Source organism: Hyaena hyaena, unplaced genomic scaffold (genome assembly GCF_003009895.1).
Source record: "Hyaena hyaena isolate Hyena2069 unplaced genomic scaffold, ASM300989v1 scaffold_202, whole genome shotgun sequence".
Classification (NCBI taxonomy): domain Eukaryota; kingdom Metazoa; phylum Chordata; class Mammalia; order Carnivora; family Hyaenidae; genus Hyaena; species Hyaena hyaena.
In genome coordinates, this window is record NW_024080832.1 from 1,738,029 (window position 1) to 1,872,126 (window position 134,098).

At 49.0% G+C, this 134,098-nt stretch overlaps 14 protein-coding genes across 26 annotated transcripts in view; 8 read left to right on the forward strand and 6 right to left on the reverse strand.

Annotated features, from left to right (window-relative positions):
• Positions 1-14,411: 14,411 nt before the first annotated feature.
• On the forward strand, positions 14,412-14,654 carry SMIM40 (small integral membrane protein 40). Its single transcript, XM_039241797.1, has one exon. The coding sequence runs from the start codon at positions 14,412-14,414 to the stop codon at positions 14,652-14,654; it is 243 nt and encodes an 80-aa protein (XP_039097728.1).
• Positions 14,655-20,430: 5,776 nt separating this feature from the next.
• DAXX (death domain associated protein) lies at positions 20,431-24,988 on the forward strand. Of its 4 annotated transcripts, none has more exons than XM_039241845.1 (8): positions 20,431-20,614; positions 21,524-21,779; positions 21,933-22,764; positions 22,889-23,103; positions 23,260-23,506; positions 23,661-24,135; positions 24,297-24,519; positions 24,721-24,988. In XM_039241845.1, the coding sequence occupies exons 2-8, from the start codon at positions 21,573-21,575 to the stop codon at positions 24,778-24,780; spliced, it is 2,259 nt and encodes a 752-aa protein (XP_039097776.1). In that variant the 5' UTR covers positions 20,431-20,614; positions 21,524-21,572; the 3' UTR covers positions 24,781-24,988. The 4 variants fall into 4 exon arrangements, with proteins under 4 accessions (XP_039097776.1, XP_039097775.1, XP_039097778.1 ...); XM_039241844.1 differs by having other exon boundaries at positions 20,432-20,614; positions 21,521-21,779; XM_039241847.1 differs by having other exon boundaries at positions 20,432-20,614; positions 21,521-21,779; positions 23,260-23,452.
• A 687-nt stretch (positions 24,989-25,675) lies between these two features.
• Positions 25,676-29,028, forward strand: ZBTB22 (zinc finger and BTB domain containing 22). The gene is made up of 2 exons (XM_039241742.1): positions 25,676-25,751; positions 26,444-29,028. Exon 2 carries the CDS (start codon positions 26,513-26,515, stop codon positions 28,409-28,411), a length of 1,899 nt encoding a protein of 632 aa, XP_039097673.1. The 5' UTR covers positions 25,676-25,751; positions 26,444-26,512; the 3' UTR covers positions 28,412-29,028.
• A 185-nt stretch (positions 29,029-29,213) lies between these two features.
• On the forward strand, positions 29,214-41,881 carry LOC120238209 (TAP binding protein). Its single transcript, XM_039241843.1, has 8 exons — positions 29,214-29,435; positions 29,578-29,748; positions 29,977-30,237; positions 38,198-38,596; positions 38,956-39,297; positions 39,394-39,483; positions 39,616-39,653; positions 40,773-41,881. The coding sequence occupies exons 1-8, from the start codon at positions 29,399-29,401 to the stop codon at positions 40,782-40,784; spliced, it is 1,350 nt and encodes a 449-aa protein (XP_039097774.1). The 5' UTR covers positions 29,214-29,398; the 3' UTR covers positions 40,785-41,881.
• A 743-nt stretch (positions 41,882-42,624) lies between these two features.
• RGL2 (ral guanine nucleotide dissociation stimulator like 2) lies at positions 42,625-50,323 on the forward strand. The gene is made up of 18 exons (XM_039241841.1): positions 42,625-42,726; positions 42,937-43,136; positions 44,425-44,508; positions 44,763-44,941; positions 45,071-45,121; positions 45,211-45,508; positions 45,779-46,030; positions 46,116-46,219; positions 46,316-46,400; positions 46,481-46,549; positions 46,746-46,820; positions 47,421-47,453; positions 47,575-47,696; positions 47,795-47,890; positions 47,987-48,098; positions 48,207-48,497; positions 49,400-49,514; positions 49,644-50,323. Exons 2-18 carry the CDS (start codon positions 42,978-42,980, stop codon positions 49,853-49,855), a joined length of 2,337 nt encoding a protein of 778 aa, XP_039097772.1. The 5' UTR covers positions 42,625-42,726; positions 42,937-42,977; the 3' UTR covers positions 49,856-50,323.
• A 653-nt stretch (positions 50,324-50,976) lies between these two features.
• On the reverse strand, positions 50,977-52,709 carry PFDN6 (prefoldin subunit 6). 3 transcript variants are annotated; one of them, XM_039241748.1, is made up of 5 exons: positions 52,630-52,709; positions 52,133-52,211; positions 51,816-51,886; positions 51,581-51,705; positions 50,977-51,367 (listed from the first exon to the last, which is right to left on the reverse strand). In XM_039241748.1, exons 2-5 carry the CDS (start codon positions 52,194-52,196, stop codon positions 51,238-51,240), a joined length of 390 nt encoding a protein of 129 aa, XP_039097679.1. In that variant the 5' UTR covers positions 52,197-52,211; positions 52,630-52,709; the 3' UTR covers positions 50,977-51,237. The 3 variants fall into 3 exon arrangements, with proteins under 3 accessions (XP_039097679.1, XP_039097678.1, XP_039097677.1); XM_039241747.1 differs by lacking the exon at positions 52,630-52,709 and adding an exon at positions 52,431-52,476; XM_039241746.1 differs by lacking the exon at positions 52,630-52,709 and adding an exon at positions 52,431-52,473 and having other exon boundaries at positions 52,133-52,284.
• Positions 52,710-52,800: 91 nt separating this feature from the next.
• Positions 52,801-63,207, forward strand: WDR46 (WD repeat domain 46). 2 transcript variants are annotated; one of them, XM_039241821.1, is made up of 16 exons: positions 52,801-52,936; positions 53,042-53,254; positions 53,363-53,443; positions 53,584-53,696; positions 53,820-53,907; positions 54,052-54,113; positions 54,370-54,474; positions 54,563-54,713; positions 54,841-54,976; positions 55,170-55,269; positions 59,413-59,726; positions 59,876-59,970; positions 60,144-60,239; positions 60,382-60,495; positions 60,609-60,862; positions 63,167-63,207. In XM_039241821.1, the coding sequence occupies exons 1-15, from the start codon at positions 52,868-52,870 to the stop codon at positions 60,708-60,710; spliced, it is 1,839 nt and encodes a 612-aa protein (XP_039097752.1). In that variant the 5' UTR covers positions 52,801-52,867; the 3' UTR covers positions 60,711-60,862; positions 63,167-63,207. The 2 variants fall into 2 exon arrangements, with proteins under 2 accessions (XP_039097752.1, XP_039097753.1); XM_039241822.1 differs by having other exon boundaries at positions 53,053-53,254.
• Positions 61,127-63,155, reverse strand: B3GALT4 (beta-1,3-galactosyltransferase 4). Of its 2 annotated transcripts, none has more exons than XM_039241824.1 (2): positions 62,933-63,155; positions 61,127-62,584 (listed from the first exon to the last, which is right to left on the reverse strand). In XM_039241824.1, exon 2 carries the CDS (start codon positions 62,564-62,566, stop codon positions 61,412-61,414), a length of 1,155 nt encoding a protein of 384 aa, XP_039097755.1. In that variant the 5' UTR covers positions 62,567-62,584; positions 62,933-63,155; the 3' UTR covers positions 61,127-61,411. The 2 variants fall into 2 exon arrangements, with proteins under 2 accessions (XP_039097755.1, XP_039097754.1); XM_039241823.1 differs by lacking the exon at positions 62,933-63,155 and adding an exon at positions 62,762-62,882.
• Positions 63,208-63,869: 662 nt separating the features above from the next.
• On the reverse strand, positions 63,870-69,754 carry RPS18 (ribosomal protein S18). Of its 2 annotated transcripts, none has more exons than XM_039241782.1 (6): positions 69,744-69,754; positions 68,703-68,801; positions 64,502-64,588; positions 64,317-64,418; positions 64,122-64,213; positions 63,870-63,989 (listed from the first exon to the last, which is right to left on the reverse strand). In XM_039241782.1, exons 1-6 carry the CDS (start codon positions 69,744-69,746, stop codon positions 63,914-63,916), a joined length of 459 nt encoding a protein of 152 aa, XP_039097713.1. In that variant the 5' UTR covers positions 69,747-69,754; the 3' UTR covers positions 63,870-63,913. The 2 variants fall into 2 exon arrangements, with proteins under 2 accessions (XP_039097713.1, XP_039097712.1); XM_039241781.1 differs by lacking the exon at positions 69,744-69,754 and adding an exon at positions 69,284-69,356.
• VPS52 (VPS52 subunit of GARP complex) lies at positions 69,496-88,397 on the forward strand. Its single transcript, XM_039241780.1, has 20 exons — positions 69,496-69,816; positions 70,644-70,728; positions 70,876-70,928; positions 71,114-71,189; positions 71,380-71,447; positions 71,749-71,924; positions 72,319-72,469; positions 72,758-72,858; positions 72,970-73,102; positions 73,244-73,301; positions 73,667-73,800; positions 74,256-74,411; positions 74,878-74,996; positions 75,611-75,734; positions 76,007-76,102; positions 76,217-76,324; positions 76,549-76,614; positions 87,320-87,431; positions 87,629-87,747; positions 87,952-88,397. Exons 1-20 carry the CDS (start codon positions 69,727-69,729, stop codon positions 88,096-88,098), a joined length of 2,172 nt encoding a protein of 723 aa, XP_039097711.1. The 5' UTR covers positions 69,496-69,726; the 3' UTR covers positions 88,099-88,397.
• A 27,264-nt stretch (positions 88,398-115,661) lies between these two features.
• On the reverse strand, positions 115,662-119,619 carry RING1 (ring finger protein 1). Its single transcript, XM_039241854.1, has 7 exons — positions 119,464-119,619; positions 119,217-119,351; positions 118,255-118,415; positions 117,938-118,153; positions 116,827-117,216; positions 116,372-116,645; positions 115,662-116,076 (listed from the first exon to the last, which is right to left on the reverse strand). Exons 2-7 carry the CDS (start codon positions 119,292-119,294, stop codon positions 115,975-115,977), a joined length of 1,221 nt encoding a protein of 406 aa, XP_039097785.1. The 5' UTR covers positions 119,295-119,351; positions 119,464-119,619; the 3' UTR covers positions 115,662-115,974.
• A 1,688-nt stretch (positions 119,620-121,307) lies between these two features.
• Positions 121,308-123,627, reverse strand: HSD17B8 (hydroxysteroid 17-beta dehydrogenase 8). 2 transcript variants are annotated; one of them, XM_039241758.1, is made up of 9 exons: positions 123,458-123,543; positions 123,050-123,267; positions 122,831-122,947; positions 122,627-122,719; positions 122,442-122,527; positions 122,239-122,323; positions 121,974-122,016; positions 121,692-121,766; positions 121,308-121,501 (listed from the first exon to the last, which is right to left on the reverse strand). In XM_039241758.1, exons 1-9 carry the CDS (start codon positions 123,501-123,503, stop codon positions 121,485-121,487), a joined length of 780 nt encoding a protein of 259 aa, XP_039097689.1. In that variant the 5' UTR covers positions 123,504-123,543; the 3' UTR covers positions 121,308-121,484. The 2 variants fall into 2 exon arrangements, with proteins under 2 accessions (XP_039097689.1, XP_039097690.1); XM_039241759.1 differs by lacking the exon at positions 122,627-122,719 and having other exon boundaries at positions 123,458-123,627.
• Positions 123,628-123,731: 104 nt separating this feature from the next.
• On the reverse strand, positions 123,732-127,404 carry SLC39A7 (solute carrier family 39 member 7). 3 transcript variants are annotated; one of them, XM_039241756.1, is made up of 8 exons: positions 127,296-127,404; positions 126,570-126,984; positions 126,310-126,478; positions 126,098-126,151; positions 125,804-125,968; positions 125,517-125,657; positions 125,111-125,307; positions 123,732-124,634 (listed from the first exon to the last, which is right to left on the reverse strand). In XM_039241756.1, exons 2-8 carry the CDS (start codon positions 126,981-126,983, stop codon positions 124,362-124,364), a joined length of 1,413 nt encoding a protein of 470 aa, XP_039097687.1. In that variant the 5' UTR covers position 126,984; positions 127,296-127,404; the 3' UTR covers positions 123,732-124,361. The 3 variants fall into 3 exon arrangements, with proteins under 3 accessions (XP_039097687.1, XP_039097686.1, XP_039097688.1); XM_039241755.1 differs by having other exon boundaries at positions 126,570-127,369; XM_039241757.1 differs by lacking the exon at positions 127,296-127,404 and having other exon boundaries at positions 126,310-126,462; positions 126,838-126,889.
• Positions 127,405-127,546: 142 nt separating this feature from the next.
• RXRB (retinoid X receptor beta) overlaps positions 127,547-134,098 on the forward strand; it is a 6,744-nt gene continuing 192 nt past the window's right edge. Inside the window, exons 1-10 of one of the 2 annotated variants that reach the window (XM_039241753.1) lie at positions 127,547-127,991; positions 128,663-128,910; positions 129,421-129,577; positions 129,944-130,123; positions 131,266-131,438; positions 131,849-131,978; positions 132,171-132,303; positions 132,407-132,510; positions 132,809-132,914; positions 133,012-134,098. The exon at positions 133,012-134,098 is cut by the window's right edge and continues 192 nt beyond it. In XM_039241753.1, coding sequence (XP_039097684.1) covers positions 127,754-127,991; positions 128,663-128,910; positions 129,421-129,577; positions 129,944-130,123; positions 131,266-131,438; positions 131,849-131,978; positions 132,171-132,303; positions 132,407-132,510; positions 132,809-132,914; positions 133,012-133,159 — 1,617 coding nt within the window. In that variant the 5' untranslated portion in view covers positions 127,547-127,753 and the 3' untranslated portion in view covers positions 133,160-134,098. The remainder of the gene's footprint in view (positions 127,992-128,662; positions 128,911-129,420; positions 129,578-129,943; positions 130,124-131,265; positions 131,439-131,848; positions 131,979-132,170; positions 132,304-132,406; positions 132,511-132,808; positions 132,915-133,011) is intronic. The other variant, XM_039241754.1, reaches the window with a different exon arrangement.

The window sequence follows — 134,098 nt, forward strand, 5'->3', positions numbered from 1 at the left end:
CTAAAATCCAGGGGTGCCTGGGTGACTCAGTTGGTTAAATGTCAGACTCTTGATCCCAGTTCAGATCTTAACCTCAAGATCATGAGTTCAAGCCTCATATTGGGTTCTATGCTGGGTATGAAGTCTACTTAAAAAACTAAAATAAGGGGCGCCTGGGTGGCTTAGTCGGTTAAGCGTCCGACTTTTGCTTAGATCATGATCTCGCGGTTCGTGGGTTCGAGCCCCGCGTCGGGCTCTGTGCTGACTGCCTGCTCAGAGCCTGGAGCCTGTTTCAGTCTGTGACTCCCTCTCTGACCCTCCCCTGCTCATGCTGTCTCTCTCTCTCTCTCCTAGAAATAAATAAAACATTAAAAAAATAAATAAATAAATAAAAAACTAAAATAAAATTTGGATCTTAAAATTGGCCTTAAGTTTTTCTCACATACTGTTATTTCTCACATACTGTTGGTCTTCTTACAGCAATTTGCTGATTTCTTCTTATAGCATTCTGTTCTTTTTTCATATATATGCAGTCTTGTCTATGAGGAAGTTTATTACATTTGTCCTTGGATCAAGATATCCCTTTGTTTTGGAAAGGACTACTTTTTAAAACCTTTTGTTTAGCATTGGTTTACTTATTCACCTATTAAAAAATATTTCCAAGCATCCTGTATCCTGCATGGACTGGACTTGTCCGGGTTGATTCCTGCCCTCACAGAACTTAGATTCCGGTTTTGAGGAGACACAGATAAAGAAAAGAAAATCAACAAACAAATATTATAATGGAAACAAATGAAAGAGAAAGATAAAGAAACTCCTATGTCCTCCATTTCACATCCCAGTAGGCATTGTTAGTAATGACTGCTTCCTCCCCCGTCCCCGACTCATTTCCTATAACCTACTCCAGCTGGGCTTCTGCCTCTCACTCTCTTTAAAATTCCCAATGACTTCTGTATACCCAAACCCAATGGACTTTCCAGACCTCCTTGTACTTGGTTACCAGCAGCAGATGGCAAATGGACTTCTACTTTCTTGGGACACTTTTCCCTTGGCCTACATGATCCAACACTTTTCTGATACTCCTCTCATCTCTCTGATTGTCTTTGATCACCCTTTCTTCTTTATCTTGACATTAAATACTGGAGCTGTCCAAAGCTTGGTCTTGGACTTTCTTCTCACTTTATAATCCTGGAGATCCCATCCTTAAGAAACAGAAATTTTAGAGGCACGTCGCTGGCTTCATTGGTAGAGCATGCAACTATTGATCTTGGGATCATGAGTTTGAGCCCCACGTTGAAGGTACAGAGTTTGGTTTTAAAAAACATTTTTTTAAAACATGGAAATTTTAGCACTCACTTTCCCATCAATAACCCTGATGTTACTTTTGCATATGGCTTTGACTCCTTTTCTACTTTATCCCTTTCCCAGCATTCTTGGCAAAGCCCTAACTCTGCCAACTCTGCCATTGCACTCATGTGGCTGCACATATCCAGAGGGAGTGAAAACCATACAACTATGCTGGCTGATCTCACTTTGAATTTATCATAAGCCTCCGGTAGACCTCAGTGCTGGCTGACAATCATATTGCACCTCCCCAGCCCAGCGGTCTTCACCCTACAGTGTTTGGACCCCAAGGAGTACACAAAGACCTACAAGGGGTATGAGAGCAAACCCGGTTAAGAAGGCATCCACTTTTGCATTCCCCATTGCTATATGTCCTTTTTCCTAAAACTCGCTTGCCTGAGAACTGTTCTGCGGATTCCCTTTTCCCTCTTCCTCCTTTACCATTGCCCCTATGCCATTCTCCCAGGGTAGGGAGATGTGAGAACATCTGGGTTGTCAAACAAAAGTACAATTTGGAGTCTTTGAAATATTGTTTTTGGAAGTAAATGACTTTAATGACTGAGGAATGAATCCTTTAGCAATTCAGGTAGTTTCTAATTCTTTGCTTTCAACAGAATTAAAAGAGAATATAATTGAGTTGGCAACGTGAATATTCTTAAAAATACTTTTAATGATGGCTCATTATGTGATTTTTGGCATATAATTCAGAAGGAGTTCAAAGAAATGAGTGTTATTGTTATAATAAAAGGATTTACATTCCCTTTTACTTATTTATGTGAACAAGGACTCTCAGCCCTTACTCTGATAAAAAAGAAAAAATAGAAAAAGAATTGATAATTAATGCTGCCTCATTCCAGCAATGTGATTCAGGGATACATGAACTAGTTGAAAACTCATTAATAGATGCATTTTGGATAACATTTTAGATTAATATTTAATAATTATCAAGTTTTATAATATGCTTATGTGATTTTCATCAGTTTGTGCTACTGCTAATAGTTTAATCCAGAAGAAAAATTGAAATATTTAGTGTTATGGTTAAAAGAAATTAAAAGGAACTAATCTTAAAAATATATTTTGTTGCAGAGAAATATAGTCTTTCTATATTTGAGAGTCTCTTTCAGATAAAATCTATTAAATTAAGATAAAATTCTGTGGTAAACATGAATGAAATATGAATTCAAGGAGAAAAATAATGTAAAATATCTAACTGTGGAAGGAAAATTCATTCATATCCTTTTTTAAAACATTTTTTAAAAAGTAGGCTCCCAGGGCTCTTGGTGTCAGTTGGTTAAGCGTCTGACTCTTGATTTCGACTCAGGTCATGATTTCATGGTTCGTGAGTTCAAGCTCTGTGTTGGTTTTATCGATGGCAGTGTGGAGCCTGCTTGGGATTCTCTATCCCTCTGTCTCTCTGCCCCTCCCTTGCTCATGCTCTCATGTGCTCTCTCTCAAAATAAATAAATAAACTTTAAAAGATGGTTTTAATGCTTGTTTTTGAGAGAGAGAGAGAGACAGAGCATGAGCAAGGGAGGGGCAGAGAGAGGGAGACACAGAATCTGAAACAGGCTCCAGGCTCTGAGCTGTCAGCACAGAGTCTGATGTGGGGCTCGAACTCAGGAACAGTGAGATCATGACCTGAGCCTAAGTCTAACATTTAACCGACTGAACCACCCAGATGCGCCCCCCTCAAAATGTTTTAAATGAAAAATAAAAGTAGGCACCATGCCCATCATGGGGCTTGAACTCAGGATCCCAAGATCAAGAACCACATCTCTACCTGCTGAGCCAGCCTGCAGGGAGCCTGACATGGGGCTCGATCTCACATTAGTGAAATCATGACCTGAGCTGAGATCATGGCCCAAATCAAGAGTGGGACACTTACTAGGGTGCCTGGGGGGCTCAGTCAGTTAAGCGTCTGACCTGGGCTCAGGTTATCATCTTGGGGTCCATGAGATTGAGCCCTGCATAGGATTCTGTGCTGACAGCTCAGAGCCTGGAATCTGCCTCAGGCTCTGTGTCTCCCTCTCTCTCCACCTTCCCCCTGCTTGGGCTCTGTCTCTGTCTCTGTCTCTCTCTCTAAGGAATGAATAAACATTAAAAAAAAAAAAAAGAGCATGACCCTTAACTGTCTGAGCCATCCCTATTTGTACCTTTTTTAAAAGGGTAATGTTGCTTATCAAATAATAATGGCATTTAAATTCTATTATACATTTAAAAGAGTAGTTTAAATAATTTTGTTTTAAAATGTCAATATTTATAAGACATCAGAATTTTTATACTCTTCATAGTTATTTAAATTCACAGGGAAGGGGTGCTTGGGTGGCTCAATCAGTTAAGTGTCCAACTTCGGCTCAGGTCATGATCTTTCCTAAGTTTTAGAAATTATAAACCATGGCAAACCATGAGAGACTCTTAAATACAGAGAACAAACTGAGGGTTGCTGGAGGGGTGCTGGGTACGGGTGGTGGGGGGCTAAATGGGTGATGACCATTAAGGAAGACACTTGGGATGAGCGCTGGATGTCGTATGTGAGTGATGAATCACTGGGTTCTACACCTGAAACCAATCCTGCACCGTATGCTAATTAACTTGAATTAAAATGAATAAATTTAAAATAAAAAAAAGAAATTTGGTCATGCAGTCTCATTCCCTGGATGTGGACGTTCGCATTATGTTGAATAATATTTGCTTCAGTGCAGCTCATGTGGATGATTTATTTCCATTTTTCTCGAGATGTGAGAAACAGAGATTTCCTGTGTTGGAAGGTAAGGGTGATTTAGGTAAAATCGGTGATTTCGGAATACCACATGATACCAAGAAGCCAGAGCCATACAGCAGGAGATAATATTCCATTCAGACCCCACAAAAGGTGGAAAGACTTATCGTGCCATCAAGAAATACTTGTCAGCAAACTCTGGAGTATATTGTGGCCCTTTGAAATTACTGGCACATGATCTCTTTGAAAAGAGTAATACTGCTGCTGTCGGTATACTACTGAATATTTGCTCTTTCTCTTGTTAATTCGGGAGGGCTGGGCAGGGTGAAGGTGGGAGATGGGGAAGGGCATAGGTAGTAATTTACCATTAATAAAAATAACCATAGTTAGTTCACTGTAAAAAAAAAATAGAAGAGAAAGAAAAGAAAGTAACATCCCATCACTTTTGCCATATTCAGTTCATTACAAGCAGGTCACTAGGCCTAGTCCACACTCAAGGGAAGGGGATTACACAAAGGCATGAATATCACGAGGTGGCAATCACTGGGATCATTTTAGAAGCCTGCCGACTATACCTAGAGTGACCAGAAGTCTAAACATCTTCCTTTATAATTTACACTATTCAGGTCTTGGGGCACCTGGAGGGCTCAGTCTTTTGAGGCGCCCTGGTTCTTGATCTCAGCTCCGATCTTTTTAAAAAATTTTATTTATTTATTTATTTTTTTTAGTTTTTAATGTTTTATTTATTTCTGAGAGAGAGAGAGAGGCAGAGTGAGCAGGGGAGGGTCAGAAAGAAAGGGAGACAGAGAATCCGAAGCAGGCTCCAGGCTCTGAGCTAGCTGTCAGCGCAGAGCCCGACGCGGGGCTCGAACCCATGAACTGTGAGATCACGACCTGAGCCGAAGTCGGTCGCTCAACTGACTGAGCCACCCAGGCCCCCCAATGTTTATTTATTTTTGAGAGTGCAAGAGAGACAGAGAGCGAGCTGTGGAGGGGCAGAGAGAGGGAGAGATACAGAATCTGAAGCAGGCTCCAGGCTCCGAGGTGTCAGCACAGAGCCCAACGCAGGGCTTGAACTCACAAACCATGAGATTATGACCTGAGCCAAAGTCAGACGCTTAACTGACTGAGTCATCCAGGTGTCCCTCATTTCAGATCTTGATTCCAGGGTCATGGGATTGAGCCCTGTGTCGGGCTTTGTGCAGTGTGGAGCCTGCTTAAGATTCTCTTTCTCCCTCTGCCCCTCTACCCTGCTTGTGCTCTCTCTCTCTCTAAAAAAAAAAAAAACAGGGGCGCCTGGGTGGCTCAGTCGGCTAAGCATCCAACTTCGGCTCACGTCATGATCTCACAGTCTGTGGGTTCGAGCCCTGAATCGGGCTCTGTGCTGACAGCTAGCTCAGAGCCTGGAACCTATTTCGGATTCTGTGTCTCCCTCTCTCTCTGACCCTCCCCTGCTCACACTCTCTCTCTCTCAGAAATAAATAAAAAAAAAATTTAAAAATTTTGAAAACAAAAACAAAAAGAAACAACACTAATCAGGTCCCAAGGAAGTGTGTTTCCATACCTCTTATCTTCTATCATTGAAACAAAAAAGGTGATGGTAACCAAATGGTGTGAGGATTTATGGGTTGTGCCATGCTGACTCCAGAGATGGACCCTTGTTTAGAATGCAGGGACACTTTAGCAGTGATAGTGATTAGGTAGTAGAAAGGACAAATTAATCAATTTGTCAAATCTCACCCAGTCAGTTATGAAAGCAATGCTTTCTTACATAATGATGTCTCATTTCCCAGTAGGGCCACAGTTGTACCATGGTGGCTGAGGAACACTTTCCTGTACTAAACGATTGATATTACTCTTAGATTTGTATATATGTATATGTAGGTATAACAAGCATGACATATGAAGTTATACTGGCAACTAAATAGACAGCCAACACTTGAATTACATATAGCTTTATATTATAAAAATAAGAAGATTTAATTATAATTTCAAAAAGTTAAAATTTAAAATACCATCTTTCTAGGATGCCTGGTTGGCTCAGTTGGTTGAGTGTCCGACCCTTGATTTCAGCTTAGGCCATGATCCCAGGCTTGTGGGATTGAGCCCTGTATCCAACTCCATGCTGAGTGTGGAGCCTGCTTAACATTCTCTCTCTCTCTCTCTCTCTCTCTCTCTCTCACCCGCTCTCTTTCTCTCTCTCATTCCCTTTCCCCTTTTCCCAGCTTGTACACTCTCTCTCATAAATAAATAAACAAACAAACAAACAAATGAAGCACCATCTTTTTATAATAATTTAAAATATTTATTTAGGTGGTACCTGGGTGGCTCAGTCAGTTAAGCATCCGACTTTGGCTCAGGTCATGATCTCGCGGTTGGTGGGTTCAAGCACCACATTGGGCTCTGTGATGACATTCAGAGCCTGGAATCTGCTTTGGATTCTGTGTCTCCCCCCCTCTCTCTTTCTCAAAAATAAATAAATATTTTTAAAATAATAATAAAATATTTAGTATAACTTGCATTTTTAAACTTTAGTTTTAATGGATGATTTAAACTTAGAAAAATAATATTTGAAGGCATGAGTATAATTTTAATTTTTACATTAACTTCATTTTACATCTGTATGCAAATATATTCAAATTATGTAAAATTTAAACACAGTTGCATATGACACTTTTTTTGAAAGTTTATTTATGAAAGTTTATTTATGTATTTTTGAGAGAGAGAGAACAAGTTGAGTAGAGGCTCTGTCAGTGCAGAGCCCGATGCAGGGCTCATATCCATAAATTGTGAGACCATGACCCGAGCCAAAGTTAGACACCTAACCAACTGAGCCATCCAGGTGTCTCAAGTTGCATTATCTTTTAAATTCTTCAGCCCATTACCACTCATAGAACACAGATGTGAAAATCTTTATTATAACAACAAAACGACTTTGCTAAAATAAAGATAAAGAAAACTCATTTTAGAAAATCAATATTTTATTAATTTTTAAGTAATGCGGGGAGCCTGGGTGGCTTAGTCGGTTAAGCGTCCGACTTTCACTTAGGTCATGATCTCGCGGTTCGTGGGTTCGGGCCCCGCGTCGGGCTCTGTGCTGACTGCCAGCTCAGAGCCTGGAGCCTGTTTCAGAGTCTGTCTCTCCCTCTCTCTCTGACCCTCCCCTGCTCACGCTCTCTCTCTCTCTCTCTCTCTCTCCTAGAAATAAATAAAAATATTTAAAATATATATATATAAAAAATTTTTTTAAATAATGCATATCGGTATTACTCATCCAACCATATCTGATCCACCAATAGAATACCTAGATACATGTGACAATGATTGAATGTAGTCATTTTGATATTCTTCCAATTGTTTTGCTTTACACGTTTTTTAAAAATTTTGTTATGAAGGTAGATTTGTCAAGGAATGAGTAAAGAACATACTTAACAGTTTATTAGCTTGATTAGTGACTTAAAAAAATTTAGACCTATGATATGTAAGCTTCCACTTTTACTCTTTCACTGGGATCCTGCAACTGTCTATATCTCTTCTCTCCTCAAATTAACCCTCTGGTGCCTCCCTGATTATGTTACTTCCTAGTTCACTGAAAGAAGAGAACTTTCTCCACCTCCCATTACATTTCCCCACCTATCTACATTTTTGCCCTTAGACTTTATCTTCCCTCCAGACACCACAAGTGTAAGAGTCTATCTAAGGCCACCTCTTCTACTTGTGGCTACTGAATCTCAGACTCACTCACTCGAGATTACCATTCCTACAGGTACCACTTTATTCCCTAGTCTCCTCTCTCCATACTTAGTCATTCCTATAAGCATATCAACATATCAGAATATACCATTGAAAATATTCTACTTCTTAGGGTGTCTAACTGGCTCAGAAAAGCACGCAACTCTTGATCTTGGGGTCATGAGTTTGAGCTCCATGTTGGTGTAGAGTTTACTTAAAAAAAATAAATAAAATCTTAAAAAAAATCCTTTCTCTTGATTCCACATCTCCCTCTACATTATGTTGCCTTTTTCTCTTTCCTCTCAGGGCAACATTCTTGGAAAGAGCTGGCTGTGCTCTTCTTCTCCTCTTACTCACCTACTACTCTCTCTTGAATTCTCTCCATTTATTCCATCAAGAGGTAGATTTATGAGGTCCATATCTCTTCCATATAAGTCTGAACATGTTTGTGACTCTCTTGTAACCAATAAAAAGCAATGAAGTCATGCTGCATGATTTCTGAGGCTAGATCGGAAAGGTGATGTACCTTCTGCTTTGCAGTGCAACACTTGCCTTTGGAGCCATGAGCACCACATAAGAATTTTAACTACCTCAAGGTTACCATGTTGTGAAGAAGCCCAGGCTACACAGAGAGGGCATGTGTAGGTGTTCTGGCCAACAGCTCCAGCAGAGACCCAGCTAATAGCTAACATCAACCGCCAGAAGATGCCTCCAGATGATTCTACCTTAGCAGTTAAGTCACCTCCAGCCTTCAAGTCTTCCAGGCTGAGGATCCAGACATCGCTGAACAAAGCTGTCTTTATTGTGTCCTTTCTGAATTCTTTTTTTTAATGTTTTTTTTTTTAAATTTATTTCTAGGAGAGAGAGAGACAGCGTGAGCAGGGGAGGGTCAGAGAGAGAGAGAGTGACAGACTCTGAAACAGGCTCCAGGCTCCGAGCTGGCAGTCAGCACAGAGCCCGACGCAGGGCTTGAACCCACGAACCGCGAGATCATGACCCAAGTGAAAGTCGGACGCTTAACCGACTAAGCCACCCAGGCGCCCCTGTCCTTTTTGAATTCTTAACAGCATTCCACAAGCATAGTAAAATGGTTGTTTTACACCACTAAGTTTTAGGTATTTTAGGCAGCAATAGTAACTGGAACAGTGTGTGTGTGTGTGTGTGTGTGTGTGTGTAGATAGATAGATAGATAGATAGATAGATAGATAGATAGATTTCCTAGCTTGGTTTGCTGACAGGGGCTAGAAACAATGGCATCCCTGTAGCAATGAGTATATGAAGAGTATATCTACTATAAACCAGGTTTTGGTTTTCAAATACCATCCTGTTAGAAGAAGTCAGAAGGAGACATAGTTGATTCCTGGGCTGCGGCAGAAAAGCACAGATTCAGCCTGGATCACCTCTTGTACCACTAGAAAGTTAAGAAGTGCTCAAATAATGTTAGGGACATTTCAAAAGGACACGGGATCCAGCTTGAAGGACTATTTCATTTACCAAATTTGGGATAATTTGTGCATCAAAATAATAATGATAGTAACTGATTACAATTCATTAAATAAAATAGAAACCCACAGGTCCAAACAATAAATATGATAGTAATGTATTACAGTCCATTGAATAAGATAGAAATCCATTAGTCCATATGATATAAATAAATGAATGAGGGAGAAGGGAATGCTCTCTTTTATAGTTGATTGTTGACTAGAAGCTGAAGAAGGAATGATGGAATTAAAAATCAATATTTAATATTGATAAACATTATCACAGTGGTTATTCCAATGGGGGTTATCGATGGATGCTAAGGCAGATAGATGGAGATTTGATGATGTAGCAGATGCTTAGGAATTACAAAGGGACAGGGGCGCCTGGGTGGCTTAGTCGGTTAAGCGTCCGACTTTCGCTTAGGTCATGATCTCGCGGTTCGTGGGTTCGGGCCCCGCGTCGGGCTCTGTGCTGACTGCCAGCTCAGAGCCTGGAGCCTGTTTCAGAGTCTGTCACTCCCTCTCTCTCTGACCCTCCCCTGCTCACGCTGTCTCTCTCTCTCTCTCCTAGAAATAAATAAATAAAAAAAAAGGAATTACAAAGGGACAGTGGTAAATTTATGAAGGAGAAGCCTGCCAAACTGGATATGGGTTCACCCCCTGCACTTTCTGATGTCATGCACTTGAAAGGACATAACATTATTTTCCTTTGGCCCTTAGGTTGAGGAACATCTTGCAGAACTGAAAACCTTGTGCTCTTTAAGTTGATTCCTGATGAAATCCAAGGTGAGACAAAGGCAGTACCCAGATTAAAGGAGACTGTAGATATGTAACAACCAAGTGCAATATGTACTTGGATCTAAAAGGGCAGATATATTATTGGGACAGCTGGTGAAATTTGAAAGGTATCTGTGATTTAAATAGTGGTGTTGATTTGCTGTTTAGAATAGTGTATTAATTTGCTATGGCTGTTGTAACAAACCGAGTGGCTTAAATAATAGAAATTTATTGTCTCACCGTTGTGAAGGCCAGAAGTCCAAAGTCATGGTGTTTGAGAGAAAAGTCTATTCCATGCCTCTCCCTAGCTTCTGGTGGTTTGCTGGCAATCTTTGGCATTCCTTGGCTTGTAGGCACATCAACTGTATCTCTGCCTCCATGTACACATGGTGTTCTCATTGTATGTAGATTCCCCTTTTTGTAATGACATTAGTCATATTAGATTAGGAGTACACCTTACTGCAGTATGACCTCATTTTAATTTATCCAGTTACATCTGCAATCACCCCATTGCCAAATAAGTTCACATTCTTAAGACACTGAGGATTAGGACTTCAGTATATGAATTTTGTGTGTCAAAATGCAACCCATAACAGATGGTTGTATTGGGGTTGAAAGAAATGAGCAAATATACCCAAATGTCAAATGGGGAAATTAGGGTATAATTGGTATAATAAAAAGATACCAGAGTTTTTGATACCATTTTTTTTTTTTTTTTTTTTTTTTTTTTTAAGTAGGCTTCATGCCCAGCACAGAGCCCAATGCAGGGCTTGAACTCATAACCCCAAGATCAAGACCTCAGCTGAGATTAAGAATCATATGTTTAACCAACTGAGCCACCCAGGTACCCCTTCTTGATACTGTTCTTAAATGTTTTCTGTAAGTTAAAACTTATTTCAAAATTTTTTAAAAAATCCAATGAGGTGCTGAGTTTATATATTACATAAGACCTTGGTGCTAAACCTATCATGTAGAAGGAAAGATAAAGGTGTTTGTGTAGCTTCATCGTCAGGGAAATACAAATCAAAACGATGGTGAGATACTACCTCACACAGGTCACCATGGGTAAAATTAACAACATAGAAAGCAACAGATGTTGGTGAAGATGTGGAGAAAGGGGAACCTCTTACACTGTTGGTGGGAATGCAAACTGGTGCAGCCACTCCAGAAAACAGTATGGAGGTTCCTCAAAAAGTTAAAAATAGAACTACCCTATGATACAAAAATATGGATTTGAAGCGGTACATGTACCCTGATGTTCATAGCACCATTATCAACAATGGCAAAACTGTGTACAATATTTTTTAATGTTTATGTATTTATTTTGAGAGAGAGAGAGGGCATGAACATGCAGGGGAGGGGCAGAAAAGGATAAAGAGAGAATCCCAAGCAATCTCTGAGCTATTAGCCTAGGGTCCAACTCCAGGCTCGATCTCATGAAAGCAAGATCATGACCTGAGTTGAAATCAAGAGACAGATGCTTAACTGACTGAGCCATCCAGGCCCCCCAACAATGGCCAAAATGTGGAAACACCCCAAATGTCCATCATCTGATGAATGGATAAAGAAGATGTGGTATATATATACATATAAATATATATGATGGAATATTACTCAGCTATCAAAAAGAATGAACTCTTGCCATTTGCAATGACATGGATGGAGCTAGAGTATATTATGCTAAGCAAAATCAGTCAGCAGAGAAAGACAAATACCATATGATTCCACTCACACGTGGAAATTAAGAAACAAAACAGATGAACATGGGGAAAGGGGAAAAAAAGAGAGAGGAAGCAAACTATAAGACTGGGTTTTGTTTGCTTGTTTGTTTGTTTGTTTGTTTGTTTTTTAGTGAGACAGAGAGACCATGAGTGAGGGAGAAGGATAGAGAGAATTTTTTTTAAAGTTTTAATTTTAGAGAGAGAGTGCAGGAGAGGGGCAGAGGGGAAGAGAGAGAGAGAGAGAGAGAGAGAGAGAATCCCAAATAGGCTCCACACCCACTGAGGGCTGGATCCCATGACTCTGGGATCATGACCTGAGACAAAAGCAAGAGCTGGACACTCAACTGACTGAGCCACTGAGATGCCCCAAGAGACTCTTTTTTTTTTTTAAGTTTATTTATTTTTGGGAGAGACAGAGCATGAGGGGGAGAGGAGCAGAGAGAGAGGGAGACACAGAATCTGAGGCAGACTCCAGGCTCTGAGCTGTCAGCACAGAGCCAGATGCGGGACTTGAACCCACAAACTGTGAGATCATGACCTGAGCCGAAGGCAGACACTTAACCAACTGAGCCATCCAGGTGCCTCAACAGACTCTTTAACAAGAGAGAATAAACTGAGGGTTGATGGAGGTTGGTGAGGGATAGACTAAATAGGTGATGTGTGTTAAGGAGGGCACTTGGTATGATGAACACTGATGTTACATGTAAGTCATGAATCAGTAAATTCTACTCCTGAAACCAATATTACACTATAGGTTAACTAACTAGAATTTAAATAAAATTTTGAAAAATAAAAATAAAAAGTGTTTGTGTAGCCTTATTGTAAACTCGTCTGAGACATAAGTGAGGGTATCAGAAACTAACATATTATACTAACATAACATTTCACAATTACAAAAACCAAAACCAAAAACAAACCCCTTATTTTATTTATCCCTTGTAACAATTTATGAAGCAAGAGATTTCTCAATTTTATAAAAAAAAATAAAGTTCAGTGACTTCCTCAAGATCACACTCACAAACAGATAATAGATAAACTGAGGCATATTAAACATTCAAAGCATTTATTTGAGTAAAAATGAATTTGAAAGGCGTGGCTCAGTCCGTTGAGCAACCAACTTCAGTTCAAGTCATGATCTCATGGTCTGTAAGCTGGAGCCCCGAATCGGTTCTCTGCTGTTAGCACAGAGCCTGCTTCAGATCCTCTGTCTCCCTCTTTCTGCCCCTTCCCAACTTGTGCCCATGCTCTCTCCTTCTCTCAAAATGAATGAATGAACGAATCAATTAATGAATGAATGAATGGATTTGAATGGGGCAGGACCAAACCAGAAGTGCTTAGGCACATTTTGCAGACAGGAGTCAGGAAAGGCAATTATTTGGCTGGCTATGGTTTAAACCCTCCTTGACTGTGATTGTCCTCAGTGTTTTGATTTCTTAAACTTGGGGAATTTACAGGCTTAGATTTTGGTTTGCTAATGCCGGGCACACACCATTAGCATCACCTCAGTCCAATGGCCTCCGTGTTTAATTGACTTAACACAAGTCCTAAGTGATTAGTTTGACCCCATCTAGGTTTTTTGACTCTTAAAGTAACCCTCTTGTGGCAACAGCAAACAATAATATTAGTTGGCTCTAAATAAAACTGTGGCATCATTTGTACCTTTTTGGGGGAGAACCAGGTCTTCTTATCAAGGTCAAAATGAAGTTTAGGTAAGAAACCCTAACAGTTCCAGGTATGAGGTCCACTACCACACACTGCGTCCTCTGCTGGCCACCCTCCCCCCCACTGCCCCACTTATCCCAGGGGGTCCTCACATCTTCACATGGGCTTCGATTTCCGTCATAGACCTTTGGGCCAGTGCCAGGGGAACAGGGCCAAGAAAAGGCCTTCAACTCTTGCCCCAATGACAGCCTCCTAGACGACCCTCCCAGCCAACAACTCTTTAATCACGACCCCTCTCCCATATTATTGCCCCAACATTCAAGTTCCAATTACACATTCTGGCTCCGATGATCAATCATGGTCTTTGTATTTCTATAGACCCCCCCTCCCCTACTTGGGCTCCCACAGTCCAACTATAGTAGTCCTCTGGAAAGCAGGGCGGAAGTTAGGAAGAAAGCAAAGTGGGTTTCAGCCTCCTTTCCCCCTCCCCCCCCCATCCCGGCTCAGCGGCCCCAAAGAAGACATCTTGGAGAAGAAGTAGCTTGCTTGCACTTCCTCCAGCTCCACACCCATCAGGGTTAGGAGAGCCCTTTCCCCAGGCCTCCTTCCACCACCCAAGGTAAAGCTGGAATGGGCTGACAAGGGCTCACAGTAGCACACTACCTGCAATTACTCACGTCTGTCTGTAGGGGCATAAGACCTTGGGCCTTGAGCCTAGAGACCCAGAATGACTCGAGCAGTTCCAGCTTGTCTGCCTCTGTGTTGCCAAGTCACAATTATAGTAAAGTGGACTGACTTTAGGAACCACTTAGTTCAGACCATTCACATTGCACAGATGATTATACGATTGCCTCTTTTCTCTCTTTGATGGGGGAATTAGGGTCACCCCCGGCAGGTGCAGGACTTGCTGCTCCCATGCCCCTTAATCCTGGCGTTGCTGAGCAAGGGCTTCCGTCCCAGTCCCGCTGATCCAGTCAGCTGTCACTGTGAGTTAGTATGGCGGAGGAAGAAGGTGATGTGGATGAGGACGACGTGTTCCTGGCGTTTGCCCGGCGTCCCTGCCCTCCCAGGGGTCTCCTGCGTCAGGCCTTAGACAAGGCCTTCTTTATCTTCCTGGTCCTCATCCTGACGCTACTGACACTGGAGGCTGTTCTTAAGCTGCTGTGGCTGCTACCATGGGCAAGATTTGGGGACTGGCTCCTGAGAACACCTCAGAAGGAGGAGGAGCTGGAATTGTGACCACCTGCGGCAGAGGTGAGAGGTGGGGACAGGAGGGAAATAGAACGTGGGGGGCTGTGGAGGGGACACGTGCATAGCTGTCTTAAGCTTTTTGCATCTATATTCTGGGAAAATTTTTTGAAAAAGTTTGTACTTCTCACGTATGTCTAACCATCTAAAATTTTTCATCAGGAATTAAAATTATTTCAAGGATGTAATTTCTGGCATATTGAAAATATTCACATTTTGGGGCACCTGGGTGGCTCAGTCAGTTAAGCATCCAACTTCAGCTCAGGTCGTGATCTCTGGTTCTTGGGTTCGAGCCCCAAGGCGGGCTCTCTGCAGTCAGCGTGGAGCCCGCTTTGGATCCTCTGTCCTCCTCATTCTCTGCCCCTCCCCCACTCATGCACACACTATCTCTTTCTCAAAATAAACTTTTTTTTTTAAAAGGAAAATAGGGGTGCCTGGGCGGCTCAATCAGTTAAGAGTCAGACTGGCTGAGGTCATGATCTCATGGTTGGTGAGTTCCATCCCCGTGTCCTCTGTGCTGATAGCTCAGAGCCTGGAGCCTGCTTCGGATTCTGTGTCTCCCTCTCTCACTGCCCCTTACGGGCTCATGCCCTGTCACTCTCTCTCCTTCAAAAATAAATAAACATTTTTAAAAACTTAAAAAAGTTAAAAAAGGAAAATATTCACATTTTAAAATAAAACAGATCACCCTTTGAACATCCAGGGGAATGGTAGTATCAGAGTGACTTGATACTCACCACTATGCACTTAAAAATAAACAAGCTCATAACTACAAGTTTATTCTTTTCCTTCTTTCATGACTTTTTTTCCCTTGAACATCTAATACCAATCCACTTCCCCACAGACAATTTTATGCTTTTATACTTGAAAGTCTTTTACTGACTGATCTAGTTATGTTTACATCTATATTACATCTATCTATTATGTTTACACTATACTGTAATCTAATAAGTGTGCAATAGCATTATATCTAAAAAGAACCAAAACACCAACATACATACCTTAATTTAAAAATACTTTATTGTGGTGCATCTGACTTCAGCTCGGGTCATGATCTCACGGTTCGTGAGTTCGAGCCCCATGTCGGGCTCTGTGCTGACAGCTCAGAGCCTGGAGCTTGCTTGGGATTCTGTGTCTCCCTCTCTCTCTGCCCCTCCCCACTCACACCATGTCTCTCTCTCTCAAAAATAAGTAAACATTTAAAAAAATTTTTAATAAAAATACTTTACTGCTGGGGCACCTGGGTGGCTCAGTTAGTTGAACACCTCCCTTCAGCTCAGGTCATGATCTCATGGTTTATGGGTTCGAGCCTCACATCAGGCTCTGTGCTGATGGTTCAGAGCCCCCCTGGGGTTCTGTCCCCCTCTCTCTGCCCCTCTCCAACTTGCATTCATGTGCTCTCTTTCTTAACATAAATAAACTGTAAAAAAATACTACTAAAAAATGCTAAACGTCATCTGAGCTTTCAGGGAGTTTTAATCTTTCTGCTGGTGAAGGGTCTTTCTTAGATGCTGGTGGCTGCTGACTAGATCAGGTGGTTGCTGAAGGTTGGAATGGTTGTGCCAATTTCTTAAAATAAGACACAATGAAGTTTGCTGCATCGGTCACCTATTCTTTTCACAAACGATTTCTCTGTAGCATGTGGTACTGTTTGATAACATTTAACCACAGTAGAACTTTCAAAATTGGAGTCAATCCCCTCAAACCTTGCCGCTGCCTCATCAACTAAGTTTATGTCATATTCTAAATCCTTTGTTGTCATTTCAATAATCTTAAACTTAAAAGCATCTTCACCAGGAGTAGATTTCAAGAAACCACTTTTCTTTGCTCATTCATAAAAAGCAACTCCTCATCTGTTGAAGTTTTATCTTGAGATTGCAGCTAATTCAGTCACTTCTCCAGGCTCTACTTCTACTTCTGGTTCTCTTGCCAGTTCTACCACACCTGAAGTTACTTCCTACCCTGAAGTCTTGAACCCCTCAAAGTCATCCATGAGGATTAGAGTCAACTTCTTCCAAACTCCTATTAATATTTTGTCCTCTTCCCATGAATCACAAATGTTCTTAATGGATCTACAATGATGAATCCTTTCAAGGTTTTCAATTTACTTCACCCAAGTCCATTAGAGGAATCTTTGTATGCCAGTGACAACTTTATGAAATGTATTTCTTAAATATTAAGACCTGAAAGTCAAAATTACTCCTTAATTCATGGTCTTCGGAAAGGATGCTGTGTTAGCAGGCATGAAGACAACATTCATCTCATTGTATATCTTTGTCAGAGCTCTTGGATGACCAGGTGCATTGTCAATGAGCAGTAAAAGAACGGAATCTTTAAAAAAATTTTTTTTTAAATTTAGTTTTGGGGAGGGGCAGAGAAAGGGAGAGAATCCCAAGCAGGCCCTGCACTGTCACAGAGCCCGACATGGGGCTTGAGTTCACAAATGATGAGATCACAACCTGACCGAGATCAAGAGCCAGCCACTCAACCGACTGAGCCACCCAAGTGCCCCAAGAAAGAAATCTTTCTTTCTGAGCAGTAGGTCTTAAAGTAGGGCTTAACAGTAAACTATGTTGTCAACAGATTTGCTGTCATCCAGGCTTTGTTGTTCCATTTATAGAGCACAAGCAGAGTAAAGTTACCATAATTCTTAAGGGCTCTAGGATTTTTGGAATGGCAAATGAGCAGTGTCACCAGCTGCTTTAGTCCTTAACAAGAGAGTAAGCCTGTCATTTGAAGCTTTGAAGCCAGGCACTGACTTCTCCTCTCTAGCTATGAAAGTCCCAGATACTATCTTCTTCCAGCATAAGACTGTTTCATGTACACTGAAAATCATTGTTTGGTGTAGCCACTTTAATGATCTTAGCTAGATCTGCTAGATAACTTGAAGCAGCTTCTACATCAGCGCCTGCTCCATCACCTTGTTCTTTTGTTTTGAAGATGGCTTCTTTCTTTATACCTTATGAACCAACCATTCCAACTTTTCTTCTGCAGCTTCTTCACTTCTTTCAGCCTTCACATAACTGAAGAGAGTTAAGGTTAAGTTAAGAGAGAATGTTGTGGCTGGTTTGATCTTCTATCCAGACGACTCAAGCTTCCTCCATATCATCAATAAAGCCGTTTTGCTTTCTTATCATTCATGTGTTCACCGGAGTAGCACTTTTTATTTCCTTCAAGACCATTTCCTTTGCATTCACAGCCTGACTATGTGGCACAAGAGGCCTAGCTTCCAGTCTGTTTCGGCTTTCAACATGCCTTCCTCCCTAAGCTTAATCATTTCTAGCTTTTGATTGATTTATTCTTTTTAATGTTTATTTCTGAGGGGATGGGGGGACAGAGACTGAGACACACACACAGAATCTGAAGCAGGCTCCAGCCTGAAGCTGTTAGCACAGAGCCTGATGCAGGGCTTAAACCCACCAGCCGCAAGATCATGACCTGAGCTGAAGTTGTACACTTAACACACTGAGCCACTCAGACACCCCTAGTTTTTTATTTAAAGTGAGAGACATGTGACTCTTTCACTTAAACAGTTAGAAGCCATCGCAGGGTTATCAATTTCAATACTGTGTCTCAGAATAGGGAAGGCTGAGGAGAGGGAGAGAGATGGGGGAACAGTTGGTCAATGGAGCAGTCAAAAGACACCCATGGTATTTATTAAGCTCACTGTCTTATATGGGTGTCATTTGTGGTACTCCCAAACAATTATAATAGTAAATGATCACAGATTACTATAACAAAAGCAAAAATAATGAAAAAGTTTGAAATATTGCAGTACTTACCAAAATATGACACAGAGACCTGAAATGAGCAAATGCTGTTAGAAAAATGGTGTCAATAGGAGCACCTGGCTGGCTCAGTCAGTACAGCATGTGACTCTTCACCTAGGGGTTTTAGATTCATGCCCCATGTTGGGTATAGAGATTTCTTAAAAATAAAATCTTAGGGGCGCCTGGGTGGCTCAGCCAGTTAAGTGGTTGACTTCGGCTCAGGTCATGATCTTGTAGTTCGTGAGTTCGAGCCCCACATCTGGCTCTGTGCTGACAGCTCAGAAACTGGAGCCTGCTTCAGATTCTGTGTCTTCCTCTCTCTCTGCCCCTCCCCTGCTCAGGCTCTATCTCTCTGTCTTTCAAAAATAAATAAACGTTAAAAATTTAATTAATCAAATTCCTAAAAAAATGAAAAAAGAAAAATGGTGCTGATAGAGTTGTTCAACCCAAGGCTGCCACAAACCTTCAATTTGTAAAACAAACAAACAAACAAAAAAAAACAAAAAACAAAAAACAAAAAACCCCCCTACAATATCTGTGAAGCACAATAAAATGAGGTGTGCCCACATACCTTTTTGTTTTTTTAGAGGTGGGGAAGTCGGTTATAAAAGGAAACAGGAAGAAGCAGAACCTCGACTGCAGGCATTTACTCAGTAAGAACAATTTTGCGAAAGTTGAAGATCTAGAAATTAAATCCTTACTATCTCTTAAGTCTGAGTATCCTTTTGGAGAACGTTCATGTTCCCTAATTTGAAGACACTGTAAGCTTAGACATGGTGTGGGATTCTCTAACGGAGGCGAAGGTTTGAAGTTCTGGTACTCTGAGGGCTTAAGGATCTAAGAACCTCCGCGTCCTAAAAAGTGGCAAGATGCTCACCACTTGGGGGAAGCGGAAGGATGAAAGAGATGGGAATCTCCGTGTTAACCGTTCTGGCTTCCCCATGAGCTCACATCTGGACCCAGCCTGGCCTCCACGAGTCCTTCCAGGCTCCCTAAAGTTGAGTGAGGTGGGGGTGCGGGCGAGGCGGGCGTCGAAGTCAGTTTCTTCTCTCTTCGTTCTTTCCTCAGCTTTCCGGGATGAAGAGGAAGGAATGAGTCGAGACCCAAGGTATTTTACGAGTCTCACTTCGTCTGCTAGCCCTCACAGCGGCAATCTGCACAGATTCTTCAACCCTCACTCCCCACCCCCCCCGCCCCATATCGCCGTCCTAAGGCCCTAGAACTCCTGGACAATGTAGCACGGCCTCCAGGTCATCATCACCTGCACCTCGAGGACCCTCTCCAGAAAAGAACAGAGAACCACCTAGCTCCCACCTACGTGGTTGGTCCTTAGTTCTGTGGAGGCGCTTAAAGAGGAATCAACGACAATAGCAACAATAATAATAATAACACATTTGTATAGCTCATTGTGCTCATCGGTATGCATTTACGATTTCACGGTTGGAAGACGTATGTAGGCACCTGGAAGTAGAAGTAGCTGCTGGACAGCGGCAAGGGAGCGAGCAGCCCGCAAAAGGGAAAAGGGCAGGCGCAGTCGATTAAACAGTGGAAAGGGTACCGGGCAGGTAGAATGCAGCGCCGGAAGGCTTGTCAACGGCCCAGCGGAAAGAAGAGGGCTTTTTTCCTTCTTAAGAGACTCTTGCTCTTCCCAGCACCCCTGCGTAGTCTTGGAGGGCCCAATTCCCTGGCTGTCCCGTTCCGTTCCCCCTCCCCTACTGAAAAGGTGGCTCAGTCCTTCTCGCACGCGACCCGCCGGAGGTTGGGCCGGATGTAGGAAGTTTCTGATTGGCTGAGTCGCAGAAGCACCGGGTGAAAAGAGCTCCGCCGGCGGCGCGCCCAAGTTCGGGCGTAGCCAACACCGTACGGCAAAATGGCAGCCCCGGGGTGGTTTGGGTCTCCCTGAAGGGCCAAAACCGCCCCCTACTGGTCACAGGAAAGGAAGCCGCAGACTGTGTGGGCGTCACTGGAGACGGGGGCGGGTCTACCGCCACTTCCGGCCGCAGCGTAGGGGCGGTCCGGGCGCCGTACGACAATATGGCCGCGCCTAGGTGGCTGTAGGCGGAAACTCTGCGGCTTCCGGTCCAGAGAAGGGCCTGCGGTGGGAGGGGGAAGGAAGGCGGAGGGAACCATGCGAGGTTCTGAGATCAGCAGCGAGGGTCGCCTCGAGAGACCGTTTCTGAGGTGGGGGCCGGACCGTGTGGGGAGCGAAGGCGGGGGCGGGAATGTCGAGGGAGAGGTATTGGGGAGTCCCGGGCGCTGAGTCTATGGGACAAGCTGTGGTACCTTCCTTTCCTATCCCTGAAGGGGAGTGGGGCGGCCGGGGGCCGACCTGGGGGAGGGGGACTTGGCGGGAAGCTCATTTAGGGGAAGGGGTCGGACGCCGGGTTGGGATCTGAGAGGAATCGGGGGAGCTCAGTGCTGGGCCCACAATCGGTTACAGGTCACCGAGAGAGAATGGGGGAAATTCGGGTGGGGTGAGAGGGAGGGGATTGAGGTGAGATATCTCCTACCTGCCGCCCCGGTTTGAGGAGACCCGTCAGAGGGCGGAGTATGAAGATAATTCAGGGAGGAGCAAGGGGGATGGATTTTTGGGAGGGAACCTCCTTCGTCTCAGAGAATCTAGGAGTTGGGGGTGATCCTTCAGGATGGGATGAGGGTGTGGATTTGACGTGTTTGAGAGCGAAACGGGGAAGACTCATGCGGTGGTGCTGACGGGGGGTGTGGTATCAGCGAGGGAACGTCTAGGGAATCTGGAGTGCAAAGTGGGAGGAGGTCCAGGGGTTGGAAGAATCAACTTGGCAAGTATGGGAAACGGGGAAATGAATGTCTGAGAAGTGGAGAAATGAAACAGAAAGCTTGGAGAGGGGTGGAGCTGGGGGTGGGGACTTAAGGGTTTCAGGTGTTTTGGGGCTTCCTTATGTAAAGGGCCAGAAAAGCATACAGTTCTAACAGTTGCTGGAAGACAGGCAGTGAGGACACTGTCGAGCAGGGCTGGGTGTTACTGAAACCCAAGAAGATTGGAAAACGTGTGAGATGAGGGATGGGCTGTGCTGGAGGGGCTCTTTCTGAGGCCCCATCCCCTTCCAGCAGGAATTCCGAAATCCCCAACACTTCCTCCTTCCGGGGGATTTGATCCCCCATGGCCACCGCTAACAGCATCATTGTGCTGGATGATGATGACGAAGATGAAGCAGCTGCTCAGCCAGGTCCCTCCCACCCACCCCCCAATCCAGCCTCACCCCGGCCAGAAGCCCCTGGCTCCTCTCAGCCCCATGGGGCTGGAGGAAGCAGTAGTTCTGGCGGCAAGAAATGCTACAAGTTGGAGAATGAGAAGCTGTTTGAAGAGGTGAGCTTTAGGGGAGAAGATTCTTGTACCCCAGGGAGGGGGATGGCTGACTGGCTCTCCTGTCCTTTCTTCCCCATTAACCCCACCTCGCCTTCTTTCTCTCAACCCTTTCCCTTGTCTTCTTCCCCCTACCTCTTCCCCTAAACCCTCTAGTTCCTTGAGCTGTGTAAGACGCAGACAGCAGACCACCCTGAGGTGGTCCCATTCCTCTATAACCGGCAGCAGCGTGCCCACTCTCTGTTTTTGGCCTCGGCGGAGTTCTGCAACATCCTCTCTCGGGTCCTGTCTCGGGCCCAGAGCCGGCCAGCTAAGCTCTATGTCTACATTAACGAGCTCTGCACTGTTCTCAAGGCCCACTCAGCCAAGAAGAAGCTGAACCTGGCCCCTGCTGCCACCACCTCTAGTGAACCCTCTGGGAATAACTCTCCCAAAGACCCCTCCTCGGACCGCACAAGTGCTGAGACCACTGCCTCTGAGGCCCCAAGGACCCGTGGTTCCCGGCGGCAGATCCAGCGCTTGGAGCAGCTGCTGGCACTCTATGTGGCAGAGATCCGGCGGCTCCAGGAAAAGGAGTTGGATCTCTCAGAATTGGACGACCCGGACTCCACATACCTGCAGGAGGCAAGGTTGAAGCGTAAGCTGATCCGCCTCTTCGGGCGGCTGTGTGAGCTCAAAGACTGTTCTTCACTGACGGGCCGAGTCATAGAACAGCGCATCCCCTACCGTGGCACCCGCTACCCAGAGGTTAACAGGCGCATTGAGCGGCTCATCAACAAACCAGGGCCTGATACCTTCCCTGACTATGGAGATGTACTGCGGGCTGTGGAGAAGGCAGCTGCTCGGCACAGCCTTGGCCTCCCGCGACAGCAGCTCCAGCTCATGGCTCAGGATGCCTTCCGAGATGTGGGCATCAGGTTACAGGAGCGACGCCACCTTGATCTCATCTACAACTTTGGCTGTCACCTCACAGATGACTATAGGCCAGGTAGGGATTAGTGAGATGTCTGTCAGTAACCCTTAATGTTAGATGTTTGGTGGAGGGGACATCTCTCCTGTCCCTTTTTCTAGGGTTTGGGCTGACTACTCTGACTTTATATCTCCCCACGTAGGCATTGACCCTGCACTGTCAGATCCTGCCCTAGCCCGGCGCCTGCGAGAAAACCGGAGCTTGGCTATGAGCCGGCTGGATGAGGTTATCTCCAAATATGCAATGATGCAAGACAAGAGTGAAGAGGGCGAGAGACAGAAGAGAAGGGCTCGGCTTCCCCAAGCTACTTCTTCCCACGCTGCAGACCCCCCCAAAGCCTCCTTGGATTCTGGTGAGGTATGGAAGGGATAAACCCTTCATATCGAACTTGACCTTCCCCTGCACTGGCTATCAGGGAGTGTAGGGTGACTGGCTGGGAAAAGTGCAGAAGGAACCCAAGAAGCAGATCCTCTGGGGCACGGGATTCCTGAGAGAAATTCCTCTGTCCCCCAGGGCCCTAGTGGAGTGGCGTCCCAGGAGTGCCCTACCACCTCTAAGGCTGAGACAGATGATGAAGAAGATGAGGATAGTGATGAGGAAGAGGAAGAAGAGGAGGAGGAGGAAGAAGAGGAGGAAGAAGAAGAAGAGGAGGAGGAAGAGCCCACAGATTCTGAAGAAGAGGAGGATCTCGAACAGATGCAAGAAGGTCAGGGGGACGATGAAGAGGAGGAGGAGGAGGAGGAGGAGGAGGAGGAAGCAGGTATGTCAAGGAAACAGTCCTCTCATGTGCCGGTTCCCTCTACTCTGTTGGATGTGAACCACCTGTTTGAGACCCTTCCCTCCCTCTTCTTACCCTCAGTAGTATTCTTTCCCGTAGTTCTCATGCTACTCTTCTCTCTTTTCTTCTTTTCCAGGTCAGGATGGAGACAAGAGCCCTATGTCCCCACCACAGCAGATCTCCACTGAAGAGAACCTGGAACCTAGCAGAGGGATCAGCAGGTCTGTGGGGGAGCAGCAGAACAAAGGACTCATAACGTCACCGTCTTCACTGTCAGAAGACCCCTTGGCTCCCTCCAGCATAGATGCTGAAAGCAACGGAGAACACCTTGAGTTACCCCTGGAGGAAGAGAGCCCCATGTCTCAGCTCTTTGAGCTCGAGATCGAAGCCTTGCCCCTGGATACCACCCCTTCCCCTGAGGAGAGGGACGTTTCTTCTTCCAGGAAGCAATCAGAGGACCCCCTCACCACTGTCTTGGAGAATGGAGCAGCCATGGTCACCTCCACTTCCTTCAATGGAGGTGTCTCTCCTCACACCTGGGGAGATTCCTGTCCCCCCTGCAAGAAATCTCGGAAGGAGAAGCAAACTGGAGCAGGGTCATTAGGAAACAGGTAACGACGACAAGGAGGAGAAGAGGGAGGCCAAGGACAGATTGCAAGGGGCTTTCTGAGAGGAGTATTGAGGAACTGGGTCTGCTGGGAAGAGACTGGACGATCCCCCTGCAGCCTCACGCTCTCCATACCCCTCCGCATATTTGTGTTTCTGTCCCTAGCTATGTGGAAAGGCAAAGGGCAGTGCATGAGAAGAATGGGAAGAAGGTTTCTACTCTGCCCAGCCCACCTTCTCCCGTGACTTCTATGGCCCCAGTTGCTGATTCCTCGACGAGAGTGGACTCTCCCAGCCATGGCCTGGTGACCAGCTCCCTCTGTAGCCCATCTCCAGCCCAGTTGTCCCAAACCCCCCATTCACAGCCCTCCCGGCCTGGTACTTATAAGGTAAGAGGGGGAGGCAGTTGTTTCCTGACTTGTCTTTCATTGTTCAGTTTCAGGCACTCCATATGAATTTTGCACCCACCACATCCTCTCTCTTCCTTTTTTCTAACCCCAGTTTTTAATCTCTGAGAAATCCTTCCCTCTGCTTCTTTCCCCCTATATTCCAGACGTCTCTTTCTGACTCTGTCTCTCACTCCCCTGCAGATGAGTGTGGCCACACAGTGCGATCCAGAGGAGATCATCGTGCTCTCAGACTCTGATTAGCTGCCTCTCCCCCCACTCCCTGCCTCCAAAATGTTTTGGAATAGTATTTGGAGGATGGTGGGAAACAGATGAGGAAACAAAACTGAGGAAGGGATTGACTGGCCTAATCCCCTTTTGGTGGTGTTTCTTTTAAAAAACAACAACAACAACAAAAACTTAAGTTTTACACAGAAACATTAATAAACAATAAAGTTCTTTTCTTATTGTATCCCTGTCTTTTCCTTTTCCTTGTTCTACTCTCACGGACTGCCACCGGCTGTTCTCTGGCTCAGGGTTAGCCTTGGGCCCCGGCTACCCCTGGAGCTGTCCTTTGTAGCCTGTCTTTAGCCTGCCTCTCTTGGAGTTCCCTCGGCCTCAGGCCTTCCTTCCCCTTGCCCTCTGCCAGGCACTAAAAAAAAAAAAAAAAAAAAAAAATGTACTCCAGCCTCTCGAATGCGCTTTACTTTCTCACTTGGAGCGGTTGGAGTAAAAAGGCCAATCAGGGGCTGACTCAAGGTTATTTGGCCAATCCAGGCCCGGAGGAAGGGGGCGGGGTTTCAGGGGAACTGTCTGAGTCTGGGAGAGCAGGGCGATTAGATCCCGCAAACCTGCTAATGGCCACAGCTCAGGGGCGGGGTCTAAGCAGCGACGACCAAGACCCTTCGCCAATAGGAAGGGCAGGCTTAAAGAATTAAAGGGGAATGAGCGCTTCGGACGAACCACCAAGTCCTGCGTCTTCAGCAGCGGAAGAGACCTGGTACCTTTAAGGTGGAATGAGACGGCTGTTCTTTAAAGGAGAAGTGGCTGAGTCGGCCGAGAAGTGCCCAGCGGCACGGGCGGGGTCCCTGCCTGTGCCTTTAAAGCCGGAGGGGCGGAAGGCGGAGCGGAGGCGGAGGGCGGAGGGAGTCGGCGCAAGATGGCGGCGGGAGGGGCCCAGGCTGCGGCTCTGGCCGCCGAGTGAGGGGCGGGGGGGCCCGGGGGCGCGCGGCCCGGTAAGCGGGGACGCGCGAGGTTGGGGGGCGCCTTCCGGGTGGGAGAGGAGGTCGAAGTAGCGCTTGGGGCGGAGCAGAGGGGGGCGGGGTCCTGTGTGGGCGGGGGTAGACAAGGGGCGGGGCCGAGAGGGCCACGGGGGTGGGTCTTGAAGAGGCGGGGCCGAAAGGCCCAAGGGGCGTGCCTTGAAGGGGCGGGGCTAGAGGTAAGCTGAGGGCCAAAGGGGCCCTGGCTCGCGAAAGAGCTGGGGGGCATAGCCCAAAAAGACATGGAGGGAGGGATGGTTCTTGGTGCAGGAACAGACTTGCTTCTACTCCCAGAAAAGGTTGCAAAACATCAATAAGGTAAATTTTGGAAATTCAGGCTCAGGTAAATGGGAAATTCCGAGGGGAGGCACCCCACTCCCCAAGAGCACCTTATTTCTCTAATCTCCAAGGAAAGAGCACTGGATTGGGAGTCAGGACACCTGCGTGTCCTGGCACTGCCACTTACTGGCTGTGTGACCTTGGATAATCTAGTAATCTTTCCGAGCATCAGTTTCTTCATCTGTCAAATGGGGTTGAGAGGATTACCCACCTTACAATGCTGTTGTGGGGAATTACTCAGATAAAGGGTGTGAACATGTTTTTAAACCGTAGAGTAAAGGGCTGTGTCATTATGAGATGTTATCATTCTTCTCTCTTTTTCTTCCCAGAGACCCCCCCGGCCGCCCTCCTCCTTCCCTTGTTCCTGTGGCTGGGGGGGTACCCCCTCCCTCCACGCCATGGAGCCATCTCCTCTCTCTCCCGGTGGGGCAGCACTCCCCCTGCCTCTGTCACTGGCCCCACCCCCACTGCCCCTGCCTGCAGCTGCAGTGGTCCACGTGTCCTTCCCTGAGGTGACCAGTGCCCTTCTGGAGTCCCTCAATCAGCAGCGGCTACAGGGCCAGCTCTGCGATGTGTCCATCCGAGTGCAGGGCCGGGAGTTCAGGGCTCATCGTGCTGTCCTGGCTGCCTCCTCCCCTTACTTCCACGACCAGGTTTTACTCAAGGGCATGACCTCCATCTCTCTGCCCAGCGTCATGGACCCAGGCGCCTTCGAGACTGTCCTGGCTTCGGCTTACACTGGCCGCCTCAGCATGGCTGCTGCTGACATTGTCAACTTCCTCACAGTGGGGTCGGTGCTCCAAATGTGGCACATCGTGGATAAGTGTACCGAACTCCTCCGCGAAGGCCGGGCCTCAGCCACCACCACCACCATCACCACTGCTGCCGCCACTTCTGCCACTGTCCCTGGTGCTGGGGTCCCATCAGGGAGTGGGGCCACTGTGGCCCCGGCCACCATGGGCTCTGTGCGCTCCCATGCCTCCAGCCGGGCCAGTGAGAATCAGTCCCCCAGCAGCAGCAACTACTTCAGCCCCCGAGAGTCCACTGACTTCTCATCTTCTTCCCAGGAGGCATTTGCAGCTTCTGCAGTGGGCAGCGGGGAACGTCGAGGAGGTGGCCCTGTATTCCCAGCCCCTGTGGTTGGCAGTGGTGGGGCTACCTCTGGGAAGCTGCTGCTAGAGGCAGATGAACTATGTGATGATGGGGATGGGAGGGGTGCTGTCGTTCCTGGGGGTGGGCTCCGGCGGCCCACCTATGCACCCCCCAGCATCATGCCACAGAAACATTGGGTATATGTGAAGCGGGGTGGAAACAGCCCAGCACCAGCACCTCTGGTTCCCCAAGACCCAGATCTGGAAGAGGATGAGGAGGAGGAAGACCTGGTGTTGACCTGTGAGGATGATGAAGATGAAGAGCTCGGGGGTGGCTCCAGGGTACCCGAGGCGGGAGGACCAGAGGCTACCCTTAGCATAAGTGATGTCCGGACCCTGACGGAGCCTCCAGACAAGGGAGAGGAGCAGGTCAATTTCTGTGAGTCCTCCAATGACTTTGGCTCCTATGAGGGTGGGGGTCCTGGAGCGGGGCTTGATGATTCTGGGGGGCCAACCCCTTCCTCCTATGCCCCCTCCCACCCTCCCAGGCCCCTGCTTCCCCTGGACATGCAGGGCAACCAGATCCTGGTCTTCCCGTCGTCTTCATCCTCCTCCTCCTCACAGGCCCCAGGCCAGCCACCAGGGAACCAAGCTGAACATGGGGCGGTGACCCTCGGGGGCACCTCAGCAGGGAGCCTGGGCACGCCAGGTGGTGCTGGGGGGACCCCTGGAGTGGCAGGCAGTGGGGATGGGAATAAGATCTTTCTGTGCCACTGTGGGAAGGCCTTCTCCCACAAGAGCATGCGAGACCGGCATGTGAACATGCACCTCAACCTGCGGCCCTTTGACTGCCCCGTGTGCAACAAAAAGTTTAAGATGAAGCATCACCTGACCGAGCACATGAAGACACACACAGGTCTCAAACCCTACGAGTGTGGTGTCTGCGCCAAGAAGTTCATGTGGCGAGACAGCTTCATGCGCCACCGGGGACACTGTGAGCGCCGGCACCGCCTGGGCGGTGGCGGACCCGGACCCGGAGGGCCCCCTGGGCCAGCCCTGCCACCTAAGAGAGAGTCTCCTGGAGTGGGTGGCGGCAGCAGCGATGAGGCGAGTGGGGCCACCCCCCAGTCCAGCCGAAGGGTCTGGTCCCCACCCAGCGTCCACAAGGTGGAGATGGGCTTTGGTGGAGGCGGAGGAACAAACTGAAGGGGGGGGATACGACTCCTGGAGGCAGCTTTTGGGGAAGAGGAAACAGGGAACACCAGCGAGGGGCGCTATGGCCCTCAGGTGATCTCCCGCTGCGCTTACTGTCTTCCTTATTTCTATGGACTTGTATATATTTTGGAGGGGGAGCCATGTTGCACCATCGGCCACCCCATCCCATTTCTCAGCCCCTCTCCCACAAAGTATCCCTGGAACTAACTCCTTCCTTTGCCTTAGATGGGTACACAGGAAAGGAAGCCCTAACTCCAGACTAGGGCACATATGGTGGGGGGCGGGGGGAAGGGGGGCTATGGAGCATCCTGGAGTCACAGGGTCAAGGGTCAGGTGATTGTAGTCTGTACCTGAAGTCTGTGTTTGTGTTGTTGTGGGGACCAGGACTTTGAGCCCCACCCTTGTCCTAGAACCTACCCCATCCCCCTAAGGATGTGCCCTTTATTTCCACCCTAATCCCTCCTATCTCTCCTTGGGTGCCCCCAACTGGATTCTCATTGAGGAGGGAGTGAAGACGAGGAGGGAGTATAAGTCGTAAGAATACAAGGTTTTTATTTTAAATCTTATTTTTTTTAAAATGGTGATTAAAATATTTATTGGTCATTTCACTTGGCTTGCCAACAGCCCCTGTGTGTTTGCCGGGAACCCGCTCAGGTTGGGGAAAGCAGAGTAATGGTTCTCTAGGAAGTAGTTTCTGGCAGGAGGGCACGGAGGGGGAGCCTAGGGTTGGGGAGGGGCTCTGGAAGAGGGTGGTGCTGCGTGGTCCAAGAGGGAGGGGCGGGGTGGGGCTGAGATCCCCAGATCAGAGGTGCGGATAATGTTCCTGGATCAGTGCCTGGCTGGTGCGGAAAGCACCTGCCTCCCACGTGGCCTCACCCAACCAGAGGGGGTTTCCCGCGCCTCTCCAGCCGGCCTTTCAAGGAAAATGAAAGTGAAAGGGAGAAGTGGAGGTTTCAGAGCTGAGTAGATCGCTGCGCCATGAAGTCCCTGTCTCTGCTCCTCGCTGTGGCTTTGGGTGAGCGAACCCCGAGACCCTTTGCCCAAGAACAGGGAAGAAGTGGAGGGAGGTGACCCCACCACGCGCCGGACGCTGTGGATGCGGGACGAGGGTCGCCTGACCTCTGGACCGCCCTCTCACTCGCGCCCCTCTTCCCCAGACTTGGTGACCGCCGTCTCGGCGGGACCCGCGGTGATAGAATGCTGGATGGTGGAGGACGCGGGCGGCGGCCGCCTGAACAAGAAACCCGCCGCACTGCTGCTGCGCCAGGGCCCAGGGAGAGTACCTCCCCGGCCGGACCTCGAACCCGAGCTCTACCTCAGAGTGCGCGGTGAGTCATCCCGGACTCGCCCTCAACTCTCACTTCCACCGAAGCCCCCTTTTTTTTTAGGTCGCGCAGTGACCTCGGGCCTCGGTTTCCTCTTGTAAAATGAGCCTGGATTACCTGTAAATCTTTCCCTACTGGGTAGTTTGTGCACTTGGAATTTCCTGGACGCTGCCCTCCCCGCCGTGTCCCTGGCGGTGACTACAGCAGCAACTCCACTGTCCGCGCCCACAGACCCCGCGGGAGCCCTGCGGGCTGCCTTCAGGCGGTACCCCTCGGACGCCCCTGCGCCACGCTGCGAGATGAGCCGCTACCTCCCGCACCCTGCCTCGGCGAAGTGGGCCAGTGGCTTGACCCCGGAGCAGAGCTGCCCTCGGGCCCTGGATGGGACTTGGCTTATGGTTAGCGTGTCCAGCCCGATCTTCAGTCTGTCCAGCTTCCTGAGACCAGACTCCGAGCCTCAGCCGGAACCTGATCTCATCACCATGGTAACAGGTAGCTGGGAAGGGGAAGTGGAGATGAACGGGTAGATTCTAAAGGTCTAGATCTGCCTGTAAGTCGCTCTGTGAATTTATGCCCAATCGGGGATTAGTTTCCTTATTTGTAAAGAGAGGCAGTTCGGCTAGGATTAAATAATCTACCGGCAACAGCTGCTTCCAGCTCCTGACCATTTTAAAACAACCACCCACAACCTGCGGTTTTGGGGCGGGGCTTCGTGGAGTTCCCAGGGGCAGAGCTTTTGGAACGAGTGGCTGACTTTCCCTACATTGGATGTTGATTAGCTTGTAAGGGAGTGGGGTTTGGGAGGGGCTCAGAAGCAGGACATGTTTTTCTCCTCCCCTCCTGGATCTGTATCTTGCTAGGCACTGCCACCTTTGCGTTTTGCCCTGTTTCAAAAACCAGCCTTCAAGCCCCACCCATGCCCACATCCGGAACTTCGGCACTTAGCAAAACAAAGGTTCTTACCCTCTTGAGCGTTGACATCATCTTACTGTCCCTTCCCTATAGTTCCTGAGGATGCGTAGATTCTGTGGTCATCAAATGGTGGGCTTGACTGGGCGGAAGAGACAGGGCAGGAGACCTGATGGTTTCTCCTGCAAGGACCCACTTACGTGCATGATGTAACTGGTTTTGACCCCCAGGGGCTGGCACTTTGCTGAACCGAGGCATGAGGAGGTGCGGGCAGATAAAACAAGGGATATCTAGGAGCTCACCCTTCTCACAGCAGAGGGTGGGTAGGATGAGTAGTCACTGGCTTCCCTTAGTCTTGTGCGACTTTTTAAAAATTTTTAAATTTTATTTATTTATTTTTTAATAGTTTATTGTCAAGTTGGTTTACATATAACACCCAGTTGCTCATCCCAACAAGTGCCCTCCTCCATGCCCATCACCCCTGTTCCCCTCTCCTCCACCCCCCAGCCGTCAATTTGTTCTCAGCATTCAAGAGTCTCTCACGGTTGGCCTCCCTCCCCCTCCCCAGCTATTTTTCCCCTTCTTCTCCCGCTTCGTCCTCCGTTAACTTCCTCCTAATCCACCTATATGTGCAAACATATGGTATTTGTCCTTCTCTGCCTGACTTATCTCGCTCAGCATAACCCTCTAGTTCCATCCATGTTGCTACAAATGTGTGTGACTTTTTTTTTTTTAATGTTTAAAGTTTAATGGGGCGCCTGGGTGGCTTAGTCGGTTAAGCGTCCGACTTTCACTTAGGTCATGATCTCGCGGTTCGTGGGTTCAAGCCCCGCGTCGGGCTCTGTGCTGACTGCCAGCTCAGAGCCTGGAGCCTGTTTCAGAGTCTGTGACTCCCTCTCTCTCTCTGACCCTCCCCTGCTCACTCTGTCTCTCACTCTCTCTCCTAGAAATAAATAAAACATTTTAAAAAATTTAGAAAAAAATGAAGTTTATTTAAGGTTTATGTATGTATGTACATAAGTAATCTCTACACCCAGCCTAGGGTTCGAACTCAAGACCCCGAGATCAAAAGCCATACGCTCCTTGGACCGAGCCAGCCAGGCTCCCCTTGTGCTATTGTAAACAACACAGCCCAACCGGCAGGTCACCTCACCTGAGGGCTGTACCCTCCCTTCCCTTCCCCAGGACCGCCTTCCTGCTACCCCCCTCCCTGAGTGAATCAACCACAGGACCAGGGAAAGGGATTCAGCAACCGCTCATCACCTCCGCCTACACTTATGTTCTTAGTTCCCAGGACCCACCCTAAGCAAGGGGCAGAGACAAATTGCTTTTTGTGGGGATAGCAGCTCTCTCCAGTGGCGAGGAGTATTTCCCAGGGGTGCTGGCTTCACTGAGGTGAGGGCGACAATACGCTTTTTCTCTGGGTCTATTTTTCCAACTATAAAATGTGGATGCTATTTCCCATCTGCCTTTCCATTGTTGTGACTATCATATCACTTTGTTAATTTATTCACGGGTTCAATATTTACTAGCACCAAGGATAAATTAGGGCCCAGTGGTTCTCAGTCGAGGCTGCAAATGAGAGTCCTCTTGGAAGTTTCTAAAATATACTGAGTCTAGGGGCACCTAGGTGGCTTAGTCAGTTAAGCATCAGGCTCTTTCTTGATTTAGACTCAGGTCATGATCTCACAGCTGGTAAGTTCCAGCCCAGAGTAGGGGATCTCTCTCTCACTCTCAGTCTCTCTCTGCCCCTCCCTCACTCATGTGCCAGAGCTCGCTCGCTCTCTCTCTCTCTCTCTCAAAGTAAATAAACTTTAAAAAAAATAATAAAATACACTGAATTCTTCCACTCCAGAAGAATTCAATCAGAATCTCTGAAGAAGCCCTGGACATTTTAAGGGTCAAGAACGCGATTAGGGGACACCTGGGTGGCTCACTCGATTAGGCAGCTGACTCTTGATTTCCGCTCAGGTCACAGTCTCAGGGTTTGTGAGTTTGAGCCCTGTGTCAGGCTCCGCACTGAAAATGCAGAGCCTGCTTGGGATTCTTTCTGTCTCCCTCTCTCTGCCCCTCCCACATGTGTACTCTCTCTCCCTCTTTCTCTCTCTCAAAAAAAAAAAAAAAGGTGATCAGATGTAGATTCAGCTCTCTAGAAGGTTCTCAGCAGGTTTGTCGTGCGTAATTGTAATGTAGAGTAGAAAGCAATTTGGGCCATTAGAGTAGGACAGATAGGGAGCGATGGGAGTGCCCTGGTGGGACAATTTTCTGCTTCTCACAGACCCCTGAGGGTAAAAACTAGTTACTGTGCTCAATCTTCCTTTTCAAGCATTGCTGCTTGATTAGGGATTTAAGAAAATGTAAGTTGTTGTTTTAACATAAAATTTAAAATGAATCCTTCTGGGGCGCCTGAGTGGCTCAGTCGGTTAAGCGTAAGACTTCGGCTCGGGTCATGATCTCATGGTTCATGAGTTCGAGCCACACGTCAGGCTCTGTGCTGACAGCTTGGAGCCTGGAGCCTGCTTTGGATTCTGTGTCTCATTCTCTCTCTTCGCCTCCCCTACTTGTGCTCTGTCTTTCTCTGTCTCTCAAAAATAAATAAATGTAAAAAAGATTTTTTTAAATAAAAGAAATCTTTCTAGGGTCACGGAGCATTTTGCTAATACACACTTCTACAGTATTTCTTATCAAATACTTCAAAACGTTTGACAAATACACTGTCCTAACCTATTTTGTGTGTCTGGTATTTAATTTTCATCTTTTAAAAAACAATTGTTACGGAAAAAAAAAATTGTTATGGAAAATTTCAAAGACACATAGAAGTAGAAAGAATGGTATAATGAACCCCCATAGGCCCATCTTTGTAGATATTATTGTTCTGCCAATCCCCCCCACTTTCTTTTTTTGAAGTGTTTTAAAGTATATACCAGGCATCATATGATTTTACTCCTAAGTACTTCAGTAAGCATCTCTATCAAATAAGGACTTAAAAAAAAGAAGAAAAGAAAAGAAAAAAAAAAAAAAAAGAAAAGAAACCACTGGGACGCCCAGGTGGCTTAGTTGGCTAAGCTTCTGACTCTTGATCTCTGCTCAGATCATGATCTCACTGTTTGTAAGCTCAGAGCCTGGAGCCTCTTTCAGATTCTGTATCTCCCTTTCTCTCTGACCCTCCCTTGCTCATGCTGTGTGTGTGTGTGTGTGTGAAAAAAAAAGAAAAAAAGAAAAGAAAAAAAAAAAAAAAGAAAAGAAACCACTGGGACGCCCAGGTGGCTTAGTTGGCTAAGCTTCTGACTCTTGATCTCTGCTCAGATCATGATCTCACTGTTTGTAAGATCAAGCCCCATACAGGGCTCGGAGCCTGTTTGGGATTCTCTCTCTCTCCCTCTGTTTCTCCCCTGCTCTCAGTCTGTGTCTCAAAATAAATAAACTTAAAAAGAAAAACATTGTTATAACAAACCAAACAATAATTCCTTAATATCAGTTAATTCCTAGCCCACATTAAGATTTTCCCAGTTGTCTCAGTGATGTTATTTTCCAGCTGATTTGCTTGAATCAGGGTCAAAAACAGGTCTATATATTATATTTAGTTGTTACATCTACTTCGGTTGCTTTAACAAAATATCACAGACTAGATGTCTTAAAATTTATTTTCCCACAGTTCAGGAGGCTAGAAGTCCAAGATCAAGTCTAAGATTAAGGTGCTAGGGGAGAGAAAGTGAGCTCTGGTATTGCTTCCTTTTCTTTCGTTATTGTTTTTAAAAATTTTTTTAAATATTCATTTTTGAGAGAGAGAGAGAATGCAAGTGGGGGATGGACAGAGGGGGACCCAGAATCCAAAGCAAGCTCCAGGCTCTGAGCTGTAAGCACAGAGCCTGACACAGGGCTTAAACCCACCAGTGGTGAGATCATGACCTGAGCCGAAGTCAGACGCTTAACCAACTGAGCCACCCAGGTGCCCCTTGCTTCCTTTTCTTAAAAGAACACCAGCATATCAGGTTAGGGCCCTAAGTTAATGGTCTCATTTAACCATTATCACCTCTTCACAGCCCCTACTCCAAACACAGCTTACCCTTGAACAACTGTGTGTGTTGGGGGCCGGCTACAGGCTCTGATCCCACCCCCAGCAGTTGAAAATTTCTGTATCCTTGACTTTCCCAAAACTTAACCACTCAGCCTACTGTTGACTGGAAACATTACTGATAATGTAAACAGTGATTAACACACGTTTTATTTGTTATATGTATTGCATACTGTATTCTTACAATATAGTAAGGTAAGAAAAGAAAATGTTATTAAAATTAATCATAAAGAAAATACATTTAGAGAATTGTACTGTTAAAAAAAATACAAACCATGCACGTAAGTGGACCCTCACAGTTTAAACATTTCTTTTTTTTTTTTTAATGTCTTTTATTTTGAGAGACAGAGAGCAAGTGGGGGAGGGGCAGAGAGAGCGGGGAAACACAGAATCTGAAGCAGGCTCCCGGCTCTGAGCTGTCAGCACAGAGCCCCACATAGGGCTCAAACCCACGGATTGTGAGATCATGACCTGAGCCAAAGTCGGACGCTTAACCGGCTGAGCCACCCAGGTGCCCCGGACCCTCACAGTTTAAACCTCTGTTGTTCAAGGGTCAACAGTATAGTCACGCTGGGAAGTAAGGCTTCAACAATGAACTTGGGGGGAGTGTATCACAGACATTCAGTCCACAAGTTTGGTCTTGTCTCTTTTATTCTATCATTGCTCCTTCCCACCTTGCCCCCAAATGGTACTGGGTTGTTACTTGTTCTGTAGAATTTCCCACATTCTGTATTTGGCTAAGTGTTTCCTCATTGTGTCACTTGATCAGGTTTGGGTTTTAAATTTTTTCAGTAATACTTTTTAATAGTTGTTGCCATTCACTTTATCAACAGCAAAGCAAAAACCTATGTAATGCAAGCTGTAAAAACAGGTGCAAATTTCCATTTGTATTTTTCAGAGTCTAGTTTGTAGGATGCAGGTCTAAAATTGCTCCAACAACCCATTTTAAAGTTTATTTATTTAGAAAGAGAGAGTGGGGGAGGGGCAGAGAGGGAATCCCAAGCAGGCTTCACACTGCCAGCGGAGAGCCCAACATGGGGCTTGAACCCACGAACCGCGAGATCATGACTTGAGCCGAAACCAAGAGTCGGACGCTCACCTGACCGAGCCACTCAGGCACCTCTCCATCAACCCATATTAAATTTTAGCATATGTGCTGCTGAAGCGAACACCATCAACCCATGTTAAAAAGTACTGTTAGCTTCATCGTTAAACTGTAAAACCTTCAGATTTTGTTTATTAATCCTATAGATTTTTGACAATTCAAGAGTCTTTCTGGATTTTGATAAACTAAATGAATTGCCTTTTTTTTTTTTTTAGTTTATTCAACAAAAACTGTCCCATGAGGTTGAGAGTTTAACCTTGTAGTGCTCAGAAACTAGGATTAAAAATTGTGTAATCACAAGAGAAGAAAAAGGACTTTTATGGGAAGGACCCAGACATCCTGGGAGGAAGTGGACCTGACCTTGTAGGACATTAAGTATGTAGATGTTTGGGAGAAAATGGGGAGGGACATAAACTGAAGGAACTTATGACCACAGCAAAGAATGGCCCAATGATTAGAGTTTCTTTTTTTTTTTTAATTTTTAAAAAATGATTATTCATTTTTGAGGGAGGGAGGGGCAGAGAGAAAGGGAGACACAGAATCCAAAACAGGCTCCAGGCTCTGAGCTGTCAGCACAAAGCCCAACGCAGGGCTTGAACTCACAGGCTGTGAGATCATGACCTGAGCCCATGTCAGACGCTTAATTGACTGAGCTACCCAGACAGCCTGATTAGCGTTTCTATTAGAAGAAAGGGATTCTTTGGAGTCGGTCCTTAGGGTGCAAGAGAAGTTTGGACAGGTCGGTTGGCAGGTGGATTATCAAGTACCCTGAGATCTGGGCTTTATAAGTGATAGTGAACCATCAGAAGTTGTGTGCATGCACCATTGTCCCAAAAGCCTGGCTTTTTTTTTTACTTCTTACAAAAGTAGGCAAGGATCAGATCATTGGACTAAGGAGAAAAATTAGGTACTGATATCATCTCCGTGTCACAGATGAAGAAATCTGAGACAGAGCACTTTGGGAACTTGTCCAAGAACAAGCAGCTTGTAAGAAGCTAGGCTGGGAATTGAGCCTGGGCCATTTAGCTCCAGCCTGTGCCCTTAGTTGCTGGCTTCCTGGGTAGCTGGGTTTTTTAAACAGACAAGTGCCCAGATCAGAATTGTAGCAACACTGTGTGGCTCCGGTGTGGATGATAAATCAAAGAAGAGAGAGACCAAGGATAGGAAGACCTGAGAGAAGTTTATAATTGTCCAAATGTATGTTGGTGAGAACTCGAGTGAGAATTAGGGCGTGCTTTGGATAGTACATAGTACGTTATATTTGGCAATTTGCTCATCTATCTCCCTTACTAGACTATAAGAAATTTGAAGGCAGGGACTGTCTGTCTCATTCACCACTCTATCCTCTACCTTGAACAACACAGGTATTCAATAAATATTAGTTGAGTGAAAGAGTTAGAGAGGAATAAGTCTTAGTGACTCCAAGTGTTTGCCTTTAGCATGGTGGGGGGGGAAGGGCTGGTGGTGATTATTCATCGCGGCAGAGAGAATGGGCATTGGGGAATGTTGGCAGGGATGGGTGCTGCTGAGTTGGGGCATGTTCAGTTGGTCTGGCAGATGGTTAGGTGTAACCACAGCAAGCACTTTGGTAGACTTACTGTATTCTGGGTACCATTTTAAGTGCCTTTCATATATAGGTGCCTTTGTTATCCGAAACCAGGAACTGAATAAATCTGGGTAGCAAGAGGCATTATATGATTTAACTCTCACTACAATCCCATGAGATAGGCACTATGATAATCATTGTTCCTATTTAGGAGATTCAGCTGAGCCACGGAAAAGTGAAACAACTGGCCAACAGGGCCATATAAATAGCTACGGAGTTGGGATTAACCAGGGCAGCCAGGCTCCAGGCACTTAACTAGTATATACTGCCTCGGAGCATAGAGATCTGTGTTCAGGTCTAGGCTAGAGCCAGAACCTTCCAGAGTCAAAAAGTACTCTGTACAGCACCAAAGGATTGACAGCCCTGAGTCTTCAGAGTCTTCACCAGTGACAAGAAAGGCCTGGCTCTTTAAGGGTGGTGCATGGGAACTAGACTGGTTCAGGCTGTGTCAGAAGTGCACTCAGAGCCCACTGTCCCCAGAACTGGAGTGGGCTGTGTGCTCAGAATCAGCCTTCAAAGGCTATCCCCGCTCCCTGCCCCTATTCATCTTTAGACATATGTGCTCACTCTCAGCTACTGTGGGTCCCACCCAGTCCCAGAACAAAGGGAATTTGCAGGGAGGACTAGAAGGTGGTATCAGAAAAGGAGGTGTCCTCTGAGGGCTGGGTGAATTCTAGTTGTGTCCTCCCTTTAACTCTATTTTTCTCTTTCTCTCCCTCATGCCCTTTCCACTCCCTCCTCTCCCTGTCTTCCCCAGTTGTGCTGACTGTCCTTACCCACACCCCCACCGCTCGGATCCAACTGGGAAAAGATGCTCTGCTGGACTTGAAGTTTGCCTACATGCCCCCCACCTCTGAGGCCACTACATCTCTGGCCCCAGGTCCCCCTCCATTTGGGCTGGAGTGGCGACGCCAGCACCTGGGCAAGGGTCACCTAGTCCTGGCTGCAACTCCTGGGCTGAGTGAGCAAATGCCACCTGCCCAAGACGGGGCAGTGGCATTTGCTGCTTGGGATGATGATGAGCCATGGGGCCCGTGGACTGGAAATGGGACCCTCTGGCTGCCTGCAGTGCAGCCCTTCCAGGAGGGCACCTATCTGGCCACTGTGCACCTGCCATACCTGCAAGGGCAGGTCGCCCTGGAGCTGGCTGTACTGAGTGAGTTGGGGCCCAAGGGTCCCCATGGGTAAAGGGTGGGCACTGGCATTAAGGGGCCATCAGGATGGATGAGGAATAGAGGAGGAGAAGAGGGTGCTGGGCGAGTAGACTGGGGCCCCTGGGCTTCAGAGGGCAATGGCAGAAGTCCCTGGGAATCTGAGTGACTGGGATGAAGGTTCCCAAATCTGAGGAATAGGGGTCCCTGGGAATGAGAGTTTTAGCATGGGGATTCCTCTGAAGCAGGAGAGAAAACCCAAACCCACCTCAGTTTGAGGGAAGCCATGGGGCAAACTGAGGGTCTCCGAGGGAGGACAATGTGGATTGACTCCCCCCATGCTCCTTTCCTGTTTTCTCCCCAGAGCCACCCAAAGTATCCCTGACACCGGCACCTCTTGTATGGGCTACGCGGGGGGAGGCACCCCCCCAGCTGCACTGCCTCGTGTCCCACTTCTATCCCTCCGAGGGCCTGGAGGTGGAGTGGGAGGTCCGGGGTGGCCCGGAGGGCAGCTTTCAGAAGGCCGAGGGGCAGAGGTGGCTCTCTGCCCTGCACCACCACTCCGACGGCACTGTCAGCCTCTCCGCGTACCTGCAGCCGGTCCCTGTAACCGCCGAGCACCACGGGGCGCGCTACGCCTGTCGCGTCCACCACCCCACCCTACCGGCCTTGGGGCGCAGTGCAGAGGTCACCCTGGAGGTGGCAGGTAAGAGGATGCAGTGGTCAGGGGTGGGGCAGGGGTGGGGGCGGGAGCCCAGGGGAAGACACTAAGGAGTTCACCTTCCCCCCTTCCACCTGCCAGGTCTGTCTGGGCCCACCCTGGAGGACGGCGTAGGCCTCTTCCTGTCTGCCTTTCTCCTCCTCGGGCTCATCAAAGCGCTGGGCTGGGCTGGTGAGTGTGAGCCCCACCTAGACCTGACCCCCGCTGTGACAGTGACAGTCCCTGCCTCCTCCCAGAAGCCTGACACCTATCCCTCTGCCATATCATTCCCCCATCCCATCGCTTCTCAATCTCTCTCCACAGCTGCCTACATGTCCACTTCGAAGGATTCAAAGGAGAAGGTAATAGCCTCCTCTTCTTTGCTCTCCCTTTTCATTTGAGCCCCTCCCTGCAACTCTCACCAGGAGAGGAAGGTGGCTGGCATGGTGGGCAGAACCTGAACTTGAAACTCACACAGACCTAGGTTAACTCCTGCCACTTTGAATATTCCACTTAACCAACACCTGTTTCCTTGGGTGAGAGGATTAAAAAAAAAAAAAAATTACTTAGGCAGCACTGCCCAACAGAAATATGATAGAAGCCACATATGTAAATTTAAATAATCTAGTAGCCACATCAAAAAGGTAAAAAGAGATGCACCTAGATGGCTTGGTCAGTTAAGCGGCTGACTCTTGATCTCAGTTCAGGTCTTGCTCTCAGGGTTTTGAGTTCAAGCCCTGCATTGGGCCATACACTGGGCATGAAGCCTACTTAAAAAAAAAAAAAAAAAAAAGGTAAAATTTATTTTCTTTTCTTTTTTTTAAATGATCATTTATCTTGGGGCGCCTGGGTGGCTTAGTTGGTTAAGCGTCCAACTTTCGCTTAGGTCACGATCTCGCGGTTCGTGGGTTCGAGCCCCACGTCGGGCTCTGTGCTGACTGCCAGCTCAGAGCCTGGAGCCTATTTCAGAGTCTGTGACTCCCTCTCTCTCTGACCCTCCCCTGCTCACGCTGTCTCTCTCTCTCTCTCTGTCTCCTAGAAATAAATAAAACATTAAAAAAAATGTTTTTTAAATGATCATTTATTTTTGAGAGAGAGAGAGAGACCGACATGGGGCTTGAACTCACGAACCATGAGATCATAACCTGAGCCGAAGTCGGACATTAAGTGTCTGCCACCCCAGGTGCCCCTAAAATTTATTTTAATAATACTCTTTCAGACTAGCCACATTTCAAATGTTCAAGAGACACATGTCGATGGTGGCTACCGTACAGACAGCAGAGCCTCTGAAGGCTGTTGGGAGGATTAAGCAAAAGCACTTGGCAGTATCTGCCAGGCAGAAAACTCCCTGAAACTGTGAACCCATTCTTCTGCCACCCTCTGTGCCCATAGATGGTTCATTTATCTCTGGACTGATCATGAGCCTTTCACTTCACTTCCTAAACCTGGCATTCCTCACCTCCTTTTTAATTCTCTTCCAGAAAGCCCAGTGAGAACACTCACCACCATCCTGGGAAAGCCACCATCATCTCTGGTTTGAGCTACTATACCAGCTCCACCAATAGTCCACCATCATCTGCTCATGCTCCCTCCAACCTCTCTCTCTCTCCAAGGAGCGGCAGGAATGCTTTCTTAAAGGATACAAATCTATAGCATTTCCCTTCTTAGAGTTCTAAGGCAGTGGTTCTCGATTTTTTTTTTTTTTAAATCTCAGGACTGCTTAAAAATGGTCAGGAACTCTAAAGAGCTTTTACTTACGTGGGTTATAAAACTAGATATTTATGATACAAGAACTTAAAACTGAGAAAAATTTAACACAAGAATACACCTTCCATTAGCTGTGAGGACGATGATGTCAATACTCAGCTTCTGGAAAACTCCACGGTACATTTTTTTTTTTTTAAGAATGAGAATGAAAAGGGCAAGTTAGTATTGTTATGAATAGCCTTAATTTCATGTACCCCCTGAAACAGTCTCCAGGACCAGTGGGACAGGGTCACACTTGGAGAACCAGTGCTCTAGAAGCTAAATCCGTTCTTGTCCTGGCCTGTGCATCTCCCGCGTTTGAGCCACTGCTTGTCTCTTCAACCCCACCTGGTGCCCTCCAGCCCTCCCCTCAATGTTCACCACACTGATGGCTATTCCTTATCTCCAGCGGCTCCCAACTTCCCTGGTCTGTTCCCTTTGTCTGTTCCGCCCTCGCCATCTCTAGACTTCAGACCAGGACAACCTCGTTATTCCCTCAGACCGCCGCGTGTCCCTCTTGTGCGGTTCACCGCAGTTGTATTTAAGTGATTGTGCGAGTCGTTGTTAAATGCCTGTCTCCCCTTCGACTCCTCAAAGGCAAGGACGTGCCTGTCTGTCCACTGCTGTGTCCCCGCTGCGGCACAGGGCCGGGCGCCCACTGGAGGGCGCTCAACAGAAGAAATTAGTCTTTTTCACATCGTAAGTAATTGAAAAGCAATTGTTGGATCAAGTTAACTGTTGGCGAAGTATTGGACGAAGGAAGCGGCGGCTTGGCCTAGGGACCTCCGAGGGGCAGGACGGTCGGCCAGGCCGACGGAATAAAGTTATGTTCTGGTGCTCCCGACACGGTGTCTCATTCTACCCCAAGGGTCCCCTCTGCAAGCACAGACTCTTACAGTCACTTCTGGTTCCTTCCAATCACCCCGACCTCTCAAACGCTTTGGCGACACCCAATCCTCCTTCGGGACAGTTCGGGGTCGGGAGCCACTCTGGGCGGGGAGGACGCCCTCTAGCAGCGTGCACTGGGGGTGAGCAGAAGCGAGCGCAGAGCCAGCGCCGAGCGCCGGAAACCCAGGAGTGCCGAATCTGGAACCGGAAGTGGCGACTTCCCGTTCCGCCCCCTTACGAGAGGGCGGGAACCCAGCGCTCTTCGGAAAACGCGGAGTGGATTCCGGTCCGCTACGCGCGTGGGTGTGGGTGGGGAGTGTAACCCCGCGGGGTGGAGTAACAGATCCCTTTTCGCCTAAAGTGCTTCCCACGGTTGTTTTAGCCCCGGTGCTGGGGAGGGGAGGGCAAATTCGGCTCCTGTCCTCCCTTGGGAGCTGGAGCCTGGAATCCATTCCAATTAAGTGAGGGGCGAAGAGGGCTCCAGGATCCCTGAGTAGGGGACCCCGAGCACAGCGGAGCTGGGGACCCGAGCTCCTGGGTTCTGGCCGTTGGACGTCCAGTGCTCCCCTTGTCCGCAACCCTGGCTCCTGTCCTCACTTCCTTCCCTTTTTGGCTCCTACTGTCGGAGCGGGCGGACGTGGGGGGGAGCGGAAAGGGCGGGAGGGCCCGGGAGCCTGGCGGGGGGGTAACGGGGGTGCGGAAAAGCCGAGGAGGGGACTCGGTCCAGGGACTCGTTTGGGGAGCGGAGACCGACGGGAACAGCGGCCCGGGATCCGCGCTGCTCCCAACATTCCCGAGCAGGTCAGAGCCAGAGCACCCTGAGACCCTGCCCATTCCCGTACTCGTGACCCCCTCACCCCCCAAATGCACCAGGACCCCCCCTATTCCACTCCTATGTTGCCCCCCCAGGACTCCCATACAGTTATCTAGGCACCCACCCGCGTCCCTCTTCTCCCCCATTCCCCGCGCCCACCTGACTCTCCACCTGCCCTCCCCTCCGTTTCTCCCCAGGCTCCCCCATGGCCCGACCCCGCTGATTCCTTCACTCGGCCATGCTCCCGCGGCCCCTGCGGCTGCTTTGGGACACTAGCCCCCCCGGGGGAGTCGTGCTGAGCAGCTTCCGGAGCCGAGACCCCGAAGAGGGTGGGGGCCCAGGTGGCCAGGGCGTGGGCGGGGGGCAGGAGGAAGAGGAGGAGGAGGAAGAAGACGAGGTGAGACGCGGGTGGTGGGAAGTCGGGGAGGTATGACTTTCGGAGACTCTCCACCTTTCTCTGGTGTCTGTGTGTCCCTTCATCTCTTCCTCTCAGCCTCAGTTATTTCCGCGCCTCTTGCTGGCTGTCTGCCTGTCTCCCCGCTGCGGGGAGTCCCGGAATTTCTGAGGTTCTCTGTGGCAGTGTGACTCAGGACCTGCCCGCAGGAGCCTTCCCTGTCACTGCCTGAGCGTCTGGCTCTCTGTCCTGCGGGTCTCAGGCTCCACCTGCTTATTCCGGAGTGTGCTTGCCTCTTTGGGCATTGTGTCCTGGTCCCTGTCTCCCTCCTTGTTTTTGTTTGGCGGGGAGGGGTTTGTTTCCACAGTAACCGGCTCCTCTGACTCTGGGATTGGGAGGAACCCTTCGATTTTGTGACCCCTCCCCCTCTCCTTCTGGGCCTTGAGTGGAGGCGGGAAGCCCAGGTTTTCGGACTTTGGAGGGAAGATCCCAGATTGAGTGGGGTGGGGAGGTGGGGTCACCTGCTTTCCTCCGGGACTAATGGTGGTGGCCAGAAGCAGGATTTGGGGCCCCAGGAGGGGCCAGAAATTGGATTCGGGGCCCCAAGGCCCTGGACTCCTGGGTCCAGAGACTGGGTGAGGGCAGGGTGACTGGCAGGGCTGGTTTTTCGGGATCGGTTGGGGGAGGGGCTGGGGCCACGTGACTCTGAGTCTGCGCCCCCCCCCCCCATCATCCCAACTTCCCCTTCTCCTTCCTGTACTGGGATTGGAGTCGCCACCTCGAGGGGGGTCTCCAGCACTGAGGGACCTGGGGGAAAGGGGCTAAGGGGGAAGGACTAACTCTCAGGGCTCGGTCAGTTCCTGCGGGGGAGGGGGGGAGGGCGGAGCTTGCGGCCGTGCCTGTGACTGAGGTTCCAGCTTCTCAAGGTCTCTGCCTCTGGCTTTCTGCCTCTCTCGCTTCCCCTTGCACCTTGCTTCTCTGCTGTGTTGGGGTTCAGCTCTGGGGGGAAAGGGCCACAGCGGTCTCCAGGCCCAGGGTTCGTGCATTCCACCCACCTCCCCACTGCCACCCCCGCGACTTCACCGGGCCCTGAGGCGGCTTGGGGGGGGCTGTCTGGGCCCCAGTGGGGGAGACCTGGGGTCACCAGCCCCCCCCACCCCTCGCACTCGCTGGTACTGTCCCCCGCCACCACAGGTGAGGGGTACAGAGGGAGGAGTAGGGCCTAGGGTGAGGCTGGGGCCTGTGGGGGCTGGTGCAGGGCTGTCTGACTTCCCCTTCCTTGCTCCTCCAGGCCCCTGTGTCTGTCTGGGATGAGGAGGAGGATGGTGCCACCTTTACTGTCACAAGCCGCCAGTATCGGCCTCTTGATCCCCTGGTGAGATCCTGACTTTGGCTTCTCACCTCTGACCCATCACCTCCCCGTTCCCCTTGCTCTAGCAAACTTTTTGGCCAGAGCGGTAAGGTGGAGGTCTGGAGACCTGGACTCTGCCTGCGACTTAGATCAAGTCTTTTGCCTTCTCTGAATCTAAAATGACGAGCCTGGACCGTCTCCTAGGTCTGGGATTTTCCCCAGAGATCTAGGGGCAAAGGTGAAATGAGGGTCAATAATTGTCCTTCTGTCTCCAACAGGCCCCAACGCCTCCCCCGCGTTCTTCTCGAAGGCTCCGAGCTGGCACTCTGGAGGCCCTGGTCAGACACTTGCTGGATGCTCGGACATCAGGGGCTGACGTGACCTTCACATCAGCTCTCCTGGCCACCCACCGGGCCTTCACCTCCACACCTGCCTTGCTAGGGCTTGTGGCTGACAGGTCAGGGTCAGAAGGGACCAAGGATTATGGAGATCTCTGGCTTCCTAAAGCCAGAAAATCCCACCAAACGAGTCAGAGTCACTGGGGGTTTGGAAAAAATGGGCAGATAGAATCTCTTCTCCTTCCCAGGCTGGAAGCTCTTGAATCTCATCCTACTGATGAACTAGAGAGGACAATAGGGTGAGTGACCCCTGACTGTTGACCTCACCATTCCCTGTGGCTGAGCTGCGGCTCGATACCTGACCCCTGGCTGATTCCCCTTCTCCCAGGGTAGCCATCTCTGTACTGTCAACCTGGCTGGCCTCTCACCCTGAGGATTTTGGCTCTGAGGTCAAGGGTCAGCTTGACCGTCTTGAGAGCTTCTTGCTTCGGACAGGGTATGCAGCAGGGGGGGATGTTGGGGGGGGCAGCGCTGACCTCATCCGCAACCTCCGGTCCCGGGTGGACCCCCAGGCCCCCGACCTTCCTAAGCCCCTGGCCCTCCCCGGCGACCCCCCTGCCGACCCCACGGATGTCCTGGTGTTCCTCGCTGACCACTTGGCCGAACAGCTGACCCTGCTAGATGCGGTGAGACCCTGACCTCTGACCCTATTCCCCCTGCCCCCTTACTAACCTCTCCCTGACTCCAGATCCTTTCCTTGCTTCTAGCCCTTCCTGATCCAGCTCCCAGCCTCCTCTGTCCACTCAGTTTTGACCTTTCCCCCTTTCCCCTTGATTATTACCCTTCAAACCCTGTGCCCCTTTGGTTCCTTGGCCACCTGAGATCCTCACACCCCTGATATTGGAAGGCTGACCTCACTTGACTATGAACCTTAACCTCCGACCTCTGCCCTGCAGGAGCTGTTTCTCAATCTGGTCCCCTCTCAGTGCCTGGGGAGCCTGTGGGGTCATAGAGACCGGCCAGGACATTCCCACCTCTGCCCATCCGTCAGAGCTACTGTCACACAGTTCAACAAGGTGGCAGGGGCGGTGGTCAGCTCTGTCCTGGGGGCCACCTCAACTGGGGAGGGGCCTGGAGAGGTGACCATTCGGCCACTGCGTCCTCCCCAGAGGGCTCGGCTCCTGGAGAAGTGGATCCGTGTGGCAGAGGTAAGAGAGAGAGGCTTGGCCCCGTTGGGGACCCTGATGTGGAGAGAGGTCCCAAAACTCTGGCCTGCCTCTGTGACCCCCACAGGAGTGTCGTCTGCTCCGAAACTTCTCTTCAGTTTATGCTGTTGTGTCGGCCCTGCAGTCCAGCCCCATCCACAGGCTTCGAGCAGCCTGGGGGGAAGCAGCCAGGTGGGGAGGATGGGGTATCGCCTGGAGCTGAGGGCTGGGAAGAGGCGTTAGGGCGAGTCTGGCCCATCCTCAAGGTTGCCGCCTTCCACCCCTCAGGGACAGCCTCAGAGTCTTCTCCAGCCTCTGCCAGATTTTCTCCGAGGAGGATAATTATTCCCAGAGCCGGGAGCTCCTATTGCAGGTGAGGCCCTGTTCCCTGGCGTTCCCAGCCACCCCTGCTCCCCATCCCACACCCATATCTCCTCGTTCTGTCCCCACCAGGAGGTGAAGCTGCAGCCCTCTCTGGAGCCAAATTCCAAGAAGGCCCCGAGGTCTGGCTCCCGGGGTGGGGTGAGTGACTAGTTGGGGGGCGGTTGTGAAGGAGTAAGGAGTATGGGGGGGCAGCAGTCTGAGGGATGGAGAGCAGAGGCATAGCAGGGTGGGGGAATGAAATTTGTCCTCCAAGCCAATGGGATGGGAAAGTGCAGAGCAATTGGAAAGCACTCAGATCAGGGACAGCGTGTCTGATCCTGACCTCTGACCTCAGGGTGTGGTCCCATATCTTGGCACCTTCTTGAAGGACCTCGTGATGCTGGATGCAGCCTCCAAGGATGAGCTGGAGGTCGGTGGTGTGTGTGTTACTGAGTGCATTGTGAGGGGGGAACAAATGGGCCTCCGGGCCAGACAGACCTTCAAGAAAGGTGCCATGGGGTGTTAGCGCTGAACTCCAGGGCACGAGCCAGATTGCCGGAATTCTGGTTCTGTTACTTGGGCAAGTTGCTTGACTTCTTTGTGCCTAGTGATCTGGAAATGGGAAAGCAGTGACAGTGTCTATGTCAGACTGTTATTATGAAGATTAAATGAATTAACATTTGTCAAGTGCTTAGAACATGCCTGAAATATAAGTGTATGTAGCGTTTGTTAAATAAACACTGGGACTTTGGGACACTGGGAGTTTGGGCCAATTCCTCATTCTCTCTGAGCCCTAATTTTCCTGTCTGTGAAATGGACACCTTTTCTCCCTGTGATCATTCAGTTTCAAGGGTAAGGTAGAGAGCTTAGGGCACGATAGGAGGGAGGGGGAGCCAGGGAAAGGACAGAGGAGTCAGAGGCCTAGCGAATGAAGTGTGTGTGAGTTGGCTGTGGATGTGCGTGTGTTTGAAGAGGGGACATTCTCTCTGTGGCAGGGTCGGGCTTCACCCCATCCCCATTATTCTTGCAGAATGGATACATCAATTTTGACAAGCGGAGGAAGGTGAGGGGAGTGCGTGGGCCAGATGCTAGACACCCCTAGTCATGTCCCAGGAAGGGGCGGGGAGTGGGGAAGTTGGGGGTCCCTGAGTTTTGGCTCCTGCAGACCGTGGACTCCTTCCTAGGAGTTTGCTGTCCTTTCTGAACTGCGGCGGCTCCAGAACGAATGTCGCGGCTATGACCTCCGACCTGACCCCGATATCCAGCGGTGGCTACAGGGGCTCCGGCCACTGACAGAGGCCCAGAGGTGACTGGCTGGGTGAGGTTGGGATTCCTGGGCTGTGGCTGAGTGTGGGAGTCGGCGTATCATGTCCTGACTTCTGCCCACGTCCCCCCTCTTCACAGCCATCGAGTGTCGTGTGAGGTGGAGCCACCTGGTACCAGTGACCCTCCTGCCCCGCGGGTGCTTCGGCCAACGCTGGTCATCTCACAGTGGACAGAGTGAGGGAGTCCGCGGTTAGGGGGTAGCGTCTTGGGGAGGCTACTTGGAGGAGGAGCCCTTCTTGCTCTGACGCTCCCAGTCTCTTGCCACTCCAGGGTTCTGGGCTCTGTTGGAGGTCCCACCCCTCTTGTCTCCTGGGACCGACCCAGCGTGGGGGGAGATGAGGTACCTGAAGCCCCTGCTCCTCTGCTGACCCGGCTGGCCCAGGTGAGCTCCGCTCCTGACCTCTGACCTCAACATTGACCTCACTCTTGTGAATGTTTCTTGCCTGATGTCTCTGCCTTCACGCCAGCGCCCCGTGTTGTTTGTCCGCAGCACATGAAGTGGCCATCTGTTTCATCTCTGGACTCCGCCCTGGAAAGCACGCCGTCCTTGCACAGTCCGGCCGACCCCAGCCACCTCTCCCCTCCAGCGTCCTCTCCCAGGCCTTCTCGAGGTCACCGCCGTTCCGCCTCCTGTGGCTCCCCGCTCAGTGGGGGTGCAGAGGGGGCCTCCAGGGGGACTGGATGTGGGGGAGGGGGGCCTGGGCCAGGAGCCTCTGATTGCCGAATTATCCGAGTGCAGATGGAGCTGGGGGAAGATGGCAGCGTCTACAAGAGCATCTTGGTGAGGAAGCTGTGGGCCGGCGGGGAGGGGGAGAGGACGATGCCTTGTGGGGCTGCAGATGTTGTCTTAGGTTTGAATAGACAAATGGAGGATGACTCTCGTTTTATTTATTTATTAAAAAAAATTCTTTTAATGTTTTATTTCTGAGAGAGAGAGAGAGAGAGCGTGAGCAGGGAAGGGTCAGAGAGAGAGGGAGATACAGAATCTGAAACAGGCTCCAGGCTCTGAGCTGTCAGTCAGCACAGAGCCCGATGCAGGGCTCGAACCCACAAACCGTGAGATCATGACCTGAGCTGAAGTCGGACGCTTAACCGACTGAGCCACCCAGGCGCCCCAGATGACTCTCATTTTAATTCTGACCTTTGGTTATGGCAGCTGTTTTATTACCTTTTTTAAGTTTACTCATGTTGAGAGGGGCAGAGAGAGCGCACAGGTGAGTGGGGAGGAGGGAGAGGGAGAGAGAGCATCCCAAGCAGGCTCCGTGCTATCAGTGCAGAGCCCACATCGGGGCTGGATCTCCCGAACCACGAGATCATGACCTGAGCTGAAACCAGGGGTCAGACATGTGACTGAGTCACCCAGGCGCCCCCCCCTGGGTTTGGCAGCTGTTTTATTCATTTTAAAGGCTACTTTGCATTAGCTGCTGCACCTTGAATTTTGGTGGCCATAGTAGATTTTTAGAACCAACAGCAGTTTCCTCACAGGGCAGCAGCCCTATTTCACTGGACACCGTGGAGTACAGGCTTGCGGAGTACAGAGAGCCACTGTAGAGCGTTTCCCTGTTCATTCTAAAGTGTTTGAAACTGGTAACTGTTTTGGGTTGGGATCAGTGGTTAGAGTTGAAAGGACAGAAAGCAGAGGTGATGGCCAATTTATTGCTCTTTTGGTCTCTGTCCTGACAGGTAACAAGCCAAGACAAGGCTCCAAGTGTCATCAGTCGAGTCCTTAAGAAAAACAATCGTGATTCTGCGGTGGCTTCGGAGTATGAGCTAGTGCAGCTGCTGCCAGGGGAGCGAGGTGAGAGGCCACGAGGGAAGGCCGACTCAGGAGCAGAGTGATGCCCAGCAGTGGGAACGAGTCCACAGCCGGGTGCTCATGGGGGGAATGATGGTGTTTGTTCTTGACACTCCCTCTCTGATCATACAGAGCTGACCATTCCACCCTCGGCTAATGTCTTCTACGCTATGGACGGAGCCTCACACGATTTCCTCCTACGGCAGCGGCGAAGGCCCTCTCTTGCTACGCTGGGTCTCACCAGCAGCCCCTCTGCCTCAGGAACTCCCCCAAGTGAGGGAGGAGGGGGTTCTTTTCCCAGGATCAAGGCCACAGGGAGGAAGATTGCCCGGGCACTGTTCTGAGGAGGAAGTCCTGCCGGCTCAACAGAACTCGTGTTGGCCATAGCAGCTGTGGGTAGCCAGCTGAACGGCGGCAGTCCTGTTGCTCTGGGAAGGAATCCAGAGGGTGGCCAACTACCCCGGGTCAGTGAAGTGCCACTATTTACCAGGCGGCTGAGAGATTCCGCTTTGTGGGAACTGGTAATCTTGGTAACCAAGTTGGATACCTGTGTATAGCTCCCTGCTTTCCATGAATGCAGCACACAGCTAGTGGTGGAAGAAGGGATCAGTTTCTGAGTCCTGGCCACATCCTAGCATGCCAGGGGCCAAGGGGAGGCCTGCAAGGAGGGGGAGAAGAAAAGCCTGGAGGCCCTGAGCCCTGGGGAGAGTGGATGGCAAGAAGTAGGTTCTCGTAGTTCTTTTTCCTACCCTGGGGTTGCCTGTCACTGTGACAACACTAAGATAATAAACCAAAACACTACCTAAATCCTACTCCCCTGTCCTTGCAGTGTGTATGGTCTAGCTGTGGGGAGTGGGGGTGGAGAGATGGCTGAGGGTAGATGCCAGCTAACAAGGAGCCCAGTGTTTCAGTGCCCGTTTCTATCCCATCGCTGAAAGTGAGGTGTTGGTGAAAACGTTTTCCTCTCAGCTTTATTCCCGCCCAGGAACCCCTCCACCCTAGTCCTTCTTATCTGCTCCTAAGTTTTTCTCCTCCATTCTCAAAGACCCATGTCAAGTACTACCCACCCAATTAAAGTGACCAGTATGAAGAACCACCCCGGTTGAAAATTTGTAAGAAACCATTTTAGGACAAAGAAATCAAGAACAACTTTGTGGGTGCTGTCTAAACTTGGAGGGTTTACAACATCACAGATCATTCCACACTGGGATTTCAGATCTGTCTAAGCTACATGCTAACACATTCCAGAGACTGAGAGGTAGACCAGGGCTATTTGGAGGATGACAAGAAATCATGGCAAGGAGGGTCACCACATTTCATCCTGGGGTCTCCAGTTAGATTATTGTGAGTTCTGCAATTAAAACTGACCTTCCCAACAACTGTTGCAAATGCTCCTCTCATATTCCTAAAGGGGCTTGCCAAGCAAGATAAGGCAGAATTCAGCGTTGCCCATACAGGCAAGAAGTAGATTTGGGACATTTCAGATTTTACTCTCAAGAAAGAAAGGATTACTCTGCCGCAGAGAGATTCCAGTTATAATATGAGCCTGAGGGAGTAATGTAGGTGGTGTATATATAAAGTGAATGGGGCCCAGGGGATGGATGCGACACAATCATGACAGAAGTGGCCAGTCAAAAAACAGCCAGGCGTTTTCACATTTTATTAGCTACAGTATAGACCCTAGAGCTGCCTCATTCCCTCCCCTCCCCCTCCCCCCACTACGGGGTCAGGCCTTCCCAGAAGCCCCTGCCTTGGCTGCCTGGGCCCGCTGGAACTCCTGCTGCAGCTGAGCCAGGGTCTCCCTCTGTTGCTCTGACTGTCGTTCCAGGTCGCGCAGCTGGGATTCGTATCGCTTACTGAGAGACAAGCAAATGAGAAATTAATGGGACTTACTATGGAGGGTGGTGAAGGCAAGAAGAGATTGATGGGGAGGAACGTGGAGATCTGGGGGAGGGTTTGGAGGAACTGGACAACTGGGGGGGTACGCTGGAGCTACTCTACAATGTTTCTGTAACACCCCTCTGCCAGCGCTGTCGGGTGCACTGCAGGCTGGTGGAAGAAAGACTCACATTTCAGCTGTGATATAGTCCAGCCTCTTCCCCACCGTGGCGCGAGCCTCTCCCAGCTCCTGTTTGACCAGCACAGGACCCAGAAGTTTAAAGACCACGTTGGACCCATCTAGCAGGGCCAGTTCCTGGTGGAGGGATGGGACATACATGATCACAATCACTGCCAGTACAGGTCCCTCCTCCCCGCCCCCCGCGCCCCCCCCGCCCCCCCCCCCCACGGAAATCCCTCTCTCACCTCCTTCACAATATTATTTTCTGTTAGCTGCGCCTCAAGCTTCTGCCTCCCTGACATGGATTTACTCAAGTCTGGGGGTTGGGCGGAAAGGTTTGATTAGAAACATCACATGTGCCCCCTGACCCCAATGCTAGAGAAAAAAAAACGGAGCTAAGGAAGTAGGCAAGGATGGGGTGGCAGGTCAGTGGGTGCGGAAGAGCGTTGAGATGGGGGAAGGAGCTGTACGCGGGGACTCGGCCAGAAAACATTATCTTGGTTTGGCTCCGGGCAGGGAATGAAAGGATTGGGGCGAGGCCGCACCGACCCTGCTCCCTTACCCTTCTGTAGCTGCTGATATTTCTCCACTTCTCCCTGTAGCTTCTTCTGGATTAGCTCAGCCATGGCGGGGACGAAGGCCTGCGGGAAGTGGGAAGAGGGGCGCTGGGTCTCACTCTGGGAGGTACTCTTAAGCTCCCCTTTTTGGCCTGGCCTGCGGAAATGACAGCACTCTTGAGAGGCACCCTTCCGGGGCACGGCAGCCTCTCCCCGTCCCGCAGAGCCACTCTACCCCGGCCCCAGGGGGAGGTGGCTGAGGCGACACCCCAAACCCCTCAACCGTAACCCAGCTCTACTCACGTTCTCCCTTCACTATTACTAAACCTGGAAGTAAACAAAGAATGCTGGGAAAGGAGGGCGCCGGAAGTTGTCCTCCTATGCATGTCGGGAACTGTAGTTTTGGCCGGTTTAATGAATGGTGTTCCGCCAAAATGACTGGACTCAGAAAGTTTTAGGCAAGATGGGGAAACGAAGCCGGAAAGAGAAACTCTACTGTTACCTGGGCCCCAGCCTCAGACTACCCTTCATTAATTACTCGAGCATAAACTGCTGCTCCAGATGGCGCCCGCCCCGCCCCTCGAGAGAGAATGCGCCCTCATTTAAGATGGCGCCTAGAAGGCTTCAGACCTGGTACGGCGCTGATTGGCTGACGGCTGGCGGACTTCCGGGAGTTTCCAAGCCGAGTGTCGGACAGCTGAGAGGAGTTTTGCACGTGGATCATCGTTCGGGTGGGCTAGATGGAGACAGCCCCCAAACCGGGCAGGGATGTCCCGCCCAAGAAGAACAGCTCTCAGGCCAAGAAGAAGGTAGAGACCTCCTTGGGGTGGAAGGGAAGTTTTTAGCTGCGCGGTCGCAGGGGGGCGGGGCGCGGCGCGGGCTGCGGGGTGTTAGAGCTACTGATCTGCCTGTAGAAACCCCGAAGGTACTGGGAGGAAGAAACCACTCTGACCGCTGCGGGAGCTTCTCCGGGGCCCCCTGGTAACAAGAAGAGGAATCGTGAGCTCCGCCACCAGAGGCCAAAGAACGCTAGCTTCCCAAAAAGGTCTCGGGTCTCCAGAAAGCCTCAGCTCCCGAAGAAACCTCGAGAGCGGAGGAATCCGGAGCCTCAGCGGAGCTTGTCTGGGGTGAGCCTGGGACCTGATAAGGTGGTGGAGCAAGTCGCTTTCTGCTTTCCAGGTGCGAGGATTGGGGTCAACCTTAGTCTGTCTGCTAATTGTTACCTCTTTCCCCAGGCCCAGGATCCATTTCCAGGCCCTGCCCCTGTCCCTGTGGAGGTGGCTCAGAAGTTCTGTCGCATTGACAAATCCAAAAAGGTGAGAACCATTCTGAGAGTGGAGAAGGGTTGCAGCCCGGGAGTAGATGAGCGGGGAAGGAGGAAGGCTGCCTGGCTCTCGTGAAACCCTACATAATGTCTGATTCTTTTCCCACCTCTGCCCCACCAACAATATTATAGCTGCCCCATTCGAAGTCCAAAACCCGAAGCCGACTTGAGGTGGCAGAAGCTGAGGAGCAGGAAGCAAGCACTAAAGCCGCTCGCTCTGAGCTGCTGCTTGTTGAGGAACCTGGGTAAGTGGACTCTCATGTGGGCCTCCTCAGGCCCTACCTACTTTTTGAGGCTGGCCCTTCTTATTTTCATGCTGGTACACTCACTTCATATTAGGAAGTTTTACTGCTGATACTCAATCCTAGGTTTCTGGAAGGGGAGGATGGGGAGGACACGGCAAAGATACGCCAGGCGGACATTGTGGAGGCTGTGGACATTGCAAGTGCAGCCAAGGTGAGTCTGAGGTTGGAAAAGGGGCCACTGGCTGGATTGGTGGTGCAGAGCAAGATGGAAGTGGGGACTGGAAGAGGGAAGTACTGAAAGGAGCCAGTTCTTTCTTGACCTTTTTTTTTTTTTTAATTCTATTCCTTTTCCCAGCACTTTGATTTGAACTTGCGGCAGTTTGGACCCTACAGATTGAATTACTCCCGAACTGGAAGGTAGGGCTGGATGTCAGTGACTCTTGAACTAGGATTTGGTTGTATCTCCGTAACCACTTTGGCCACACTCACCTTAGCCATGCCAGTGTATGTTTAGGTCAATCATGTGGGGAGGGTCCTGTGATTTCCTTGCATGTGAGGTTGAGCATGTAAAGCATCTTATCTGGAGAGGAGGGGCTGCTGTGGGGTAGACCTCAGATGGTCTGAGTCACCGTGCTTCCCTGCACTGATACTGCTGTTCCCCCACCTCCAACAGACACCTGGCTTTTGGAGGGCGTCGGGGTCATGTGGCCGCCCTTGACTGGGTAACAAAGAGGCTCATGTGCGAGATCAATGTCATGGAGGCAGTGCGGGACATCCGGTCAGTGGCGGGCAAGGCATCCTATTCCTGACTGAATGACGGTCCCTCGACCCCCTTTCCCACTGAACCACTCCTCCCTTCCTCCCAGGTTTCTGCATTCAGAGGCACTGCTTGCCGTCGCTCAGAGTCGTTGGCTTCACATCTATGACAACCAGGGCATCGAGCTCCACTGTATCCGCCGCTGTGACCGAGTCACGCGGCTTGAGTTCCTGCCTTTCCACTTCCTCCTGGCCACGGCTGTGAGTGGCTACGGAGCATGGGGACTGGGTGGCAGCCGTTGAAAAGACTGCTTCCTCTCCGGGATCCTAGTAGAAGGACAGAGAACAATCAGGACTTATTCTCTCTTTCTCTCTCTCTCTCTCTCAGTCAGAGACAGGGTTTCTGACCTACCTGGACGTGTCAGTGGGAAAGATCGTGGCAGCTCTGAATGCTCGGGCTGGCCGGCTGGATGTCATGACTAAGAACCCTTACAATGCTGTCATCCATCTCGGACACAGCAACGGTTGGTCTCTAGCTGAGTTTTGACTTTCTGACCATCCTGACCTGCTTTGCTTCTATATTTGTACTTTGCACATCCCTTCAGATAGCCCCTGTTCCTCCCTCTTGTTACCTCTTGGCCTTGAGACCCCGTCTTTCCCAGGTATTATCCCCTTAGCACCTACTGATAACCTCCGCTCCTCTCCTCTTGCATCTAGGGACTGTGTCCTTATGGAGTCCAGCCATGAAGGAGCCGCTGGCAAAGATTCTCTGCCATCGTGGTGGGGTCCGGGCTGTGGCAGTAGATTCTGCAGGCACGTAAGTCACTTGTTTGGTCACGAGGTGCTGGGGAGGTCACAGCTGGGTAGAAAAGTATAGAAAGCAGTATGCCTTTAGGAGCACAGACTTGCGCCAAGCTGCCTAGGTTTAATCCTGGTGTTAACCACTGACGGGCCACATAAGCATGGGCACACCCCATAACCTCTGTGTGCCATACTCTTTTGTCGCCCCAAGAGTGGGGATGAGTATCTAGCTCAAGGGGCAGAAAGCTTTTTCTGTAAAGAGCCCGGTAGTAAAGACTTCAGGTTTTGTTAGCTGAGAGGTAAATTCGAGTGTATCACATAGGTACTTAGTGAAAACAAAGTGTCACAAATTTTGAAGCAACAAAATTTAAAATATAATAATTGTGCGTAGTATTTTTGTAATGCAGGTCTGCCGATGGGAAGAACCGGATTCCTCTTTTTGAGGATAACATTGTGCTCAATTAAGGTTAAGAGTTACAGGATTCTAAGTCATCAAACTCATTTGCGAATGCTTGTTAGCATTGATCTGGGGAGAGATGTTACCTGTTTTGTCTTTGAAAACCTTTCACACAGATCGTGTGATAGGTGGCGCTTGAAACGCTGTCCAGTTATGACAGTGTCATTGTGAGTTGTGGTGCGCCCACAGTGGTGCTGAGAGGTGAGATGCCAAACGTGTCGGTATGGACCACTTTCCTGTGCCGTCGTGGTGCAAATCAGCCACAGAAGAGGCCAGTGAAAGCGTATGGTTGTGCTCCAGTAAAACCTCCTCTGCGGACACTGAGATTTGCATCTCCTCTAATTTTCACCTGTTGCAAAAGAGTTTTTTATTTTTTCCGACAGCCTAAAAACATGAAAACCATTTGGAGCCCCAGAGCTGTACAGAAGCAGGTGGTGGGCTGGAATTGTTTGGTGCATGGGCCGTAGTTTGCCAAGCCCTGGACTTAGCTCACAGGCCGTCACAGACGGCCTGAGCCAACACGAGTTAAAGCCTACAGGGTTTAGTGTGTTGCCCAGGAAGTACGAAGCACTGGGCTTCACCACTGCCATCATTGAAGATGATCGTTCTCTTGAGGTCTGGCTGGTGATGTGAGGCGTAGGAGTGGGGGTCCTGCTTGGAATTGCTGCTCCTCCTGAGAGTTTGAAGCTGCCAGCTGTGCTGTTTGATACGTACGTGTGTGCAGACCTGGCATGCTGTTTTCCGCACGAGTTCCCTCTAATGGGATCAGTTCCTCTTAATTCCGTTCATTGTCAGACAGTCACTGGGCACCTGCCACGGGCTGGGGCTCTGTGCTGAGGTGCTGGGGGGTACAAGGGTGAATGGGCCATTGAGCCTGTCCTGGGGCAGTATTCTACTTTATATTCAGAAACAGGACTGTGGTTGAAAGAAATGATTAACCAAGAGATGCTCTTAGTTCCTACTGAGTTGTCTTATGTCACCCCAGATTGAATGTGTCCACTGCGGGATAGGTCATCCTACTCCCAGAGTTCCTCCTGGCTTGCTCCCTTTCTGCCACATTTTCTGGTCATCAGAATGTGACTGGACGTTTCCGGCTAGCTACACAGCTCTCGGATCTTCAGCCATCAGTAAGGGCAGGAACCAAATTGCTGTTGGCTGGGTGGTTTCTGGGTGCCCAGGCTCTACCACATGCTTTGGCGGCATCCCTTCATTACTGCCCATGCATCCCCATGAGGTCCTGGCTGCTTTCCGCTTGAGGGCCTCTCCAAGGTCCATTTCTGTCTATCCTTGCTGCCTCCTGTGAACAAGTGTGATGCTCACAGTTACTTTCCAGCCTCTGGTTGTACCTCCTGCTGGTATGTCCTGGGTGCTGCTTTCTTCCTTTTACACTGCTGTTCTGGAATCTCGTACATAACTTTATTTTCAAATGGTTTCAAAGAAAGTCTGTAAAAAAGGGGTGGGGGGAGAGTGCACCTGGGTGGCTTAGTTGGTTAAGTGTCTGACTTTGGCTTAGGTCATGATCTCATGATTCGAGCCCCCCATCAGGCTCTGTGCTGACAGCTCAGACCTCAGAGCCTGCTTTGGATTCTGTGTCTCTCTCCCCCCGCCCCCCTTCCACTTGCACACTCACATGCCCTCTCCCTCTCAAAAAAAAAAAAAAAAAATGTCTGTGTTGTGGTTTGCCTTCCCTGGACTGCTTTGGTCAGCTGGTACTGTGCCCAAGGCCTAATCACTTAGTTTCCTGAGATTTGGTCAACACCTTGAGAACAGCTCTGGTCCTTGATTTTGGCCCAACTCTGCTAATCTTTAGTCCTTATCAAGAGCACCTCTGGGGCGCCTGGGTGGCTTAGTCGGTTAAGCGTCCGACTTTCGCTTAGGTCATGATCTCGCGGTTCGTGGGTTCGAGCCCCGTGTCGGGCTCTGTGCTGACTGCCAGCTCAGAGCCTGGAGCCTGTTTCAGTCTGTGACTCCCTCTCTCTCTGACCCTCCCCTGCTCACGCTGTCTCTCTCTCTCCTAGAAATAAATAAAAACATTTAAAAAAAAAAAAAAGAGCACCTCAGATAAGCCACAGGGGCTTGAGATGAGGCTTACTGGCTTCCTCAAGAGGCATTCTGGAGGCTGGCATTAGGATTGGGTTCTCAGAGCTAGACTGTGTTCTGCAGAGTTAGTAGCATGGTAGTGTGGGCTGGATGCCCTCTGGTCAGTGGGCTGGCATTTGTGCAGGGGATCCCAAAGGTGGGTATGTGTGGGGAGAGAAGCCCTTGAGTTGTGGGTTGACTGAAGAGTGTGACCTGTGTCCCAGGAGCCCTCAAGAATTCCTGGTTTGCATTGATGATCTTTCCATCTGGTGGAGCTGGGGCCCTGATTGTCTTGTCTTGTGAGAAGTGTCCACTCAGCCTTAATTCAGCCCCATCACAGAGCTAGTCCCTCTCATAGGAGCCTTTTGGTACCTGCCCTCTTGGGCTCACAGCCAAGGCTAAAAAGAGAGTCCATGGCCTCTTAGCAAACTTAGAACCTGGCCTGGCTGGTCTCCCTTTAGCCTCCCTCTCTGAGGAACATAGCAAACATAGAAACTCCAACCTTGGAAAACAAACTATCGTGCACGATTCCTTGAGAGGATTGCCCTCCCCTTTTCCAGGGAAAGAGGAGGAGGGGTAGAGTGAGTCTCCTAGCTTATTACTTTATTACTTCCTAAAGTTGCCTCAGGTCCTCACAATCTTCCGTTGTGGTCTGTCATTACCGGCGAGCAGGGTTAGGGACTCTGGGTCCTCAGTCTGAGTGTAAAGAGCCCCTGCTATTTGTCCCCTTGTGATCCTCCTGACATTTCCCACCAATCCTCAAAACAAACCTCTGCTTCCATCTCCCCATCTCCACACTCTAATACGAATTCATTTGTACTTGATATATGTGTTTCTTGAGAAAAACCTAGAACAGCTCCCAGAAGTCCTCCCTGATCACTGCTGTCTGTCCTCTTTGCTGAGCCACTGTGCTCCCAGTGTGTGCAGTGGACCATCTCATTTAGGTACAGATGGGTGTACGTGCTGTCCCTTTGATTAAGAGCAGACACTATGGGGCGCCTGGGTGGCACAGTTGGTTAAATGTCTGACTTCAACTCAGGTCATGATGGTTAGTGATTTCGAGTCCCATGTTGGGGTCTGTGCTGACAGCTCAGAGCCAGGAGTCTGCTCTAGATTTTATGTCTCCCTCTCTGCCCCTCCCCGCTCACATTGTCTTTGTCTTTCAGAAATGAATAAACAGTTAAAAAAGTATTAAAAAGGGGCACCTGGGTAGCTCAGTCAGTTAAGGGTTTGACTTTGGCTCAGGTCATGATCTGTCAGTCCGTCAGTTCGACCCCCACATTGGGCTCCTTGTTGACAACTCAGAACCTGGCGCCTGCTTCAGATTCCGTGTCTCCCTCTCTCTACGTCCCCTATTTATACTCTCTCCAGCTCTCAAAAATGAATAAATGTTAAGAAAAGTATTTTTAAAAAAGAGCAGACACTAAAGAGACAGACTGGACTTGAATTCTAGCTCTACCATTCACTCTGATTTGATTATCTTTTCTCTCAGTTTCGGTTTCCTCATCTGAAAAAGGGAAATAAAAATGGTTTCTCCCTACCAAGACTTTATGTCTGCATTTGACCACACTCCTACTCAGTAAGCCCATATTACAAATTAATTGACCTCCCTCTCTCTACCAGGTACATGGCCACCTCTGGCCTGGACCACCAGCTGAAGATCTTTGATTTACGAGGGACGTTCCAGCCTCTGAGTGCTCGGACCCTGCCCCAGGGAGCAGGACACCTGGCCTTTTCCCAGCGGGGACTGCTGGCTGCGGGCATGGGTGACGTGGTCAACATATGGGCGGGGCAGGGCAAGGCCAGCCCCCCCTCCCTGGAGCAGCCTTACCTCACCCACCGGCTCTCGGGCCACGTGCATGGCCTTCATTTCTGCCCCTTTGAAGATGTGCTGGGGGTGGGGCACACTGGGGGCATCACCAGCATGCTGGTACCTGGTGAGTGGGCCAGGGGATGGGATCCATGTGAATGAACTCTGGATGGATGTTTGGGTTGGCTTGTGATAGCCAGGAGCAAAAGGGCATCGTTGGGCTGGAGCTGCTGGACTTGGTTCTGTTTATAGCTCCATGCTTCTCCCTCTTTCTAGGGGCTGCTGAGCCCAACTTTGACGGCCTGGAGAGTAACCCTTACAGGAGTCAGAAGCAGCGTCAGGAGTGGGAGGTGAAGGCGCTGCTGGAGAAGGTGAGCATGTGCCTGCATGTGGTCTGGGCTGGGGACAGGGAAAGCTCCCCATGCCCCAGGAGTCTGGGGGAAGAGTGGGAATCAGCAGCCCCCTGGCTTCCGTCCCTCTCTGGATCACCCTCCTGTCGCTCCTGTGGCTCCTTACCATTTCTGTCCCTCTGTGACACCTTCAGGTACCTGCAGAGCTCATTTGTCTGGATCCACGAGCCCTGGCAGAAGTTGATGTCATCTCTTTAGAGCAAGAAAAGAAGGAACGGATAGAGCGGCTGGTATGAATCAGGCCCAAGTGCCCAGGCCCTACCCCTCCACAACCTCCGTGCCATGTCCCCGGAAGTACGACACAGCACATGGTGCTGCCACAGTTCCTGGCCTCTGAGGCTCTTAATATTCTACCCTTGTCTTCTCTCTTAGGGCTACGACCCGGAGGCCAAGGCTCCTTTCCAGCCAAAGCCGAAGCAGAAGGGCCGCAGCTCTACAGCAAGCCTGGTGAAGAGGAAGAGGAAGGTCATGGATGAGGAGCACCGGGTAAATGATCACTGGGGGGGTGGACCAGGCATCCTGTGGGCTGCACCCTCCTGCTAGTGCCTCTGCCCTTGCCAGCCTGCCACTTCTCACCTTGCCACCCTCTCACCAACCAGGATAAAGTCCGACAGAGCCTTGAGCAGCAGCCACAGAAGCAAGAGAAGAAGGCCAAGCCCTCGAGGGACCGGCCATCTGCCCTGGACAGATTTCTGCGCTGAGCCCTGCCCAAGGGTGGCCTGAGAATAGCACTCTCCCCCACGATTGCCTGTGGGGAAATGACCCTATTTCTTAGAATAACGAGGGGACAGTATGCCCCTTCTCCAGGGACAGCTGGCTCCTGGGCTGGGTTGGTATTAAAGAAGGTGGGTTTGTTTTGGATAATGTGTCTAGCTCATTCTTGGGACCTGTTCCACCCGTTGCCCAGCATGGGCCTACTCTAGGATCTGAGGGGTCATAGTGTCCTGCTCCCACCCCCACCTCATATCTTGTCACTGTGGCCTTGGCCTTATTCTTTTGGGGTCTTCCTCCTCTCTATCCCATGTCCCTTGAGAGGTCCTTCCCATGCAGCAGCCTCCAGGCTCCCCGGGTGTGTGTTCTTGGACTGCTGGTGAGGACCACGCTGTACTCGAAGAGGTAGAGAGACAAGTTTATTGAGGAGCTTGTGCCCCTCTCCTCTGGCTGGAGAGAACAACCCCAGCAGTGTTGTGCTCGTCGTGGGGAGTGTCTTTGGGGCTGGCAGGCCAGGCCCCTAGATGTCTCTTGTATCCCTCCGTCTTCAGTGATAGACTGAGCATCTGATTGCAGAAACTGGTCATCTGCAGCCAGGCTAGGGCCCCTGCCATGGGCCTGGGCGAGAAGGCTGTGAGGAGTGCCGGCTAGACCTGGAGTTCCTCACTCCTCTGCTGTGGCCCCGTCACTGTCAGCTGTGAAGCCAGGCTATTACCCGACACCTTAGGATGCCCAAGACTCCCTGGAGCCAGGAGCAGAAGGGTGCAGTCTTTTCCCCATCAGAGCCTCTCACTAGCTTCCAGGCTTCCTGCATCTTCCAGGGGTCCAACTTGTGGGATGTCAGCAGGAATTTCCCATAGCAGCACCGGTCCAGGGGATAGTGGGTGGCCCCAGCCAGCTTGACACAGTGGGTTGGGGTGAGGCCTCCTCGTCGGGCACTTACCCCCACAAAGACATCCTCCAGTGGTAGACGGGGTGCCTGGCTGGCCACTTTTAGGATGAGCTGCACAGCAGAAGCCGACAGCACATACCCTGTGCCAGAGGCATAGGGTGGAAAGGGGCCCCAGGTGGGAGGCCACTGCTCCTCTGATACCTGGTGTTTGCTCCCTGGTGTCCGAGTGGGGTGTACCCGCCAGTGCACACGGCCCAAGTACAAAAGAGGCATTGGCTGGCTCCTGAAGATGGACCTTTCCCACTCTTCATCTCCAAACTCATTCTCTCTCGGAGGCTCCATGCTCTTCTCCCATTGTTCCCAACGGCCTCCTCGCCGAACCAGCTCAGATACCAGTTCGGGGACGTTGACAAACACATCATCGTCTGTCTTGAGGATGTATCGGGCCATGGAACAATGTCTGTCCGCCCAATTCAGCCCGATGAGAGTCTTCAGAGTAAGGTTCCGGTAGGAGTCCCGGAAAGCCGCCTGCAAGATATCTCCCCGGGTTGCTGCCTCTCGTGCTAAGTCGATCTCGATCTCGTGGGATTCCCTGATGGGATGCCGCAAGCTTGGCTCTCCCAGCAGAAAGAGTGTCTGCACCCTGAGCCCTCGGGCCTCGCGCAGCCCGCCCCACGAAGCCCGAATGGCATTTCTTTGGTTCAAGTTCTCTGGGGCCGTGCTCACCAGTATGAGCAGGAAGGGTGGGGCGCCGGGACCCCCGCATGCCTCCACATTGGGGATCAGGAGGCGGGGCAGGGCCAGAGGCGGCCCTGGGGAGGCGGGCGCCGGGAGCAGGGAAGCCAGTGAGAGGCTCAGCAGCTCCTCCCCGATGCCTGAGGGCCCGAAAAGGGTCCAAATAATCACCAGCAGCAGGGCAGCAAGGAGAAGGCGCCGGAAGAGGCTGAGAGGCATGGTGTAATCAGAAGGGACCTGGAGGGAAAGATGGAGGTGGTTAAGAGGGCAGAGGGACCAGACCTGCTCCCTAACCGGCCACGCCTGGGATGGAGCAGGCGACGGAGCCCGCGACCAGTACCAGCGCGGGGAGGGGGATAGGGGGAGCCGTGCCGCTGAGGCCCGGGAAGCGGGGCGGCGGCGGGCGGTTGTTACCTTGTCGTCGGGGCCCCGCCGCCCCAAAGCTCGGCTCCATGGCAGGGTTTCGCCACAGCGCCAGTCGCCCCTCCTCCACCCGCGGTGGCGGCTGGGTCCCGCCCTCCTCCCCCGGAGGGTGTGGTGCCGCTTGCACACCGCCTCCCTGCGTAGCGGCAGCCGACGACGTACCGGCGGCGGGGCCTCTGCGCGACCGCGAATGGGATTTGGGTCAAGTGTGCCTCAGCCCGAGAGGCAAGCGCAGGGCACCCTACCAGCCGCGGCCTCCCTCCCGAAGCACGCACGCGTCCCCCGCTCTGCTGCAGAGCTCAGCTCTTCCGGGTCAGCGATGTAGCGGTGTGCCTCCGTAGGGGAAGCCCACAACTTCCCGTCTCCGCGGGCCACATTTTTTACATATTTTTTTAGAGGGGCGCCTGGGTGGCTTAGTCGGTTAAGCGTCCGACTTTCGCTTAGGTCATGATCTCGCGGTTCGTGGGTTCGAGCCCCGCGTCGGGCTCTGTGCTGACAGCCAGCTCAGAGCCTGGAGCCTGTTTCAGTCTGTGACTCCCTCTCTCTGGCCCTCCCCTGCTCACGCTCTCTCCTAGAAATAAAACATTAAAAAAAAAAAAAAGCAGCTAGGTTTGGGGCACGTGGGTGGCTCAGTCCGTTAAGCGTCAGACTTTGGCTCAGGTCATGGATCTCACGGCTCGTGGGTTCGAGCTTCCCGTCTGGCTCTGTGCGGACAGCTAGTTCAGAACTTGCAGCCTGTTTCAGATTCTGTATCTCCCTCTCTCTGACCCTCTCCCGTGCTCACGCTTTCTCAGAAATAAAAAAGTTTAAAAAAAAAAGGTGCCACGCTGCCCCACCCCCCAACCTGAGTGTCTTGAAATTGCCTTAGGCTCCCCCTCCTGGCTGAGCGTTACCTCTACGGCAAACGACAGAGGTGAGCACCAGTGCTATTTCTGGTAGCGCAGGGAGGGGCAACGCCATTGCTTTACCCTAGACCAAGCACACCTGATTTGGGTAGCAGAGTGAGGCCGTCAACAGGAGAGAACACCCACAGGGCCCAGTGTGATAACTTTCCGGATCAGTGTCCCCAGAAGAAAGGAGAGAACTATATACAAGGAAGCCGTAGGTGTATAAACTATTTATTAACAGAAAAGGCCTAGAGATTTATTTCTTCTTGGATACACCGACAGTGCGGCCCCGGCGGCCTGTGGTCTTGGTGTGCTGGCCTCGGACACGAAGTCTGCAGGTGAGGAAAGAGAAGGGTCACAAATTATATACCATGTAAAGGAAACACCTGTAAAGAACGCGGGGCACCAGAAACCTCTGGGAGTCTCAGGGCAGGCAGGAAGAGGAGACTCCCACCCCCACTCACCCCCAGAAGTGGCGCAGGCCTCTGTGGGCCCGAATCTTCTTCAGTCGTTCCAGGTCTTCACGAAGTTTGTTGTCCAGACCATTGGCCAGGACCTGGATTTGGAAGAGTGAGTAATGTTTTACCCACTGACCTCCTATGACTAATTCTAACTGGACACCCTGCCTTTTCTCTAATCTCTCCCATTTCAATACACACCTGGCTGTATTTTCCATCCTTCACGTCCTTTTGTCTGTTCAAAAACCAGTCTGGGATCTTATACTGGCGTGGATTCTGCATAATGGTGATCACACGTTCCACCTGTCAGGTAGGACAAGGGTGAGATACAAACGGCCTCCCTTCCAAGGCAGGCCCAACCCACAGCCCCCCTTCCTTGTCCTCACCTCATCCTCAGTGAGCTCTCCTGCCCTCTTGGTGAGATCGATGTCCGCTTTCCTCAACACCACATGAGCGTATCTTCGCCCCACACCCTGAGGAGAAGTTTTGGAATTTGGGGCGGAGTCTGATTTTTTTGGCTTTCTTTTGTAGCCCTGCTATTCAGCCTGCAACCACCCAGCCCACTATGCTTTTCTAGATACAAAGTCTAACCATTAAATAGAAAAAGTTTTATTCAGGGCCTCCTGGGTAGCTCAGTCAAGTGACTGACTTCAGCTCAGGTCATGATCTTGCAGTTCAGGAGTTCGAACCCTGCATCAGGCTCTGTGCTGACAGGTTGGAGCCTGTTTCTGATTCTGTACCCCCCTCTGACCTCCTGTGCTCGTGCACTCTTCTCAAAAATAAACATTAAAAAAAAAAAAAAAAGAAGCAAGCAAGCATTAAAAACAAGTTTTATTCAGGGGCAGGTCCAAAGAAAGCAGATCTTTTCACACTGCTCAGCACACACATTTGTCGAGTGCAGGCTGTTAAGACACTGTAGCAGCACCCAAGAGTGCAACCTTCTAGTCTCTGCATTGTGGAGGACCACAGGCTTGGTTCTCAAAGCGGATGCAGCACCACAGCAGCAAGACTAGGGACTTTTGGGAAGAGGGTTGATCGAGGGGTGGGATTGTGGTGCTCTGGGTCTCTAAGGGTCATAGTTCTTTGGGCAAGCAAGTCACTTCGTCTCAATGATCAGTTTTCTAATTAAGTTTTCACAAACTTAATGGTCAGTGCTCAGAGATGACCAGGCCACAGGTCATCTAACTGCCCAAACCAAACTCAAAAGAAACTAATGCTTAAAGCTGGTGGCATTGTATCAACACCAACACCAGTACACCTTGCCACCTGAACTCAAGAAGCAAACACGTCTGAATGGCGAAGGATCGTGTGCCAGGCTGAATAGTGCCATCGCCCTGTATGTCCACCTAGAATCCTAGAATGTGACCTTGTTTGGAAAAAGGATTATTCCAAACATACTTAGTTAAAAAAAAATGAGGTTAGACTGGATTAGAGCAGGCCCTGAATCCAATGACTGGTATCCTCACAAAAGGAGAGGACTCAGAGAAAAGAAGACCATGTAAGAGAAAAGAGTGACACAGCTACAAGACAAGGAACAGGATGGCCTGCTGGCGAACACCAGGTGATTGGATTCCTAGAGACTTCTAAGGGAGCCGAAACCTTGATTTTGGCTGTTTGGTGTCCAGAACTATGGGAATAAGTTTTGTTGTTGTTTTAAGCCAACAAATAGCTTGTTTCAGCAGCCCCAGGAAATGAAGAGTTATTTCCTCTCTGTAAGTGACCTAGAATATCAAATTATCAGAAAAATTAAGGTCTAAGTCTCTTTCAAATTTGAGACTTACAAACAGGGGTGCCTGGGTGGCTCGGCTGGTTAAGCGTCCCAACTTGACTTCCAGCTTAGGTCATGATTTTACGGTGTGGGTTCAAGCCTCGTATGTAGAGCTCTGCGCTGATGGCGCAGAGCCTGCTTGGGATTCTCTCCCTCAAAACAGATAAACTTAAAAAAAAAAAAAAATGAAGAGTTACAAATAAAATAGTATGTTTGCAATTTACCTTAAAATGATAGGGAAAAGGGGCGCCTGGGTGGCTCAGTTAAGCATCTGACTGGCTCAGGTCACGATCTCACAGTTCGTGGGTTTGAGCCCCTTGTCAGGCTCTGTGCTGCCAGCTAGCTCAGAGCCTAGAGCCTGTCTTTGGATTCTCTGTCTCCCTCTCTGACCCTGCCTTGGTCATGCTCTGACTCTCAAAAATAAAAAACATAAAAAATTTTTTTTAAATAAAAATTTCTGAAGGCCTGTTTGCGGACTGATATGGACTTGTCAACTTCCTACATTAGATCCCTTCTTCTCTGCCAAGACCACCTGTTTTCTCCATCCATAAGAGTATACTCGGGACCATCACTCACCAGGCCCACAGGCCTGGACCACAGAAGAGCTGACACCAAATTAGAATTACTCTCATAAAGTATTTAGTGCAGTGTTACTCATGGGACAAGACATGAATTCTTCAAACATGGCCAGTTAAGTACTTCTCAGGTTTCCTGATAGCCTATAGGTGGTAGTATTACCCTGCTTTAGAGGAAAAGCAGAAAACCAGCCAACCTTAAATAGCTACAAGCGCAAACAAAACAATTAGGAAGGGATCATGGCATACAATAATCTTATAAGGTCTGTATTATTTCTCAACATGCTCTCTGCTTGTGTTAATTTCCATTCTTTATCCTTCCCCATCCAATTAATCTTACCATTTGTTTAACATCTTTTGAGGAATCCCTTCCCATACCAGCCCCCACTTCTCTCTTCCTTTCCAATTATTGCCCTTCCATTCTGGATCCTTAGCAAAAGACCCCTCTCGAAGCTTTAGTTCTTTCACCAGAGAAGAGCTAGCTGTACTTGCTGGCTCTCCACACAGCTAGCAAAAAACCTCTGTACCATCTCTCTCTAAGAATTACCTTTCCCAGGGATAAGCAAAGCATCAGGACCCCTAAGACACTTATTACAAAATTCCTAAAATTACCTTAAAGGCCTTCGATTAAACTGTTAGGTGGACCACACACAAATTTAATGAAAGTAAATACAAAACCGGTTAACTTCAAAAACGCAGCAGAAAAGGATTAACACAAGCATTCCTGTTAACCACCACCATCTTTTATAGAGGCACATGCTGTTTCATTGCACTGTGAAGATATTGTGGTTTTTGTTCTTTTTTTTACACAATGAAGGCTTGTGGCAAATTCTGTGTTGAACGAGTCTATCAGCGCCATTTTTCTAGTAACATCTGCTTACTTTGTGCTGGTGTCACATTTTGGTAATTCTCACAGTATGTCAAACTTTATTTAAATATTATATTCATTATAGTCATCTGTGATCGGGACTCCTTGAAAGCTCATGATGGTTACCATTTTTTCCAAGCAATAAAGTATTTTTAAATCAAGGTACGTACACTTTTCTAGACATAATCCTGCAGCACACTTATTATCGATTACAGTTTAATTATAACTTGCATATGTAAGGAAACCAAAAAATTCATTCGATTCACTTTATTGCATGGTACTGAACCTGCCCTATAGATTTCTAAGCTGTGCCCATCTGTATTCACTATCCCATTTAAACCTCATAGACCCCCTGAAAAAGGTACTGTAGTTTACACTGTCCTAGTAGTTTCACATAACCAAAGAAACTAATCTTTTTGTATACCATTTAAAAACAAATCAAAGCTGTGCTTCCTGCAGTATTAACATGAAAAAGCAGAGGAATTTAATCAGTCTTATGAATCAAAGCTAGGATCTGCAATTCTAAATTAATGAGTTATGTAATATTTCCTTTAAATTTTCTGAGACGAGGCTACAGTATCCTGGATCCATTCCCTAACACCGCATAAATACATCTACCAGGAGCTGGGGATTGTGAGCAAGACAGGACCATCCCACCCCCACGATGTCCACGTAAGGGCAGAAAACACATTCAGCCATTCCACAATTACACATATGGGCCAAATCCGCCCCCCCCCAAAAAACCAATAGAATAATGTCTCCATTCGGAAGGCCAGTTCACATCAGGTTGGTGAAGTGAAACATGCAAGCTTATGCACCAATTTTATTCACACAATGAACCAAACACTGGTTCCCATCAACAGAAACAAGAAATGCATCTCATTCACTTCTGGCATTGGAGTTAAATGCCCTGCTCATGATGTAGTGACACCCCTCCTCCTTCCCAACAATAGGTTTCTTCACGCTTGGTATCTGTTGGCCTTCCTAAGTACGATTATACAATTTCTACAACATATATATTTTTACAGTGATGGCTGCTCTTATGAGGCACTGCTGTAGGGATCAGAAAAAAAGAACCTCACAAAATATTCATGGCTGATGATCCAGTAAAATTTTAGTGAATTCAGGTATACAAAGCAACCCACTCCCCATCCCCTGAAAGTATCTTGGCTTATATTGAGACTATTCTCTGGCTTTCTCTACTTACCTTTTGTGGTAAATGTGGTGAGGGATTAGATTAATCACTCTTTTTAACCATTTTTTTTTTTTAACCCGGCAGCCAAGGTTATCTGATTGGGATGTGTTTTTTCAACCCTGCCTCACTTACAACTTAATCTAAGTTTCATTCTTATTCTCCATTCCTTACCCTACTTTACCTTAATTGCAGTGATGGCAAAGGCTATTTTCCGCCGCCCATCGATATTGGTGTTGAGTACTCGCAAAATGTGCTGAAACTTCTCAGGGATTACTAGAGACTGACAGAGATTGGGGAGAAATGAGACACCATGAAAATACTACCATCAAACAGTAACCTCAAACAGGAACGTTAAATCTGTCGTACAGTGAGCAACGACCCCCCCCCTTTCAGTTTTCGCACAACGTAACTCCTGAGGGCTGCAGACAGCAGGACATGAAGTGTTCAGGCCCGGGAAAACGCAACGTTTGGGAGGGGGGAGGTCTTCTGCCCGTTCCCAAAAGTACACTCTGAAGTAGACACTCTGAAGTGGACGTCCCCATTCACGCCCAACCCCTTCGCCCCTTTCGAGTGCCCTGGAAGTGACTCTTCCTTTGGCCCACTCTCCAGATGTCTTTAGTCGTTCCTTCCCAGGGGCGCCATCCAAAGACTCACACAGAAAGCTACGAACCCCGAGGACAGGCCATTTCTAGCCACCTAATAGCAGATTTTCTGTGTCCCGATTCCGATGTCGCCAGATCCCCTCGCTAACCCCAGTCTTACCATGGCGGCAGCCCCAGGGGCGGCGTGTAGGCCTCCTGTGGAAGAGAGAACGGAAGTGACGTCGTACCCTTATATAGCTACCAGGCGGAAGAGGCGGAGCGACCTTGTCGTAGCACTTCCGGAAACTGCTTGCGTCAGAGCCGACGCGACTTCTGGGAGTCTCTATTGGTGGCCACAACTTCCGGTGCGTCCTGTCTTTACGGTTCGTAAAGTTCTTGGGTGTGAGGGCTGCAAAGGTTCCGAGATGGGATAGTGCTTAAGACTTCCAACTCCCATTTTCAGTTAGGTGAAGTGATTGGGCTGAAAAGGGGAAGCTGGAGTCAAGCAACTTAATTCAAATATCTGGGCACGATTTTGCAGCCCGCTAGACCCTCTAGAACTTGTAGGTCCACTCCAGGGGCGGACTTAGCGACTGACAGCTGCCGGAAGTGAGGCTGCGGGGAATGGCCGCCGCTGCGACCATGGCGGCAGCAGCCCGAGAGCTGATGTTGCGGGCTGGGGCCTCCGATATGGAAGAGGAGGAGGGCCCGCTGGTGAGAACGCGGGGCTCTTTTTCTTACGGAGTCTTGTCTGGTCGTCCTCGAGTCAGAAAGCCGCGACTGGGCTGGGTTTAGGCACAAGGGTGGGAGCGCGGCTGTTACCGATGATGCTACCTGTTTGGCTTTCCAAACCTGTCGTTGGGATCGGACTTGAGTCTGAGCCGGAAACAGAGTGACCAAGCGTCAATTTCCAGAGGCACAATTTCCAGATTTGGGGGCAAGATAGAGAAGCAGTGTAGTGTAAAGGTTAAGAACATGGCTTCTATAGTCAGATTGGTTTCTAAGTCCAGTTTTGCCACTTACACGCCGTGTGTCTTTGGGCAAGTTAACCAGCCTTTCTGGATCATAGTTTGTACACGTATAAGGTGAACGAAATAATAAGACTTACCATATAGACTGTCGATTATGGTTAGATGAATGAGTATATGAAAAGTGGCACCCGGCACGCAAGTAAAAGCTATGTGTTAGCTGACATTTCTAGAAAGGCTGATGCTGCCCAGAGGGATTGTGATAGAACACCTGAGATAGCAGGAGTCTGGGGAATCCTGCATTCAGCTGTAAGTTTTGCTCTGCCCTCTGCAACTCCTGATTTTCCCCATTGGGACACCTCTATTCTCCGTGAGTTCCCTACCTAGAAGCCCCGGGTAGTAGATTGGGTGCAGTGTGAGACTCTTCGGATTTTTTGACTCAGTACCTATGGCTCCCCAGTAAAATTCTAGCTGTCCTCTCCCTCCATGACTTGAAGGTTGTGGATTATCCCATTGTATTTGTTCTCCCTATGTTCTTCCTGTGTCCTTTCCCATGAACTTGTCCATCTCCAGGGGGGTGGTCCTGGTCTTCAGGAGCCATTGCAACTTGGAGAGTTGGACATCTCCTCTGATGAATTCATCCTGGATGAAGTGGATGGTAAGTGATAGGATGGATGCAGACTGCTTATGAAGATCTGAGAGGCAAGGGGGCTGGAAATAATAAGACTGGGATTGGTGTACAGATGATTAGTTGGGGGAGGGGGAGCTGTGCACCTGGACCCTTATAATAAACTTCTATTTCCAGTTCACATTCAGGCAAATCTGGAGGATGAATTAGTCAAGGAAGCTCTTAAAACGGTGAGGCTTTCAGCTATACTGATCTGTCCCTCCACTTACCCTCCCCTCAAAGAGTTAAAAAAGGCAATAGTCTCTTGGGCTTATAATGTTACCCTGGTGTCTTACTCTGTAGTTCTGTGTTGATTCTGTCCCAGTGTCCCTTCACTGCGACTTTCTGCTAACCTGTCGTGTCTCGGTTCTCCCAGGGTGTGGATCTCCGACACTATTCAAAGCAGGTTGAGCTGGAGTTACAGCAGATTGAGCAGAAATCCATTCGGGATTGTATCCTCCAGTAGAGAAAAAGGGTGATGTTATTAAAATAGGGATTTTGTGGAGTATGGTGCAGGCAGCTTAGCGGGGCCTGACATCTTCTCTCTGAAGTGTCTGTCATCTCAGGGAGAAACTGGAGAGGTCCTGCAGGTCTGAGAATCTCCAACTTTATGGTGAAGCCCCTTGACTTTTTGTGGGTCAGATATCCAAGAGAGTGAGAACATAGCATCTCTGCACAACCAGATCACAGCCTGTGATGCTGTTCTTGAGGTTAGTAACATGACCTGCGATCCCTGATAACCCTGAACCAGATCATGGTCTCTGGCGCCTTTCTTTAGGTGATCAGTCTCAGCTGGGGATAGTTAGATTCACTTTTAGGATGACTTCAACAGTCTTTTTTGTTGTTACTGCCATAACTAATGTTGTTTGCCAGTGACCTTTGGGGTGCCTTTTGCCTCGTCACCTGCTACCCTCATGGACTGATACTGAAGACTTAACCAATAAACTTAGGTGGTCCATTTGTCCCCTACCAACCCGTGGTGCTCCAGCAACATCTCTGTCCTCCCCCCAGCGCATGGAGCAGATGTTGGGGGCTTTTCAGAGTGACCTCAGCTCTATCAGCTCTGAGATCCGGACACTGCAGGAACAGTCAGGAGCCATGAACATTCGGCTTCGAAACCGCCAGGCAGTTCGGGGGAAACTTGGGGAACTTGTCGATGGTCTGATAGTGCCCTCTGCTCTGATCACGTGAGTTGCCAGTTTGAAGAGTCACAATGTCTGTAGGAAGTAGATGGGCTAGAGTGACCTACCCTACTTACCATGTAGGTCTCCTGGCTTCTTGTCATCAGATGCCTTCCAGAAACTGATGGGTGGGTTGACAACCCTTTCAATCTTGATGCAAGCTTTAGGCATCCAAGATTAGGAATCATCCAGGGTCAGGCATATAGTGAGGGGGTTCAAGGCATATGGGCATGGGAGGTGGGGGGAAGGTTCCAGGAACAGAAACCTTTGTACATGTGTCCTGAGTACATGATACAGTGTAAGAAGGGGGAGAGACAGGCTGGATGTAAAGGATTTGGTTTGAGGTCTAGGGATGTCTGGGTCTCTGTCCTAACCCTTTCCACCCATCCCTGCTACCCAGGGCAATTCTGGAGGCGCCAGTGACAGAGCCCAGATTCCTGGAGCAGCTACAGGAACTAGATGCCAAGGCAGCTGCAGTCCGAGAGCAGGAGGCTAGAGGCACAGCAGCCTGTGCAGATGTCAGAGGCATACTCGACCGGCTCCGGGTCAAGGTGAGAGATGGGGATGATACCCCAGAGATGATAATACCCTTCCTGACACCTTCAACCTAGATTTCCCCGGCAGCGCTCATTGTAGCCTGCCCCCAAAACTTCACCCTACCTTTACCTGGCAGAGCTCATCCTCACGTCTCTGGGTTCCCCTGAAAATTTTAAGATACACTGAAGAGATATTCTTTACCCTTCATCCTCTGATATTTAACATTTGGTACTTCCCCCACTGTTTCCCAGACGGTAATAAGGTTGCAGCTTCATGCCATGTGTTTGGTCCCCCATGTCTAGGCAGTGACGAAGATCCGAGAATTCATCCTTCAGAAGATTTATTCCTTCAGAAAACCAATGACCAACTATCAGATCCCCCAGACGGCACTGCTGAAATACAGGTCACCGCCTGAACGAAGGGCTTTGGGTGACCTCTGAGCTAATGAGCAGCCCATTGTAGTGTCTGCTTTCTTGGGGAGGCAGGGAGACTGACTCATCCCTGGCCCCTCCAGGTTCTTCTATCAGTTTCTACTGGGCAATGAACGAGCAACAGCAAAGGAGATCAGGGATGAATATGTGGAAACACTGAGCAAGATCTACCTGTCTTACTATCGCTCTTACCTGGGGCGGCTCATGAAGGTGCAGGTGAGGCCAAGGAGAGAGGCATTCCTAGGAACATGGGCTGGGAAGAGGGACCACCTCTGGGCAAGGCTGGACAGTGGACAAAATTTTTTTATCATGCTGTAGGAAGAAATGGTTACCAGTTTTCTTTTCTCTTTTTGCTAGTATGAAGAGGTTGCTGAGAAGGATGATCTAATGGGTGTGGAAGACACAGCAAAGAAAGATATCCTAGAGCTGAGGAACTCACATACTAGGCCTTGACAGTGAGGGTACTTCCAGCTCCAGCCTCAAAGGCATTGCTTCTTGCCTGTTTCTCTGTAATCAAAGCGTTTGAGAATATGATGAAGGCTGTGGCCTTCCTCCCCAGAAAAAGGCACACATCATTTTGATGCGTGGTTTTGCATATGGTATCACGGAGGGCAGAAGCTCTCTGAAGCCTGTTCGCAGGTGTCAGGTGGAGTGGGCGCCCGGTACTGAGAAGGAGAGACATCTAGGCTGTCTCTAGCTGCCTGCGGTCCCTGAAGGCACTGATTCTCTGAGTCTGTCACAGTTGTGATCTTATTGTTTTCCCTGACCCTGACCTTTCACGATTCTTCTCGAAGCCTTCCCTCCGCAGCAGGAACACCATCTTCACCCTGGGGACTCGTGGCTCTGTCATCTCCCCCACTGAACTGGAGGCCCCCATCCTGGTGCCCCACACTGCCCAGCGGGGAGAACAGAGGGTACGAGAAGGAACAAGAGTCTGTCGTGAGGGGCTCTGGGGAAGGCCAGACCTGGGCAGAGCTTCCCACCCCGCAGGCCCCTGTATCAGTCCCCGCAGATCTGGGAGGGGCCTTCTCGGGTCACCCAGGCGTTCTGTGATGTGAGGAGGGTTGAGACCATTGACTTCAGGGCATATAGAGGGAGAGATGGGCTGAGGGGAATGACACGTCATGAGTCAGGCTGTGGAGGTGATGGCAGGCATAGAAAGGCAGGTGGGGGTGGGTTCTTATGCCCTTTGTCCCTCCTCCTTTCAGTACACGTTGAGGATGCTGTTTCGCAGCCTGCACAGGGGTTAGATAGGAAGGGCCTCCTGAGCTCTCATTGCCCAGGCTTGCTGGCTTTCCAGCTCTCTCTGTGGAGAGTCAGTGTGGGGATCCATCCCTTCTGTCTCTCTTCTCTACCCCTCCCATCCTAGTATCCATTCGAGGCCCTCTTCCGCAGCCAGCACTACGCTCTCCTCGACAATTCCTGCCGGGAATATCTGTTCATCTGTGAATTCTTTGTTGTGTCTGGTTCGGCTGCGCACGACCTCTTCAATGCTGTCATGGGCCGCACACTCAGCATGACCCTGGTAAGGTCCCCAACTCCTGTGCTCTTAGACCTCTCTGTCCTCAGTCCTCTTCAGCACCATCGTGGAGTCCTAGCTCTGGTGGTACTGAAACCAGGATCCTCTTATTCTAAAATGTCTAAACCTTGTACTCGCAAAGTAGATGAAACCCCCAAAGCTTGGGGTCCTGAGGCTACCCTAGTACTGACCCACACCCAGGCAGTAACATCTAAAAACAGAGGGGCCCCCAAAATGGTGCTCAGCCCTGAATTCTGCTGTGATGGGCTTGTGGGCAGAGATCCTTATGGGCAAGGCAGCAGCACCGCATGAGTGGCCAGTGGACAGGGAAGGAGGGAGCATTTCCTGAGAGAACACACCTCTCTCTCCCTTCCAGTGCCACCTCCCCAGAGGAGCACGTTTTTTGTCCATTACCGCTGGGAATGACAGAGTAACGTTCTTTTCCAATCTTCTCTTTCCCCCTGAATCGTAGAAACATCTGGAGTCCTATCTCACTGACTGCTACGATGCCATTGCTGTTTTTCTCTGTATCCATATTGTCCTCCGATTCCGCAACATTGCAGCAAAGAGGGATGTTCCTGCCCTGGACAGGTCACTGAGTTCTGGTCCCTGGTGCCCTGCTGCCCTTGAACCCTTCATCTTACGTGACTGTGCCCTGACCTTTGGACTGCTACTGACCTGATACCTGGTTCTTACTTCTATTCATCTGCCTGGAGACAGTACTGCGTTCTGACTCAGCTTTCATATCAGTCCTGCCTCCACCAGCCATCAGCTGTTAATTGGGTTCCCCCACCGAAACCCTCACGATGCCCCCATATTTCTTGCTGACTTTTTAAGTTTTTATTTTATTTATTTTTAATTTTCTAAATGTTTATTTATTCTTGTGAGAGAGAGACAGAGCATGAGCACAGGAGGGGCAGAGAGAGAGGGAGACACAGAATCCAAAGCAGGCTCCAGGGTGTGAGCTGTTAGCACAGAACCTAACTTGGGGCTAGAACTCACCAACCGTGAGATCATGGCCTGAGCCGAAGTCAGACGCTTAACTGACTGCCACCCAGGTGCCCCTTAAGTTTTAGTTAGCATACAGCATTCTATTAGCATCAGGTGTATAATATAGTCATTCAACAATTCCATACATGACCCAGTGCTCGTCAGGACCCCCACGTTTCTTGCCACCTGATCTCTGATTCTGATTAAGCCTGCAGGTACTGGGAGCAGGTGCTTGCCTTGCTGTGGCCACGGTTTGAGCTGATCCTGGAGATGAATGTCCAGAGTGTCCGAAGCACTGACCCTCAGCGCCTTGGGGGGCTGGATACTCGGCCCCACTATGTAAGACAGGGCAAGGGTAACAAAGGGGTTCTGAAAGGCAGGGCTTCTAGCTTCACTGTGGGGGTTGGCCGGGTGTCCATTGCGCTGTGGGCCTGGCTGGGTGTCTGGGCATACCGTGAGGGGGCAGTGTAGGAGTGTGTGTGAACTCAGGGTGAGCTGGGCACGGTTGGTCAGAGGGATAGGGGGCAGGAGTCACAGAGGTTGATTGGGCAGCTCCCAGGACTTGGGCCAGGGAGTTGGTGTGATTTTTCTTCCCACTTTGTCTCCCCAAGATCACACGCCGATATGCAGAATTCTCCTCTGCTCTTGTCAGCATCAATCAGACGATTCCCAATGAGCGGACAATGCAGCTGCTGGGACAGCTACAGGTGAGGGGTGGCAGGGCCAACTTCCCAGCAGCCTAGCTGCCGCAGCGGCCTGAGTGTGAGGAGGGCTGTGCGTCCTTGCCTCCTTGTGTCACCTCCTCCTCCTGACTTTTCCAGGTGGAAGTGGAGAATTTTGTCCTCCGAGTGGCAGCTGAGTTCTCCTCAAGGAAGGAGCAGCTGGTTTTCCTGATCAACAACTATGACATGATGCTGGGTGTGCTGATGGTACAGACGCCGCTGCTCCCTCCCTGCCTTCCCGGACACTGTGGCCTCCCCCACTGCTCTGTTAGCTCCCTGAGGACACGCACGATGTTGGTTTTGTTCCGTGTTTTATTCTTGGCGTCTGGCACAAAGCCTGGCCAAGTACAGTAAATGTGGCAGGAAGGGGATATCCTGAAGTGAAGGGCTGCGTCTCCCCACACTTGAGATTTCCCTTTGTCATCCCTTAGGAGCGGGCTGCAGATGACAGCAAAGAGGTTGAGAGTTTCCAGCAGCTGCTCAATGCTCGGACACAGGTAGGGGCGTGGGGAAGAAGAAAGGGACAGTCTTGTGTGCTGTTTTCCGTTCTGTGTGCATGGGTGTCTTTGTGTGGGGAGCGACAGTTAAAGGATTTTAGGTACACAAACTTGAAACTATTGGTTGGCTTTACTTTCTTCTATATTTTTCTCTAATGATATGCTCCTGAAGCCACTACATACCTTGGCAGTAACCAGCATCAAACACTGAATTCTTCCTCACCCCATTTCCTTGCTTCTCATGGTCCCACCTTGACCTATATGTTGTGTTTACCGTGTTCTTGCTTTTAAAAATATATAAGAAAAAAAGGCATATATATATATATAAGTATGGCAAGACAATAATAATTTAGTTTTATTTTTTAAGGTTTTTTTTTTTTTTTTCTTTTTTGAAGTAGGCTTTACACCCAGTGTGGGGCTCAAACTTCCAACCCGAGACTGAGCCACCCAGGCGCCCCTGTGTAATGTTTTATTTCTTTCTTTCTTTTTTTTTTTTTAAATGTTTTTTTATTATTTATTTCTAGGAGAGAGAGAGAGACAGCGTGAGCAGGGAAGGGTCAGAGAGAGAGGGAGTCACAGACTGAAACAGGCTCCAGGCTCTGAGCTGTCAGCACAGAGCCCGAGGTGGGGCTCGAACCCACGAACCGTGAGATCATGACCTGAGCCGAAGTCGGATGCTTAACTGACTGAGCCACCCAGGCACCCCAATATCTTTTTTTAAACTTTTTGTTTTTAATGTTTATTTATTTTGAAAGACAGAGCAAGCAGGGGAGGGGCAGAGAGAGAGGAGAAAGAGATTCCAATCTGGCTCTAAGCTGCCAGTGCAGAGCCCATTGTGAGGCTCGATCTCATGAACTGTGAGACCATGACTTGCACCAAAATCAAGAGTCAGACCCTCAACCGACTGAGCCACCCATGCACCCCATCTTTAATATTTTTCCACAACCTTTTATAATTTTCAGCACAAAGACTTTGCAGATCTTTTGTCAATTATTCCTCGGTAGGTGTAACATCTAGATTTCATCCTACTAGGAGTAAAGGAATCCTCTCTACTCCTTTGCCTTTAATTTCTTACATCTTTGATCTCTTACTGTTCTGGCTAGGACCTCTCTGACAATGTTGAACAGTTGAATAGAGGAGTTATCCTGTTCCTGATTTTAAAAGAAATGCTTTCATCATTTTCCTGTTAGGAGGAATGCTGCTGTGTTTTTGTAAATGCTGTTTATCAGGTTAAGAAAATTTCTTTCAATCTCTAGTGTACTAGGAGTTGTTACTGTAGTTATTCCTATGTAGGAATGAGTCCACATTTAGGAATAATTACTGGGAGTACTAGGAATTACTAGGAATAATTACTACTTTTTTTCATTCTAATTGTTCAGACTTCCTGACCTATTCTTTTAGAATTTTTTTTTAAAATAAGCTTGTTACTTAAAATATTATCATTTTTAAAAGAAATTTTCTTATTTGAATTGCTGTGTAGAAATGCTTTTGGGGATGCCTGGGTGGCTCAGTCAGTTAAGACTGACTCTTTTTTTCATGTTTGTTTATTTTTGAGATAGAGACAAGAGCACAAGCAGGGGAGGGGCAGAGAGAGAGAGGGGGAGACACAGAATCCAAAGCAGGCTCCAGGCCCTGAGCTGTCAGCACAGAGCCTGATGCAGGGCTTGAACTCAAGAACTATGAGATCATGACCTGAGCTGAAGTCGGACGCTTAACTAACTGATTTCAGCTCACGTGATCTCATGGTTCATGGGATGGAGCCTCACATGGAACTCTGTGCTGACAGCATGGAGCCTGCTTGGGATGCTCTCTCTCCCTCTCTGTCCCTCCCCTGCTCATGTGTGCACGCTCTCTCTCTCTCTCAATAGATAAATAAACTTAAAAAATTATTTAAAAAAAGAAATGCTATTGATTTTTGTATATTGGCCATATACAAACCTACCTCCTTATTATTTCTAATAACGTTTCTGGAGATAGTGTGTGCATGTTTTATGTAGGCCTGACAGTTTTAGTTATTCCTTTCTAGTCCTTAAGCCTTTAATTTCTTTTTTTTTTTAATGTTTTATTTATTTCTGAGAGAAAGAGACAGCATGAGCAGGGGAGGGTCAGAGAGAGAGGGAGACACTGAATCAGAAGCAGGTTCCAGGCTCTGAACTTGCAGTCAGCACAGAGCCCAACGCGGGGCTCGAACCCACAAACCATGTGATCATGACCTGAGCCGAAGTCGGACACTTAACCGACTGAGCCACCCAGGCGCCCCTTAAGCCTTTAATTTCTTATGTCTTTATTCTCCTACTATATTGGCTAGTACCTCTGACACAAAGCTGAATAGTTGAGTAGAACTGATGATAGTGAGAACCCTTATCTTTTCCTAGTTTTAAAAAGAACGTTTTCATCATTTCTCCATTAAGGGTAACCTTGCTTTTTATAGATACCCTTTCTCAGGTTAAGAAAATTCCTTTCAATCCCTAATGTGCCAAGAGTTATTATCATTACAAGTTTTTCATTACCTATCAATAATTACTTCATTTTTTAAAATTCAAGGCTAATTAACGTACAGTGTTATATTAGTTTCAGGTGTACAATATAATGATTCAATACATGTCTCAGTGCTCATCAAGATAAATGTACTTTGAACCCCTTAATCTATTTTACCCTTCCCCCTACCCTCTGTCCCTCTGGCAACCACGTTTGTTCTCTTGTGTTTAAGAGTCTGTTTTTTGGTGCGTCTCTTTTTTTGACTTTGTTTTCTTTCTTAAGTTCCACATATGAGTGAGATCACATATGGTATTTGTCTTTTTCTGACTGACTTATTTCACCTAGCTTTATACCTTCTGGGTCCTTCTATATCATTGCAAACGGCAGGATTTCATTTGTTTTTATGGCTAATACTCCATTGTATCCACATAGTCCTTGTCCTTTCATCTATTGGTGGACACTTTAGTTGTTTCCATATCTTGGCTATTGTAAATAAGGCTACAATAAATATAGGAGTGCATGTTATCTTTTCAAATTAGTGTTTTTGTTTTCTTTGGGTAAATATCCAGTAGTGGAATTACTGGATCATAGGGTAATTCTATTTTTAATTTTTTGAGGACCCTCCATACTGTTTTCCACAGTGGCTGCCCCAGTTTGCATTTCAACCAATGAGGGTTCATTTTATTCTACATCCTCACCAACACTTGATATTAATTTGTAGTATGCCAAGAGTTACTGTTTATTAAATATCTTGAATGAGTATTGAATATATTAAACAAGAATGTATGCTTTTTCTGCAGTGGTTGAGGTAATTACATGGTTTTTCTTCTTTATCAGTTTTATGGCTTATGACATTTGTGGGCTTTACAATGTTAAACCATGTCAGGGGTGCCTGGGTGGCTTAGTCGGTTAAGCATCTGACTTTGGCTCAGGTCATAATCTCACAGTTCATGAGTTTGAATCCCATGCCGGACTCTGTGCTGACAGCTCCGAACTTGGAGCCTGCTTCTGATTCTGTCCCTCCCCCAGTCACACTGTCTCTCTCTCTGTCCCTTTCTCAAAAATAAATAAACATTAAAAAAGTTAAAAAAAAAAAGAATGTTAAACCATTCTGGATTTTGTCTAATCATTTAGGATTTTTGTTTCTTTGTGCATAGGTGATGCCACTAATTTTCTTTCCTTATACTGTCTGTTTTTGTATGCTTTTGGTACCAGAATCATATTGGATTTGCAGGAGGAGGTAGAAAGGAACTCTGCCTTCTTTCTTTCTCTTCTGAAAGAGTTTAAGATTGGAATGATCTCTTCCTTGAAAGTTTCATAGAACTTGCCAGCTAAAGCATTTGAGAAGATTTAAAACAATGAAATTCTCTCAAAGTACTGCTTTTATTGAATTCTGTAGGTTTGAATATGTAGCACTTTTAAAATAAGTTCTAAGAATTTTAGTATTTCAATTATTCTTAGATCTGTGAGATTTTTGGAGGAGTATTTTAGGAGGAGTATTTTTAAATTTCCAAAACTGGTTTCTTATTTATCAAAGAGTTTTTTTTTATTATTATTAATGTCTCAATTAATTACATCGTAGGTGGAGAATGTGAGTTTTTTTGTTACTGAGTTTTGGAAATTTGTTTAGATTCACTTGTGGCCCAGTACATTAGTAATCAACTTTTATAAATGTTCCATGCATGGTTGAGAGGAATTTGTATTTTTTAATTGCTCAATGTGGAGATCCAAGCTTTTTAATTTTATTGCTCGCATTATCTATATCATAAAGGATTATTTTTTGTGTGTGTACTTATCAGTAGTTGAGAGAGATGTTTTGAAATTTGTACATTTGTCACTTTTTTATAGTTCTATCAAATTTTGCTTTATATAGTTTTGTTTTATCTAAATTCTCTTTTTTTTCATTTTTTTAACATTCTTTTTTTTTTAATGTTTTATTTATTTCTAGGAGAGAGAGAGAGACAGCGTGAGCAGGGGAGGGTCAGAGAGAGAGGGAGTCACAGACTGAAACAGGCTCCAGGCTCAGCTGGCAGTCAGCACAGAGCCCGACGCGGGGCTCGAACCCACGAACCGCGGGATCATGACCTAAGCAAAAGTCGGACGCTTAACCGACTAAGCCACCCAGGCGCCCCTTAACATTCATTTTTGATAGAGAGAGTGTGAGTTGGGGAGGGGCAGAGAGCAAGGGAAACACAGAATCTGAAGCAGGCTCCAGGCTCTGAGCTGTCAGCACAGAGCCGGATGCGGGGCTCAAACCCACGAGTGGTGAGATCATGACCTGAGCCAAAGTCAGACTCTTAACCGACTGAGCCACCCAGGTGCCCCTTTAAATTCTTAAAAGTTTAGAAGCAGGGGGCACCTGGACAGCTCTGTTGGTGAAGCATGCAGCGCTTGATCTCAGGGTTATGAGTTCAAGCCTCACACTGGGTGTAGACATTACTGAAAAAGAAAATCTTTTTAAAAAAAGTTTAGGATTGTTAGATCTTATTGGTGACTTGAAACATTTGTCATGATACAATGACCCACTTTAGTGCGACTAATTTTGTCTTCATGCCTGTTGTGTCTGGTATTAACATAGCTCTATCGGGCTTATTTTGGTTAATATTTGCCTGTTAATTAATTTCCATTCTTGTACTTTCAATCTTTTTATGTTTTCACATTTTAAGTCTTTTTAGGGGTGCCTGGGTAGTTCAGTCAGTTGAGCATCCAACTCTTGATTTCGGCTCGGGTCATGATCCCAAGGTCATGGGATCAAGCCCAACATCAGTCTCCATGCTGAGCCTGCTGAAGATTCTCTCTCTCTCCATCTGCCCCTCTCCCCTGCTCATGTTCTCTCTCTCTCTCTAAAATGAAAATAAATAAATAAAATGATATAAAAATTAAGTATTTTATAAATAGTATATAGCTGGAATTTTTTTTTTAGAGTTTATCTTGAGAGAGAGTGCGAGCAGGGATAATTGTTTGGATTTTGTACTTTATTCTTTTAGAATTTGTCTTTTAAATTTTTCTTTGCATATTTAGCTTAATGCTTAAACTTAATATTTTACTCCTCTCCCAAACAACATGTAGACTTTAAAACATTGAAAAGGTATTAATGCTCCAGTCACTCCTCCCCCTTCTGCCTTCTATGCTAATTTTTGACCAGTGTTTTCTTTTTTTCTTAATTTTTAAATTTTTAATTTATTTTTGAGAGAGAGAGATAGAGACAGCGTGAGCAGGGGAGGGTCAGAGAGAGAGGGAGACACAGAATCCAAAGGAGGCTCCAGGCTCTGAGCTAGCTGTCAGCATAGAGCCCGACACGGGGCTCGAACCCACAAACCGTGAGATCATGACCTGAGCTGAAGTTGGACGCTTAACCGACTGAGCCACCCAGGCGCCCCTAGTATTTTATTTCCGTTCTACGTTTAATTGTTGCCATTTTACAGTGATGACATTTATTAGGATTTCTATGCATGTTTCCTAGTTCACTATTCTTTTGTAAAGTTCAGTCTCTTGGGGGTAGTCATTTTTTTCTTCTTGAAGTACATCTTAGAGAAATACATATGTGGAAGTTTGTTGGTAGGAAACCTCACTTTTGTTTTTATATAAATGCCTTTATTTCATCTTTGTTCGAAAAAGATAGTTTTGCAGGCTTCCTGTAAAATTCTCACTTACGTTATTTTCTCTCAACATTTAGAAGATGATTTTCTACTGTTAGCTTAAGTCATTGCTGTGGAGAAGTCTGCTGCTATTCTAATTTTTGTTTCTTGTTTCTAAAAGTTCTAATACTTTTGTTTCTAAAGTCTGTTCTTTCTGACTACTCTATAAAAACCCATTTTTTTCTTTGGTATTATGAAGTTTTATCACAATATGTCTAGATGTGGATTTCTCCTTATCTTGTTTGGTATCTTGTGTTTCCTGGGTCTTTGAATTTATCTTTTTCATTAATTTGGGAAAATTGATAGCCAGTATCTTCTTTGACATTGTTTTTTCTCCTTTCCTTCTTCTCTCTTGGGATTGGGTTAGCCGGAAGTTAAACTTTCCCATTCTTTTTTCTCTTTTTAGTAAAATAAACATGTAATTAGACCAGGAAGGAAACTGTTGTCCTCACCTGCAGTTAGGTAGCCAGCGAGAATGTCAGCTCTGCCCTTAGACCTGCAGTTCTCTGGAGCTCCTGATCCTACAGAGGTGTGCTTAGCCCAGCTGACTGTGCGGAGAGCAGCTGAGGTGCTGCGAGATTTGCCAGCATGGGGTAGGGGCCAGCCAGCATCGGTGCTCTCTCAGTCCTTTTTGGCGGGGTGCTTCTTGATAAGTGGGAAAGATTGCTAGCCAAAGCCCAGTGCACCGTTTCCCTCTGGTCGGCTCCTCGGCTATTGGAACATTCTCTTTTGCTTGATAGAGAGTTTCAAGTTTATTCATGTCTTAGATCACTGCTTTCCAATAGAAATACAATACATGCCATAAATAGGAGCCATGTAAGTAATCATATATTATTTAAGTTTACTTATTTATTTAGGGAGGGACTATGAGTGCAAGTGGGGAAGGGGCAGAGAGAGAAGGAGAGAGAGAATCCCAAGTAGGCTCTGCGCTGTCAATGCCGAGCCCAATATGGGGCTCGATTCTATGAACCATGAGACCATGACCTGAGCCAAAATCAAGAGTCAGACACTTAACTGACTGAGCCACCCAGGTGCCCTAGGCAACACTAGTAATTTTAAATTTTCTAGTAGCTACCTTTCAAAAAGTAAAAAGAATTAGATGGAATGAACTTAACGTATTTTATGTAAACCACTATATCCAAACTATCATTATTTCAACATATAACTAATAAAAAATTGGTAGTTATTTGTTTAAATTTTTTTCCCATATGAGGTCTCTGACGTATGGCATGGATTTTATGCTTATGGCATATTTTAATTACGACTAGCCCCGTTTCAAGTGATTGATTGCTACCTGTGAGTCACGGCTGCTGTGTTAGACAGGACATCTCATCTCTCTTAGCTGAACTTCCCTGTGCAGTATTCTCCCTGTGTGCCATCCCTCCACCCCCCCCCCCCACCTTTATACTGGTTCAGAGTGGGTAATGGCATTTGGGCAACTAGAATAGGTTAAATTTGGTTATTTAATCTCTGTTCAAAATTTTATCCCAAATAAAGATCCCTCAATTATTGAAAGATCCATTCTTGAGAATCTCTACCCAGTCTCATTAATTACCTGACATCTTTCAGTGGATATAAGTGCATGTTTCGTGGGAAGAGTAGAAAAGGTTTTATTTTTAAATAGGAGTAGATTTTATTTTAAAAGTTGAACTTTTACCCTACCAGGTCTTAACTATCTAGCTTGAGTTTTAAGATTTTATTTTTAAGCAATTTCTACTTAAACTGCTCGGGGCTCAAACTCACAACCCCAAGATCAAGAGTTGCATGCTCTACTGACTCAGCCCGCCGGGTGCCCCAATTTTAACTTTTTATGTAGGGAATTTCAGACGCTAACGTAGATATCTTTAATCACAGATCTTTAATCGGCAACCACGGTGCACAGCTTTATTTCATCTCTGTTAGCACCCATTGCTCATCCTCCCGTGTCTGCCTCCCCCACCTTTATTTTGAATTAAATCTTATACGTCATCACTTCATCTGTATCAGGATGTGTTTTCAAAACCACAACATGTGGAGTGCCTGGCTGGCTAAATCTGTGGAGCATGCAACTCTTGATCTTGGGGTTGTGAGTTCTAGCTCCACATTGGATGTAGAGATTACTTAGAAATAAGTCTTTAAAAAAATAAAAATAACACCCCCCACACACAAACACAACATGTCACGCTTTTTAAAAATGATCCTATTTATGTGGAAACTAATTTGACAAACTATTTGTAAAAAAAACAAAAAAACAAAAACCCTATTTTGAGGGGCTACTATTCAGGTTTTCCCAGTTACCTCATAAGTGGCTTTTATGGTTCAAATCAACATCTGTGTGTGGTCCACTCATTTGTCTCCTTTTAATCTGTAGAGTGCCCTTCTGTCTTTGCTCCCGTCCTCTGCACTTTATCTGTGGAAGAAACTGAGTCAGTGAGTTATTTGTCATGTAGTCTGGATTTTGTAGATTGCATTCCACGGTGTGGCTAAACACTTCCTTTTCTCCTGTAAGTGTGTAGTTCGATCAAAAGGCTTGATCAGATTGCAATTTGTTTTTTTTCCATGAGTAATTGAGAGGTAGTGGTGTGTACCTCAGCAGGGGCACATATGTCTTGGCTCCTTTACTGTCAGTAACCGTCAGTGATCACTAGCTGCATCCATGAATTGGACTTCTGTACCTCTCAGTGTCTCAAGATTTTCCATCTCCTTATCTGTGTGCTGCACGCTAAGTCAATTATAAATTTCAGTTCGCTGTATCATTCTTCAGGTATTTCTAATCTGCTGTTTAACCTGTTGACTTTTTAATTTTATGTATGTGTTTTTAGGTAATCTCTACATCTCACATGGGGCACAACTCACAACCCTGAAATCAAGAGTTACATGCTCTTCTGACTGAGCCAGCCAGGCGCCCCAACCTGTTGACTCTTTTAAATTAAAAATGCTTTTGGGGGTCACCTGGGTGGCTAAGTTGGTTAAGTGTCTGACTTCAGCTCAGGTCATGATCTTGCAGTTCGTGAGTTTGAGCCCCACATCAGGCTCTGCTGACAGCTCAGAGCCTTGGCGCCTGCTTTGGATTCTGTGTCTTTCTCTGCCCCTCCATGCTCATGCTCTGTTTCTTTCTGTCTCTCCAAAATAAATAAATGTTAAAAAAAATTTTTTTAATATTTTTAATTTTTAATTTTAATTTTTAAATTTCTGAGAGAGAGAGAACATGGGCGGGGAGAGGCAGAGAGAGGGAGACAAAGGATCTGAAGTGGACTCTGCCCTGACAGCAGAAAGCCTGATGTGGGGCTCTGGGGCTCCCAACTCCAGAACTGCGAGATTGTGACCTGAGCTGAAGTCAGATGCTTCACTGACTGAGCCACCCATGTGCCCTGCAAAATATTTTTGATTTTTAAATCATTTCTTAAAAATTTCATTTTGTTTCCAGTGTGTCCATTCCTAATCTTGTCGAGTGGTCATCTCTGTGTCTATATTTTTAACTTCTTTGAACGTCTCATACAGAATGCACCACCACTGTGCATCTGATAGTTCTGATGTTGGCAGTCTTTGCAGATCTAAGGCCATTGCTTACTGTCTATACTGATTCTCACAGTAGTTTCCTTTCATATGTGTCTGATTACCTTTGAGTTGATTGCCTGATCTTATGATCATATGGGCCTAAAATGGGATTGAGGATATTTTTCTCTTTTTAATAATTTAATTTAAAAAAAAGTTTTTTTTTAAATGTTTTATTTATTTCTAGGAGAGAGAGAGAGACATCATGAGCAGCGGAGGGTCAGAGAGAGAGGGAGTCACAGACTCTGAAACAGGCTCCAGGCTCTGAGCTGGCAGTCAACACAGAGCCCGACGCGGGGCTCGAACCCACGAACCGCGAGATCATGACCTAAGCGAAAGTCGGACACTTAACCGACTAAGCCCCCCAGGCGCCCCAATAATTTAATTTTTTTAATTATTTTTTTGAGAGAGAGAGGAGAGGGAATGCATGAGCTGGGGAGAGGGAAAGAAGGAGAGAGTGAATATCTTAAGCAGCCTCCATGCTCAGCATGGACCCTGACACAGGGCTTGATTCCCATGCGTCTGAGATCATGAGCTGAGCTGAAATTGAGTTGGAAACTCGACTGACTGAGCCACCCAGGCGCCCTGAAGATATTTTCTTTCAAGAGGATTTACCTCTGCTTTTGTAGTAGCTGAAAGATGCAGTCCACTTGGATCTACATCAGCACCTTTTCGAGGTTCTTATGAGAGACCCAGGCTTTGCTTCTCCACCTGGGTCTGCCGTCAGACTCTGTTTCCAGATAGCAGACTTGGTATGGCCATGTGCCTTCTGGTAGCCCTGCTTCTCCCAGCCATCCACCCCTCTGGTCCTGGCCCTGACCCCAGTTTATTATTGCACTGATTCCAGCTCAAGTTTAGTTTTTTGGTTTTTGTGTTTGAAGAAGGGGATCCTTGGAGAATTCCCCTACCCCTGAGATCAGTGGTGTCCTAAAGTATATAACTTGCTCTGGGAGTGTTCTGAGGACCTGGTCAGTCATGATCCACAAGTGAGGAAATGTGCTGACACCAGGGCCACTTGACCCTGCGTATATGTGTGTGTTTGTGTGTTTCTACAGGAATTCATTGAAGAGTTGCTGTCTCCCCCTTTTGGGGGTCTGGTGGCATTTGTGAAGGAAGCTGAGGCTTTGATTGAGCGTGGACAGGCTGAGCGGCTTCGAGGGGAAGAAGGTATGAGGATGATGCGGTAGTGGTGGGTTCAGCGGTAAGGCGAGTGGAAGAGAAAAGTGAGAGGTTACAGATCCCGTGAGGAGGATAGAACAGGAAAATGGGGTTGGATGCCGAGGAAGGCTGTGCCTGGGGGAGGATCAAAGATCACCCTAGCCAAGTCCTTCCCTGACACCCTCTCTCTTTCCTCCTGCCATCAGCTCGGGTTACTCAGCTGATCCGTGGCTTTGGTAGTTCCTGGAAATCATCAGTGGAGTCTCTGAGTCAGGATGTGATGCGGAGTTTCACCAACTTCAGAAATGGGACCAGTATCATCCAGGTGACTTGCAACTCCCAGTCCTCACTTCCCCCCACCCCCTATCGCTAGTTGTTTTCCCTCTTTTCCCTGGGTTTAGTATCCTCCAAGTGACCCTTGATCTTCAGCTACCAGCATGATCAAAGTTCTGGATGAGCCCTAGTCTGATTCCTAACATCATCCTTTAGCACCACCCGCCATGATCTTTCCATGACTTTCTCTGACCAGGGAGCCTTGACCCAGCTGATCCAGCTCTATCATCGCTTCCACCGCGTGCTTTCTCAGCCCCAGCTCCGAGCTCTCCCTGCCCGGGCTGAGCTCATCAACATTCATCACCTAATGGTGGAGCTCAAGAAGCACAAGCCCAACTTCTGATGTCCTGGACCCTGGGATCCACTGGCCTTCTTCATGGACTTCTGTACCCCACCCCAGAATCTTCTTCACCTGGGCTTTCCTTTCCAGTTCTCCCTCTGCTTCCATGTCCCTGACAAGCCTCACCCTGCCTTTGTTCCCCGGACCCTGCCTCATCAGGATAAGCTGAATTTCCTTGTTTTCAGGTTCCCAGGACCATTTCCCCCTGGCCTTCCAACACACCTTTATCATTTTCCATTTCACCACCCCTCCCCCACACACATACCCGTTTTCTTTTCCCAGTAAAACCTTCACTGCCTCAATCTAGTTTACTCAACTCTTGTCACCATGTCCTGAGTCGCAAAGCCTCAGCTCTTGGAATTGGTGGCAAGGGAATACTGCCTCAGTCATTGATTCCCACCCCCCACCCCCCCCCAGTGTATTGTTTTCTGTAGCTTTTTAAAAAAAGTATTTGTTTATTTTTGAGAGAATGTAAGTGGGGGAGGGGCAGAGGTACGGGGACAAAGGATCCAAAGTGGGCTGTGCAATGATAGCAGCAGCCCGATGTGGGGCTTGAACTCACGAACAGAGAGATCATGACTGAGCCATCCAGGTGCCCCTTTTCGGTAGCTTTTTGACCTAAGATGTCAGCAACTTGAACACTAACCAATCCCCTCCTCGCTTGAGAGTTACTCCAAGGTCAGTCCGCATAAAACAATAAATATTTAACATGATGTAACACTCTTCTCCCATTTCCTTCCTCCTTCCTCCTGGGGTCTTAAGGTGGCCCTCTTTGCTCCAAGGTTACCGTTCCTCTTAGGCTACTTCCTGGGTGTCCAGAAGGAAGGGGTACAGATGGTAACCTTTAACTGCTTCAGGCCAAAGAAGTGGTTGCATTGGTTTTAGGCAGGGACTATTTCATGAGTAACCAGCCTGGTGGAGGAAGGCGGCCCCTGTTTAAAATGGCCACTGCATCAAGTGCTGGGAACATGGCTGTGCAGCCTCCTGCACTGTCCCACGGGCTGCCTTGGTTCCCCACTACAGGCTCTCCTTGCATCCTGCCCCCAGACTGACCCTGGGACTGCTCCCTTTCCTTGAACATGAGCTTTTGAACTCCTCTGGTTGTGGCTGGCATAACCCTGTTGGAGGGCTGTTGCACCGACACCACTGAGACGGCTGGGACAGGTCTGCGGTGTGTCTGTCTCATTCAGTTCTGTTTGCCTTGGAGCCTTCCTGCTGCTTCCCACCTAAACACCTCGTTTGAACTCGGACTAGATAGGAGAGACCCAGAGGCGCCTTCAAATCCTAACGGGTAAGGCGCAGACAGACCAGGGGTGGGAGGGATGGTAATTTGGGAATGTTTCCTCCTCCCCTATGGCCTGATCACCCCTTCCCAAGTCCCAGCGAGTGATGGAAGGAAAATGATTTCTACTCCCTACTTAGGCCTCCTGGATGCGGGCCCAGTCTGCCAAGGCCGGGGAGGTGGGGGCGGGGGGTTCCTGAAAGGCGCCGCGTGTATCTGAAGGCTGGGTCCGTGACAGCCAGGCGCTGGGGAGGTTGAGAGGTAGAGGCACAGGCTGGCCGAATCCGAGCTGTCCCGCCCGGCAGACTCCCCGGATTGGCTGCCGCGGGGCGAGGGCGTGGTCGGGGGGTGTGCCTTCCCCCGGCTCCCGCCTTATTTGGGTTCCGCCGCGTTTCCGAGAGCCGCACTCTGATTGGAAGCCAGACCTCAGAGCTGCTGCTCACTGCTTTGAGAGCCCTGGTGCCGGAGGCTGGAGTGCGGCGGGAACGGGGTGACTTGGAGGGACTGTAGGCGGCTGCTGATTGGCCCAGACGCCTCAGAGGCGGAACCAGGGCAGTGTCCTTAAGTGACCTCCCCGGCGCCTCAGCCACTCGCTCCCCGATCTCGGCGTGCTTCCAGGTTTACCCTGCCTGACTCTGCCCCACACATTCCTTGAGGCCTGCCGTGTGCTAGGCGATGGTGTTGGTGTGCTGGGCTCGGAGGGCCCGCAAGCTCGCCCCGGAAACCCTCTGTCCCTCCGCCTTCCTTTCCCGCTTCTCATTCCTCGCCCACCTTCACCCTCCCCACTTCTAGTTCTCAACCTTAACGGATCCAGTGTTCACATTTGATCTGACGGCAGCCTCAGCGTGAGGGGCACGGGAGGAGTTTCGCTCAGTCTGGGACCTGGGACAGAGGACGCACAGGTCGCTTTGACCAAACAGCAGGTTCCCAGAGAAAGGGTCGAGGAGGGACTGCCTCCAAGACAGGAGACTTCATCGAAAGTCAACTAATGCTCCTATGGCAGAAGGGGTGTGCAGGCAGGCATTCTGATTTCGCGCACTACAGACCATCTCCGAACCCAAATATTCAGACGTTATTTGCAAAATGAGGGCGTTATTCTGCAGGGCTCACTGAGGGGAAGTGCTAGAGTATGAGGAGGCCCTTGATTAGGGAACCCGGAGATATGCACATAGTTTTCGGAGACGTCGATCTCGCCATAAGAACTCTCATCCAACAGTCTTAAGGACCCGGATGAGACAGAACAAGTGAAAGGGAGCCGCGACATCCACATTGGCCTCCAGGGGGCAGCATCGACCAGGAGATGGGGTTCCCAGTTCACAGACTGCCGGCTTGTCTTGCTGGAGTAGAGTGCAAAGCTTTTCTCCTGCTCCCTTCACCCTGAAGCAACGGAGTGTTCCTTCAGCCTAAACCCTACCCCGCCCCCCCTTTTTAAAGTTTTTTTTTAATGCTTTTATTATTGAGACCGAGAAACAGGGTATGAGTGGGGGAGGGGCAGAGAGAGAGGGAGACACAGAATCGGAAACAGGCTCCAGGCTCTGAGCTGTCAGCACATAGCCTGATACAGGGCTCGAACCCACGAACCGCGAGATCATAACCTGAGCCGAAGTTGGACTCAACCGACTGAGCCAACCAGGCGTGTCCTTAAAGTTGATTTTTAAAGTTTATTTTGAGAGAGAGCATGAGCTGGGGAGGGGCAGAAAGAGAGGGAGAGAGAGAATCCCAAGCAGGCTCCATGCTATAGAGCTGGATGTGGGACTGGACCTTACAACCCTGATATCATGACCTGAGTGGGCTCAGGCATCCCATAAGTTGTTTTTTTAAAGTAATCTCTACACGCACAGTGGGCTCAAGCCTACAACTCGGAGATCAAGAGTCGCATATCCTGCTGACTGAGCCAGCCAGGCACCCCCAGCTGAGAAACCCTTTGGCTTAGATAGTACCTTGTGACCCCAGGTTGAAATTCATAAGTTCTTTTTTTAAAAAATTTAATGTTTATTTATTTTTGAGAGAGACAAAGACAGAGTGAGTGAGTGGGGGAAGGGAAGGGAGAGACAGGGAGACACAGAATCTGAAGCAGGCTCCAGGCTCTGTCTGAGCTGTCAGTATAGAGCTGATGCGGGGCTTGAACTCACAAACTGTGAGATCATGACCTGAGCCTGACTCGGACACTCATCCAGCTGAGCCACCCAGGCACCCCTGAAATTCATAACTTCTGAAGAACATCAAGGCCCCTCAAATTTCTCCAACACTGCTCAGGGATCTCTGTCCTTTAAAGAAGTATCATTTCCCTCTATCTCTCTATCTCTCTACCTCTGTACCCTTGGTTTGCCCTGAGTTATTTCTTAATTGGGCTCTCTGGGAAACATTTACTTAGTGTTTCACAGCTTTGTTTCTGTGCAAGATGGGCGGGGGGGGGGGGGGGGGGAGGATGCTGATCTCAGCATCAATTTCAGGACCATTGAATGTAGACAAAAGAAATATGGGACATCTCTCTTTATCCCCATCCTATTATTGGCCCATCCTCCCTCCACTTAAGAAGGGTGGCTTTTTTGATTTCAGGAAATCAATCATAAGGCAAATTAGCTGGATTCCAACATAGATTTAGGGTAAAGATTCAAGGAAAGAAAGAGAGAGCAAGACCAAGACAAAACTTTGAGGGGAAGAACAGAAATCCGTTCTCTTCATCCTGAGAATGTATGGATACAGCAATTTATGTTACATTTTGGAATTTCTCAAGTGTTTTCAGATACAGTGCCCATTAAGCCAAGGTATATTTATTGATCCCCTTCTGTGTTCTGTGATAGGCACTGATAGGATTCAGCAGAGAATAAATCAAAGTCCTTGATCTCATAGAGCAGATATTTCATCTCACTGAATCACACACCTGCCCTGTGAGGAGGTGTTCTTTCTGTTTCACATGCTTAGGTAAGTAAATGATCCAATACCACCCAGCCACTCAGTGGTTTGAAACTTCTCTGCCCACATTCACTTCGTGTTTCATGACTCCAGGCTGGGAGTCATGGAGCTGAGGAAGTAGCTGTCTGTAGAGAAGCAACACATTAAGAACCCAGAGTAAATTATTGGAAGAATATTTACGGAAGTGAAGGAAAAGCTGAACAGGCAGGCTTTGGAAAAAGACAGAAGCTAGGACAGTTACAGGATCTAAGTAGCAGGGACTAAGGGTCACAAGGCTCATGGGCAGAGAGCAACATGTTCTCCTGGCCTGGCCCCCTTTCTGCTGAAACATCGCTGGTTCAAATACAGGGCTCTTAACCAACATCTTAGAGGCTCTGTGAATGAGGACCAGGAAAAATTACATTTTGTTTTCACTAACCTCTAACTGAAATTTAGCATTTCCTCCAATGATAAGTGTAGGCAACATATCATAGCACGATTAGCATTACCTGTGTCTGTTGTCAATAGACATCACAGATGTTTTTATGTCACCTTATCACCTTCTAGTTGCAGAAATTCCCAAATGTCATGTGTGCTCATTTCTACTTTGTAGTTATGACAGTGATTAGACCCTCACTAAATCTTATTATCTATCACACCTTTGTTTTTTTATTTTGATACCTATATTTCAGTACAATTGTTTTCTTTTGCAATCCTATGTATTTCATTTTATGCAGCTAACACTCCATAGACTTTACTATACAGCCAAAGGGGTTCAAAACAAAAGGTTAAGACCTCCATGAGCTCTCTTGGGGCACCTGGGTGGCTCAGTCGGTTAAGCGTCCGACTTCGGCTCAGGTCATGATCTCACGGTTCATGGGTTTGAGCCCTGCGTCAGGCTCTGTGCTGACAGCCAGCTCAGAGCCTGGAGCCTGTTTCAGATTCTGTGTCTCCCTCTCTCTCTGACCCTCCCTTGTTCATGCTCTCTCTCTCTCTCTCTCTCAGAAATAAATTTTTAAAAACATTAAAAATTAAAAAAAAAAAAGACCTCCATGAGCTTTCATGAGATGCTTATAGTTTCCTGTTATGGTATCTGGGAAGGCTTTCTTCATGTTTAAACAAAATGCCCATATTTTCTTGTCTTCATTATTACCCCGTTGAATCATTCATTCATCAAATATATAGGAAACATCTCTCTTATACAAAGCTCAAAACTAGGCAGTTGTATGCAAAATTACCCTCACTTGCCATGGCTTCCCATGAGGGCTCCCAATCTGGTGGAAGAGTGGACCGTTTACTCACATGGGTCACCCAAGCTGCAGCTAACTGACGGCAGGGCAGAGGGAGGGTTGCCCCAGGGCAGGCAGCAAGAGGGTGTGTTGTCTGCAGAACATTTTCAGATGATACTGAAACCTACTTTTTATTGTTCCCACACACCAGCAATTCTACAACGTTGTTAGTGACAAAATACTCCTCTCTGTGGTGCTGTCTCCTTGCACTTCACTCTGCTTCATATGCAGGAGTTTAATGGTGTCCAGTTTACACACACACACACACACACACACACACACAGAGAGGCTTTTGAAAAAGACTGCTTTCACTTCCTCAATTTCCCCATCCCAAATCTCATCTCACTCCACTCAGGGTGGGATCTGCAAGCTTTTGGAGCAGTCTACTCCAGGGGGAGCATCCAAACCCTCTGTGAACCCAGTGTCCACCCTTCTTGAGTGAAAGTAATGTGACTGCTATGTATTGAATGCTTGCTCTGTACAAGGCACTGCTCTCCTCCACCACCACTTTGTTGAATTTCTTCATTGAGCATTGCTTTTTCTATTTTATTCACTTCATCTCTTTATTATTTCTTCTATTTGCTGTGTTTGAGCTTTATACGCTAACCTTTTTTAGTTGTTAAGATGAATTTCAAATCATTGGTTGCCGGCCTTCTCTCCTTTTCTACCATATGGTCTTATTGCTATAACTTTTCCTCTAAATACTGTTTAGTTGTAGCTCACAAATTCTGATATCTTTTAACCCTTTCTATTGTTATTCAGCTCCAAAGATGTTCTAATTTCTATTGTGGTATTTTCCACAACCCACAGATTATTTAGGAGTAATATGGCTTGATATTTGAGCAGTTCAGTATTTTCTTATTTTATTCTTGATTTCTACCTTCTGGAAAACATACACTGAATGATTTCACTCCTTTGATTTTTTTTTTTTTTTTTTTGAAGCTTGTTCTGTGACAAAGCATGGGGCAATTTTTAGCAAACAAAACTTATTTTACACAAGAATGTGGATTCTTGGGGCACCTGGGTGGCTCAGTCAGTTAAGCATCCAACTTCGGCTCATGTCATGATCTCACGGTTCGTGGGTTTGAGCCCTGCATTGGGCTCTGTGCTGACAGCCAGCTCAGAGCCTGGAGCCTGTTTCAGATTCTGTGTCTCCCTCTCTCTCTGACCCTCGCCTGCTCACGCTGTTTCTCTCTCTCTCAAAAATAAATCAAAAACATTAAAAAAAAATGTGGATTCTTTTGCTATTGGGGGAAGTGTTCTGTACTTGTCAAATAGATCAAGTTGTCAGTTGTGTCCTTCAAATGTTCCATATCCTTGCTGATTTTACCTTGTAGTTTTTTTCCCCTATCAGTTATTGAGAAAGATGTGTCAGAGTCCCTCACTATGAATGTGGATTTTTCTGTTTCTTTTTTTCCATTTCACTTTGTCAAATTCTGTTTCGTATATTTTAACATGTTTTAGCTGTATGTTACACTGGGTTTGGGGAAGGGAAGGAGTCATGACTTCATGGAACTGCAGTATCCTATTGTCTTTAAAATGGAATTAGGATCCAGGTTCAACTTTAAGTTCAGGATCTTGATCAGAGTCAGACACTGCTGCTGGGAGGTGGGGTGTGGTGGGAGAAACCCAGGACACGGCTATGGAGCGTCCAGCTCCAGGGCTCTCATTGGGTTCCTGCAGATCATCAATACAGATCACCTATGGCGGGGCGGGGGCGGGGGGGGGAGAGGGGGCGGGGACAGCAGCAACTCCTTGAAGGCAACACGGATAAGTCGTCCCTGGAGCTACTAGTTCTCGAGGTGGGAAATCCCCATATCTGCAGAGAAGACCTGAGAAAATGTCGTCCTTCCATTTATATCCCAGGATCCTGTGGCATTGTCACCAGCTCTTCCCTATGTCCCTGTGCTTGAGCGCCTTGGCAATTGTTTTTGCCACTGCATGATTTCTGTTCCTCATCCCCAGATGTATCCTATTATTCAAGAAATCTCTGGATTTCCTGGTCACTCCAAGGTCTAATTAACTGGCTTGAAATCTTCCCTGGTTCCAAGCTTCTTTTTCTTCCTTTGATTTCTGAAGACTTCTGATCATTTTACCTGGAAGCATCACTATCTCCATTTTTTTTTTATTTATTATTTCTAGGAGAGAGAGAGAGAGAGAGACAGCGTGAGCAGGGGAGGGTCAGAGAGAGAGGGAGTCACAGACTGAAACAGGCTCCAGACTCTGAGCTGGCAGTCAGCACAGAGCCCGACGCGGGGCTCGAACCCACGAACTGTGAGATCATGACCTAAGCGAAAGTCGGACGCTTAACCGACTAAGCCACCCAAGCGCCCCTGAAATTCCCCCTTCTCATCCTAGTGGTTGCCACTCATGTTTTCCACCTAGGGGAGGGGCAGGGTCCAAGTGAGTGAAGAAGCTGTTTTGCCGGGTCTGGGAGCCACCACCAAGTGTATGTGGGGCAACACCCAGATTCTGTCCCAAACATTTAACACATGAAGTCATTTAATTATCATAGCAGCCCTGTGAGGTAGGTTCTGTTGTCACTTCCATTTCACGGAAGAGAAAATGGAGGCCCAGAGACCATATCCAAGGTTATAGACAGCTGGAACATGAGAAGGCTGGGATTTGAATGAGGGTGGCTCGGCTCTAAAGGCCACATACTATTATTCTTTTTAAATTTGCTTATTTGTTTTTGAGTAATCTCTACACCAAATGTGGGGCTCGAACTCACGACCCGGAGATCAAGACCCGCATGCTCTTCAGACTAAGCCAGCCGGGCGCCCCTAGAGGCCACGTCCCTAATCACCACTTTTTATGGCTTCCAAGCTTCCAAGAGACTAGATGAAATCCAGCCTGTCTCCTCTCCTAACCCTGTTTTGATCCTTTGCTGTGGAAATGTAAATGCCCTAGCCCACCGACTCTACTGCACTGCCGTCTCCAGACGCTCTGTACTCTGGTCCTTAACCAGCCCTCCACTTGCCCCCTCCCTAAGCTACCCTCATGCCCTCTAATAAACTGCAGACCTCCTCACACCCTTAACTGCTCCTTCACTTCCCAGCTTTTGCTGAAATGGAACTCTCCCCTGGGGGCACTACCTCCTCTGCAGTCTTCTGAAATGAGAGCTGTTTATTTTCTTATGGATGAGGGTGCTTTCCTTGCTCTAGATCGCTGCCTCCAGACTACACCTCCTCCTGTCCCTAGTTTTGAGTTGAAAAGAACTCTCTGCCTCTGCTGCTCGGCCATTAGGCTAAATTGCCTGGCCTTCCTTCCTCTTTGTCACTGTCTGCCACCTGCCAGAACTGCTTACCTCTCTTAGGGGGACACTGGCACCCAGAGACTGTGTCTTCTCGTCTCGTCCACACGGAGGACCCAGCCTCACCTAGCCTCTCAACAATTTGGTGGCTTTGTCCCAGAACCTTCTGTATGCGCTCCAAGCCAGCCAGCTTTGTCACACCCTGGACTTTGTCATCTGAAGCAGCCCCTCTTCGAGAAACCCTGATTCAAGCAGCCTGTTCTGCCTCAGCACCCATCTCTGAACCTTCCACCCATTGCTCTGTCGACCCCCTCACCACCCTTTTTCAGTCTCCTGGTACCTCCAGGGTGATGATATTTCCCTTCTTCCAACCCATCAGCCCCTCCTACCCAGTTTCAGCTGCATGGCTGGTTCATTTCAACAACTGTCTTGACAGTGTCCCAGACTTCCTTGTCCTTCTATCTTTTCACCCTATCTGGCCCAGTGCTACCCTTAGACGAGCCCAGGGATCTGTTTTCTTCAGGATTTTATTCCGAAAGCCAAAAAGCACTGGAGGAAGTCTCATAACCAGGAAATAGTTACCACTCCTTATTCATGGCCACCAACAATGGCTCAGTGACCCAAGTACATCATGCTGGTCAGTTGCTACTTTAAGCTCCCTGATCCTGGAACCTATGAAGATCCTCTCTCTGTGTCACCTCACTCTAAGTTGGTGATCTCACTTATGTCACAGAGGAAACTGAAACCCTCAGAGGTGAACTCCCTCAAACACCGGTGACCAAATTTATACTACCTGCTTGTTCCTCATGTGAGAGCAATAGTTCTCCAATTTTGTGTGCATCAGAAGTGCCTGGAGCACATATTAAACTATGTGTTTCTGATTCATTAGTTTGGGTGGGGGCTAGAATTTTCATTTGTAACTAGTTCCCAGATGATGATTGTTGCTTGTTGCTGGCCTAGGGCCCCCACTTTGAAAACCACTGGAGTAGGGGGAGCTGCCTTTCTCTTATCCAAGGCCGTCTCTCTTCCCCTTTCCCCTCCTGAATCTTCAATCTCTCCCTTTGAAAAAAACCAAACCACTCTCCCACCTTCCCACCTCACACTGTTCCCTGCAACTGTTTTTTTTTTTTTTAATTTTTAAATGTTTATTTATTTTTGAGGAGGGGCAGAGTGGGAGGGGCACAGAGGATCCAAAGTGGGCTAGGTACTGACAGCAGCAAGCCTGATATGGAGCTTGAACTCATGAACCATGAAATCATGACCTGAGCAAAAGTCAGAACCACCCAGACACCCCTGTTCTCTGCACCTCTAAATCGCCTTCTTCTGCCTGATTCTCACACACACTGTGTGTGCCTTGATTGCATACTGGTTTGGAAAAATACAGAAGACTGGGTGAAATTTGAATATATTTTGTATTGTCAGATGGTATTAGGGATTGATGGGTATTCTCTTACTGTAACCATGGCATTGTGGTTACGTAGGAGAAAGTCCCTGTATGCTGAAGTATTAAAGTGTGAAGCATCACGATTTCCTAAATTTTCACCTCTTTCAAGAATATATATAAGGGGCGCCTGGGTGGCGTAGTCGGTTAAGCATCCGACTTTCGCTTAGGTCATGATCTCGCGGTTCGTGGGTTCGAGCCCCGCGTCGGGCTCTGTGCTGACAGCTCAGAGCCTGGAGACTGTTTCAGTCTGTGACTCCCTCTCTCTCTCTGACCCTCCCCTGCTCACGCTGTCTCTCACTCTCTCCTAGAAATAAATAAAACATTAAAAAAAAAGAATATATATAAATACATAACTATTTGTACGTACATATAAATGATAATTGTTAAGTCTAAGTAAAGTGGTGGGTGCACCACTGTTTCAACTTCTCTGTATGTTTGAAACTTGTCATGATAAAAAGTTGGGAAAAATTCTTTATTCCCTCACTTCCACTCACTCTTCAGCCCTTTCAGGTGGGTGTCTACCTCTCCTGTACCACTCAACTGCTTTGGTCATTGACTTTCTGTCATTAAATCCATTTATTAGTTTTTCCTGCCTAAATTCCCGCCAGTAGTCAACTATGTTGACCAATTGTTTCTTGAAACACTATCTTTCTTTGGCTTCCAGGACTGAGCACTCTTCTGCTTTTCTTCCTTTCCCTCTGACTGCTCTTTGCTTCTTTGTGGGCTTGTCCTGTACCGTCTGGCCATGCTGGGGTTTGTCAAGGGCAGTGAGTCCCAAACCCTTCTTCTTCTCATGCTACGCTCTCCCTCCAGGGGACCCATCACACCTGACCCATGGCTTCAGCTGCTTCAGCTGATCACTCTCAAGTCTGTGTCTTTCCTCTGATCTCTAGACTTGCATATCTGACTGCCTACATCCCTACTTGGATGTCTCAAAGGTACCGCAAACTTAGCATATTCGGAACTGAATCATGATCTTCCCTCACAAATAGTCATCATTAAATCTAGACCACAAGGGCCCTGCCCTGGCTCACATACTTTAGGGGGCCTCACTTATCACACACAACATTTATTAAATGACACCCAGGCACTTGGGACCCAGCCCTCAGTGCTGGCGCAGCACAACCTGAAACTCTGAACATCTGCTCTCATAATTAACACCGTTTGGGCCCCAGGGAAAGGCTTCTGCAATCTCTTGTCCTGTATCCTGGAAACAAAAGATGACTACAACAAATTCTGTGAGTTTAGGCTGTGCCTCTCTCTGTCAGTTTCAGAGGGGCCCACTCTCTCAGTGTGTAGGGAGGATTTAAGTGGTGGAAGCACTTAGACAAGAGCAAATGCAACTTAAGTAATTTGTCAAATATTACCTCTTGGGGCACCTGGGTGGCTTAGTCGGTTAAGCAACCGACTTCCGTTCAGGTCACAGTCTCATGGTTCGTGGGTTTGAGCCCCGCTTCCGGCTCTGTGCTGACAGCTCAGAGCCTGCTTCAGATTCTCTGTCTCCCTCTCTCTCTCTCTCTGCTTCTCCCCTGATTGCACTCTCTTTCTCAAAAATAAGTAACATTAAAAAAATATTACCTCTCAAATAGCATAATAAAGTATCATTTCCCAGTAGTGTTGAATGCCCATTTTTCCTGCTTTCCTTTGTGTTCCAGAGGTATCGATTTACAATTTACGCTGTGTTGCATTCCCAATAGTTGCAAATGACAATTGAGGAATATTTTGCAATTTTAAATGATTATTGTTACTGTTAAATTTGTCTGCATTTGGCCTAGACGTAACTTTTGTGAAATATGATATTGATTTATTATTTGGTAAGTGGATGAACATTGAATACTGGATTATGAATAGTTTGATTTCTACAAAAATATTTAATAAGGATTTTTAAAGTCAGCAAAAAAGCTTTATTTAAATTAGTTTGATTTAGCATATTAATATTTATGAATTATAATTTTGTCTTTTTCAATACATAATTTTGAATACTTTAGGAAAAAATCTCTTTTATAACATCTACTAAAATGATTTTAGGGGCTACCTGGGTAGCTCAATTGTTAAGCGTCTGACTCTTGATTTGAGCTCTCATGATCTCACAGCTCCTGGGATTGAATCCTGTGTCTCGCTTGTGCTAACAATGTGGTGCTTGGGGTTCTCTCTCACCTCTCTCTCTCTCCCTCCCCTCCTCGCTTGCATTCCCTCTCTCTCTCAAAATAAATAAATAAATAAATGATTTTAAGGTGTCTTTTTACATTTATATTTATATATTTTGCTAAAAATACATTTAATTTTCACAAACATTGGCTATAGTTACATTACATAATTTTTAGTTTTTCAAATGTTTATTTATCATTTGCTTTGAGAGAGAGAGAGTGATAGAGAGCAAGCAGGGGAGGGGCAGAGAGAGAGGGAGACAGAATCTCAAGTAGGCTCTGCACCATCAGCGCGGAGCCCAATGCTGGGCCTGAACTCAGAAATCATGAGATCATGACCTGAGCCAAAATCAAGAGTCAGATGCTTAACTGACTGAGCCATCCAGACGCCCCTAAAAAGTAATTATTTTTAATTATAAATCAGTGAGAATGAGCCCACACTCAAATCATGATAGAAGTAGAAACTATGAATATGGAAGTCAAAGAAAAATGGAGTATATTCAAGGAAACAATCTACTGAAATTAAAAAAAAATTATGTTTTATTTATTTTTTGAGACAGAGAGAGAAAAAGCGTGAGCAGGAGAGGGACAGAAAGAGAGGGAGACACAGAATCCGAAGACAGGCTCCAGGCTCTGAGCTAGCTGTCAGCACAGAGCCCAACGCGGGTCTCGAACCCACAAACTGCGAGATCATGACCTGAGTCGAAGCTGGACGCTTAACCGACTGAGCCACCCAGGCACCCCCCTACTGAAAACTTTAAAAACCGAGAAGAGTACAAATGGAGGCCATATGTATCTTCCTTGTTTTGATCCGTAACTAAACCAATAAAGAATATGAACTTATGTGAATTTTATCTGACCTGTTCAAGTTGTCGATTTGGATGAAATCATTTTCTTGCTCAGTTTTATCAAATTGACAAGCTGAACAGGGAGATTAAATCCCTGCAACTTCATATTATGTATTTGTACTCTGCATGCAGGCCCCTCAAATGTCGGGGTTCTTTCTTCCCCTCAGGAGGCTTGCTCCCCAGGAACCCAGCCATCACTGGTTGCAGCCACAGTTTCATCTAAGATCTCAGCCAACTGCCAGTATCAGCTGGCAGACATGCAGACATGCAAACGAAAGCTTTCAGATGATTTCAGCTCCCAGACACTGAGTCACTTCCAGTCCCCAGACATTGTAGGGCAGAGGCAGGTGGCCCTGTCTGTGCCCTGCCCACATTCCTAACCACAGAATCCATGAGATAATGTATGGTTATTGCTGTTGTAAGCTACTAAGATTTGAGTACTTTGTTAAACAACACGGATAATTAATACAACCTCCTCAATTCGCTGTAGCTCTCTCTACCTCCCTCCCATTGAACCTGCTCTCGCTAAGGTAACACAGTTAGAGCTTCTCTTTGCCACATCCAATGGACAGTTTTCTTTTCTTCTCTTTTCTTTTCTTTTCTTTTCTTTTCTTTTCTTTTCTTTTCTTTTCTTCTTTTCTCTTCTCTTCTGTTCTCTTCTCTTCTTTTCTTTTCTTGTTTTTAAATTTTTAACGTTTATTTACTGAGCGAGCCGGGGAGGGGCAGAGAGAGGGAGACACAGGATCCAAACCAGGCTCCAGGCTCTGAGCTGTCAGCATACATCAAGGGGCTTGATCTCACAAACCTTAAGATCATGACCTGAGCCGAAGTCAGGTGCTTAACTGACTGGGCCACCCAGGTGCCCTGAATGGACGAATGGACGTTGTTCATCTTTGCTTTGCTTTTCTTCCGGGGAGCAGTTGACCTTGTTGACTGACCTTTGAAATTCTTTATTCTGCTGGCTTTTGTGAAACCACTCTCTTTCTCTCTCTCCCTCTCATGTGGTCTCCTACCTCTCTGCCTGGCTTTTTTCAGGTTACTTTCCATGACTTGGTCCAGACTCCCTTCTTTCCTTATCTGAACACTTATCTTAGTCACGCTCGTACCCATCGCTATGCTGGTGACTCTGCAATGCATATTTTTAGCCCAGATTGTTCCCTTGACCTTCACTCCCCGATATCTGTCTCATGAATCTCTCCAACTGAATGTCCTCAGTTGCTTAAACTTAATGTTTCAACTTAAACTTATTGAGCAAGCATTGAATATTCCCTAATTTGAAACTTGTCTCTTCCCCCAAACCTGCTCCTTCTCCAGTATTCCTGGTTTCAGTAGACAGAATCACCAACTACCTAGTTGTCCCAAGCCAGAAACCTGGAAGGATCCCCAGGTCACACTCTTTTTTGCCCCCCCCCCCATTCTGATAAGCAAGTCCTAGCGATTTTACTGTCTAGCTCATCACCATAGCATTACATTATCAATCCTGCTGCCACTGCCTGGGTACCTACCTCTGACCTTTCCCCTGCTCCTGGCATCATGCATCCACCCTCTTCACAGGTGACTCCCAAGCGCTCCCTGGGCTTTGTGGTCTCTGCTCAGGACCTCCCCTGGTTGTTCTTGACCTACTCCCCAGTCTTTTTTTTTTTTTTTAATAGTTTATTGTCAAGTTGGTTTCCATATAACACCCAGTGCCCATCCCCACAAGTGCCCTCCTCCATGCCCATCTCCCCCCTCCCCTTCCCCCTCCCCCATCAGTCCTCAGTTTGTTCTCAGCATTCAAGAGTCTCTCATGGTTTGCCTCTCTCCCTCTCTCCCACTATTTTCCCCCCTTCTTCCCCCCCACGGTCCTCCGTTAAGTTCCTCCTAATCCACCTATATGTGCAAACATATGGTATTTGTCCTCCTCTGCCTGACTTATTTCGCTCAGCATAACACCCTCAAGGTCCATCCATGTTGCTACACATGGCCAGATTTCATTCTTTCTCATTGCCATGTAGTATTCCATGGTATAGATAAACCACATCTTCTTGATCCATTTGTCAGTTGATGGACACTTAGGCTCTTTCCATGTTTTGGCTATTGTTGAGAGTGCTGCTATGAACACTGGGGTACATGGGCCCCTGTGCATCAGCACTCCTGTATCCCTTGGGTAAATTCCTAGCAGTGCTATTGCTGGGTCATAGGGGAGTTCTATTGTTAATTTTTGAGGAACCTCCACACTGTTTTCCAGAGGGGCTGCACCAGTTTACATTCCCACCAACAGGGTAGGAGGGTGCCTGTGTCTCCACATCCTCGCCAGCATCTAGAATCCCCTGATTTGCTCATTTTAGCCTCTCTGACTGGCATGAGGTGGTATCTCAGTGTGGCTTTGATTTGTATTTCCCTGATGAGGCCTACTCCCCCAGTCTTGCTTCTTTCCAGCTACTAACTCATGGCCTTAGGGTTCCAACCTAAATATCATCTCTGGACTTTTGGATTCCAGGATCTGACTCAGTTTCCCCTGACGGATTGTGACTCTAGTGTTCTCTGTGCTTCAGAGATGGTCTTCATCCTAGTTCTGCCCCTGAACCCAACTCCCAATTTTAGCCACTTGGGCAGCTACAGGTGGCCTGTGCTAGTCCCCACAAGAAGGGAATACAGCACTGCTCAGGTGTCCCCGCCCAGGTCTTTGAAGATGTCTCCTTACTGGTCCTCTGACTTCTAGTTTGCCGTTCCGTCTTTGGCCCAAGCTCCTCCCAACTTCTGAAGTGACAGCCAGAACCCCTTACTCTCCTACTCAGTTCCTTAGTGACTGCCCCTCCCCTTCAGGTAAAATACTCCCCTTGTTCACTTTGCACACAAGGCCCTTCAGGATCGGACTTCCTCTGTGAAACCATAGTGTCCTCACAATATGGTGGAAAGAGCGCAGTTTGTACAGAGTGGCTTTAAACCTCATCTCTGCCATTTCTTGGCTCTGTGGTCTTCAGCAAGTTCCTCTGGACTGCAACTTTCTCCTGTATAAAATGAGACAGGGATGTTGTAAAGGTTCATGGTTTATATGATTTCGTGAATCATCTGTCACTGTGCCTGGCACATAGTAAGTGCTCAAGAAATGTTAGATTGTTCTCTCCCTTCCCTCCCATCTTTGTGCTTTGTGCTTCTATCAGCAACACTGAGTTACTTGGGGGTCCTTAATTATGTCCTACTTTTCATTGTCCATGCTGTGTGCATGCTTTTTCCCCTATCTGGAAAGTTTACTACTTATTGTCCACTCCCCCTCCACAAAAAAAGCCAGCACATGCCTTTTTTCAAGAAGGGACTGAAATCTGGGGCGCTTGGGTGGCTCAGTCGGTTGGGTGTCCGACTTGGGCTCAGGTCATGAGCTCACGGTTCATGGGTTCGAGCCCGACGTTGGGCTCTGTGCTGACAGCCAGCTCAGAACCTGGAGGCTGTTTCGGATTCTGTGTCTCCCTCTCTCTCTGACCCTCCCCTGCTCAAGCTGTCTCTCTCTCTCTCTCAGAAATAAAAAAAAACATTAAAAAAATTAAAAAACAAAGAATGAGCTGAAATCTCAAATACTATGAAGCCATCTTTGACTCTTCTAGGTAGAATGAGAGCACTTTTTCTTTTATTATTTTTTATTTTTTAAGTTTATTTATTTATTTTTGAAAGAGAGAGTGCAGGAGGGGCAAAGAGAGAGAGGGAGAGAGGGACTCCCAAGCAGGCTCTGCACCGTCAGCACAGAGCCCGATGAGAGGCTTGAACCCACGAACCATGAGATCATGACCTGAGTCGAAACCAAAAGTCAGATGCTCAACAGACTGAGTCATTCAGGTGCCCTGAGACCCCTTTTTTTCTAATTCTGCCTGTTTGGGTGCTCTACAAGTGCCCAACAAGCCACTTGAATATTCAGCCTGTTAGCAGAAATGTATTGTATCTCACAGTTCTGCAGGTTGACTGGGCAGTTCTGCTTCAGTTAGTGTTGGCTGGGGTAGTGGGGTGGTTGGATGTTCCAAAAGAGCTTCAATCATTTGGCAAGCAGTTGACACTGGCTGCCAGCTGGAGCTCAGCCACTGCCGGCATCTGTGGGCCTCAGTTTGCTTCATACGGGTCTGTCAGTGGCTGCTTGGGCTTCCTCATAGTATGGTGTCTGAGGTCCAAGGAAGCACGTTCCAAGGGGCAAAGGTAGAAGCTGCAGATCTCATAAGGCCCGACCTCAGAAGTGACACATTCATTCTCGCCACATTCTGTTGGCCAAAACAGGTCACATGGCCAACCCAGATTCAGGGGAAGGGGACACAGACGATATATACATCTTAATGGGAGGAGTCACAAAGAATCTGCTGTCATCTTCAACCTCTCACACTCCCGTGGCATTCTGTCACTCACGTTTATTGTAGCTCTAATTACACTGTACTTTTAAGACCCACTCATGCATCTGTCTCTGTGCCAGCCTCCGTCTCACAGCTCAGAAACCGACAACCCACTCAAGTGTTTCATTTGGTTCACAATGTGCTTTTATTATTCTTTTGAATTAATTATAACACTTCAAAATTGAGACATTTTACAAAAACATTGGGATTTATAGTTTTTCGTGAAAAAAAACTTTAAATGTGGCAATGCTGGCTCTGAATTCCTTCATGGTAGCACCTGATCAGGAGCTGCTCCCTCCCCAGACAACCATACCCTGGCACTTGGTACATTACCTGCCCAGCCTTCACAGAAATGTGAGTTTGCAGCCCCTGATTTAGCTCCTTGAAGACAGCATTTGGGTCATCTTGGATAACAGGCACTTTCATTGTCAGGTGAGGTTCTTATGAGATTTTAAACCTTGAGGTTAAAAAAAGAAATTATATGTGGCTGGAGGTGATGTTTAAGAACACTAATAGCATCATCGTCAACAAGGACAAACTTCTAGAGTAGTTACTCTAAGTTAGGGAATGTTCCAAGCACTTGCCAAAACTTATTTTACACTCTCAGCAATGCCAGGAGATAGGCACTTCTAATATGTGCATCTTATAGATGAGGAAACTGAGGCATATAGCAAGGAAGCAACTTGCCTAAGATGAGCAGGTATAAACAGGAGGAGTGAGACTTCACATAGAGGAGACACAGAACAGGTAAGGGCATTGGCTCTCTCCACCTACATAGCCATCAGCATTGGAGTCTTTCAAAAAGATGAACAACTAACTTTTGGGATGCCTGGCTGGTTCAGTCACTTGCATCTTTTGATCTCAGGGTCATGAGTTCAAGCCCCATGTGGGATGTATTGATTACTTAAATAAATAAACACCTAACTTTCATTTAGCATTTTTATTAGCTCATTTAATCATTACAACAACCCAGTTCAGCAAATCTTCACTTTGGCATCACCTCTTTTGCTTCACATCTTTTCTTTAGAAAAAATTAGTAAAGAGCATTACAGTTACAGCTAAAGCCTATCCCATTCCTTTCCTTTTCTTGGTGGTAATTATTATTCTATTGGAATTATTCCCATGCCTATTTTGTACTTTTAACAGGTATGTTTGTTTTCCTAAAGGTGTGCCATTGTTTTGTGTATTTAAAACCCTACATAAATAGAATACAACATCCATTTTTGCAACTTTCATTTGCTCATTATATTGGTGAATATAGTTATAATTCATATTTTAACTACTGTGTAGTATCTACTCCCTTACTTTATGGACAGTTAAGTTCTTACCACTTTTTCTTGACAATCAAATCATACTGCATAATTTTGTCTCCTTTTGCACAAGTAGAAATGTTTTTCTGAAGAACACATCTCAAAGCAAGCTTGCCGGGTGTTAGGGTATGTGTATTTTCAGCATTTAAGTATGTCGACTCCTGAACAACATGGGTTTTAACTGCATGGGTCCACTTATATGGAGATTTTTTACATTACAGTACTATAAATGTATTTTCTATTCCTTGTGACTTTCTTAATAATATTTTCTCTGGCTTACCTTATTGTAAGAATACAGTATAAAATAAATATAACATGCAAAATATGCATTAATTGACTGTGTTATTGATGAGGTTTCCAGTCAACTGTAGACTATTACTAGCAGTACTTAAATTTTGGGGATTCAAAAGTTATATGTGGATTTTCCACTGTACAGTGGATCAGCAACCCTAACCCCACGTTGTTCAAAGGTCAACTGTACTGTCAAATTTCTCTTCAAATTTGTCATAGCTGTTTACACTTCAAGCCAAAATGTGAGAGTACCTATGGTCCCACATTTTTGTCAGTCCTTGGTGTTATCAGAGTTATTTTAATTTTGCTGAGTTAATGTGTGTAAAATAGTATCTCATGGTTTTGATTTGCATTTGTTCATTACTAATGAAGTTGAGCATCTTTTCATATATTTATTGGATGACTTACCTATTCATATCTTTCGCTCATATCTTTCGCTCATTTTCTCCGGCCTTGTCCTTTTCTTATTGATCTGCAAGAATTCTTTAGAAATCCTGGGTACCAAACCTTCATTGATCATACAGGTTGTAAATATTCTCCAAGTCTGTGGCTTGTATTTTTTATTTTGTTGTGACGTCTCTTATTTTCTAGAAGTTTAAAAAAATTTTAAAGATATAGTCATATGTATCCATATTTCCTTTTATTGTTTGTGCTCTTTGTATCTTGTTTAAAAAATCCTTCCCTATTCTGATATACATCATCAATATATTACCTTACAGTTTTTTCGAACAGCTTAAAATTTTATTTTTCACATATTTAAGTCGCCTGAAATTTATTTTGGGGTATGTTGTAATATAGGGATCTATTTTTCTCTATGTGGATAACCAATTAACGTGAGACAATTTAACAGGCAGCCCATCCTTTTCCACTGATCATAGGTCACTTTTGTCATATGCTAAGTTCTCATGTCTTTGAAGGTCTGATTCCAAGAAGTTCTACTCTTTAACAATGGTCTATTTAATTTGCGCATGTGCAGGACTACACTGCTTTAATCACTATGGCTTTATAGTTAAAGTTGTGATATATGATAAGGCTAGCACCCTAGTATTCTTCCACTTCAAACTTGTATTGGATTTTCTTGGCCATTTACTTCTTTATAAAAATGTTGAGAATGGTTTAAGTTCCATAAGGAATGTTGGTGGGGTTTTGATTAGAACTGAAATTTGTAGATTTGAGAAAAATTGCCAACTTTATATTGAATTTTCCTCTTCTTGAGCATGGAATATCTCTCCATCATTTTTTGTCTTCTTTTCAAAATGATCTCCAATCGGGTTTTATAATTTTCTCCATAAAAATCATGTTATATTTACTTCTAAGTATTCTATAGTCTTTGTTGTTATTACAAATGATATTTTATTTGTTTTTTAAAAAATTTTAACGTTTAATTTTTGAGAGAGACAGAGCATGAGCAGGGGAGGGGCAGAGAGAGAGACACACAGAATCCCAAGCAGGCTCCAGGTTCTGAGCTGTCAGCACAGAGCCCGACGTGAGGCTCAAACTCACTCACAGACTACGAGATCATGACCTGAGCCGAAGTTGGTCGCTGAACCGACTGAGCCACCCAGGCGCCCCATCTTTCTGTTTTTAAAAAAGTTAATTTATTTTGAGAGAACTTGCCAATGCTGAGCGGGGGAGGGGCAGGTAGAAAGAGCGGGGGGAGAGAGAGAGAGAGAGAGAGGGAGAGAGAGAATTCCAAGCAGGCTCCCGCTGCCAGTGTGGAGCCCAACACGTGGCTCAAACTCATGAAATCATGGCCTGAGCTGAAACCAAGAACCAGACACTTTTTTTTAAATTGTTGCAGTTTTTAAAAATAGTTTATTGTCAAGTTCGTTTCCATATAACACCCAGTGCTCATCCCCACAAGTGCCCTCCTCCATGCCCATCATCCCCCTTCCCTCCCCCCCACCCCCATCAGCCTTCAGTTTGTTCTCAGCATTCAAGAGTCTCTTATGGTTTGCGTCCCTGCCTGTCTCTCCCCCCCATTTCCCCTCTTCTTCTCCCCCACGATCCTCCATTAAGTTCCTCCTAATCCTCCTATGTGCGCAAACATATGGAATTTGTCCTTCTCTGCCTGACTTATTTCACTCAGCATAACACCCTTGAGTTCCATCCATGTTGCTACACATGGCCAGATTTCCTTCTTTCTCATTGCCATGTAGCATTCCTTCGTATAGATAAATCACATCTTCTTGATCCATTCGTCCGTTGATGGACACTTGGGCTCTTTCCATGTTTTGGCAAGAGCCAGACACTTAACTGGCTGAACCACGCAGGTGTTCCCAAGTGGCACTTTTTAAAAACAAAATCTTCTTTTTGTTTAATGCTGTGATATAGACATACTGATGTTTGCATATTAATCTTGTCCCCAGAAAGAGGTGTATTAGTTCTAATTATTTGCGGGTTTTCATAAATTTTCTTTGTCACTAATCAATTATCTATGTATAGAGATGGCTTTATTTTTCTGTTTTCTTATTGTGCCAGGTCAGATCACCTAGAACAAGTTGAATAGAAACAGTAAAAAGTAGTATCCTTGTCTTGACTTTGGAAGTTATTTTCTCATTTTAGTTAACTAGATTTTTAAAATTTTTTATAGGTTTTTATTTATTTCTAGGAGAGAGAGAGAGACAGCATGAGCAGGGGAGGGTCAGAGAGAGGGAGTCACAGACTGAAACAGGCTCCAGGCTCTGAGCTGGCAGTCAGCACAGAGCCCGACACGGGGCTCGAACCCATGAACCGGGAGATCATGACCTAAGCAAAAGTCGGACGCTTAACCGACTAAGCCACCCAGGCGCCCCTTGTTAACTAGATTTTTAAAAAAATAATGAATTAGTGTTAAACTTTATCCATTACGTTCTCTGTACCTATTGAGGCAATCATTTTTTCCTATTTATTTATTTATTTATTTATTAACATTTATTTGTTTGTTTTGGGAGAGACAGAGAGAGTACAAGCTGGGGATGAGCAGAGAAGAGGGAGAATCCCAGGCAGGCTCCTCACTGTCAGCGCAAAGCCCATGCAGGGCTCAAACTCATGAAACTGTGAGATCATGACCTGAGCCGAAATCAAGAGTTGGACGTTTAACTGACTCTTGAGCCACCCAGGTGCCCCCATTTTTTCGCTTTTACCACGTACAATTGTAAATATCATTAATGCTTTATTTATTTATTTTCATTAATAGATTTTTAAAGTACACCATCCCTGTGTTCCTGCAATAAACCCTTCTTGGTCACACACACACACACACACACACACACACACACACACAGAATGAGAGAGAGAGAGAGAGAGAGAGAGAGAGAGAGACTTGCACAGATTCTGCCAGATTCAGTTTGCTAATATTTTATTTAGGATTTTAGTCTTCTAAGTGTGATTGTCCCTCTTTTTCCATCATCTGGGACAGTTTGTATAATATATAAACAAATGGTTTGTAAGAGTTGGCAAAATAGGGACACTTGGCTGGTTCAGCCTGTAGAGCTTGTGACTTGAGAGCTTGAGTTCAAGCCACACGTTAGGGGCAGAACTTACTTAGGAAAAAAAAAGGTTGGGGCGCCTGGGTGGCTCACTCAGTTAAACATAATCTCCTGGTTCATGGGTTCAAGCCCCGCATTGGGCTCTGTGCTGACAGCTCAGAGCCTGGAGCCTGCTTTGGATTCTGTGTCTTCCTCTCTGCCCCCTCCCTGCTTGCTCACCTGCTCTCTCTCTCTTTCTCTCTCTCAAAAATAAATAAACATTAAAAAAAAGTTTAAAAAAACCGAGTTGGCAGAATAATACATCTGTAAAATGTGTATGTGTTTTAACTTCTCATTCAGTTTATTAGAATTTATAGATCTGGTCAGGTTTTCTATTTCTTCCTGAGTCAACTTTGGCCACTTTTCATCTAATTTCCCCACCTCTTCAGGACCAAGACCTCCTCTCCCATTCTTGGGTGGCTGGTAAAACATTTCTCAGTTAATAGAACCAATTCTCTCCCAGTCCCCTTCTAGCAATCATGGCCATGGTCAGCTTATCCTCTGGCTTTCAGTTTTCTCTTTGTTTCTAGCACTTGGGAATTTGTTTTTCTTTTGAAAATTCATTGTTTACTTTCCCCCCATATTTTATCCAGTATTTCTAGGTGATGGTACGTTTAGATTTTCTAATTCCTCCATCTTGCTTGATTCTGAAGTCTTTTCCATTTTATAGATAAGAAAGGTTGGGTTCAGAGTCATTTAATAGCCTGAAAAAGGTCATACCACTAAAACTTTTAACCTAGTTATTGAACCCTGATATTACGGTTCTGAATCCTGTGCTATTGCCACATTAGTCCGTGCTGCCTTCTGAAGCCAATGAGGCAAGACCAAAAAAGGGGATTACAGAGTTAAAGGATTACAAGATGGAGGAGGCCTGGGATGAAGCCAGGACTGTGGAGATGAATGATGCTAGGAAATATGGAGGAAGGAATGGTTTAAGAAAATGGCATATGGGACTCCTGGGCTGCAGTTGCTGGAGGGAGAATCACAGCCTCAAACCATCTTCTCTGAGATTCTCAAATATGTAGGCCCTACTCCAGATCCTGGCATGCAGGCATCCATTAAACCAATATTTCAACTCAATATGTATGGAGTGTCCAGTTCGAGGTCCCCTGCATATGGACAAGAGTGAGCATCTGCAGTTATGACTACTGCCCTCAGAGAGTTTATATCTTCCAGGAAGACAGACACCCATCAAATAATGAACAAACACAGAACTGCACCTATGCCAAGTGCCTCTGAGGAAAGGTACACCTTGGTGTGGGGGCTCAGAAGAGAGGAATTTGACCCAGGAAGGAAGCTGAGATTTGAGGAAAGAAGAGGAGCTAAAAGAGAAATGGGAGGGAGAGCCTTTCAGACTGAGGGACCAGCCTGCACAAAGGCTCTCTGTGGAAGGAAGTGCAAAGCGGACAGGAAGTGGAGCCTTCAGACTGAGTGGAAATGTGGTGAGAGGAGTCTGGAAAGGCCTGCAGGATCACACCAGGCAGGGCCTTAGAGGCCAGGTTAAGGACTTGTGTTTATAAGATCAATGGGAAAGCACTGAATGGGTTTAAGCAGGGTGCCTGAAACAATCGGATTTGCATTTCAAAAAGGCCTGACTCAGGTATGGGGGCCTGTATTGGGGAAGGCCATTCCCAGCCTCTCCAGCTATTGCAGTGATTTGGAAGAGAGCCAGATGCTCCAAATGGTGGCTGGACCAGGGAGGTGGAAGTCTGGACAAGGAGGGACAGACTCGAGAGATATAATGGATATAATTGATCAGACTAGAGGTGGATTCAGTATTGAGATGCTCGCCATGAACAACCTACAACAAATCTTTAAAGGCAGGGGCCACATCATAGGATGCCTGTTTGTTATACCCAGGTCCCAGACCAGCCTCTGACAGGTGGTGGACTTCCAGAACATGCTTCTGGAAAAGGCGAAAATGACTAGCAGCCCCCCAAGTGATCCTTTTAACTCGAAAGGTTCTTTCCTTCCTTCTTTCATGTGTCAATAATCAGCCTCTCTGACATATCCTGGGGAGAAGTCTGCCAAATTCTAAAGGGTATACTTTGGGAGGAATTAACGGGAGAACTAAGGTCTACCTTAGCCTTTAACGTGAATGGTAACAACAAATTTACTGCAAGTGTTGCCCAACAGAACCTTCTGAAAGGGTGAATGATAGGGGTGCCTGGGTGGCTCAGTTGGTCAAGTGTCTGACTTTGGCTCAGGTCACGTTTTTCACGCTTCGTGAGTTCGAGCCTCGCATCATAGCTCGTGCTGATAGCTCGGAGGCTGAAGCCTGCTTTGGTTTCCGTGTCTCCCTCTCTCTCTGCCCCTTTTGTGCTCACACTGTCTGGCTCTCTCTCTCTCAAAAGTGAATAAACATACATACATACATACATACATACATAAATGAAAACAGCACCTTCTTCAGTGCCAGGCTAGGGCCAGAGGCATCGTCTAGAGGGGGCGCGTCCCAGCGTTGCCAGCACATGAAGCAGGTTCCCAGCACAAGAGGACATTAAGCAAACAATTTCACGGATGAAGTACAGATAGCAGGACAGGAAGTGTTTGTGTTGGGGCTTGACAACATCGGGGGCGGGGGTGGGGGGAAGATACACTGAAGAAGAGAGGAATAGTCTCCTTAGGACGTTTGTACCAGAAGGAGTTCTAAGTTTTTCTGCACTCACAGGATCTGCTACAGTTTGGGGACTGAGAAGCCTGGGCGAGGAAAAAGGTGGGAAGTGGATGTGGAACAGAGAGACAGAGTGGGGGGGGGGGGTTCTTTCCCTCTCACCTCCCACCTCACCCTCCGCCCAAGACTCCCTTCTTCCCTTCTCATCGATCCTGGCTGGCCCGGCCGCACCTCTGCCGTGAGGCTCTTCTTAACCACCCTACAGGCTCCTAGTGATCCTCTGTTCCAGAAGGGTGGAGCCCCTTCTGCATGGGACACTTGCTGTTCCTCCTATAAGGACAAAGCTAACATCTCATGGAGCATCTACGGCAGTGGTTCTTGGCCTTGGAGCACATCAGAATCACATGGGAGGCTTGTCAGAACACAGTGGCCCCACCTCCAGAGATGTATGTGCATCCCAGGCCTCTCTTGACTCTTTCTCTACCTTGTCCCTTTGCACTGTTAGTTATTCTCCTGCACGTACGTTGTTTCTCAACCAAACAGTCCAGTTCTTTTCTGTATACTTTGTATCCCTTGCTTTGCCTGATCTATATATGCAGGCTTAATTAAGAGAGACGGCAGGATTTGGGGAACTAACCCAGGGAAGCCAGCGGTGCAACAGAATCGGAGCTTCCCCGCCCCCCCCCCCCCCCAGCAACACGTCTTTCTCCCAGCACTGGGGAGGGAGAACACCTTGTCAAGTAGGGTAGTTACTCTTTCCTTCCTGCGTGGGTGAGGGAGACTTACCTAGGGCAACGTTTTGCTGGGTCTCCCGTATGATGTCACCCAAATAAACAAGCACATCCTTCAAAGTTCAGTCATGGAGGCAGCAGAGAGGAGAGAAGGAGAAGGTGGGGTGGTGTTGACTGCGGAGCCGGGGAGGGAGAGCAGGGCCAGAGGAGGGGAGATACAGGGGCAGGGGCCGCTGGCTGTTCCAGAGTTCAGCAAGAGGGCGGGGGAGCAGAGACCGAAGAGGCTGAGGGAATGAGCAAAGTGAGGCTGCGCTGACGCTCCTGGCGGCCCTGAACCAGAAGAGAAGCCGGGTTCATTCCATATGAGTCAACTTCCACCTCGGTATCCTCCCCGACTCCTCCGCATCTGTTTCTATCTCTTTGAAACTTCAGGAACAACGCCCACCTCTCCTCCCGCCCCACCGTCCCGGGAGCTCCACAGCCGCTGGATACCTGCGGTTGGAGAGGAGGGGAGCCAGGATCAGGGGTTCCGGGAAGCGGGTACGGAAAGGGACTCCTACAAGGGTGAAGTGGGTGTTGTCCAGGCCGCCAGGTCTGCGAGACTTGGCGGGGCTGGAGGTGCCCCTGAGTCGGTACTGAAGGTACTAGGGACCAGGGGAAAAAACGAGAAATCCCATGCGCGGGGCAGGCTGCCCTCGGGTCCGTGGGCAGCCTCTCGGTCTGACTCCTTTGACAACCGGGCGGAGAACTGAGCGAGCCGCAGGAATTTGGGGCGGACCGGGTGGGGGCGCGAAGGGCAACGGAAACAGGAAGTGAGGGGCAGAGAGGCTGAAGGGGGGGCGGGTAGAGGGAGCATCAGTTCCTCCCGGAGAGGCCGGTCGTCCTCCCTGACCCCCGAAGTGCATGGGACGCGGCGCGCGGCCGAGCACCCCGTCCCCCGCCCGGACCTGGCTTCACTCGACGCCGCCACCCCTCTGCTCTCGGGCCGCTGCCCTGACAGGCAGAACTACACCTCCAGCGCCGTCCTCCCTCCACTCGGCCCGCGGCTCCGCGGCCACCGGCTCCCGCACTCCTGGGAACTGTAGTCCCAGGTCCTGTCCGCCTTCTTTCGGAGGCGGCCGAGATGTCCAGCGGGCGCGGGGCGGAGTGTCTCCAAGCCTTCCCCACTTCCCTCCCTCGTGTCTTTCCAGCTCTAGAAACTAGTTTCTTGCAGTGAGGAGGAATTATTTTTCCAAACATCACGGTCCCCTTGGGAGTCTACTAATAAGCCTTACTCTCTTGAGCCACTTTCCTGCTTTCCCTTTGGTATTTAAATGCTGGATTTCAAGCTGGGCGATTCAGGTTTTAGGGGGCAAGTTTGAGACCCTTCAGAAATGGCTCACCTCTTCACCCTGTCTCTTTCAGCTTCGAGGGTCGCTTCCCACTAGTTTTGAACATATTTGCTGATTTGGGGATTCAGAAAAATGGGATTTACACACCGTGAATAACCTTTGATATTTCTTCCCCATTTCTAAGGTTGAGTCCACATGATTTCCAGCTTGTCTCCCCAAATCTTTTTTCCCCCCTTCTAGTACACCCGTGATAAACAGACACAGAACTGCAGGTTTCAAAGGAAAAGAAGCAAATTTGTTGTTGGTAGGAGGGTATGAAGGGGAGGGTTCTTCACCTTCCCCAACATCTTGTAGAGATGGGAAGTTGAGGGGCAATAGAAAAGGCAGTAGATGGGGGCGCATGCCCCACTCTGTACAATATAGAAGAATCTGATATAGACACTTTGTATAAAAGCCACTTGTCCTCATTTGTGTCCTCTTGCTGGCTGGCTGGGCTGGGGGGCACTGGGGAACAAAGAAGCTGGGGTGGTGGGCCAGGACACAGGGATACCCCATGGTCCCCATCCTCTGGCATCCCCTTGTGGGGTCACTTTGGATCCTTGGTGGGGGCATAGCAAAGCTCCAGTGGCCGGGACACCTTCCAGAACTTCTCATTCACCAGTTCCAGGGTCAGCGAGCCATTCAGTGTCTACAGAGGGGGTGGAAGAGAAAGGCAGGGTAAGAAAAAGTTGGAGAAGGTGGTAAAGGTTATGAATGAGAGGCAGAAAGTGACCAAGGAAGGAAGAAAGAAAAAGGAATAATAAAAAAGGTGGGGCAAAGCAGGGGCACAGTGGGGAGAAGACAAGACAGAGAAGAGAGATGGGAGACGCAGAGGGAGAGAGGAGGGTGGGCTAGTTAGCAGGTCAGGATCCACGGGTCTGTGAGGCCCCAGGCCACCCTCCCAGCCTCTCCCCTCTTCCAGCACAGCCCTCAGAGGCTCTCACCGTGAAAGCTCCGCCCCCAGGGGCGATGTAGATAGTGTACTGCTTTTCGCTGACACCTTCCAGACTCGGCAAGGCAGGCTCCTCAGGGCCGTCACCTCCTCCGGTACCCCCACCCTCTCCACCACCCCCATCAGGTCCCCCGGCATCAGAGGCGCCCCCTCCAGGCCCTCCTGGCTCCCCGGCCTCTTGCTGCTGCCTCCGCTCAAGGGCAATACGCAGGGCCAAGTACTTGGAAAGATGGTCCACTGTAGCATTCCCAGTTGTCTTCACATACCTGAAGTGGGAAAGAAGGCAGGTTTAGGGCACGGGAGCCTCAAATGGAAAAAGGAAGTAGGGGATTTTCCAAAAGGGCCTCTGGGTTAGGGTTTCTTTCTGGGTTTGGGTGAAGCCCACTTCTGATAGACGTCTATGTGATCTATGTTTCTCAGAGGTCGGGGGAAAGACAGGGCTCTCACCTAGTCTGGCAGTATTCTCCCTTCTCCACGAGCAGGGGGTGGGGCCGGAACACGAGCTCAATTTCTCCACCTGGCTCCGGGGGACTGGGGGCCCCAGGAGGGCTTGGAGGGCCTAGGGTTCCCCCTCCCAAGGTCCCTCCCCGGTCACCAGAGTCTTCCGAACCAGCACCCCCACCCACCCCACCAGTGCCACCTCCCCCTGTCCCTACACTGCTCCCCCCTGCACCCCCGCCACGGGGTCGCTTGGGAGCAGGGCCTGGGGCAGAGTCAGGGGCGGAGTCTGAGCTCACATCCTCTCCATCCCCCTCTCCCTCCCCAGGCTCTCCTTCCCCCCCACTCATCGTGGTGGTCTGATCTGACCCGGGCATCGGCCGCCTCACACGCTGGGCCCTGTAGAAGCAAGTGGTTGAGGTTAGAAAGCACCAAAGATAAGGGGTTTACACTTTAAACTTAAGAGAACAAGAGATCAGGGAAATCTTAATGATGACACCTAATATTTATTAAACACTAACTACATGCCAAACACACTGCTAAATATTTTGCACTAATCGCCTCACATAGTACAAATCCTAGAAGCAGGTGATTATATTCTATTTATGGCTGCGGAAACTGAGGCTTAGAAATGTTAAATAACTTGTGTGCAATCACAGCCCATGGCCTCTCCACGTGGACTCCAAGAACCAGTAGCATAGGTCTGTAGAAATGCAGAATTTCAGGCCCAACTCCAGACACACTGAATTAGAATTTGCATTTTTAACAAGACCCTCGGGTAATCTGGATGCATATTAAAGACTGAGGAATGCTGGCCTAGGAGGTCATTTAATTCCCGGGCAGTGTGAATCCAGAGTTTATGCTCAAAATCACTCGACTATTCTAACTTCTAGAAAGTTAGAGAGTGAGTTATCTTTTTTTTCCTTAAGAGCAGCAGTACAGGTTGCTAACTAAGCAGCTGCAATTTACATCCCTGACTTCCAGACCTTGACAATCGGGCTGTGGTTAGCTATGAGGATGCTAAGGCTGAGAAAGCTGGCAGGCAGCAATGACGGCACCGGGAGTCTGACCCGCAGATCTGTCCCACCAGCCCTTCTATCGCCTCTCTCCCGGCCCGAACCTGTGCATGGCCTGCATGCGCAGCCCCTCTTCAATGCTGGAGCTCAGTGCCTGTTGGTTGTGCAGGCGGCTGAGGCGAATGAGCACCCGGTCTTGGTGGGCCTCGTATTCCTCCCGGCTGGGATAGATCTTAGAGATCAGGGCATCAAAGTTGGGATCTGGCCGCAGAGACCGCTTGGATACCAGCTTCTTGCGGCAGGTAGGGCACTCCTTGTTCCTGGGGTGGGAAAGAGGAGGCCCTCAATGGGTCAGTCGTCAGGACACTGAGGCCCCAACTCTGTACCCTTCACCCCATTTCAAACACATCCCTCCTGTTACCCGCTCCGCAGGGCCGTGACAATACAGTCGGAGCAGAATCGGTGGAGGCACTCCTTGGTGGTCATTGTATTCTTCAGCATGTCCAGGCAGATGGGGCACATGAGTTCTGAATGCAGTGACCGAGGGGAAACCGCAATCTCTGTGCCATCCATGATGGCTTCCTGGAGACATCAGTGAGTGGAAAGGTGATGGTGGGTTGGCGGGAAAGGGGTTTAGAAGCAGGTGGTCAATGGGATGGGAATTTGAGAAATACAGTGAAAGAGCAAAATCTGGGTACCCCATGTTGGCCACTTGAGGAAGATGGGAATGCTGAGAGAGAGAGAGAGGAGCAAGTGACGTGGAGAGAACGGAGGACAGAAAGGATTAGTGTCCATTAATTGAAAGCAGGGGCTTTGTAACAGGAGGATCTGAGGTTTGGTGAGAGGTCTGGGGCAGGGGTGGCACAGATGTGGGGTTTGGGGAAGACTTTTTCAATCTAATTTCTTAAAGTGTGGTCTGGGTGCCACCTGTATCAGAGTATCCTAAGGTGCTTTAAAACAGATTCTGGGGCCCCATCCCATAATGGTAGCCGAATACTGGCAAGGCGGAGGGGGTGGGTTGTGCGGGGGGGGGGGGGGAAGGCTCCAGTTTCACTAAACTTGGAGGTAAAGTCTTATACGCACTGACTTATTACATTGAACTGAGGAACGCTGAAGGTAATGTCTGTTTACTATTTTTCAGATGAGGGCTGTCATACTTGCCATACGTCTGTGGCAATAGCTGATGTGAGAATTAAACGAGATAAACGTGAAAGTGCTTAGAAAAGATTAAGGTGATTCAAAGGCAGGGTCAAGGGAGTCTGTGACATCCGGCAGGGTCGGCAGAATAGGGCGACAAATGGAAAAGAGGCCGTGAGACAGCGGTCTGTGGATTGAAGGGCTTGGGGAAAGGGAGCAAGCTGTGAAGGGAAAAGTCCCCATCACCTGCGGGGTCCGGTGGAGCTCATAAAGACTCAGTTCCCACGTTTTGCTGGCATTCTGGGCATTCGCTGGCGTCGTCATGGTGACCGGGCACAGACCCCCACCAGGGCTCGGCGGCAGTGGAAGAGGAGAGGTAGGCTGGGGAAAGGGGGAAGGGGGGTAGGGTGTTAGGGGGGGCCGCCCTCGCGCAGACCCCGCCCCTCCTGTGGCTCCCCCCACAACCTCCGCCCCGCGCCGCGCTGCCCCTCACCGGGCTCCTGCCGTCCGCGCGCCCCCGCTGCCGCAGTGCCTCTCACTGGGCCCGGGCTCTCAGCCCCAGTTCGCTCGGTCCGCTGCCGCTGCTCAGACAGCAGCTCCCGCCGCCGCCGCCGCCATGGCCCGGGCGCTGGGGCCCTACGTCACTTCCGCTTGTCCCTCCGCTACCCCCCACCCCCGCCAGCGGAGACGTCACCCGCCACTCTGAGCTCGGGTGGGACGCGACGTGGGCTCCCGGGTTCCCCAGTCTTCAGGGCGCGCCTGCTTCGCGCGAGGAGCCGGCGTCCCCGGAGTCCCGCGCTACGTCGAGACCACGGTCTCAGTTCCCCGGCCGGCACCGTCGCGCTGCCAACCTTAGCCACCATTCCCTTCCCGAGGTCCCCACCCGGGGCCTCCGCTCCGGAGGGCGGGGCCTGGGATCCCTTGGACCCCGGGAGGGTAGCGAGGGGTTGGAAAAGGGGCCACCTCCCCCACTCCTCGTCCCTTAGCGGTTCTGGGGGACAGCTGTCCCCATCCCCACAACTCCGTAACCCCAGCGCGGCATTCGGGGAAGGGAGGGGCTGCAAAGGATCCTCGGCCGCTTCAGTGCTCCAGTCTGTGAATACAACTAAATCCAGATGAGCCCGGGATTCCCCTCACCACCCTGGGGACTTGCTGCACCCTTCGCTTTGGCTCTCCCTAGACCCTCCGACCCGCTCTCCCCTCGAGGTGTGGGGGCAGCGGCTCGGGACGTCCAGACTCAACTCTCGGCCGGAGCCAGAGACTCGAGAATTGCGTTTGGACAATCAAGAGCCGCGGCCCGGGTCGGGGGAGGGAAGCGCACGGGAGGAACAGGGGAATGGAGACACCACGCGGAAGCAGGGACACACACACACACACACACACACACACACACACACACACACGATGGGGCCCCTATAAGGGAAGGGGTGTGCGTGTGTGGGTGGGTGGGGGCACAAGGGGCAGAATGTCTGGAGTGGGAAGCGGACAGAAGCCTCCTCCAGGACTTTTCTGTAAAGGAAAGGGATGGGGAGGAAAGAGAAGAGGAAGGGGCAGAGCGATCCCCATTGAGGGCAGGGGATGAGATACGGGGGGAGGGGGGAGAAAGAGACCGTGGTGGGCGTCCTGTCTCCTCTAGCCTGAGCTGGGGCTCCCGGACTTGGGCTGCAGCTGCCAGGGGGTAGCCTGTTTCTGGGACAAGGCAGCAGTGGGTCCCCTCGCCCCCTCCCCCAGTTCCCCCCTACTTCCCTGTCCTCTCCTTCAGTCCGTGGCCAGTCCTTATGTGGGCTCCAGAGTCGATTAGCGCGGACCCCCTCCCCTTCCTCCTCCTCCTCCCCCCAGCCCCCTCCCTTCTGCTCTCCTCCAGCCCCTTTCATCGGCTGGTCCATTCCCCTAATCCTGGCCCCCTCCCCTAATCCCCCCCACCCGACCCCAGGCCGGCTGCAGCTATTGTAAGGTGGAGAGAAAGGGGAGGGGGGGACTCAGCGAAGGGAGGGGGTGGGGGAGGGCCACCTGTTCCAAGACCCCCTCCCAAGGCCAGACTGGACACCAGGATGGGGCCATGAACAAACCACCCTTGGGGACCATAAGGACCCAGGGAATTGGGGGGAGGGTACTGGGGCTGTAGGACCAGTGGAAGGGGGTGGGGCAGAGACCCCCTCCCTCCATAAAGACCCAGAGTGTCACGCATACACAGTGACACACACTCTCTCCTCTCACACCCGGCGGCGGGGGTTGCCCTGGGAGACCAGGCAGTGAAAGGGAACAATCCTTCGGGAAAGGGAAAGGAGGGGGAGGTGGGGAAGGGTCTGAGGGCTTAGACACAAGAAGAACCGGAGGTGGCAGGGAAGAGGATTTGGAATTTATTAGGGTCACAAGCACCCCTGCCTCCCATATTCAGCATTCCAGAGCCATACACTGCCACCCCTTTTGTAGCCTGGGAACTCAGAGTCCTCATCAGCAGGAGGCCGGGTGGAGTGGTGGGGGAGTGAGCAGAATCCAGGGTCCGTGAGGCAGTTACATGAAAAGACCTCCTAGGAGGGGCAGAAACATTTGGACAGATGCATAGGTGGAGACAAATGGGCTGGGGGGAGGTGTGTGTGTGCCCACTTCGGTCCCTTGCCTATGGGAACTTCTGCTCTTCCCTCAGTGGCTCCAGACCCCCTTGTCTTTTCGTCTGGGTTCCACTTATCTGCCCTCTCCCTCCCCACGATGGCCTCATACCAGTGACTTCCACTGAGGCCCCTGTGATGTATCTACTGTCTTCAGATGCCAAGAATGCGACCACATCTGCCACATCTATGGGAACGGTGGAGAGAAGGCAGAATCCTATTCACTTTCATAGACCCAAAGTCATCACCTCCCACCAGAACCCCTCTCTGCCAACACACACACACACACACACACCAACCACGAATCCTGGTGAGATCCTCTCAGATACCACACACTTTGGGACCTCTTCATTCAGGCCCCCTCCCTAGCTCCTCCTCCTTATTCAGTGCTCACCCTCAGGATCCCCAAAATGTCCCATCGGGATCATTCCAGTCACCTGTAAGAAAACACTCACACGTAGGTAAAAGTTTCTTTTACGGGGTTTTTTTTTTTTTTGCAGGCTGAGTCTGTGATGCCTTTTTCTTTTGTCTTCTTCATTCCTTGCACACTTATTGAATTTACTATTTGCCAGGCCCTGTGCTCAGCATTCTCTCTGAAGCCCAGAGAGACTGGGTGTCTGAGTAATTCTGCCCTCTGCCCTCTACCCACAGCCTCCTACCTTGTCCAGCACTTTCTGTGGCACTTTCTGTGTCATGGGTGTTGCAATGAACCCTGGGAGGACAGAATTACAGCGGATCCCATGTCTGTGGAAGGGAGAGTGGCTGCTGACCCTGGGGAGGGCTGAACACTGACACCCCCCCTCCCCAGACCTTCCACGTGGCTCAGCAAATCCCTCTGTACCCCCAGCTGTGCCTGACTAACCGGCCAAGCTCTCGAGCTGCAGTCTGGGTCAGCCCAATGACTCCAGCCTTGGATGCTGCGTAGTTTGTCTGTCCCATGTTCCCCACCTATAGGTGAGTCAGAGATTTGGAATGAGTCAGGAGTCCCAAGGAGGGCCTCTCTTCTCTATGCCCAGTTGGCTGGCTGATCTCCTAACTCAACCTGACCTTTCCTGTGATGCTACTGATGTTGATGATGGAACCATGACAACCATTGGACACCAGGGCTTGGGCTGCAGCTTGAGTGACTAGAAAGATGCCCTGGTGGGAAAAGAGTACCAAGGCAGAAAGGAACAGTTGGGGTGACAGTCCTCCTCCAGCTCCCTCCCCCAGGCTAGAGAAACCACAAGTCACAGGTTCAGAAGTCGCCACCTTGAGGTTGACAGCTATGACTTTGTCCCAGTCATCCTCAGACATGTGGAGCAGAAACTCATCCCTGGTGATCCCAGCACAGGACACAACGACAGATGGTGGGCGAGAAAAGCAGGCCTATGGAAGGGAGTGGTTACACATGAAAACCCAAGTACAGCCAGGTTAGTGAAGTCAGTCGATGTTGGCTCTTTAAACGGGACGAGGTCGTCTCGCGTTCACCTGTACTTGTTCCAGCAGGCGCCTGACCGCCGCGGACTCTGACACGTCAGCCTGGAAGGCTGCGTGAGCCCCGCAGGGCGCCACCTCCTCGCTCCCCTGCCCGCGCAGCAGCCGCACCGTCTCGCTTGCCGCCACCCCGTCCAGGTCGCAAGCGGCCACGGCGGCCCCCTCTCTGGCCAGGCGCACACTGACAGCTCGGCCGATGCCGCTACCAGCGCCTAAGGTGGGAGAGAACACGCGGAGTGGGGGAGGAGAAAGGGAGGAGTAGGCAGGGGTCAGAGGTCAATAGGGCGCAAAGTTAGTAAGATTCGGACCAAGGACCAGAGGCTACAGCCACTGCAGACCCCAAGGGCGCCCCCGGACAACACCCCGGCACCCCGACCCGCCCTGGAAGAGCATTCCCTCAACCTGTGACCAGGGCCAGAGCCGAGAGGAGCCGGAGCTGAGACGCCATGTCCGGCGGTGGGCGGGCGGGCACAGCACTCAGCCAATCCTAGCGCAGAGGGGGCGTGGCAAGAGCAAAATCGCGCCAATCTAAGCCCGGCCAACGTTGGGCCTTCGGTCGCCACTAGCGCAGGCCGACCCTCCACGGCGGGGGCGTGGTCACACACCACCGCTCTGGAACCTGGGGACTGGAAAGATGAGGGGCCCCCAATTCTCCCCAAAAAAGACAAAGACCGCGTGTGGGGCGGAAGATCCGAGGACTTTATTTCCGGTTACCTCCCCTACCCCTCAATTCAAACAGTGATATCAAAAGAATAGGAAAAAAAAAAAAAAAAAAGGCCATTAGATTAGCAAACCCACCTCCCCACCTCAATCACTCCCAAATCAGGACACACGATTGATGTTTAATTGATGTATATCCCCGTCTCTTCCTGCTACCCACTCTCCAGGGCTCTGGTCTTCCCTGAAGCTTCTACCAACAGGTGGGAGGGGAAGGTGGACCTTGGAGAAACCACCATGTGGTAGCTTGGTCTTCTGAAAACAGGTTGGGTAGGGGACACAGGGTAGGCTGTCATCACCCTCTCTCTTCTCCAGCCTTCTTCATGGCCCCATTTAGTCCCCCAAACCCAACAGCATGGTCAGCACATGACTAACACTATGGTCCCTTTGACTTCTCATTCTCAGTTCTGAAGCTCCTATAAAACCTCAAAATCGTGATGACCTTAACGCCAAAGTTACCACTTCCCTAGGATACAACTTCCTTTGGCAGATGTCCCTGGCCAGGGTCCCCAACTTCCACAGACCCCTGACCTGGAGGACTTAGATGCTAGAGGTTTAGGGCTGGGGTGGGGATGGCTTATCCCCCCTCTCACTCGAGGTGGGCAATCAGCACCATCATGACAACTCCCCCCAGCAGCCCCAGCACCTCCAGAAGTGACTGCAATGGTGATGCTTCCCTCAACAGCTCAGGCAACACGGACACCGTTGCTACATAGATAAAGCCACCTGCAGTGAATGGCAGAACCCAGCCAGGACCTGCACCACTTGCAACTTCACTGCCCACTGCCCCTCCTTCAGTTAGGAGGGCACAGGCTGCGCCTGCCAGTGCCCCTATTGCCGTCAGTAGTTGTAGACGCATCGCCTGGTGGGCAGAAAAGACAGAAAGGTATTCAACAACATCTAAAGATGATCAGTGGTTAGGCATGTCTGGTCGGGTATAGATATGGATCGGTAGGGTGCCTGTCTTTGGAACCTGAGGAGTAAGGCAAAAAGAGGAGGATCTAAAATAGACACTTTCTGAAAAATATAAAATTATCAAAGAAGTCCTTTCCACAGAACTTCTGATTCAGAAGGTCAGGGTGAGGGGCAGTGTGAAAGACCCTCATAAACCATTCAGATGGTTTGTGGACCAGAGTTCAAGAAATACTGAGCCACAGGACAAAGAAACAATTTCTTCTCCCTAATTTCTAGAGGATGTGCTGTTTGTAATAGTACTAATTTGGAACTACTGTGTTAATAGTTTGTAACTGAAACTAATGAGAGGCGGTCTTGGGTTTTGGGTGGGTGAGAAGGAGGTAAAGACTGAGGCAATCATGTCCCCTGCACATCATTACCAACCTGCTTTTTGCTGCACCCAGACTGGACCAGGATGGCAAAGTCCCCGACTTCATGGGGCACTTCATGTAGCAGGACAGTCATTGTGGTCAGGATCCCTAGCCCCCGACCTCCTCTAAATGAAGCACCAATAGCCAGACCATCTGTGAAGTTGTGTGCCAGGTCAGCAGCCAGATTCAGGTACCCTGACACACGTAGATCTTGTACAAGTGAAAAGGAAGACAACATGATTAGAAGCATCTACCATCCCTAGTCCCAGCCCCCGTCAGCCATTATCACATCTCCCCCCAGAGACCACTTCACATCCAGCCCCTTCCTGTTTTTCAGATACCTGCCATTACCCACAATGCATATTCCATATGATTTGTGACATCCCTTGCCCAAGTTTATCAGTAACCCCGACCCTCACCTGAACCTGTTTTTTCCTCTTCAGAATTTTGAGGTTTCACTGGCCCATCTTTGAGCCCTGTGCTCCCTCCTCTCCTCTTCCGAGACCCACCTGCTTCCTTTTCTTCTTCCTCTGAGCTCTGTTTCTCCTTTAAAGAACGCTCTGAGGGAAGAAGTTGGTAAGAGCAGAGGATGGAAATCCCCAGAAATGTCCTCTAAAGGGAAGTCCCCTCCCACCGAAGAGCCATAAGATTAGGGGATTCTGAAGCAGCCAAAGTGGCTTTCAAGGAAAGTTGTTCCTGGACTCACCCTGTCTTCCATGCCCATGACTTCCCTGTGTGTGACCATGAGCATGTCCATGTCCATGACTGTGTCCATGTCCTCCTTTCACATGTCTCACAAATTTCTCCACCACAAGAAAGGCAACAATTCCACTGAGGACCCATAGTCCCACAGACAGAATGGGGCCCTGGCCTAGGAATAGAGGCATTGAGACATTAAGGGAAATGTGGATTCCAGACTCCTCTTCCCCAAGTGCAGGAGAATAGGGAGGGAAAGACCTCCCTCAACATCCCAACACATCTCCATCCACCTCTTCCTCACCACTGTGGGAATGTCCATGTCCAGGCTGCTCCAGAGGGTGATGAGAATGAGGTTCTAGAGAAAGGAGGAGAAAAAGCCAGATAACAGAATACCCTGCCCAAGGGGCATGCACTTGGGGGAATACTGGAAGGTCAAGGATCACAAAAGAAGAACCTTTTTGCCCAGAGAATAAAATATATTAAGATTTGCGATAGTGGCCAAAAATCACTTACCCAGGGCATGAGGGATGAGGTGCAGAAAGGCATCTCCCAGGAGCCCACCTGAAGCAAAACTGAGCAAGATCTGGAGCAGAGAGCGGTGCCGGGGGGAGTTTGATTCCACGGGGATGAGGAAGAGGACAAAAAATGGAGCTGCAGAGATCAGCACTGTGGCCCCCAGTGCCTGGTGAGGGGAGAGTCAGGGGGTCAAGTGGTGCGGGGTTTCCCAACAATTCAGAACCGGCCCCGCTCTCCCCCATCCCCTGGGGACTCACATAGGCCCAGAGAGTGACAGTGTCCAGGTCCTGCTTGATGCCTGGAGCCCCAGACTCCCCATAGCCTCCATGGCTGTGCTCACGGTCATGTCCATGTCCTCTGTGGTAGAGGCTCTCATGGGATTGGCCATGGCTATGGCCATGGTGCAAATCCTCATGTGAATGTCCATGTTCGTGACCGTGGGTATGCCCATGCCAGATGCTTTCGTGAGTGTGGCCATGGCCATGGGCATGACTGTGTCCATGGTGAAAATCCTCATGGGAGCGCCTGTGGCTGTGGCCATGGAAGTCTTCGTGCAGGTCCTGGTGCAGGTCGCCATGACCCCCGTGTCCGGCCACTAGCAGCCCCAAGGCCGCCCAGGTCAGCAGTCCCATGGCCACCCAGTGGGGGGGCCCCAGGCCTCTGGCCATCATGCTGACCAGAGGGACAGAGATAGTGACTCCACTTGACCCTCAACTCTATACCTACGCAGGGTCAGTTTTACTCCGTTCGTGCCCTCCGTCCACGTCTATGGGCCGCTCACCCATTCCGTTCTGTCCCCACCCACATTGTTCCCAAGACTCCGTCTCTTTATCTCGAACCCCCTCCCGGATGTAGGGCCCTGGGCCACCGCTCTAGGCTTTGATCCTCCACTTTACGGACTCTCTGGGCCCTAGTCTCTATGATCCCCCAGAAGATGGAAAAGGCCTGGAAAGGATGGTAGGGTAAAGCAGGGGAATTCTCACCGGCTTCAGGATCCTCTCCTTTCCCGGTTTGCTCGGACGTGGCAGTCCCGCCTCTGGCTCCCGCGAGAACAGGAAGTTCCGTTCCACCTCGGTCCTAATACCTTTACCAATATGGCGACACACTGGTGGCGGCGAGCCCTGCTCTAGCGCGCATGCGCAGGTGTGGAGGTTATTTGAGGGGAGGCTGGGCGAGGCCGGCTAACTGGGCTAAGGAGACCGCCTCCTCCGTTTCCAACTAGACGAGGGGGCGGGAACTAGCACTGAGACTTCCCGTCTATACCAAGATGGCTGCCATGTCGGCGCTGTCATTTTGGTACAGAGCAGAGCGAAGCGCTTAATTCGACCCGGTTCAGGCCAGAGTCTTTTTCTCTGGGGCTTCCTCGTGCTCAGCTAGTCCCCCGGTCAATACGTGGGAATCCCTGGTACCTCTACGGTATCCTTGCACTCAGCCAAGAATCATGTCTTGGGCTGCTCGCCCGCCCTTCCTCCCCCAGCGGCATGCCGCAGGGCAGTGTGGGCCGGTGGGGGTGCGAAAAGAAATGCATTGTGGGGTCGCCTCCCGGTGGCGGCGGCGACGGCCCTGGCTGGATCCCGCGGCGGCGGCGGCGGCGGCGGCGGCGGCAGCGGGAGAACAACAAACCCCGGAGCCGGAGCCAGGGGAGGCTGGACGGGACGGGATGGGCGACAGCGGGCGGGGTGAGTGTCCTAGCGGACGGACAGGCGAACCAGTGACCGCGTTATCTGCGACCCCTCCCCCCTGTCCCCTGGAGCTCCTTCCCTAGCGCTCCCGCCCCCTTGTTTGTAAACACGCGTCCCCTCCCTCCGGAGGTCCTTAGCGCCCTCCCCCCCCGGGGCGGGGCGGGGAGGGGGAGCTTCCGCTCTCCTAGCTTTGGCTGTTTGAGGCCTTACAATCCAGAGGTCTCGGGTGTGGGACTTGAGTCCTTGAGTTTGGGGGCTCTGGTCGTTTGAAGGCAGATCCTGGGTCCAAGGAGGGGTCTCTTCCGCCTCGTTTCCTTGCACGCTCAGGCTACACGCCGGGAATGGAGGGGCTGTCAGTTCCACCCCACGTGCTGCCCCACCCACATAAGACATGTCTGGCTTGGGGTGACCAAGTGCATTGCTTGGAATTGTCCTTCACTTGAGCTCTCCTGTCTTTTGTTAACCCCCTCCTCTCACCACAATTAGAAGTTAAACCGTTGTTTGACAACAGGGTGTTTCTGGACTTGAGGATGGGTGGGGTGGGGTGGGGCGGGGCGCGGCGGGGGATTAGAGAGAATTAAAGTCTCCAGTTGGATGATCTAAGACTCATTTTCTCTTTTTGTCTTTCTGTCTGTGTGTCTCTGTGCCTGTACGTACCCCTCCCTCAGACTCCCGAAGCCCAGACAGTTCCTCCCCGAATCCCCTTCCCCAGGGGGGCCCTCCCCCTTCTCCTCCTGGGCTACCCTTACCCCCTTCAGCAGCCCCAAGCCTTGGAGGCTCCGGGGCCCCACCCCCACCCCCGATGCCACCTCCTCCACTGGGCTCCCCCTTCCCAGTCATCAGCTCTTCCATGGGGTCCCCTGGTCTGCCCCCTCCAGCTCCCCCAGGATTCTCCGGTCCTGTCAGCAGTCCCCAGGTGAGAGGTCGTGGCTCACTGACTGCCTCTCCGCTTTCATTTCCTTGTTTTCCTTGTGACCCCAGATCCTTGTGTGAACTTCCCCATGGCCCACTGACCTTCCAGTCCTCTAACCCTGGCAGGCCTGTGGTCCTTGTGAGACCCCTTGCCCTTCCTGAGGTGACTGATCTTTCAGTGCATGCTTCCTCCCCTGCCCTATAAAAGAACCTGATATTCTGATGTCCCTTTCATCTATCAGTTATTTTCTGCCCTTTTTATCCCATCTTCCGTCCCGAGATACACACCCTTCAGGGCCCCTGTGTTGCACAATTGCAGGGAGAACTGTATGTCTAACCTTTTTGGGGTTGTGCTCCAGGGGTGGCCCTTCACATAGACTGCAGTGTAAATAATGTCCTCTGTAATGTGCAATGCAGGGCCCTGCCTAGGTGGTAGGGGATGATTTCCACGACCTCTGAGAGATTCCCCTTCCCAGTGAGTCTCCCTGTGACTTCCCTATTTCCCCCATCCCAGATTAATTCAACAGTGTCGCTCCCTGGGGGTGGGTCTGGCCCCCCTGAAGATGTGAAGCCACCAGTCTTAGGGGTCCGGGGCCTGCACTGTCCACCCCCTCCAGGTGGCCCTGGGGCTGGTAAACGGCTATGTGCAATCTGCGGGGACCGAAGCTCAGGTATGGGGCTCAGAGGATCATCGAGAGGAAGAAAGAGAGCATCTTACATCTACCATCACCTGTGGGACTTCCAGGGGCTCATGGGGTTGCAGTGGAGCCAGTGGATGGGAGGAAGCCTGGTGATGACTAAGGGACCTGAAGCTCAGATGTGGGATGAGGGGTGGTCTGGGCGAAGAGGGGGCTGGTATAGGGTTTTTGAACAGTAGGAGAGTGGGACTGGGTCATCCCTCATGTCCTGGTTCCCCATCTCTGTGTGTGGCAAACACACAATGGATTTAAACTAAGTTTGCTGGGAGGGAAGTTGGCAAGAGGCTTGATGGTGAGGGGTCTACATGCAGCCTTGTTGGTATTCCCATCTCCTTCTAGGCAAACACTATGGGGTTTACAGCTGTGAAGGCTGCAAAGGCTTCTTCAAGAGAACCATCCGTAAGGACCTGACCTACTCGTGCCGGGACAACAAAGATTGCACGGTGGACAAACGCCAGCGAAACCGCTGTCAGTACTGCCGCTATCAGAAGTGCCTGGCCACTGGCATGAAGAGGGAGGGTAAGGGCCTGCGGCAGCCAGGCTTCCCTGGCTACCCTATGAGAGAGGAGGGAGGAGGTGGAGGGAAGACTGCAGGAAACCACAGACTATACATCTCAGGAGGACTGGACTGTTCTTTCGCCTCCTCTAGGGGGCGATATTTGATTTCTCTCTTCCCTCCTCATCAGCTCTTTTCCCTTGAATCCTGGTCTATTCTCTTGAGTTTCCTTCTCTGTGTCCTGCACCTATGACCCCGACCCGTCTGGTGCTAGGGTAGGATAACTTTTCCTTACCCGTGATGAGTTTCTGTCTCCCCTTTACTAACCTGAATAGTCCCTTCTCTTTTGACCAATGCTTGCCTGCCTTTGATTTCCCTCTCCCTCTCTCTGTCTTTCTGTCTCCCTCTCTCTCTTCTGTCTCCCTATTTATTATGTGTGGTCCTTCCTCCAAAGTTGGGGACTCTACTCTTTGAAGCTACAGACGTTACTGAAGACTTCAGGGCTGCCTTCCCTTCTCTTTCTCTTACCTTCTTGAGTCTAATTCTGGAATTCTCAGACATTTTAAGGTATCTTGGTCAAATCCCTCGTTTTAGAGGGATTTAGGATGAGGCTGAGGCCTGGTTTTCCTGGGGTCATGCAACAAAAGAGGGGGCAGGGCTGCAGTCAAAACCCACAACTTTGAAGACCCAGGCCAGTGATCCTTTCACTGGGAATTTGTTGAATCAGAAGAGCCCCAGATTTGCAGTCAGGCACATTTGGATTTAGATGGATGACTTGCTCTATATTATGAGAACTTGGACAAGCTATCTAACTTCTCCAAGCCCTAAAATTTTCATCTTTAATAACAAAGATAAGAGCTTCCAGGATTTTTATAATAATTGAATGGATGTTAAAAATGTATTTGGCACATTTCTTAGATTCTAGGTTTAAATGTTTTCTCCCTAATTCCTTTATCCTCCCTTCCCCTTCTTTTCGGCTTATTTACCTGCTCTTTTATAACCCCTGCTTCCAGACTGCCCCTAGTCCACCGTTTCTAGTGACTTTCCGAATCCTATAAATATCTCCTAAGGTCCTTGAGAACCCTGATAAGGCCTTAAAGACATTTCAGAACCCCTCGCAGCTGATGGTTGACTTTCCACTTTTTCTTCTCCCCCCTCACCTCAGCGGTACAGGAAGAACGTCAGCGGGGGAAGGACAAGGACGGGGATGGGGAGGGGGCTGGGGGAGCCCCCGAGGAGATGCCTGTGGACAGGATCCTGGAGGCAGAGCTTGCCGTGGAGCAGAAGAGTGACCAGGGCGTTGAGGGTCCTGGGGGAACCGGGGGTAGCGGCAGCAGCGTGAGTGATGGGGTCAATCCATTGTCTCTCCTGATGGGGGATGGGGGATGGGAGTCTAGGTCGGTTCTATTTCCCTCTCCCCTCCCTTTGGCCTCCTATCCCCCCTAACACTGCCTGGGACTGGAAGTGCTGCCACACAAGGTCTCTCAAACATTTGAGGTGGGTGTGATAGCTTTCTCTGTCCCCATCCCAAAACAACCCAGGGGTAGAACCACAGGCTAGTCCGAAATAAATAATTGTTTTCACGAATGCCAGAAGAGAAGCCTGACTTACAGGGATTGATTCAGATGGGTTTGAAGGGAGAGTCCATAGAAGGAGGTGGTGGCAGAAACCTCTTACGGGGTGGGGGGTGGGGGGTTTCCAGTGTACCTCCAGCCCTCCCATAACTCCTCCCTCCCCATCCCCTGCAGCCAAATGACCCCGTGACTAACATCTGTCAGGCAGCTGACAAACAGCTGTTCACGCTTGTTGAGTGGGCGAAGAGGATCCCACACTTTTCCTCCTTGCCTCTGGATGACCAGGTCATATTGCTACGGGCAGGTCAGTGACCTTGGGTCCCTTTTACCTCTTGATATTCGATCCCTGTTTGATCTTCTGACCTTCAGCAACCCCAGTGCATACTTACATACCAAGGGGGCCAAGTTCATTGATTTCATCACTTCTCTTCCCCGGATATGCTTCCAATTCCATGGTCTGATGTCTGGCTCCTGACCCTTGCTGCCCCCTACCCAGGCTGGAACGAGCTCCTCATTGCTTCCTTCTCCCACCGATCCATTGATGTCCGAGATGGCATCCTCCTCGCCACAGGTCTTCATGTGCACCGCAACTCAGCCCATTCTGCAGGCGTGGGAGCCATCTTTGATCGGTCAGTGGCCCGCTGCTGGGCTGGCCTGTAGGTAGAGGGGGTGGGGCTTTAGGCTGGTCCGTGTCCAAGGCTGGCTGAGCTGTGACCTTTGAGTGACCTGCAGGTCCCTCTCCAGGGTGCTGACAGAGCTAGTGTCCAAAATGCGTGACATGAGGATGGACAAGACAGAGCTTGGCTGCCTGAGGGCAATCATTCTGTTCAATCCAGGTAAGAGGAGGATTACCCCTGTTTCTCAAGGCCAAGGCAACCTTGGAGCCTCCTCTTCTCCAGAGACTCCTTAACCCCCTCAATCTGGAAATCTCCTAGCTGACCAAGAAAAACCCACATGCGCTGATACCTTCCCCTTTGACCCCTTTCCACAACTTGCCCTACTTCCCTTGCCAGGCATCTGGTAAAGGGCCAGTAGGTGGGGCCCAAAAGGGACATCATGTGGGCTGCATCTCCACATCTGCCCTGACTTGATTTGTCTTCCTTCTTCCTCCTCCTCTTTTCCCTGCCGTCCCAGATGCCAAGGGCCTCTCCAACCCCAGTGAGGTGGAGGTTCTGCGGGAGAAAGTATATGCATCACTGGAGACCTATTGCAAGCAGAAGTACCCTGAGCAGCAGGGACGGTGAGAAGGAGCTGTGGGGGTGTGGGGCGGTGGGGCGCCATGAAGGTGTGTTCAGGGCCCATGTGGTTCCAGCTGTCTTCTCCCACCTCTGCTTCAGGTTTGCCAAGCTGCTGCTGCGTCTTCCTGCCCTCAGGTCCATCGGCCTTAAGTGTCTAGAGCATCTGTTTTTCTTCAAGCTCATTGGAGACACCCCCATTGACACCTTCCTCATGGAGATGCTTGAGGCTCCCCACCAGCTCGCCTGAGCCCAGAGCCACACATGGTGCTCCTCACACTCAAGGAGTACACATCTGAGAGGGACTCCAGCCTTGGGGCACGGTGGGGAGGGGCCGTGTCCTAGAATCTCGGTGGGGTGAGGAGTACAGGGCAGAGTTGAGACCTCCAGGGGGGATCCATGAACCCTCCAAGAGGTTTGTTTGATATCCCAAGTCAGAAGGGACCCCAGATCCTTGTGAGGGCTGGACCTCTCCCTTCAGTGACCTTGAGTCTCTGAATTTGTCTGGGTCTGTCATGATTTGGGGTGATTTCTTACCCCCTGCCTGGAACGATCTCTCCTTCCCCCAGCACAAAGCACTGGCCTTGCTCACAGGACCTTGCTTCCTTCTCATCTTGCCTCACTTAGCTACCCGTGTGAAGAGAGAAAATGGGAACTCTCCCCTGGAGATGGATACCTGGGGGGCAGGTCCCCCAAATTGATGGACATGGGAGTAGCACTCTGACAGCCCTTCCTCCAGGCCTTGACAGCCTTGACAGTAGTCCAGCAGGTGGGGGCTACTCTGCAAGAGGGAGGAGCCCTGTCACTGTCTCCTGTCCAGAGCCGTCCTCACACTTCACCTCCTGCTGCAGTCAGACTGAAAAATAAAAAGGTGGTGGTGGTTAAGGGTTGGGTGGAGATGTAGGAACCGATCTGCTATTTTTAATTTCCTCTGAGGATAGAGACTTGCAGTTAGACTCAAAGAAGTACTGTACTTTCCCAGGTTGACTAAGAAATGCCAGTGGTGGAGGTGGTGTTTGGGAAAGGCAGGGCCCTAAGATGGTCTGTCCCTGAGGCCCTTCAAGCAATGGCCTTCCCGATCTCCTCCCCCACCTCTTCTTGTCTAACTTGGGGAAGGGGCCTGGGATGTGATGGCAGGGTGGTTTGGTGAGTAGTCTTCAGGCCCTTCCTTTTACAGCCTTCCCCCAGA

Excerpts from the sequence above, each read along its gene's own strand:
- SMIM40 (XM_039241797.1), top strand. The coding sequence starts at position 14,412 with ATGGCGGAGGAAGAAGGTGATGTGGATGAGGACGACGTGTTCCTGGCG.
- DAXX (XM_039241845.1), top strand. The coding sequence starts at position 21,573 with ATGGCCACCGCTAACAGCATCATTGTGCTGGATGATGATGACGAAGAT. Across the intron at positions 23,104-23,259 it reads CCTCCTTGGATTCTGGTGAG|GGCCCTAGTGGAGTGGCGTC; the intron begins GTATGGAAGGGA and ends TCTGTCCCCCAG. Across the intron at positions 24,520-24,720 it reads CCCGGCCTGGTACTTATAAG|ATGAGTGTGGCCACACAGTG; the intron begins GTAAGAGGGGGA and ends ACTCCCCTGCAG.
- ZBTB22 (XM_039241742.1), top strand. The coding sequence starts at position 26,513 with ATGGAGCCATCTCCTCTCTCTCCCGGTGGGGCAGCACTCCCCCTGCCT.
- LOC120238209 (XM_039241843.1), top strand. The coding sequence starts at position 29,399 with ATGAAGTCCCTGTCTCTGCTCCTCGCTGTGGCTTTGG. Across the intron at positions 29,436-29,577 it reads GCTCCTCGCTGTGGCTTTGG|ACTTGGTGACCGCCGTCTCG; the intron begins GTGAGCGAACCC and ends CCTCTTCCCCAG. Across the intron at positions 38,597-38,955 it reads CCTGGAGCTGGCTGTACTGA|AGCCACCCAAAGTATCCCTG; the intron begins GTGAGTTGGGGC and ends TTTTCTCCCCAG.
- RGL2 (XM_039241841.1), top strand. The coding sequence starts at position 42,978 with ATGCTCCCGCGGCCCCTGCGGCTGCTTTGGGACACTAGCCCCCCCGGG. Across the intron at positions 44,942-45,070 it reads CTAGGGCTTGTGGCTGACAG|GCTGGAAGCTCTTGAATCTC; the intron begins GTCAGGGTCAGA and ends TCTCCTTCCCAG. Across the intron at positions 45,509-45,778 it reads AGCTGACCCTGCTAGATGCG|GAGCTGTTTCTCAATCTGGT; the intron begins GTGAGACCCTGA and ends TCTGCCCTGCAG.
- PFDN6 (XM_039241748.1), bottom strand. The coding sequence starts at position 52,196 with ATGGCTGAGCTAATCCAGAAGAAGCTACAGGGAGAAGTGGAGAAATAT. Across the intron at positions 51,706-51,815 it reads AAAATAATATTGTGAAGGAG|GAACTGGCCCTGCTAGATGG; the intron begins GTGAGAGAGGGA and ends TCCCTCCACCAG. Across the intron at positions 51,368-51,580 it reads GACTATATCACAGCTGAAAT|TAAGCGATACGAATCCCAGC; the intron begins GTGAGTCTTTCT and ends CTTGTCTCTCAG.
- WDR46 (XM_039241821.1), top strand. The coding sequence starts at position 52,868 with ATGGAGACAGCCCCCAAACCGGGCAGGGATGTCCCGCCCAAGAAGAAC. Across the intron at positions 55,270-59,412 it reads GCAGTAGATTCTGCAGGCAC|GTACATGGCCACCTCTGGCC; the intron begins GTAAGTCACTTG and ends TCTCTCTACCAG. Across the intron at positions 59,727-59,875 it reads CACCAGCATGCTGGTACCTG|GGGCTGCTGAGCCCAACTTT; the intron begins GTGAGTGGGCCA and ends CCCTCTTTCTAG.
- B3GALT4 (XM_039241824.1), bottom strand. The coding sequence starts at position 62,566 with ATGCCTCTCAGCCTCTTCCGGCGCCTTCTCCTTGCTGCCCTGCTGCTG.
- VPS52 (XM_039241780.1), top strand. The coding sequence starts at position 69,727 with ATGGCCGCCGCTGCGACCATGGCGGCAGCAGCCCGAGAGCTGATGTTG. Across the intron at positions 70,929-71,113 it reads TCAAGGAAGCTCTTAAAACG|GGTGTGGATCTCCGACACTA; the intron begins GTGAGGCTTTCA and ends CGGTTCTCCCAG. Across the intron at positions 72,470-72,757 it reads TCGACCGGCTCCGGGTCAAG|GCAGTGACGAAGATCCGAGA; the intron begins GTGAGAGATGGG and ends CCCCATGTCTAG.
- RPS18 (XM_039241782.1), bottom strand. Across the intron at positions 64,214-64,316 it reads AGGATGGAAAATACAGCCAG|GTCCTGGCCAATGGTCTGGA; the intron begins GTGTGTATTGAA and ends TTCCAAATCCAG. Across the intron at positions 63,990-64,121 it reads GGCCTGCGCCACTTCTGGGG|ACTTCGTGTCCGAGGCCAGC; the intron begins GTGAGTGGGGGT and ends CCTCACCTGCAG.
- RING1 (XM_039241854.1), bottom strand. The coding sequence starts at position 119,294 with ATGACGACGCCAGCGAATGCCCAGAATGCCAGCAAAACGTGGGAACTG. Across the intron at positions 118,416-119,216 it reads AGCTCCACCGGACCCCGCAG|GAAGCCATCATGGATGGCAC; the intron begins GTGATGGGGACT and ends TGATGTCTCCAG. Across the intron at positions 117,217-117,937 it reads CGCATGCAGGCCATGCACAG|GGCCCAGCGTGTGAGGCGGC; the intron begins GTTCGGGCCGGG and ends TTGCTTCTACAG.
- HSD17B8 (XM_039241758.1), bottom strand. The coding sequence starts at position 123,503 with ATGGCGTCTCAGCTCCGGCTCCTCTCGGCTCTGGCCCTGGTCACAG. Across the intron at positions 122,948-123,049 it reads GCCTGCTGGAACAAGTACAG|GCCTGCTTTTCTCGCCCACC; the intron begins GTGAACGCGAGA and ends TCCCTTCCATAG. Across the intron at positions 122,528-122,626 it reads TCAGTAGCATCACAGGAAAG|GTGGGGAACATGGGACAGAC; the intron begins GTCAGGTTGAGT and ends ACTCACCTATAG.
- SLC39A7 (XM_039241756.1), bottom strand. The coding sequence starts at position 126,983 with ATGATGGCCAGAGGCCTGGGGCCCCCCCACTGGGTGGCCATGGGACTG. Across the intron at positions 125,969-126,097 it reads ACATGGACATTCCCACAGTG|GCCAGGGCCCCATTCTGTCT; the intron begins GTGAGGAAGAGG and ends CTCTATTCCTAG. Across the intron at positions 125,658-125,803 it reads TCATGGGCATGGAAGACAGG|AGCGTTCTTTAAAGGAGAAA; the intron begins GTGAGTCCAGGA and ends TTCTTCCCTCAG.